Source organism: Trifolium pratense, linkage group LG6 (genome assembly GCF_020283565.1).
Source record: "Trifolium pratense cultivar HEN17-A07 linkage group LG6, ARS_RC_1.1, whole genome shotgun sequence".
NCBI lineage: Eukaryota > Viridiplantae > Streptophyta > Magnoliopsida > Fabales > Fabaceae > Trifolium > Trifolium pratense.
In genome coordinates, this window is record NC_060064.1 from 33,554,223 (window position 1) to 33,673,990 (window position 119,768).

At 33.5% G+C, this 119,768-nt stretch overlaps 13 protein-coding genes, 3 long non-coding RNA genes and 2 pseudogenes across 49 annotated transcripts; 11 read left to right on the plus strand and 7 right to left on the minus strand.

Annotated features, from left to right (window-relative positions):
• The first annotated feature begins 3,051 nt into the window (after nucleotides 1-3,051).
• LOC123888663 lies at nucleotides 3,052-8,850 on the plus strand. 26 transcript variants are annotated; one of them, XR_006802249.1, is made up of 16 exons: nucleotides 3,197-3,696; nucleotides 3,909-3,958; nucleotides 4,293-4,402; nucleotides 4,522-4,632; nucleotides 4,719-4,912; nucleotides 5,017-5,147; nucleotides 5,658-5,901; nucleotides 6,355-6,642; nucleotides 6,719-6,804; nucleotides 6,908-7,047; nucleotides 7,227-7,322; nucleotides 7,614-7,692; nucleotides 7,857-7,897; nucleotides 7,993-8,038; nucleotides 8,114-8,212; nucleotides 8,330-8,850. It is a non-coding gene; the product is annotated as an uncharacterized LOC123888663 (long non-coding RNA). The 26 variants fall into 26 exon arrangements; XR_006802247.1 differs by having other exon boundaries at nucleotides 3,198-3,815; XR_006802248.1 differs by having other exon boundaries at nucleotides 3,200-3,815; nucleotides 8,114-8,146.
• A 6,185-nt stretch (nucleotides 8,851-15,035) lies between these two features.
• Nucleotides 15,036-17,644, plus strand: LOC123888664 (zinc finger MYM-type protein 1-like). The gene is made up of 2 exons (XM_045937777.1): nucleotides 15,036-15,951; nucleotides 16,037-17,644. Exons 1-2 carry the CDS (start codon nucleotides 15,038-15,040, stop codon nucleotides 17,499-17,501), a joined length of 2,379 nt encoding a protein of 792 aa, XP_045793733.1. The 5' UTR covers nucleotides 15,036-15,037; the 3' UTR covers nucleotides 17,502-17,644.
• A 7,223-nt stretch (nucleotides 17,645-24,867) lies between these two features.
• On the plus strand, nucleotides 24,868-26,859 carry LOC123892135 (FBD-associated F-box protein At3g52670-like). Its single transcript, XM_045941965.1, has 4 exons — nucleotides 24,868-25,367; nucleotides 25,524-25,980; nucleotides 26,251-26,340; nucleotides 26,548-26,859. Exons 1-4 carry the CDS (start codon nucleotides 24,868-24,870, stop codon nucleotides 26,806-26,808), a joined length of 1,308 nt encoding a protein of 435 aa, XP_045797921.1. The 3' UTR covers nucleotides 26,809-26,859.
• Nucleotides 26,860-29,273: 2,414 nt separating this feature from the next.
• On the minus strand, nucleotides 29,274-33,054 carry LOC123888665 (F-box/FBD/LRR-repeat protein At4g26340-like). Of its 2 annotated transcripts, XM_045937779.1 has the most exons (5): nucleotides 32,447-33,054; nucleotides 31,457-31,901; nucleotides 30,265-30,417; nucleotides 29,749-30,028; nucleotides 29,274-29,582 (listed from the first exon to the last, which is right to left on the minus strand). In XM_045937779.1, the coding sequence occupies exons 1-4, from the start codon at nucleotides 32,905-32,907 to the stop codon at nucleotides 29,765-29,767; spliced, it is 1,323 nt and encodes a 440-aa protein (XP_045793735.1). In that variant the 5' UTR covers nucleotides 32,908-33,054; the 3' UTR covers nucleotides 29,274-29,582; nucleotides 29,749-29,764. The 2 variants fall into 2 exon arrangements, with proteins under 2 accessions (XP_045793735.1, XP_045793734.1); XM_045937778.1 differs by having other exon boundaries at nucleotides 29,575-30,028.
• A 2,709-nt stretch (nucleotides 33,055-35,763) lies between these two features.
• On the plus strand, nucleotides 35,764-49,182 carry LOC123888666 (protein pleiotropic regulatory locus 1-like). 3 transcript variants are annotated; one of them, XM_045937781.1, is made up of 15 exons: nucleotides 35,764-36,030; nucleotides 36,133-36,157; nucleotides 36,508-36,622; nucleotides 44,045-44,107; nucleotides 44,273-44,357; nucleotides 44,995-45,087; nucleotides 45,541-45,604; nucleotides 45,689-45,876; nucleotides 46,022-46,105; nucleotides 46,328-46,388; nucleotides 46,490-46,556; nucleotides 46,684-46,761; nucleotides 48,358-48,422; nucleotides 48,513-48,590; nucleotides 48,705-49,182. In XM_045937781.1, the coding sequence occupies exons 5-15, from the start codon at nucleotides 44,295-44,297 to the stop codon at nucleotides 48,824-48,826; spliced, it is 963 nt and encodes a 320-aa protein (XP_045793737.1). In that variant the 5' UTR covers nucleotides 35,764-36,030; nucleotides 36,133-36,157; nucleotides 36,508-36,622; nucleotides 44,045-44,107; nucleotides 44,273-44,294; the 3' UTR covers nucleotides 48,827-49,182. The 3 variants fall into 3 exon arrangements, 2 of the variants coding, with proteins under 2 accessions (XP_045793737.1, XP_045793736.1); XR_006802262.1 differs by lacking the exon at nucleotides 48,705-49,182 and adding an exon at nucleotides 47,416-47,717 and having other exon boundaries at nucleotides 35,787-36,030; nucleotides 48,513-48,579; XM_045937780.1 differs by having other exon boundaries at nucleotides 35,793-36,030; nucleotides 44,260-44,357.
• LOC123888667 lies at nucleotides 37,429-39,915 on the minus strand. 2 transcript variants are annotated; one of them, XR_006802263.1, is made up of 5 exons: nucleotides 39,492-39,914; nucleotides 39,236-39,343; nucleotides 38,935-39,152; nucleotides 38,642-38,807; nucleotides 37,430-37,779 (listed from the first exon to the last, which is right to left on the minus strand). It is a non-coding gene; the product is annotated as an uncharacterized LOC123888667 (long non-coding RNA). The 2 variants fall into 2 exon arrangements; XR_006802264.1 differs by having other exon boundaries at nucleotides 37,429-37,779; nucleotides 38,935-39,170; nucleotides 39,236-39,915.
• On the minus strand, nucleotides 39,918-41,553 carry LOC123892136 (annotated as a pseudogene).
• Nucleotides 49,183-51,784: 2,602 nt separating the features above from the next.
• LOC123892137 (FBD-associated F-box protein At3g52670-like) lies at nucleotides 51,785-53,762 on the plus strand. Its single transcript, XM_045941966.1, has 4 exons — nucleotides 51,785-52,284; nucleotides 52,443-52,899; nucleotides 53,154-53,243; nucleotides 53,451-53,762. Exons 1-4 carry the CDS (start codon nucleotides 51,785-51,787, stop codon nucleotides 53,709-53,711), a joined length of 1,308 nt encoding a protein of 435 aa, XP_045797922.1. The 3' UTR covers nucleotides 53,712-53,762.
• A 2,565-nt stretch (nucleotides 53,763-56,327) lies between these two features.
• On the minus strand, nucleotides 56,328-59,958 carry LOC123888669 (F-box/FBD/LRR-repeat protein At4g26340-like). Of its 2 annotated transcripts, XM_045937784.1 has the most exons (5): nucleotides 59,354-59,958; nucleotides 58,364-58,808; nucleotides 57,171-57,323; nucleotides 56,655-56,934; nucleotides 56,328-56,488 (listed from the first exon to the last, which is right to left on the minus strand). In XM_045937784.1, exons 1-4 carry the CDS (start codon nucleotides 59,809-59,811, stop codon nucleotides 56,671-56,673), a joined length of 1,320 nt encoding a protein of 439 aa, XP_045793740.1. In that variant the 5' UTR covers nucleotides 59,812-59,958; the 3' UTR covers nucleotides 56,328-56,488; nucleotides 56,655-56,670. The 2 variants fall into 2 exon arrangements, with proteins under 2 accessions (XP_045793740.1, XP_045793739.1); XM_045937783.1 differs by having other exon boundaries at nucleotides 56,328-56,934.
• A 699-nt stretch (nucleotides 59,959-60,657) lies between these two features.
• On the plus strand, nucleotides 60,658-61,296 carry LOC123892138. The gene has a single exon (XM_045941967.1). It carries the CDS (start codon nucleotides 60,658-60,660, stop codon nucleotides 61,294-61,296), a length of 639 nt encoding a protein of 212 aa, XP_045797923.1.
• A 1,550-nt stretch (nucleotides 61,297-62,846) lies between these two features.
• LOC123892139 lies at nucleotides 62,847-64,600 on the plus strand. The gene is made up of 4 exons (XM_045941968.1): nucleotides 62,847-63,148; nucleotides 63,645-63,653; nucleotides 64,145-64,169; nucleotides 64,520-64,600. The coding sequence occupies exons 1-4, from the start codon at nucleotides 62,847-62,849 to the stop codon at nucleotides 64,598-64,600; spliced, it is 417 nt and encodes a 138-aa protein (XP_045797924.1).
• On the plus strand, nucleotides 63,800-92,110 carry LOC123888670 (protein pleiotropic regulatory locus 1-like). 3 transcript variants are annotated; one of them, XM_045937786.1, is made up of 15 exons: nucleotides 63,800-64,042; nucleotides 64,145-64,169; nucleotides 64,520-64,634; nucleotides 75,316-75,378; nucleotides 75,544-75,628; nucleotides 87,920-88,012; nucleotides 88,466-88,529; nucleotides 88,614-88,801; nucleotides 88,947-89,030; nucleotides 89,253-89,313; nucleotides 89,415-89,481; nucleotides 89,609-89,686; nucleotides 91,286-91,350; nucleotides 91,441-91,518; nucleotides 91,633-92,110. In XM_045937786.1, the coding sequence occupies exons 5-15, from the start codon at nucleotides 75,566-75,568 to the stop codon at nucleotides 91,752-91,754; spliced, it is 963 nt and encodes a 320-aa protein (XP_045793742.1). In that variant the 5' UTR covers nucleotides 63,800-64,042; nucleotides 64,145-64,169; nucleotides 64,520-64,634; nucleotides 75,316-75,378; nucleotides 75,544-75,565; the 3' UTR covers nucleotides 91,755-92,110. The 3 variants fall into 3 exon arrangements, 2 of the variants coding, with proteins under 2 accessions (XP_045793742.1, XP_045793741.1); XR_006802265.1 differs by lacking the exon at nucleotides 91,633-92,110 and adding an exon at nucleotides 90,344-90,645 and having other exon boundaries at nucleotides 63,801-64,042; nucleotides 91,441-91,492; XM_045937785.1 differs by having other exon boundaries at nucleotides 63,802-64,042; nucleotides 75,531-75,628.
• LOC123888673 lies at nucleotides 65,441-68,119 on the minus strand. 2 transcript variants are annotated; one of them, XR_006802266.1, is made up of 5 exons: nucleotides 67,504-68,119; nucleotides 67,248-67,355; nucleotides 66,947-67,164; nucleotides 66,654-66,819; nucleotides 65,442-65,791 (listed from the first exon to the last, which is right to left on the minus strand). It is a non-coding gene; the product is annotated as an uncharacterized LOC123888673 (long non-coding RNA). The 2 variants fall into 2 exon arrangements; XR_006802267.1 differs by having other exon boundaries at nucleotides 65,441-65,791; nucleotides 66,947-67,182; nucleotides 67,248-68,119.
• On the minus strand, nucleotides 69,693-72,914 carry LOC123892140 (annotated as a pseudogene).
• Nucleotides 92,111-94,712: 2,602 nt separating the features above from the next.
• LOC123892141 (FBD-associated F-box protein At3g52670-like) lies at nucleotides 94,713-96,681 on the plus strand. The gene is made up of 4 exons (XM_045941969.1): nucleotides 94,713-95,212; nucleotides 95,370-95,826; nucleotides 96,073-96,162; nucleotides 96,370-96,681. Exons 1-4 carry the CDS (start codon nucleotides 94,713-94,715, stop codon nucleotides 96,628-96,630), a joined length of 1,308 nt encoding a protein of 435 aa, XP_045797925.1. The 3' UTR covers nucleotides 96,631-96,681.
• Nucleotides 96,682-99,397: 2,716 nt separating this feature from the next.
• Nucleotides 99,398-100,288, minus strand: LOC123888672 (probable FBD-associated F-box protein At1g32375). Its single transcript, XM_045937787.1, has 2 exons — nucleotides 100,088-100,288; nucleotides 99,398-99,851 (listed from the first exon to the last, which is right to left on the minus strand). Exons 1-2 carry the CDS (start codon nucleotides 100,271-100,273, stop codon nucleotides 99,588-99,590), a joined length of 450 nt encoding a protein of 149 aa, XP_045793743.1. The 5' UTR covers nucleotides 100,274-100,288; the 3' UTR covers nucleotides 99,398-99,587.
• A 2,534-nt stretch (nucleotides 100,289-102,822) lies between these two features.
• LOC123888668 (cytochrome P450 71A1-like) lies at nucleotides 102,823-105,031 on the plus strand. The gene is made up of 2 exons (XM_045937782.1): nucleotides 102,823-103,704; nucleotides 104,426-105,031. The coding sequence occupies exons 1-2, from the start codon at nucleotides 102,823-102,825 to the stop codon at nucleotides 105,029-105,031; spliced, it is 1,488 nt and encodes a 495-aa protein (XP_045793738.1).
• Nucleotides 105,032-111,099: 6,068 nt separating this feature from the next.
• LOC123888674 (probable galacturonosyltransferase 14) lies at nucleotides 111,100-118,801 on the plus strand. The gene is made up of 6 exons (XM_045937789.1): nucleotides 111,100-112,065; nucleotides 113,208-113,263; nucleotides 113,364-113,519; nucleotides 115,262-115,852; nucleotides 116,814-117,116; nucleotides 117,802-118,801. The coding sequence occupies exons 1-6, from the start codon at nucleotides 111,849-111,851 to the stop codon at nucleotides 118,084-118,086; spliced, it is 1,608 nt and encodes a 535-aa protein (XP_045793745.1). The 5' UTR covers nucleotides 111,100-111,848; the 3' UTR covers nucleotides 118,087-118,801.
• The last annotated feature ends 967 nt before the right edge of the window (nucleotides 118,802-119,768 follow it).

Consider the following 119,768-nt stretch of genomic DNA (forward strand, 5'->3'; position numbering starts at 1 on the left):
AACTGGAACAATTCAATAAAGTGTTCCCGTAATGTGTTAAGAAAAGTTTTAGTTAATACAACATGACTCCATATTTAAAAGCTCAATCATCTCTAAAGATAATTAGACTTAACTTTTGATGGCTTTCAATCTTTCTCTGAATTTTTTATTGTTTGAATTTTCTAGATTTGGATATTTTTGGTTATGAATGATTTTTTTTTTTAAACGGCAAAATTTATTATTGATCAGATCTCTGCACAAGACGAATTGGTTATAAATGATTGAGAGGGGGAATGGTAGACGGGGGTATATGACTGTATGTTGTCATTCTTGATCATGTTGCTGCATCATCAAATCACCTCTTTGCCGAGAGGACAATGCCCTGCCTAGAAACGACATGGAAGATGGCGTTTAAATATAGAGTCATTCAATTTTGAAACTTAAGTTTTTTAGTGTCAGAGTTAAGGTACCACAACTGCAGTTTAGAGATCCTTGAGCTTTTAAATATGAATTCATGTTACTGCATCAATTAAAGTTTTTGTTACACTTTACCGGAATACTTTATTGAATTATTCCGGTTTGCAATATTTTTAGAAAAATGTTATTCAAACATAAATTTTTTAACAAAATTACAATAAATTTACCTTTTTTTTTAAATATTTGTTGCATGTTTCGATATATGTGTTGTGAGTAGAGAAAATACGATGTCGTATTTTTATCTAACATTTTGATGTTTATATAACACATCTTTATTTTTACCTGAACACTTTACTCAATTGTTCTGGTTTGTAATTTTCTTACTTGAACACTTAAATAAAGTTTTCCGGTTTCCAATTTTTTCCCCTAAACACTTATTCAAGTGTTCAGAAGACTCTATTCAAGTGAACCTGATTAAATAAAGTATTTCGGTAAAGTATTTGTTTTTTAATTTTTTTTGTTTGTAACATTGACTAAATGCAGGAGTGAAGTGATAATAAAAGGGGTAAAATAGGAATATTATATTATTTGTAAGGATAAAGGAAATGTAGGGATAGAAGGAAAAAATTTCGTTCAATGGATGTGGGTGCTTTAAAAAAACCCATTCTACACCATTTTGCTAATAAAATGACTATATTATTTAAGACTATGAAACACGAACTCTGACACGGATACTACGACACGACACGGATATCGTGACATCTTTAACGTAAAAATTATAGGACACCGACACCGCTATCATATTTATAAAATATATAAATTGAGAATCAAAATATATACACGTAAATTTAAGTAGAGGAAATTATTTCTTAAAAAAAGTTATAAAACTAGATATGATAGTATTTTACTTTTATTTATCCATCTACTATCGAAAAAACTAAAAATATTGTAATCAAAATGTAATGTTTTCAATGCCTCTTTGATCAATAATGTTGTTTCGACACATTTTTAACTATTGTGGATATGTCTGATATGTGCATGAATAGAATATACGCAACGAAAAAAAATTGGAAACACTTTTTCCGACATGTTTCCTACGAGAGTCTTACAGGCGTCGGACACCAATCATAGGAAATGTCACAGTAAAAGAAAAATTGAATTTGAGATATCCGACATAGTATCGTACGAGTGTCTAATTATAGAGATGTTCGTGCTGGATTCAGATAAAGAAATGATTTATATTGGGTTTTTCATCATTAGTGGATGGTTTTTTTTTTCAATCTATATCTATAGGTTCTCAATGAGCCACATCACCTCCATTTGATGGATTTATTTATTTTTGCTTATTTTCTTTTGTTGTTTTCTGCATATGGATGTGGTTTAATTAGTTTTTTTTGGATTCTTGTCTTTTTTTTGTTTGGACTCTCTTCGTCCAAAAATAATTGTCGCATTTAACTACTGCACATTTGCCGATACACAATTTTAATCATTAATATTTTTAGTTATATATTATTAAAAATTCGAACGGTACCCTTTTTTTATTATGTGTAGATGTACAGTTATTTGAGGTGTAAAAAGTTTTTTTTTTTAACAAAGAGGGTGTAAAAAGTTAAACACTTGCGTTATTAGATAATGGGTTTGCATATGCCTTGATAAAGTTCAATTAATTGGACCCAGTTTCATGATCATGGTGGTGTTTTTTGTTCTATTGGAGACATTTCCAGAAATTATATGACCCTAGAAATATTTTTGTTTAAAACTATGGATAAAGAGCAAGTGAATATTAATTTTCCTGTAAAAGTTCAAAATTTTCCCTTTATATTTCACTTTTTTTCTGTTTTTAAATGAATAATAAATAGAAAATTAAATATTGAAGCCGGGTGAGGCCCAACAACAAAAAGAGTTGTTCAAGTAAGCCAATATGATATAAAGGCCCAACAAAAAGGTGTATGCCTACCTCTAGGGTTGATCACAAATCTACAACCTAACTTAAAATCAACATAACTGTGAATACATGGAAGTATCTAATTTGAGTCCACAAGAATACTTGGTTTAAATAAATAAATAAATAAATCGTATTTGTGCTTTCTTATAAATTTTATTGAAAGATTTCTGCCTCCTCTTGATCATATTGTTTCTTTTAGTTGTTCTATAAGTACTATACTTAAGCCAAAGGTCTCGCAAAGCTTAATTTTTCATGTAAAAAGAAAAGCAGTCTCACTTTTTAGAAATTGTTTTTCAACAATAATCTCTACTTAATTATCATAGAAAATACTGAGGTTAATGAAACAAATATTCTTTAGTGTTTAAACACGGACTTTCTCATAGAAAGTTATTGATGGAGAAGTAGCAATGCTTTGAAATGAAATGAATCACGTATTGTCTGTTGGATATTTTCATATAATAATTTATTTTAAAGTTATAATATTATTTTATATACAATTATATAATATTTTTTAGGTAAAATTACATATTTAGTCTTTTATCTTATTATTTTGTAATATTTTGGTCCTTTATCTTTGTTTTGTAACACTTTGGCCAGTTATCATATTTTTTTGTAACATTTTGGTCCTTTATCTTTTATTTGTAACACTTTGGTCTTTTTTGTTAAGATTTAAATTAAAAATAAAGGGTTTATATGTGAATGTTATCTCTATATACTAAAGGATGAGTGGTTTTTCAACCACCATATGCAAACCCTAAATTCTTGTCCAATCAAAACCATACATTTTTTCATGTTGCCCAATCACCAAATGCCACCTCTAGGTTTCCATTTCATCTAACCTAATTTGCTTGTCCTTTGTAACCCTAATGTTCTATCCAATATTTAATTGACACTTATTATATGCTTAGAAAATCACATGTTGTCAACTAGAAGCTTCTATATGGTTGCAATGATTCAGCCTGCATCAATTCTGTTGGACCTCTCCTTACACCAATTGGAAGGCTCCACAAAACACAAGATGGCAGCAAGTAAACTAACTGAATGAGAACCCAGATTTGGTTCAGCCCACAGATTTCATCTCTCTGTTAAGAAAGAATCCCACCAATTCCCCAATCCTATACCCTCAACATTCTCAAACTCTTTCTCTCACCCTCCATCTCGTCCTTCACAACCACCACCACCACCACCACCACCTGTGAGGAGTGGCCGAGTGAGAGATTTTCCGGCGGGAGACAGAGAGTTCCGGCCGTGGAAGAGAGTTCCGATCGATATAGAGAGTTCCCGTGGCGTTTTGCGGCAACACGGCGGTGGTTGGCGACGGCAGTGACGGAGCTTCTTTCTCCTTCTTTCCTCTGGTTCGATCTTACTTTGTATACATTTATTTGCTTCTTTTTTTTTTTCTGTTGCTTTTTTTTGTTGGTGAGAATGGTTGAAGATTGGAGGTGGTGGTGATGTGTGCTGGTTATGGTGGATGGTGATTATCTCGAAATTCATCTTCTAGATTTCATCTTTCTCAATTTGTGAATATTAATCTCTCTAATTGGTTTTCTGTGTTGTTTTTTGGCAGGCTCTATGAAAGAGGCAGCTCAGTTTCAATTTTTGGGCTCTCAATTTTAGGTTTGGTTTATGTTTTTCTGTTTCTTTGCTGGATTTTCTTCTATTTTTCCTGTATCATTCTTGCTGATTTGTTCATCATCTTTTTGCAAAGAAATAGAAGCCTCATCCCATCAATTTGAGTTATAGTTATTTGGATTAAATATACATTCTACTTAAGTTACAAACAATAGAAGTTTTATCATGTCATTATCTTCTTGATTATGAATGATGACATATTTAATAAGTTTGATTGATGGGACAATGACAAATTTAAAAGTTTGAAACAATTTTTAGTGTTTTAATAAGTATGAAACAATTTCTTTCTCATAGTAAATAATCTCTTTTATTGTTATAGGTAAAAGATGATTTGTTGAGTATGTACCAGAGAAGGTAGACCTATATGAAGGCATGGATGAAGAATTTAGAAAATTATGATAAAGACAGTGAAAAAAATCTGAAGTCAAGGTTTGTTTTTCACTCTTAAATTTGAAAACTTTTATCCTTGCTTGGTCAACCTAGAGTGCTACACATTTGTATTGCTGTTGGACATCTGTATTAACAGATGACTTCTGACTTACTTTTAGGTACTTCTTCGGATGCTTCGAAGTTATTACCAACATGTTTCTCAGTACGAGAATTCGCTTGTGACAAAATTCTATGGGGTACATTGTGTCAAACCAATTGGAGGCCAGAAGGTATGGCTTTGAAGATACATTATGTTTGTTTCAAGTGATTGTCTCTAGGTTGCAGAAACTGAAAATTTGTTGTTATTGAAAATCAGACTCGGTTCATTGTGATGGGCAATCTTTTCTGCACAGAATATCCAATCCATAGACGATTTGACTTGAAGGGATCCTCACATGGCCGCGCAACAGATAAAACTGCAGAGGAGATTGATGAAACTACCACCCTCAAGGACTTGGATCTCAATTTTGTATTTCGCCTGCAAAGCAATTCGTACAAGGATCTCATCAAGTAAGTTGTTATTTGTGTTTTGGTTAGAATTTTCTGTGCTGCGACTTAGCAATGAAACATCAGGCATATCTGTTATATTAAACATGTCCTGATATTTTGTCAAGGAAAATTGAGCGGGATTGCGAGTTTTTGGAAGCTGAGGGGATTATGGATTATAGACTTTTGGTCGGCATGCATTTTCGTGATGATAATACAGTTGACAAAATGGGACTGTCACCGTTTCTTTTGCGCACTGGTATTGATTAATATTTCATTTTTGTTTATATTGTAGATGAGTTTAATGTAATAGTAGCAGAACAAAGACTTAATATTATATTTTTTCTGTTTCTTTGCTGGATTTTCTTCTATTTTTCCTGTATCATTCTTGCTGATTTGTTCATCATCTTTTTGCAAAGAAATAGAAGCCTCATCCCATCAATTTGAGTTATAGTTATTTGGATTAAATATACATTCTACTTAAGTTACAAACAATAGAAGTTTTATCATGTCATTATCTTCTTGATTATGAATGATGACAAATTTAATAAGTTTGCATAACTTTAAGTATCCATTATGCATTTTTGTTCACTTTTTCCTCAATTTATTCTGATGGCATTTATATTGGGCATTGATAGCCATGCACCACATATATAGAACTATTTTGATGGTTTTACATTAGTTCATTTACTTCTGCATTAAAATTTATTAGAATGGTGTAAAGAATGAACTGAATTCTTCTTCACTCACTTTATGTTTCAAAATATAGCAAAATAACTACATTTGGTACCCCGCTGATCACTTGATCCATGGAGGCTTTGTTTACAAGCACTGGTGTTCAAGCATGTTCAAGATTCAATTCATATAATGGTCTTTATCTTTCTAGAAGCACTGTGGTGTATTTTAAACACAATAACATGGATTCTTTACAAGAAACTTTAGAGAACATTACTTCTAAATATAAGCACACCAAGAATTTGAGTCGTTATATTGTTGTTGAAGCTCTCAACCAGGTAGATATTTTCTATCATGTTTTTATTAGCTTTAGACATCTATATTGTGTTTCCAAAGTAATGCTCACAGTCTTAAGATTTAGTTGAATGAATTGCTTGCTTCAAGCATCACTCAATATTGGTTAACTACTTAATTTTGCTATATGAACTGCGATTTCTGCTAAGATAGCATGGTAATCAACAATTGCAAATTGAAGATATATGAAGTATTTAAACAAATGTTTTGACCTATTGGTGTTGCTGTTAGATTGGTGTCTGTTGCAAGTTTCAATATCGTTCCTTAAAAGACTATTGTTACTTGCCCTGGTTTCATCCACTACTCTGATTTGTAATAAGATATTATTTTTGTAGTGGTCATACTAACATCTACTATACTCATATGCCTTGCCTGTGTGAAAACTCAAATTGCTTGATTAGTAATTGTTGACATTTGTTTCCCTGTAAATTTTTCAGAACTCTGGCCAAATAGCACCCTTAGATGATATGGTGGGAACTTTTAACATTTGAAAGAATGAGACAGATAGAGAAAAATACTGAAACGGATGGCTATGAATCAGAAAATGGAACAAGGATTTACATGTATAATAAGGAGATGCGCCTAAAAATCACAGCTTTTATTTTTCGAAGATTATTCCTCAATCAGTTTGTTCTCGGTATGGTTTAACGATCGGTGTAACAGTCGCTCCAGCTGTTCGTGTTCTTGTATGGATATGTCTTCCTGTTGCTTATCCAATTAGCAAGGTGACACATACACATTCTAAACATTTTTTTTTAATCAACCTAGACCATATTTAATTTTTATGTCTTAATTATTCAGTTGTTGGATTATTTGTTGGGGCATCGACACGAAGCCCTTTTCCGTCGAGCCGAGTTAAAACACTTGTAGATTTACATGGTATCGAGGTATGTATCACAGTGCGCAATGTTACTTTGAGACAATTTCAGAGACTAATAATTTTGGTCCCTTAATTTTTTCACATTATGGTTCTTAATATGTTTGGATTAGGATGGAAAATGTGGTGAACTAACACATGATGAAACAACTATCATTGCTGGGGCACTTGAACTCTCTGAGAAAACTGCTGGTGATGCCATGAGTCCTATAAATGAAATATTTTCTATTGATATTAATTCAAAATTTGATAGGTAAGTCATGTATCACAATAATTATAAATTTTGGAAGTTCTGGAAGAGGCCTCACTATGGAATTCCAGTGTATGTACTGCAATTTTTGTTTGGGTGTGGGTGCATACACTTGTACCAGATCTATTGTTCGTACATTCAAATTTCTACCGCTATTTGTGATTTGTTGTAGTGTGCTGCAGGTTGAGAAATTAGATCTTATAACTGCTGCTATGGGACATGCATTGGCCACAAAAGGAGGATTCTGTACCAGAAGTGCGAGAGTTATAGATCATCAAGTATGGTAGTCACCATTTAATTTGCATTTTCTGAAATGTGGTATATGGTTTGATGCTTTTATTTTGAACTTCATATCCTAAACACACTTATTTTAGGGTGACAAAATTCAAGCTACGAAACTTTAACTTTTAATTCCCCCCTCCGTTGTTTAGTCATTTTCTGTATAGTTCAGATGCAACTGATAGGCTGAATGATATATATTGTTTTCTTCCTTTAAGGATTAATTCCTACTTAGCTTTTCCTACATTGTCTGTTTCTAATTGGAAAGTCCACGTGTCCATCCATTTCAGGTTCTTATAAAATTGGTACTGCATCTGAATCTGTATATGTAAATGCAGCTTACATATTTTCCAAAAAAGATCTTTCTCGGTATGTCTTTCAGCTTAGATGTTATACAAACCCAAAGCATGCATTTAATCGTTTAGTATATAGAATGAGTCATTATGTTCAATTATTCATGTTAAGCTAATGAATCAAGTTACCAAAACATGTTAGTGATGTGTGCTGCTTTATTATTTGACCTTGATATGCAGGCCTGCTATACAGCTTCCTTGTGCAAGCAAAGCTATTGTAGGTAAGAGGAATCAACCCTAGAAGATTTGAAATTTCTAGATTATTTGATGATTTATTTTCTAACATTTGATGAGATTGTGTTTTTGCAAATAAAAGGTGGATTTTGATCTAGCTTGAAGGTTTTGATCATCTGTTATAAGAGGTAGTTCTCTTCTTGCATCTCTTTATATCTCCAATTTGGTTTTTAGATTTTCATTTCAGATTTTTTGATTTGCAGATTACTACTTATTGGCTACTAGAGATCGAATCAGTAAACTTTTATTTATGGTTTAATTGATTCAATTCAACCGCTTGAACCAAATGACTTAATAAACAAGTAATTAATAAAAATGAAAACAATGAACCGTTTGAACCAACCACATTTCAACTCAGTTCAATCCGGCAATCCTCTTCTGTGATGGTCATTGTGACTATTGTATGTTCCTATTTGCAGGATAAATTGAGGCACCATGTTGTTTTTGACACACTCAAGGGTGATTGGATGATTGCCTTTGGAAATTGGGAATTTGACCCAATGAAGCTTAGTAATCCATTCCCTCACAATAACAGAAGTTCAGTTCACATTTGGCAGGGCTATGAAGATAAAGTAGTACCCTCTCAAATTCAAAGATTCATTTCAGAGAAGCAACAATGGATACAATATCATGAAGTTGTAGATGGTGGTCATTTGATTTTACATTATAGTGGCTTAGGCGAGGCGATTTTGAAGGCACTTTTACTTAGGGAAGAAGATATTTCATATAAACCTAGATCATCAAAATCTGTATCTTAATTTTGCCACGACTTTTATCATAGTCCAATGTTTATTATTGGTTAATTTTTTGGGGAAGTGCCAGATATGTAAATCACATTCTTTGGTTGAAAGGAGGAAATTATCATATACAATCATGTATACTGTCTTTATTCTTTTTTGAAAGAAATGTTAGAAACATGTTTTTTTTTTTTTTTTGCTAAGGACACTTTTTATTATTGGGTGAAATTTAATGCTAGCACTACTAAAGAGAGGATGAGTTCAGTATGAGACTTCAATGTGAGTTCAATATTAAGCCAGGTTATGATCAAGGAGCCATGGTTAAGGGATCCCTCCGAGTATCGATATAGATTCGTAATTTTTGTATCCTTTTTTTTTGTGATAATTTTTGTATTCTTCTAATAGTGAGGTTTATAATCTATGCGCGCTGCTAGAGTTTCTTAATTTTTGCGCTTTAGGTCAGCCTCTAATAGAGTGTTTCTTAATCTATGCGTCATATAGAGTTTCATGATACTACGATATTTTAGCATTCACATAGATTCATAATTTTTATGCGTTCTTGATACAAAGGTTTGTAATTTCTGCGCGTCGCGAATATTATTTTTTAGTTTTCGCACCACAAGTATCCACAATGGTTCGTAAATTTTTTGTGCTTACAATATAGACATTTATGATCTCTGCGCGCCACTTATAGAATTTCAGTTAATAGAGAGGTTCTTGATCTCTGCATCATATGTCAACCTCTATATATCGATAGAGAGATTTATAATTTTTATTCGACACAAGTATCCACAATGGTTCGTAATTTTTGTATCCTTCTAATAGAGTTTCTTAATTTTTGCGTTTTAGGCCATCTTCTAACAGAGAGTTTCTTAATCTCCGTGTCATATAAGTTTCATGATACTTCGATATTTGAGCATTCACATAGATTCGTAATTTTTATGCGTTCCTGATACAAAGGTTTGTAATTTCTGTATGCCGCTTATCCAAATTTTTAGTTTTCGCGCCATAATTATCAATAATGGTTCGTACTTTTTTTGTGCTAACCTATCATAATTTGTACACTTTATTACACTACATGATATATACATATTGCACCATATCCTTTACATCCATGATTGATATATAAATGATGCTCCCCCTAAGAAATTTACGTATGCTTATGACTAACTTCATTTGGCTCATAGCATCCATGATTGACAACAACCATGATTGTTATATATATGACGTTCTTCTAAACCCGTGCATCGCACGGGTCGGTTACTAGTAAAAGATAAAGACCAAAATGTTATAAATAAATAAGATAAAGGGACCAAAGTGTTACAAAAAAAAAGATAAAGGACCATGTTACAAAAAAAATATAAAAGACCAAAGTATTACAAAAAAAATAAGATAAAACAAAATGTGTAATTTTGCCTAATTATTATTATATTAATTAAATTCCTTTTGACCAAGTCATGCATAATGCTAAATGCATGGTACACGTTTTTTTTTTTTTTTAAACCAAAGGTATCCTCCGCGTGCATGTTTTCTATTCATTTTAAGTCTTCAAAATTTAATTTATATTAATTACACATAAGTAAATTATTACTTAATCATCTACAAATCACGTCACTTAAAAAGTATTAAGGCTAATTTGTATTAAATTTTACGAGAATAAGTAAAAGTAAATTTTGAAAATGAGAAAAATGAATTCTTTTTGCTTATAATTTGCGATAAGAAAACATGATTTTTTTTCTTATCTAATATGGGACAGAGAGAATATTAACGCTAGTTCAATTATTGTTAAGCTAACTAAGATTTCGAAGTTTTCTTACTCTCTCCTTAATTAGGAAAATGGATCATCTCCTTCCAATTTTCCTACATCTCTCTCCTTCCTCTCTATCTCAATTAGACCTATTAACCTTAATTCAACCATTTTAGTTCAACTATAATTCCTCACAATCATTCTTTATTCAATTAAACTTGAACTCGAGTCACTTAACACATATTAACGTTAATTCAAGTATTGTTAAGCAGAATAAAGTTATCAAGATTCCTTACTCAATTTGACTTACGTTACTCGATTATACCTATTAACCTCAATTCAACTAATTCAAGTATTGTTAAATTGGGGTATATTTGACTTATTGTTACTAGGGTGTACCTCAATTCAATTCAAATAATTCAACTAATTCAACTAAATAATGTAGTTAGGTAAAAATTCCTATGCATTTTCTATCTATTGAAAAATTGTAAGGGACATGTACATTGTACAGGTAAGTTTAGGGATAAAGATTTCTAGATGTTTTAGAACTTTCTTGTGTTCTGTTTTTTTTTTGGTTATTTTGTATAACGGTTTTTAGTCACTGATATAGAATATCTCTCAATGATGTTTACTAAGTTTCGTTGGTTGCATTGCATCACCTTTAAAACATACAAGAATTATTGCATCAGGTAGATTGAGGAGGAGATATTCGGCATGTCCTTGAAATTGTACGGCTGCATCAATTTTTATTAAATTATAATATTAATCAATTTTCATCTAAACGCTTTTAGGTGAGCTTAAATTTTTTTATTTTACCTAGAAGCACAATAGCTAATTTGGATAAGAGATATGCTTTTTCAAAAAACTAAAACCAAAATATTTTACAATTTCATAAATTAATAAGTAAGTGATCGAATCACAACCCATTTAATATAAGAGTCAAAGAAAATTAAATTCAACATAATACCTAATTAATCAATCTCTTAAACAACAAAAAAGTAAAAAGATTACAAATGCCTAATCTTTTGTTGTCTTATTATCAAAACATAATACCAAATCTTAATCTGTCACTATACATGCATACGTAGTAGACCTAGATATAAAATGTTAGTAGTTTCATCTAGTCTAGACAAATAGTAATATACAAATAACCTAACCGTTTAACACAAATTTCCTTAAGCGGTAGTCATCATACCAGTGCTATTGGAAAACTTCAAAGGCTATTTTTATCATTTGTGGACATGACTTCATAATATAATCATAGGCCTCACCCGACGACCCGCCAAGGATATGCTGTAAAACAAATATGCAACTAATTAACAAACTAATCTATATTACAATTTAGTACAATGGGGGATATAAACAATAATGCAGGTAAAAACATTAATTACCCGGTATCACTTATGGTCTATGTGTATAATAAAATTACTTTTGAAGATCGTTGATGACAGGAATTTATGACGTATTTTTAGTACAGTTTTAGGTAGTTTTGATAGATCAAAAGGCAATTATTGGAGCAAAAACCTAGAGAAATGAAGTTACTTGGAGAAGAAGACAAGAAATGAAGAATATGCAGAAAATATCAAGAAAAAGGGTAAAAATGTAATATTGGGATGCATTCCATCGTGCCACGATGATATTCATCGTGGCACGACGATTGCTTAGCCAAGAAGCATTCTGCCGCCTATCCATCGTGGCACGATAAGTCTCATCGTGGCACGATGGAACCTTGCACAAGAAACCCTAGCCGTCATAACCATCGTGGCACGATGGGCCTCATCGTGGCACGATGGTGCGTGGGAAGGAAGCTACTTTTTCACTATAAATAGAGCCCTCCTCCTCATCATTTTACACAATTCAGAATTGGGAAACACTTTTCTCAATAAAGAGCAAAGGAGGAGGCAAGCTCTAGGGGCTAGGAAGGTTCTAGGAAGGGACTTCCCTCAACAATTGGGAAGGAAACTTCGTCAGCATTGCAGGTTATTGGTATGCATAAATACAATTCTTGTAATTTAGTTATGCAAATTAGTAACTAAACTTCTCTAGGTTAGGTGAGAAGATGAACTCCCTTATGTATGCTTGGAATATATAATTGTTTTCGATCTATGTGTATTTTCTATTACGGTTCTGTCATTCTATTATTTACGCTTTAACCCGTTATTCTAATTAATCATGAAAGTTAGAATACGTCTATAGGATTAATGTTAGTTGCTAAATTGACCGCTAAGTATTCGTACACTACTTAGTAGAAGTCTGGTGTGGACAATTATCCCGAACCATAAATAATAGAGTTAGTAATTAAGGAATGGTAACAATCTGACACTCTCAGCTCATGAACTCGCTATAGAGGGAGGCCAGGGATAGACGGAAGCAGACCATGCCCTAGTAGTAGGTCTGTACAAGTTCTTACTAATAGTAAATAATAGTTAATGAAATTGCATGAATCAGTTAGTATAGGGACGGTGACAGATTCTCTTATTAACTAGGGTAATAATTATATTACTACTAAAATTAACTATCTGTGGCAGAATGAATAGAAAATATAATATAGTAGGTCAGTTATCAAGCAAGCATAGGGGAGGGATTGGAAGCACTTAACCTACCTTTCTCTTCTGAATATCAATTTACTTACATTTATTTACTTTTAATTATAAACAATCAAACTCTCAAACCAAAGCGGAGGCAACTCAAAACACCGTTCTTAAAGTAATTTAGTGGTTTTGGCGCGATCCCTGTGGATACGAATCTATTCCGAAAGGAATACGGAATTATTACTAGACGATAGACTGGTGCACTTGCCAGACGACAGTCAATCGTAGAAAAAATTGCACTATCATAAGTAATTTTGGGAGTATTCTTTTTACAATTTTATAGAGAGATAATGATTTAATTTTTTAGAAATATTTATTGAAGATCGTAGAAAAAATTGCACTATAATTAGAGGTATATTGATAAAGAAATAATTAATGCTTTTAAAAATTTGAAATGAGTCTTATAAAAAGGGACAAGAAAAAAATCTCAAAATGGATCTTATATTGAGGGACGAAGATAGTATTATCACATAACATGTATGAATCCAAAAGTCATTTAATACATGCAGAATTAGAGAGAAAAAATTATTCAAAATATATATTGGCGGTGTTATGAATTATTGTAGTTGGTTCGTGGTATTCTTAGTAATTAATATGCATGATTCGAATAATCATATTTACTACATGAAAATGAGGAAAAATATATTGTATATGATTTACTATATTTAATTTTTTTAATTAAACTTCGTAATGTATTAGTGGTGTCGTAGTTGGTCGGTGGTGTTCTTGATCATTGAGATATATTATTCCAAGAGATATATTTAATACATAAGAATTACAATTAATTAACAAACTAATCTATATTAACAAAATATGGAACTAATTAACAAACTAATCTATATTGCAATTTAGTACAATGGGGGATATAAACAATAATGCAGGTAAAAACATTAATTACTTATAAATGGATGGAGTATTCTTTTTACAATTTTATAAAGAGATAATGATTTAATTTTTTTAGAAATATTTATTGTATATCGTAGAAAAAATTGCACTATAATTAGAGGTATATTGGTAAAGAAATAATTAATGCTTTTAAAAATTTGAAATGAGTCTTATAAGAAAAAATCTCAAAATGGGTCTTATATTGAGGGACGTTGATAGTATTATCACATAACATGTATGAATCCAAAAGTCATTTAATACATGCAGAATTATAGAGAGAAAGAATTCTTCAAAAAATATATTGGCGGTGTTATGAATTATTGTAGTTGGTTCGTGGTATTTTTAGTAATTAATATGCATGATTCGAATAATCATATATTTTTTTTGTTAGGTAGCCCAGTGGCTAGAAATTCCACCCATAATGTGGATACGTGGGATGACTGGCAGTGGCGGAGACACCATACAGCATGCTCGGGCACGTGCCCGAGCTGCCCAAACTATTATTATTTTTTTTTTTATATAAATAGAAGCCAGAAAAAGATACACTAAAAAAATAAAGAAAGAAGATACGCGTACGACTTCCACTCCACCGCTCTGTAACCAAAGAAATCAACCGCTCTCGTTCTTTCTCTCTCGGCTAGTCTTCGTTTCCTTCAATCTCTCGCCGCTCAATCTCTGCCTACTGCCACCGCTCTCACTCTCTCTCGCTTTCGCAGAATCGCAGCCTAGCCTCTGTTTGAGGTAAGCAAACCCTAAAACCTTATTTTCTTCCTTGCTCTGTTTGTTCCTTCTCAAATCCTAACTAAACTTGATGGTGTTTATGTTTCTGTCTCTGTTTCCTTGCTCTATTTTCTGTTTATGTTTTTGTTACCTATTAAGTTGTTTTGAATTTTAAGTGATTATATGAATAATTGTTAAGCTGTTGCTCTATTTTCTGTGATTGTATACTTTGAAGTTTAAAGATTGTTAAGTTGTTTTGTTTTGAATTTTAAATGTTTCTATTTTCTGTTGTTTTGTTTTGAATTTTAAATTCGTTAAGTTGTTTCTGTTAAGCTATTTTGATTGTTAAGCTGAATTTTTAAATTCAGTTTCTGGTTCTGTAACTCTGTTATTATATTTTGATTGTTCACTTCAAAGTTTAAGATTTCTGCAACTTTTATTTCAGAGATGATGAGGTTTTTGGTTCCTAGAGCAAGTATTGAGAATGTGAATGTTGTGCAATCGGAAGCCGAAGTAGAAGAACCACCACCTAATGTGGTCAATGAGTTTAATTCAAATGAGATTGTGCGTGATCCGGGTCTTAGGAAACAAATTCATGAGTATGCTCCGGATATTCAAGACCAAGTGAGGAGGGCATATATATTGAAGGGTCCAACACAACCAATTTTGGAAAAATTTCCTCGCACTCAATTTGCTAGAGAACCAAGAACAAGGGCATTTTGTAAATCATGGTATGAAAAGTATACATGGATAGAATATAGTGAGTTCAAGGATGCAGCTTATTGTTTCCATTGCTTTCTCTTTAAGAAACCCGGGAGGAGTGAGCAATTTGGTTTTGAAGTCTTCACCAAATCCGGATATAAAGATTGGAAGCATGCATCTAAAGGCTTGCAAGGTCATGTTGGTGGTCATGGTAGTATGCACAACTCGTGTATGAAGGACTATGATGATTATAATAATCAAAGACAAAGTATAGGGGCTAAGTTTCTTAGAGCAACTAGAGAATCTGAAGAATTGTATAAGATTCGTTTGACTTGTTCCTTAGATTGTTCAAGATATCTCATAGCACAAGGCATGGCTTTCCGTGGCCATGATGAATCCGTTACTTCTCTAAACAAGGGCAATTTTAGAGAGATGGTAGATTGGGTAAAATCTAATGATGAAAAAGTGAGAGATGCTTATGACCGTGGTTCAAATGATTGCAAAATGATTTGCGGTGACATTCAAAAGGACTTTGCAACGTCTTGTGCAGCTGAAGTTATGAAGGTGATTATGGGAGAGCTTGGTGATAGACAATTCTCCGTGCTTATTGATGAGTCACGTGATATATCCGTCAAAGAGCAAATGGCGGTGATGTTTAGGTTAGTAGTTGTATTTTCCAATTTTTATTACTTATTATTCTCCATGCCTCTGTAATTATTTAACCTTGTTGGATTTGTTTTTTAGGTTTGTGAACGACAAAGGGGAAGTTGTGGAACGATTCCTTGCTCTACAAAAAGTCGAAAGTACTACATCCGAGGCACTAAAGAATGCTCTTTATTCCATTCTTGATCGTCACACGTTATCTATTTCAAGGATAAGAGGGCAAGGATATGACGGAGCTTCAAATATGAGAGGTGAATTTAATGGTTTGCAACGAAAGATTCTAGATGAAAATCCATATGCTTTATATGTTCATTGCTATGCTCACCGTTTGCAATTGGTGGTTGTTTCCGTTACTAGTAGTTGCTCATCTATTTATGATTTCTTTGAGTACATCTCCTTGATTGTAACCACAACAACTGCATCTTGCAAGAGAATGAATGCTTTGAAGCAAGCACACCACGACGAAATTGTGTGTCAACTTGCAACTGGTGAGATATCTAGCGGAAGGGGCTTAAACCAAGAATCTACTCTCCCTAGACCCAGAGATACTAGATGGGGTTCACATTTTATGACCTTGATTCGTTTGGATCAAATGTGGGCCCCCGCGTTAGCAGTGCTTAGTACGGTTGATGAACTTGGACGTTTACCATCTCAAGCGGCGGGTTTAATAGAAAAAATGGAGTGTTTTAAATTTGCGTTCATTTTGAAGTTAATGTTAAAGTTGCTTGGTATCACAAATGAGCTTTCAAAAATCTTGCAAAGAAAAGATCTTAATATTGTGCTTGCCATGGATTTAGTTGATGATGTCAAAGCTCGGTTGGCCACATTGAGAGAGAGTGGTTGGGATGATTTATTTGATAATGTCCAAAAATTTTGTATTGCTAAAGGTATTCCGGTGCTAGATATGAATCAAGAAATACCGGTTCGGGGTCGTTCAAGGTTAGAAGGAAAGACTGTCACTAATCTTCATCATTACCGTGCAGAGATTTTTTATGTTGCTATTGACAAAATATGTGTGGAGATGGATCACCGCTTTAGTGAACGAAGTAACATTGTGCTTAGTTCTTTCTCATGTCTTGACCCCAAGAATTCTTTCTCCAAGTTTGATGTTGATAAACTTGCTCGTCTTGCTGATATTTATCATGAAGACTTTTCTAATAATGACCGTGGAACAATAAGGGAGCAACTTGAGACATATATAGTTCATGTTAGAAGACATGTATCATTTTCTACTTGCGAAGATGTTCAAAGTTTGGCTTTGAAGATGGTTCAAACTGATAAACGTTTCGTATTTCCATTGGTCTACAAACTTATTGAGCTGGCTTTGATATTACCGGTGTCGACAGCATCCGTTGAAAGGGCTTTTTCAGCAATGTCGATTATTAAGAATAAATTGCGCAACAAGATCAATGATGAGTGGTTCAATGACTTGATGATATGTTATACCGAGCGGGAGATATTCAAGTCACTTGATGATATTGATATTATCCGATCCTTCACCGCAAAGAAGTCTCGGAAAGGGCATTTACCTCCTAATTTTATGTAGTATACTATTGGTATGTTATATTTTATCCCTCTTATTTGACTCATGTTTTGTTGGTTTTTTCTAGTTTTTTTTTTGTTTTAACTCATGCTATCCAAAAAAATATTGTGGTTAAAATTGTGCCCAAGCTCCGCTATAATCCTGGCTCCGCCACTGATGACTGGGGTTCGAACCCCGACCCCCTGCATATATAATGCGATGTCCAACCAACTGTGCTAAGCTCACGGGACGATACGAATAATCATATTTAAAACATGAAAATGAGGGAAAATATGTTGTATATGATTTATTAATATTTAATTTTTTTAAATTAAACTTCGTAATGTATTAGTGGTGTTGTAGTTGGTCGATAGTGTTCTTGATCATTGAGATATATTATTGCAAGAGATATATTTAATACATAAGAATTACAACATTAACAAACTAATCTATATTAACAAAATATGAAACTAATTAACAAACTAATCTATATTACAAGCTAGTACAATGGGAGATATAAACGATAATGGTAAAAACATTAATTACCCGGTATCTCTTATGGTCTTTGTGTATATTAAAATTATTTATTAAGCGAAGTAAATCTCGGATGCTATTACCATCATACAATGTTAACTCATCGACGGTCATCGCATTCTGATATGCCATTAGCCTATCAGCTGTCAGCCATTAGCTATAAGCTATCAGTTAGTTTATCAGTTATCTACTATTTTTGTCAAACAAAGCCTAAATATTAGATCTTTTTGAGAAAATCACGGAAATTAAAAAAAGTGAATTATGGTATTAAATTTGTTGACAAATTAATACTCCCTCAATTCCTTTTTATAAGCAACAATTTGAAAAGGAAAAAAAAAACACATACCAAAGATCTTATTTTTTTATTAAAATTTTTGGAATATTGTAGATTGTAGAAAGAATTGCACTATAATTAGAGGTATATTGGTAAAGAAATAATTAATGCTTTTAAAAATTTGAAATGAGTCTTATAAAAAGGGACAAGAAAAAAATCTCAAAATGGGTCTTATATTGAGGGACGGAGATAGTATTATCACATAACATGTATGAATCCAAAAGTCATTTAATATATGCAAAATTAGACAAAAAAAATCTTCAAAAAATATGTTGGCGGTGTTATGAATTATTGTATGTCGTTCGTGGTTTTCTTAGTAATTAATATGAATGCTTCGAATAATCATATTTAATACATGAAAATGGGGAAAAATATGTTGTATATGATTTATTAATATTTAATTTTTTTAATTAAACTTCGTAATATATTAGTGGTGTCGTAGTTGGTCGGTAGTGTTCTTCATCATTGAGATATATTGTTCCAAGAGATATATTTAATATATAAGAATTAACTCTAATTAACAAACTAATCTATATTAACAAAATATGCAACTAATTAACAAACTAATCTATATTACAATTTAGTACAATGAGGGATATAAACGATAATGGTAAAAACATTAATTACCCGGTATCTCTTATGGTCTCTTTGTATAATAAAATTACTTATGAAGCGAAGTAAATCTCGGATGCTACTACCATCATACAATGTTAACTCATTGGCGGTCATCGCATTCCGAACACTCGGACAAAAACTGCTCCTATCTTAACAAAGGGGTGTTGAAAACAAGCAAAGAAATTATTCATCATTGTTTAGAACTACCACCAAGTGAGCTAACAATTTTAATTTGAAGTAAGAATACAAAAGAGGCAAAAGAACTTACCAAAGAGAAAAGCATCCAAACTCTTATTTGGCATCAACTCATAAACCAACATTTGCTCGCCTCTTTCAACACAACAACCAAGAAGTCTTACAAGATTTCGATGTTGAAGTTTTGAAATCACCAATACTTTATTCATGAATTCTTCTATTCCTTGTCCAGATGTTTTTGAGAGTCTTTTCACCGCAATTTCTTGACCATCTTCCATTATGCCCTAGATAGCGTGAAGAATATTTTACTACTGTATTGAATTTATAGTATACAGTGCAAAAAATTATATACAAAATTTTAGACAAAGTTCACCTTATATATTGGGCCAAAACCTCCCTTCCCAAGCATGTTATCAATGTGAAACTCCAGCACTAGAAGAAAATTTCTGCAAATCAACTAACTCTCGACTCCAATACATACAACCTATGTAAGGATCGTATGCATGTGCCAAACAAGAACAATTTTTCAAACAATCTGTTTCACACTTATTTTGATGACTTTTTTTAGAAGATTGTGTACTTCGTCTGTAAACAAATGCAACTTTCCTAGGAGGAGGAAGATGTGTAATCTCACTTATAAGCATCAAAACAAGAGTTGATATATTTGGCCTTTCTCTTGGAAGTTCTTGCACACAAAGTAGTCCTATGTGTATGCACCTCAACATGTTGCTCTCAAAATCCTCTGGCCAATCTATTGCTTCTTATAAAAATGAATGGAGGGAGTATTCTTTTTACAATTTTATAGAGAGATAATGATTTAATTTTTTAGAAATATTTATTGTAGATCGTAGAAAAAATTGCACTATAATTAGAGGTATATTGGTAAAGAAATAATTAATGCTTTTAAAAATTTGAAATGAGTCTTATAAAAAGGGACAAGAAAAAATCTCAAAATAGGTCTTATACTGAGGGACGGAGACAGTATTATCACATAACATGTATGAATCCAAAAGTCATTTAATACATGCAGAATTATAGAGAAATGATTCTTCAAAAAATATATTGGCGGTGTTATGAATTATTGTAGTTGGTTCGTGGTATTCTTAGTAATTTATATGCATGATTCGAATAATCATATTTAATACATGAAAATAAGGAAAAATATGTTGTATATGATTTATTAATTTTTAATTTTTTGTAATTAAACTTCGTAATGTATTAGTGGTGTCGTAGTTGGTCGGTAGTGTTCTTGATCATTGAGATATTATTTCAAGAGATATATTTAATACATAAGAATTACAACTAATTAACAAACTAATCTATATATTAACAAAATATGCAACTAATTAACAATCTATATAACAATTTAGTACAATGGGGGATATAAACGATAATGGTAAAAACATTAATTACCCGGCATCTCTTATGGTGTCTGTGTATAATAAAATTAATTATGAAGCGAAGTAAATCTCAGATGCTACTACCATCATATAATGTTAACACATCGGCGGTCATCGCATTCCGAACACTCGGACAAAAACTGCTATTATCTTTTGACCCAAGTTTACACAAAAACTGCTCCTATTAACTGAGGTAAGACTCGCATGAACTTTCACAAAGTATTTCTATTGTCGGTAAGTTGGTCACTAGTTATATTTTTTGTGCAAACATTTTTGCATTGACTTTTCAATATTTTTGGTTATCATAAAAGTTAAAGGAAAAAAATCTAAAGAAAATGCAGTTGCAACACTTTGTTTAAAATAGAAAGATTTCGTGAATTGAAAATAACAAAAGAAAGGCTTGAGTGTTCGGTTTAATATAGCCAATGAATAGATTTTAGATTTGATTTCTTCGCTTCGTTTATTGTTATTAATAGATCTGATTTTGATTTTTTTGTTTAAATGAAACAGATCAAAAACTCAAAATCAGAAGGCCGCCAGAACTGAGGAGAAGCGGCGGTCGAAAAGCAGAACAGCTAGAGAGACTCAATGGGAAGAAGAAGAACAAAGTTGTCAATGATAAAGGCATATGACAATCACATGACTCACTTAAGTCACATGAATTCTAATCTTACTCCTTCATTATAATCTAAGGGTCATGATTCATTTTCACATTCTCATATAACTTTACCATTCTCATAATAGGAAAGCTGGAGAGACTCGATGGGAAGAAGAAGAACAAAGTTGTCAATGATAAAGGCACATGACAATCATATGACTCACTTAAGTCACATGAATTCTAATCTTACTCCTTCATTATAATCTAAGGGTCATGATTCATTTTCACATTCTCATATATATATATATATATATATGGGGGTTGCTAACTTCCTCCCACCTAAAAATATGTGGGAGGAAGTTAGCAAGCCAACTCCCACAATGTAATGACCAAAATATCAATTCTATTTATTTAATCAACTATAACTAGAAGGATAAATTTATTCCAACTAGAATTAAAATTAACATTTTAAGATTTTAACACTAATAAGACTCTCATTGCATATTTAATTTAATTAATCTTCTTCCTCTCAATATTTTTCTAATGCTTATAATTCTATTCCCAACAAATGTTCGTCTTCTTTAAAAAAAAATTGTTCATCAATTTTGTAAAAATGGACGTTGGAAGTTCAATTGTTCACAAATTGATAAAAACGTTTTTCTAAAACCTAGTGAATTAATCATGCATATTTTATTTAAAAAAAAAAAACACTTCTAGTCTCAATGATATATGCTTAGACGTGTTCAAAAAAATGATATAAATTACTCAAATCATGGTGGTATGGGGTTCAAAGATCTCCAATCATTTAGTTACGAAACAAGCTTTGAATTTAGTTACGAAACCAAGCAATTTAATCACTAAATTACTCAAAGCTAAATACTTTCCTAGATGTGATTTCTTTGGTTCAAGTATTGGCCACAACCCAAGTTATGTTTGGAGGAGTATTTGGAGCTCTAAAGATGTGGTTCAAGCTGGATGTAAATGGAGCATTGGTACAGGTGAAAAAATTAATGTCTGGAACCAAAATTGGCTCAAAGCAGGGCCGGCCCTAAGGGGTGCAAACAGCTCTACAGAGCTGGGCCTCCAAATATTTGGGGCCTCAATTTTTTTTAAAAAAGTTTTTTACGAGGGGGGTGCATATAGTAATTTAGTGTAAACTTGGGGTGTAAATAGTAAGTCATCAGTCTACTTTTACCAGCCCAGCCCACATATTTTGAACGCTGATTTTCTATTTACACCCCATAGACTACACTTATTTACTGTTTACACCCCTTGGTTAAATTATTTTTTGTTTTTATTTACAATTTAAATATAAAATCGCTCTTTTATAACAATTTTCATTTTTTTTTTATTAAGGGTCTATTTTTACGATGAGAGTTGGACCTCTAATTTATTTATTTTGTCGTTTCAACTTCAATATTGTTTACAAGTTCGTTTTAACTTTAATGAGAATTATTATTTTTGTTTTTTTATATATTTATTAGGGTCCACTTTTAACATTTAAGTCGGGCCTCCGAATAGTCGGGACCGGCACTGGCTCAAAGATGGGATGGCAATTCCTACACCCACTGATATTCAGATTCTTGGTGATGTCACAAAGGTGCAGGACCTTATGTTAAGCAACTCAAAAACTTGGGACTATGAAAAAATTCATAGTATCTTTGACAGCAACGCAGCAAATCGTATATTGCAAACTCCTCTCTTTGCTTCTGTCCGTGCGGATACATTAGTTTGGAAAATGACGGAATATATTCGGTTGGCAGTGCTTACAAAAACAGGTTTATATCCACAGGACTACAACACCAACATGGTATTATTGGAGGCTGGAATCTGATATGGAGAGCAAAAATTTCACCAAAAGTGAAGAACCTTCTCTGGAGGATCGGTCGGAATATATTGTCAACGCGAATGAAACTCAACAGTCGTGGTGTCCAATGTCCGGTAAATTGGTGCAATGTCCGAGCGCAGGATTACTAATGATAGTAACAGCATCACAGAAAACTTGTTCTCAATCTTGGAGAGGCTTGACAAAAATCAGCAAGAATTATTCAGTGTCATGATGTGGAGCATTTGGAAATGTCGCAATAACCAGGTATGGAATAACATTTCTGACTCAGCCCAAACTGTGTATGAAAGAGCCAATCATCTCATCACAAGTTGGCGTAACGCTCAAGAGTTTCGTGCATTAGTAGACATGCCGCGACAGTTACCTCATCAAACAACATGGATCAAACCAAGCATTGGCAGATACAAATGTAATGTTGATGCCTCCTTTTCTTATCTCCATAATAAGGTAGGGATTGGTATGTGCATCCGGGACGATCAAGGACGCTTTGTGAAGGCCAAAACAGAATGGTTCGAGCCTATTCTTGATGTCGAAATCGACGAAGCCATAGGTTTGTTGAGTACACTTAAATGGATTGAAGTATACTGCATCTCTATGATACAGATGTGGAAGTTGACTGTAAAAGGGTAGTAGATGGCCTGTACAGTAAAAGACATTTTAATTCTGACTTTGGCGCCATACTTAGTGATTGTAGAGTCTTGTTAGCTACAAATCTTGTGAACTCAAATGTTAAGTTCATTAGGAGACAAACAAATGAAAGTGATCATAGCCTAGCTCGGGTGGCTTAAATCAGAGTTCACAAACCTTCACAAATCTTTTGTAAGTAAAGCCAAAATCATCCGAGCAAACATGAATCTGTATTTCTAGAGGGGAAGTTTTAATATTTTTAATCAAATTTCTATTTAATAGTCCTGAAACTCTAATCGGGCGTAACTCAACCCTACAAAACTGATTTGTAAGGTGAAGATTGTCTCTTACTTATAAATAAGTGTTGAGGCCATCTCTCAACCGATATGGGACTCTTGACACACCCTACAAATCGCAGAAATAAATGGTGGGTGGTCCGATAGCGGAAACCTGATAGCATGTGGCCCAACGAATCGTGAATAGACTCTGATACTATCTTAGAATTGTGAATTGGGCATAACTCAACCTACAAAATCGGCTTGTAAGGTGAGGATTGCATCTTACTTATAAACACTTATTCATGTCATATCTCAGCTGACGTGAGACTCTTAACAATTACGGGACAATGTTGACTATTACAACATAAAAATTATTTAACAATATAAAAATTATTTAACAATAGTTTCTCTCATATTTTTTTAAATATTCTCATAAAGATAGAAAAGAGAAACAATCTTATAGAAAGTTTAGCCCAAAAAAATAGAAACAATAAAAAGATTTAGTTGCAATATTGAATATTTTGATATAAAAATAAATTTTAATCTTTTAGTGAATATTTTAAGAAGATTGTATATCAAAAAAGATTTTGCATCGAAAAAAAGATTGTATATCAAAAAAAAAAATTTAAGAGCCCAAAAAAATAGAAACAATAAAAAGATTTAGTTGCAATATTTTGATATAAAAATAAACTTTAATCTTTTAGTGAATATTTTAAGAAGATTGTATATCAAAAAAGATTTTGATTCGAAAAAAAAGATTGTACATCAAAAAAACAAAATTTAAGAAGATTGGTTATTTTTTTACTTATATATAGACAGCAATCGATTTCCATAAATTCATTCATTCATTCATCGGAAGGAAGCAAAGCATAGTGTTCAAATCGAGCACTCTTTCTTTGTTTTTCATTCATACTGTATAGTTTGATTGAAAAAGCTTGTACTACTTGTTTTTTGTGCTCATTCATGGCGGCAGAGTCGAACTCCAAAAGACGACGAATAGTAGCAGAAGAAGACAGAATCAGCAGTCTACCAGACTGTGTGCTCAGCCATATCCTTTCTTTTCTCCCCACCAAAACCTCCGTTGCAACAAGCATTCTGTCGAACAGATGGCGCCACGTTTGGAAGCATGTTTCCGTTCTTGATTTCTCCAACGACTTCAGGGACGAAGCCTTATTCGAAAAGGCAATGAGAAACAACAAACTAGTCGAGCACTTCCAAAACTTTTCTGTTTTTGTAAACAGGGTGTTCTCTCTTCGTATGCCTTACCCAATTGAAAAGATGAGTCTCTCATGTGTTAAATCTCTTTACAACATCAAATCATGCACCAGTTCAATCGACACATGGGTTCGCTCTGTCATTGGACCACACCTCAAGGAATTCAGCCTCGAAATCGATCCCATTCAGAAATATCAATTTGAACCTCCAATCACCCTCTTCACTTGTACTAATCTCGTTTCCCTCAGGCAAGCAAGCAAACCCTTTTAGTTATTTTAATATTCTTAACATAATAATAATGATTTTTTTTTTTGTCAAATAGTCTAGTAACTAGAAATTCCACCGTTATGGGACGGGACAACATAATAATTTTACTAACATATTTTTTATTTAATGAATTACAGTCTCATTGGGGGAACAGGAATGTTCTCGTCAATATATATTGACCCACGGTTTGCTGAGGAAATTCGTTTACCATCACTTAATTACTTGAAACTCCACATGAGAGATGTGGATATTCATACAATGAATGGCTTCCTCGTTGGCTGTCCTATCCTAGAAACTCTAGATACTCGTCTTTTTGGTTTTAACTATAAGAAACTCCGTGTGCCATCTACGTTAAAGAGGTTGAAAATCAGCAGTGTTGGTTATGGTTGTTATTGTCTAGAAATGGATTTGTATTCGCTTGGTTTTGACGATCTTAACACATTCAGTGATGTTGGCAACTTGCAAAACGTGGTGAAAGCGTCTCTTGATGTTTTTCGTTGTTCTGATGGTTGTTATCTAACTAACAAATTAGTCAGCTTCTTCAATGTTCTCTCTGGAATAAAACATCTATCTTTGAGTATTTCAACAATAGAGGTATAGTTTTATTCAGTTTTATTATATATATATATATATATATATATATATATATATATATATATAATAATATTAGATGATGACTTATGTGTTTCACTAATCAAATGCCTACACATATTTCCAAATATTTTTTTGATCACAACCTAATCATCTTGATTTTTTTACTAACTAGTATTACATTATTACTACTTGCAGTTGCTACTAGGTGACCCTGTTCATCTACTTTTCCCAGTACGTTTCCCAGAATTCCGCCATTTACTTCATCTGGAGCTCATTCTTCCGTGGTTCAACCAAAACTCTCTATTGAGCCTACTTCATGCTTGTCCTATGCTTCAAGTTCTTATAACTCAAAACGATAAGGTTTGTTGACTTCTTAAGTTCGTTTGATTCAAGTTTAATTTTATTTAACTTCATGTACACCACTTAATAACTTTCATGTGCAATGTATCAATTTAACGTTTTTATGAAATAGATTACGCAAGGCCTCATTTTATGCATACTTAACTATATATGATTAATTACCATTGATTGCATCTTATTTATGGTGTGCCATTGTGTCTTTGACAGAAAGAATCAACCTCACCAGAATGGACTACACAATCAACTGTTCCAAATTGTATTTTATCACATCTGACCTATATCCAATTTAAAGGCTATGAAGGATGTCCAGATGAGCTGTTATTTGCAGAGTATATTTTGCAGAATGGACTTGTTTTGAAGAAAATGAGTATTGCTGATATTTCTGTAGACATTTTGAAGTACTACATCCTCAGAAGATTATCTAATGTTCCAAGGGCCTCTAGACTGTGTCAACTTACATTTGATTGAGCTGTATCACCATAAGGTGTAAAAATAAAATAAAAACCTACTCTATGACAGATGTTGGGGGATAGCTATGCTTCACAATCTCTATCTATTACAAATGTTGGGAGATAGCTATGCTTCTAATTTGAACTTTTTATTCATTGAAAGGTCCTTGTGTTAAGAGGCAACTGTTTATCAAGGCCCAAAGTTATCAAAATTTGAAATTTGTAATTTTATAATTTTGTAAACTTTATTAGTTTAAATTGCAACAAAACACTATTTCCTTGTTCAATCTAGAACTCTTATTAATATTATATTATATAGGATAAAATATGTTTTCAATTCTTACTTTTATAGAGTTTTGGTTTTCGTCCATGTAAAATAAAATCATTGTTTTCATCCCTACAAAATTTTTTATTTTGTTCTTAGTCTTTAATGCGCAAAATTTTTACATTTGTTTGAACTTATATATGTTTAACATGATATATAGACATAATATAGATCATTTTGAACATAAAAATATCATAATATTTGCATTAACATGTCAAAATAATCCGTTATCTATCCAATCCATCTACCAAAAAATCCATCCAATATATTATAGAGATTTGCTTTTTGGGCCCCCTGAAATGACCAAATTAAACCTCTCGCTTTCTAGGATGCGAGCACTTATCAACAGGAATCAAACATTAAACGTCCAGCGTCTCGACCCTTTTACCACTAAGTTACACATCCAGGGACTCTAGTACTCAAATTGATTCGATATAGATGAACTTTGTTAGCCACATGACTCAAAATTAAATTGTAGGCTTAAATATATTAGTTTTGTCCCTACAAAATTACCGAGTTTCATTATCTTATCTATTCTCCTCAAAAGACCAAAACAGATTCCAAACTAGGAAGAAATATTTTACTTGGCCAAGGCCAACAAGCCATCTTGGCTATAACTTTGACCTAATCAATGTTTGGAAAAACTTGATATTTTCATTGACTATGAACTATATATGTAAATACACATTCATTCTGAGTTCACATGCACAACCTTCTATGTGTGATCAAAACCTCGCTTCAAATTCATGTGATCAAAGGTAAAAAAAACCTATAAACTTCCCTTAATACTCCTGATTTCGCCTGAAGGAACAAATGTGTTGATGTTTCAAGGGGGCAATTACACCACACACAACTTATCCCCTCTTGATGAGGTAAAACTCCTCTCATGAGGAGGTTGGACCTTGTAGTCACACGGTCATAAAGTAATTGCCATAAAAAAGAATTACTTTTGAAGGAGCCAGACTCTCCCAAATCTTAGAAAAGATTTTTGCCTCACAAAGAGGTAAAGGGGGCACTTCATTCAATTCTTTTGAGAGCGAATCAAAAGCCGACTTTACCGAGAAAAAAACCATCGGAGATTGAATAAGCAGAACTTACATGTCTAATCTACGCTGCTATTTTGTGCTACATAAATTTACCGTCACTAATTCAAGCAAATTCAACACACAAACAACATTAGGCTTTCAAATTATCTCATTTAGCATTATTTAATAATTGAAAGCTGTAGAGTTATCAAATAATCAAAACTAAAGCAAGTTGAACATGTGGCAGTAGCATATGATGAATTATTTGTTAACAAACATAACATACAACAATTTTCCTATTAAAGAAGCAAGAGTTTGCCACTTCCTATTGAATGAAAACAAGAGTTTTTTTCTTGTTTCCAAAAATTTTAAGGAAAATGCTAAGCATATAAATATGGAAATTTTGTCTCGGAACTTGTGCATTCAATGCATCGAAAATGTAAAAAGTTATTTTATCAATATTAATTTTATCTTTTGTTTCTATATTTGGTATGCTTAACAAGTGCCAGCTAATTATTTTTTTCAGTACACAAATCTGAAGAAAAAGCAATTAAATGACTTCAATGACCACCTCTACAGGCATGGCAATATAACCCATACCCGCGGGCACCCACCAGTCCCGCCCCGATGTTGACGGGGAAAAACCGATTTGACTGGGTTTGAGGTTTCCCTTAATTTAAAAGACGGGTGGAGCGGGTAATGGGGACATTGATACCCACCCCGAATCCGTCCCCAAACCCACTCCGCGTATATCTAATTACATTTTACCTCTCTTAAATTATAAACTCTTAAACAAAGTCTTAAATTATATTCAATTGTTTGTTTTTATTTTTAAGTTGTGTATTAAACAAAGTTGTTTTTTCTATTTATATTGGTTCTACTTTTCATGTTAATGCAAAGTTGTTTTGTTGCGAATCGGGACGGGTTTGGGGAAACACGAACTTTATGGAGATTTCTCCAAAACCGTAAAATGCATTCGAAGCATTACTTTGTATTTCAAGAGGGGGCAAAAAAATTTAACAATTTTAAATTACATAGTACTTCTCTTTTTATGCAAACAAAATATGCTTTCACAAAATGTACTGGGAGTATCTTTACTAAAAGATTTTTTTATGACAAAAACATAAAAATTTAATTTAATTTCCCAACTGATATTCATATTAGAAATGATAAACTTGTAGAGAAAGGAACTGTTAACGGATCCACGTAACATGAAAATTCTACTTGTTTTGCAGATGGTAATATTGCACCGGTAACATTGAATACAAATGCTACAAAGAGATTGCCAATTTCTTCTTTTTTCAATAAATCAGGAGAACATATTTGTAAAACAAACATGGTTACAGAGGCGAAACTTGAATAATTCTTTTAGTAGAGAGGGCATATCCTAATTAATATTATTATACCTTATTGGAAAATAGCTGGATCAAAGAAATTCAGAAACTTTGAGGTATTGAATCATGTCATTCCACCAAATAGAGTTGAAAATGAAGTGCATGCAAGAAAATACAAGGGACAACTAATTATGCAGACCAAACCCAATCTGAATCACCTTTGAATTGATTCAGTAATAAACAAATAACAAAGTAGTTTTAGTGAGAAATCACACCTTAGGCAGATATAACTTAGTCAAATGTAAGTTGGCAATTTGCAGAGGCCCTTGGCACATTAGATAATCTTCTAAGAGTGTCAAACTTTTTGTTTGGGTCCACCGATATATCAACAATAATCATTGTTTTCAAAACAAGCCCTTTTTGCAAAACATATTCAGCAAATAACAACTCATCTGGAAATCCTCGATATCCTTTTAATTCAATGGAGGCCAGGTGTGATACAAGACAACTAGGAACACTTGGTTGTGTAGCACATATTGGTAAGGGTGACTGATCCTGCCGGCAACAAAAGACACAACAATGCAACTTACATAAGATGCAATCATAGATATAGTAATGAATAATGTTATGCATCCTTGTCACTATTTGGAGTATGCAAAAAGCGAGGCTTTTCTATAATTTATTTCATAAAACCATTGGATGGATAAATTTCACAACAAAGTTATTAAGGGGTGTAGATGAAGTTAAATTTACCAAAACTTCAATTAAACAAACTTAAGAAGTCAACAAACCTTGTCGTTTTGAATTATGAGAACTTGAAGCAGATGGCATGTCTGAAGCAGGCTCAGCAGAGAATACAAGTTGAACCATGGAAGAATGAGCTCTAGATGAAGTAAATGGCGAAATTCTGGAAAGTGTAGATCAGTGGGGCCACCCAGTAGCCACTGTTTGTACACAACAAGCAGTAATGATGTCATGTTAGCTAGTATAAAACTAAATAATGACGATTTATACCATAATTTCTTTGTTATATCAAAATCATAACACTAAATATATTATGCAATGGTTAGAAGGCTGATCTATATATGATATGTTTATATCTTTGACGCTTCTAACTTGGGATTGTTGTTAGCGTGATATTATGGAAATTGTGTGGAGTGATTGATTCTAAGACTTGTATACATGTGAACGTATTTGATCAGTGAAATACATTAGTCACCTATATTTTAGTATGGAGAAACTTCACACTGATAAGTCAAAAAACAGGAGTCAAGATCCATTTTGAAAGGTTAAAGATTTCCTTTTAATTCATTTGAAGGATTTGAGAACAATCTTTTGAGTTACTTATAATCCAAAAATATGTACGTGGATTGATGAGACTTCTAAACTTTTACTACTTCCAACCAAGGTGTGTGTACCTTACAGAATGATTTTATTTAGATATAGGCTGAAAAACAAAACTTGTACCTACTAGGCTACTGGGACTCATCTCACTGACATATTCATTATAGCCCTCAGTATGAATAGCCCTCAGTAGAAAGCAAATCTAGCCTCTAATAAGAAAATTGGGCATCCACCAGCTTTAGGGGGGCTGATGAAAATATTGTACCATAATTACCTATATTTGTCTTTGTTATATATCCAATCATATCACTAAATTTAGGTTGTGATTACAAAGCTTATCTATGTGTGATATGTACATATCTTTGACACTGTTATCTAAGGATTATTGTTAGCGTGATATTATGAATATTATGCGGAGTGATTGGATTCTAAGACTTGTATATATGTGCAAGTACTAGTATTTGATAAGTGAAATATGCTATTCACTTGCAAATAGCGGCCGCTATTTCCGCTTCTCTAAATAGCGGAAAGCAGACCTGTAGCATAGCGAGGAGGGGGTCTGCCGCTACGGCTATCCCGCTATAGCACCTCTATTAACATCATAGCTATATCTTATAAACCATGATAATAAAATTATACCTTTGTTGTTGAACGACTCAACACTAGATGTTTTATTCCAGTGAGAGCGCCGAGGAGCTTGAGAAAAGTGAAGGCAGAAGCAGCCGAGGAAGGAAAAACATCAACAGACGCTTCCACCACGTTTTGCAAGTTGTTGGCATCAGTGATTGTGATATTTGCAATGCAGAGGTACTCAAGAACAGGCACATCAATTTCAAGGGAAGCCCCGGTGTCTGAATTGTTAATGATGATTTTCAACCACTTCAATGAAGGTGGCACACGAATTATACCACCGCTGTCCCTAGCATAAAAGCAAAGATCGAGAGTTTCTAGGTTAGGACAGCCAGAGAGGAGGGCATTCATGGGAGACACTTCCACATAACCGATGTGAAGTTGTAGCTTCTTTAATGACGGTAAACGAATCGCCTTAGCTCGTTTCAAGTTAAAATATACTGCACCGTTGAGACTGAACTACATGTTAATTGTTAAATGTTAGCGTCACATCATATTATTAAGAACAAGTAAAAAATAAAGGTGGCTGCATTCTGTTACACAAACAAAGGTGACTGCATTACCATAATCATATGTTTAACTCTCACTCTGCAGATTTTGCGAGGAGTCTACGAAACAAGTAATTCTTTAGTCCACTCCTCCACATTATCAATAATAATCCCAAAATAATTCTACAACTGTAAAATCTATTATCAAATTCACTTACTGTCATAGTAGTCCAAGAAATGTCAAATAAACAAGCTTTTATGTTGTTAATTCATAAGTTATCATTAGCTAAAATCGTATCTTTCATAAACTATTAAGCAGGTTTATGAATTATTATATTTGCATAAGCTCAAAAATAAATAAATCAATCCAACAAATAGAAACAAACAGGATTGACATTCTCACTATAACAACAAATAAAAATAATAAATATACTACTCAATAAATAAATAAATATACCCAGCCAGAAATAATAACAAAAAATAAAAATAAAAAAGAAACGTTCTTGCTTGCCTGAGGGAAACTATATTAATGCAAGCAGAGAGGCTGATGGGAGGCTCGAAGCAATATCCTCCGTCGTCGTCGTCGTTGGAATAGAGAGTGAGGTCGAGTTCCTTGAGATGGGGCCCAATGACGGAGTGGACCCACGTATTGACAGAATAGGTACAAACCTTGTGGGCGACGAGAGAATGGGTACATGAGAGACGCATCTTACTAACTTCGCAAGGTTTGCGGAGAGTGAAGACGCCGTTAACAAAAACCGCTAAGGTTTTGAAGAGTTCTAAACGGTCGTCGTTTGGTTGAAAAAAGTCGTCGTCGGAGAAGTCGAGAACTGAGAGATGTTTCTTCCAAATGTGGCGCCATCTGGGAGAAAGAAGGCTTGTGGAAACGGCGGTTTTGATAGGGAGGAACGAGAGGATGTGACTCAGTACAAAGTCCGGTAGATTGCTGATTCTGTCTGCGTTTTCTTCCATTTTTGTGTGAAAAAATTTGCGATTGCTCTGCCTTTTCACGATTCAGAAGAGCCACCCATATGAATTGCGGCGGAAAAAACAGATAGATAGATGCGAGATCCAAGAAACTGACTGCATTGTACATCCATAGGATTTGGTTTATAGAATAATAGGATTTGGTTTTAAATTTAAGTTTGATTTTTTATTTTTTTTGTAATAAAAAAAAATCTCTTTTTTTATTATTTATTTTAAACAAATCTCCTCACTGAACCAAACTCTTTGGTGGCACATGTTTTAAAAGCTAAGTATTATCCTATTTCTTCGGGCAAAACAGGGCAACGGTTCAAGCTATGCCTAGCAGAGCATTCAAAAGGCTAGTTTTTTTTTTAAAAAAAGTTGATGGTTTATAAGTACCACCAACTTGTTTACAAAGAAAATACTACATTTGCTACTGTCAATGATCGAACCCCTGACCATCAGCCTACACCCGCTCAGTCAGCAAGTGCCAACTGAGCTACCCCACCCACCCCATTCAAAAGGCTAGTTGGATTCTAAAGAAATGGTGTTATTGGGTGGTTGGTAAAGGCAACAATATCAACATATGGGAAGACAGGTGTATACATTCACAGATGGGGAATAATATTTGGTCCTCAAAGCCTAATGGCACTACCCTACAGAACGTGTCAGACCTCATTGACCAACAAAACATGTGCTGGAAATTAAACATTGTTAAAGCAAAATTTCCTACCTATTGAAGCAGCGAAAATATGTAAAATTCCTCTTAATCCATATGCAGATGAGAATATTCTTTGCTGGCAGGGCACAAAGGAGGGGTCTTATACTGTAAAGTCAGGCTACTATACTATCATGGACTGGACTAGAAACAATCAACCAGAAGGTCAGTCTAATAGGCAGTCAAGCTCTGATAACATATGGAAGAAAATTTGGGGTCTCCATAACCCTCCAAAACAAATTCACCTCATTTGGAGGATCTTTCATAATGCTCTACCTATTAAACCCAATTTAATTTCTAGAGGAATCCTATGTGACAATCTCTGTCCTAGATGTCACAATGGCCCTGAAACCATGGAGCACATATTTTTACACTGTGAGTGGGCTCATAAAGCTTGGTTTTATTCCCCACTCACTATTAACACTAATTTCATCAAAGAGCAGAATTTGTGTGAATGGTATACACACATGCTTACTACTATTGATGGAGAATATATTCAAGCAATCACTAGTATCATATATAGTTTATGGCATGCGAGGAATCACAAAGTTTTCAAGGAAAAGAAATACCTGTTAAAATAACTGTTGATAAAGCTCTTCAAAATTTACACGAGTATAAAAAACATTCCAGCAAGCGTAGCCTCAATCACCATGTTTCGCCTATCTCGAACATTCGTCACAACATTAATGGTTGGAGTCCCTCGCCTCTGGCCTGCTTAAAACTAAACGTCATTGCTCATCTTAGCGATGAAGGACGTTTGGGGCTAGGTTGAGTTCTTAGACGGCCGGATGGAAGCTGCGCTGGGGCATAAATGACTAAATTGAAACCTAATGGAAACGTAATGAACCAAATTGATACTTTTAAACGTAAGAGACCAAATTGAAACCTAAAATAAACGTAAGAGACCAAATGTGTAGTTTTTAAAGTAAAATTAAAATATATTATTTATAATTCAATATATTAAGGTATTCAAAGAAATTCAAACATAAGAGCATCTCCAATGGTGATACCGCTTTGGGTATCATACATTATTAATAAGTGGTCCCTACAATGACACGTAATATTTATGCAACTCATACATATTTTACTCCAATGGTGATACCACTTTTTGAGTATCATATATTAATGACAAACAGTAATGTTTTGACATATATAGAAGCTATTAAATTGGATTTATATAGCAAAAACAAAAATAATAATAACAATAAATTGATGATACGGTACCTTATTTAAGGTACTGGTATCATCAATTTTGATACCCTCTGTGCCACGTCATGGAACTCCAATGATAAAAAAGTTAAGGTACCGTATCATTAGTCTATGAAACTCTCTTAGATACCCTTATTGGAGATGCTCTTAGAGCATCTCCAATAAATGTATCATAGCGAGTATCATAAGTTTATGATCCGTACCTTATTATTTTATACCATTGGAGTTTCATGATGTGACATTAAGGATATCAAAATTAATGATACTGTACCTTATTTATGTTATTAAAACCTTTGATCATATTTCCTTTTCTTTTTAAAACATTATCATTTGTTATTAATGTATCATACCCTTAAAGTGCACAATTGGAGCAAAATATATATGAGTTGCATAGATATTACGTGACATTGTAGGGACCATTTATTAATAATGTATGATACCCAAATAGGTATGACCATCGCAGATGCTTGTGGATACACTTATATATACAAAGGGGGTAATTATATAATTTAATATACAATATTTAGGGCTCGTTTGGCCGAGTTTTGTTTTAGAACTTATGCAAACAACTTATGTAATATAAATTAGGTTTTATGTTAATTTATAAGTTCACACGTAGTGAAAATTGTAATTTTATAAACTTTTCAATCGTAAACTACGTTAACAAACTTATAATAATATGAGTCTGTTTGACCTGACTTTTTTAGCTCTTTTTTAGAGCTTTTGCAAACAGGTTATGCAATTTTATATATTATTAAAAGTTTGTCAAAGTAGTTTATGATGAAAAAGTTTATAAAATTACAATTTTCACTAATGTGAACTTATAAACTAGCATAAAATTTAATTTATATTACATAAGCTGTTTACATAAACTATAAAAAAAGTTCGGCCAAACAAGTCCTATATAAAAATTGCATAAAAAAGACATGGCAAACGGGACCCTTAATACACATATATTTGGGTGTCATTGAACCCAAACTCTAACTCAAACTCAGTTTCGCCCGTTGAACCTACGGTTTCCACTGTGTTCAAAATCATCCTTCACTGGGAAACAAACCATAAAACTTCATCACCTTCAATACGTCGTCGTAAGCAGTTTAACCAGTTGAACCGCAATCACTCAAGAAGCTTACGCTTCAAGTCCGTGCCCTCGATCTCTTTTCTCCTCTTCATCAACAACTCGCTCCTCCCGATTCCGAAAGGTTCAAATTTTTCTCTTTTCTTTTCATAAATCTTCACTTTTTTCTATTCTCAATGTTTATTCTAGTTAACTTACGCCTTTTTGTTTCCTCATAATCTTGCAGCAAGAAAATTGGTGTTAATGACAAGGTTAGTTTTATCTTAATTATGGTTTTATTTGATTTGAGTTTTGTTAATTTTAATTTTGTTACCTTAATGCCCTTGAATTGATTAAGAAGAGATGTGAATTGTATAAATTTTGAATAGTTTAATGGATATGTTCTGCCGGTGTAAATCAGTTTTACAGTGACATTCATCAGAAAAAAACTTTTTTTTTTCTTTTCCATGTCATAGAATTGACGTGGGGTGTAGCGGAGTGATTTGGCAGAACAAACGTTTGCTATGAAGTTGTCTAGGGTTATAAAGTTCCTTTTTTTGTGGGTTTTTTGTGAACTGATGAAGGTATGCTAATGTGGTTTTGTAATTGTAATGAAAATTAGGTAAATGCTGAGTGTGGTAGAATTAAAAGCACTAGTCAACCTCCGCAACAGACAAATTCTGCTACAAAGAATCAGTATTAACAAGCAGGGAGTTCTAACATGCTTGCTCTTCCAGGTATGAACATGATACTCGTAGTAATAGTTATCATCTTGGCATATGGTTATGATTATCTAGTTGGTGGAATATTGATGAATTAACATCTGGGTCGTTATGGTTTCTCAGTATCGTCTTGCTTATGTGGTTAACATTAGGCTTCTTGTTACATTGACGTTATATGTATTACATCAGTGAGAGTGTTATATTGTTGAGTTTTTCCCTGGGTTTGAATTTGTAGGAGTGTAAGGTTTTTATTAGGTAGAGTAAGTGTTTCTCGTATCTCTGGGTACCGGTATGCGTACAGTACTTCCCCGGCCCCGTACCCCCAAAGTACCAATTTTTTTCCCTTTCACGTGGGTATGCGCGTGGTACGTCTGGGGTCGTGCGTGGTAGAACTCCCTGCTTGTTAAGACTGATTCTTTGTAGGTGACTTAAAATAACTGAATTTTGCGACGATTACAAACTTTGGCTATCCTATGAAAAAGTCTCTTCAATTTTAAAATCTGAAACAAACTTAAACTAAGACTTTGCTCCATACTATAGTGCAGAATTTTGAAGATAAATTTCTTCTTTAACTCTAACCTATATATGGAAAAATCTCTTTAATATATGAAAAAATCTAAAACAAACTTTAGCTATTCTTCTGCTTCCATATCATAGTGCAGAATTTTAAAGATAAAATTCTTCTTAACTCCAGTCTATGAAAAATCTTTGATTTTATACTAAAATACATATACTATAATATTAGAAAATCACAAACTAAGGTCTGAAATTCATTAAACAAAATGCATGATTTAATACACAACATTATTGCAAAATTATTATTATTATTATTAAAAAAGCATTGCAAAATAGTCTAGGTCTGATACACCAAGATAGAAATAATTTAAACCAAGTTGACTGAAATCATGTCCAGTATACCACAAAATACATAAACCATGAAAAAACAAACATCAAAAACTTAAACAACAAAGAAACTTCAATCAGATTTCTAAATTTCCCAATCAGTCATCACGTTCGACTTTGACGCATGCAACTATTGGAGGCTTGGTAATTGATCCTTCACAATCATCAATATCAACCATCACAGCCGATCCAACACTTTCAGAACTCCCCTTTGTCATTGCCTTGCTGCTTATAGTTATCTCTACATCTCACCTCCTATGGTGATTCATCTGCAATGTTTGCAGCACAGTAAAAATAAAAATATTAAGTAAATAAAAGTAGTTATTATAACAGATGCAGAAAACACAAAAGGAAACTGATTTGTTAATAATATCATCATCGATCACCCTCTTAATGGTATAATTACACCAGTTATGCATTAGATTGCCATCAGGATTTTCAAATTTAAACATCTTTTTTCCAACCAAAATATCAAAGTCTTTGGGATAGGCGCAAGTTTTGCTACTCTGTATAACAAAATCAAACAGTATAATCCGTAAGTGGGCGGTGGAATTGGTACCCTCGGATTAGTCGGTCTTAAGGTCAGATACCGAGGTTTCGAAAGAAAAAAAGTACAATATCAAAAACTCTAGTTACTATATAAATTATAAGTTAGTATCTATATGCACCAATATATATCTCACTGTTTGATTCAATCAAATTTTGCTTTGTTTGCCATTATGGAACTTGTGCTGGGAATAATTTGTGTTGGATAATGAATTTTATCTCTCCTTGCATATCTCTCCTTAAAGAATCATAATACTACAACTGAGATGTCAATGATAAGTTAAGTTGTGCATTGAAAAATGTAAATCAATTCGTGCCTCATTTCATCAAAAGTGAATCAAATAACAAAAATCCTACAGTTTATATGATACAATTAAAGTATGAAACCCAAAAGAAACAACTAAAAAAGCATTAGAATAGATAAAAGTAGTTGAAGAGTGAAAGACATAAATCAAAAGATGAGTCATAATGATGGGATGTTCAAACTTCACAATATCTGCCAATTTTAATAGAAAATAAAATCAAAACTAAATAAACAAATAAATTTAAACCAGAACATGATTAGATTGAAAAGAGAGTATTCACCATTTTCTTATGGTATACAGCCCTTATTTCTTCTTCTCTTGCCGACCATTATTGAGGACTGTCTCCTGGAAAACAAATTAAGGTGAAATCTGAATCAAATATGAAGGTGAAAGTTTAAGAAACATAGGTTGCTATCATATGCCATCACTCTTGTTCAACGTCAGACCTGCAAAGGAGCAAAACCAGGGAAGTCAAGTATGGATACAATTCCATCACAGAGCACACTGCAAAACCAATATAATGAAAGACAAAATGGGTTTATAAATACATAAGGATGTCGTAATATTAATAACCTAATCAAAGCCGGAAATGATGTCAGCGATGCATAAACTGATATTCTCAAATTGCACCGCAAATCTGATGCCAGAAACGATGCTGCCAGAAGTCATAGAAGGGGCAGCCATCGATTCATTACTGCCGGCGAAGTGGTGGGAGTCATAGACGGAGGAAGAACCGGCTGGTTTGCGCTATGCCATTGATTCGTCGTCACCGTTGGTGAAGTGGACGGTCACTGTGTATATGACTTGCTCTAATTATGAAAGTTAGAGATGATTTCATATATAACTTAATTAAGACCAAAATAAGCAATTTTACCAATCTCAACAAAACATATATTGATGGAGATATGAGGTCCTTGCAATCTTTCAGTGCTTCCATATATCATGGTAATGAAATGAGAGCTCTCCACGATCTGAGAAGATCCTGAACAGTGATGGAATGTGTGGTCTTGGTGCATCAACAAACTTATTTTTCATATCAATAGAAGACTTGTTTTGCTATTTTCATATCAATCCTCATAAGCAAAGGAATTGCACACACAATATCAATAAGAACGTTGAGAAAAAATTACCTCGACGGCGAGATATTCAAGGACAACAGAAAGGTATCAGCACTGATGCGCTCAGTGTATTTGCCAACCTTTAGAAACCGAGCTTAACAGCGTCACATCTGTCGTGTTTCGTACAAATTAAGTAAACTCCCTCTTGCTTGACCTTCAGAAAACATATATTTCAAAGCACACAACAAAAGCACTTCAAGATATTGCATAATTGTCTTGAATAAAGACTAACAAACCAAAAGTATAATATGTAAAAGAAGAGAGTAAGAATAAAACATAATTTGTTTCACACTCACAACCTTTGTACATGGTTGGGTTCAGTAAATTGATGGAATGATAACCTTCATAACTTCAAACACTAATTTAAAGTAGTCAAACCTTTAATAATTCTCACCTTATGCGGGATATCATTTTTAAGCTCATAACCGCATATCTATATTCAATTCGGGAACTCAACCGAGTTCCATTGCACAACCCATGAGCTGGATCCATATTTCTCAATAACATAACAGGAACTCAAACTTTCAATTTTAACTTATGATTTGGAAGGCCCGAACATGTAATTGTATTTAAAAATTCGGGAGTGTATATATCATCCGGTCTGTCGAAACCAGAGCTATCATTTTCTAGAGAATCGTAGCTCAAATATACTTTGTCTTCGCCGTCTATCAATGACAACATGTACTCATTAATCAAGTCAACAATTGAATTTTTTGGAGTCAATATGGCTCTATCTTGAAAAAATGTAGGATCTTTCATATTATCAATTATAGATGGATATATGGCAGTAACAATCGAGACAATAGGATCATCTGATCTTTGTATCAGAATATCATCTGGAATACGCAGGTTAATGTCACCATCATCTATGTCTCCAATACTTCCATCACCAATTCCCAAAACCCAATATGAGAACATTTTCCTTTCATGTAGATCTTGACCAACACTACCATACAAAAGTCTCATATTAGTGATTAATGTTAATACCTCGCAGTGATGCCAAATTCTGGATGAATTAATGCTAGCATTTACAACTGCTTGCCTAGTTCCTTTGGGTATGACCGGTAGAATTTGTCGAAAATCACCACCAAATACGACAACTTTTCCCCCAAAAGGAATGTGTTTATTGCGTTCATCATAAGGTGTAAGAATATCCCTTAAAGTGCGATCAATTGCCTCAAAACAATATTTGTGCATCATAGGAGCTTCGTCCCATATAATGAGTCTTGCTTTGGCAATCAACTGTGCTAAATGATTGTTAGGGTGAATAGTGCAAGTAGAGTATTCATCCACATTTATGGGAATGCAAAATCTGCAATGTGCAGTTCTTCCGTCAGGTAATAGCAATGCTGCAATACCACTTGATGCAACATTTAAAACAATATCGTCTCTTGATCTAAATGCAGTAGATAAAGCTCTCCAAATAAAAGTCTTACTTGTTCCACCATAGCCGTAAAGGAAAAAAATGCCCGGTTTATTTTCATTCACCCTTGTCACAATATTATCATATACTCTCCGCTGCTCCATAGTAATTGTTGACATCAATCGAACATGTTCATCAATCAACTTTTGTTTGTCATAATTCAACTCATCGTATATCAATCTGTTTCCAAACGCCGTCAACAATTCTTTATCAGCCTGAGGCATTGGTGGAAAATCCTCTAAACTGGCACAATTACTTTGGAGCAATTTCTCAATTTCTGCAAGTGCGTAGCTCTTGATTTGATCATCGCTCAAAACTAAATCTAAAATTAAATAAACCAATTTTTCAATTTTATGTTGGTTGAAACTATCAGTGATGAAAGATAATTCTATATATCGTTAAGCAAATAAAATGATGATGTCAAATTAAAATTAATAACTTTTTACCTGGAATTCGTAAAATCCGTCTCTGTCGGTGTAATATGTCGTCGCTCAATAAAACCCAAGTGTTGTTCCAAACAATCTCTGGTCTAGATAATTGTTTGGATATCAACAAAATAGCGAATAATCTTCTTAAAAAATTTGCACTGTCCCAATACCCCGCCTCTTTGATTCCATCTATATATTTCTTATCATCATCAAGAAATCCCATAGCAAAGCAAGCTTCCTTGAATGTCTTGTACGATACATTTTTAATTGATTTGATTACAATATATATACTTTTAATTGTTTCAATCATTATTAATATCTAATTATTATTTGAAACAAAATAGCTACGGTATAAATAGAAATTGATGATAGTAAAAAGAAATTAGGTTAAAAATAATTTTGAATCAATAATATTTTTATAATTTTTACTATTATTTCAATCATTCTTTCAAGATTTGTGTTTTTTTTATTGGCTGATAAAAAAATAAATTTACATAATTGATGATAGTAAAAAGAAATTAGGTTAAAAATAATTTTGAATCAATAACTTTTTTTATAATTTTTACTATTATTTCAATCACAATTTAACGTATAATCAAACTTAAAAGATGAAAACGATTTTTTTTTTTAAATTAGGTTAAGAAACTTCCTAATAAATAATGTTTTTTGCTTAAAAAAAAAGAAATCAATAATTTGTTTTTTTCTTTTAAGATTTGTGTTTTTTTTTATTGGCTGATAAAAAAATAAATTTACATAATTTTTTTTTTTAAATCGATAATAATGTATAATTTCATGTAAAAAAAAAAAACTAACTTTTTATGGCAAGATTTATTACCAATTGTGATGTTTAACACCTTGTGGATGTAATCTTAATCACAAATAGTTTACTTGCCAAAGTGGTTGAAAGACTTTATTCATAGCAAGTGATCCTAGGTTCGATTCCCATTGACAACAAATTTCTTTTTTTTATAATAAAGTAGATAGTGAAAGTTCCCTCCAAAACTTCATATGCAATTAGGGTTAACCTAGTTGCATATTATAACCATTATATATAAGAAAGATAAGATTATATGGACGTACCCGTACGTACCTTAGTTTTTTTAAAAGTATTGTACCACGTACCGGTACCGTACCCGCACCTATGCAACGTAGGTTTATGGAAACTTTAGTTATATGCTTTTGAGGCTAAAATGTGTCGGCTTATGCAGACCTTAGGTCTCACGACCAAGGTTTTAAATAACAGTCATGGTGACATATCTAGTGGTGAATTGCGACTAATGCGGTATCAATTATGGTTCTAGAGACCAAAAAGTATTATTTTTACTGCCCATATCGCAGTCGCCGACCTTTTGTTAAAACCTTTCTCAGGATGACTACTTCTGTGGTAAGGGCTGCAGAAGACAAGACCAAATTGTCCATGACAGCTAATAATTTTTGCAATAGTTTTTTAGAATGCCAACTCTTGTTCTATGTTCCTTTTTACACAACTCTCAAATCTTGAACCTGATTTTTCTTTTCTTTTTTTTGAAAAGAGATTTTTCTTTTCTTTTATTATGGTTATTATGATGCACACATTTGGATTTTGGCCTTTAATAGCATCAGTTTGATGTGTCGCCTTGTGTATTATGGCATTCCTTGTAATATTTATTTTAGGTTGGTTAGCTATCTTTAAAAGTCTGCCCTATCCCAAAATGTACATATGTTGGCTATGGACAATATTTTACTAGCAAATAATCTGTTGACTCATGGATATCAGATTTTTGATTCTTAACTTGTCAGTTTTTATGATTATATTTTGACATATTAACAGTTGGGATTACATCTTATGTCCGGCTGGCAAAAGCTTAGTAATGAATCATGTGGTGTTCAGTATTCCAAAATATTGTTCGAAGAGCCTATTTGGCTTTCAATAATTTATGAAACCATTTATTATGTAAACTTGATAGAAGATTGCAGAAGTTGTTAGAAGTTTGCTTCAGTGTAGCATTTTTTTGAAAAGAGATTTTTCTTTTCTTTTATTATGGTTATTATGATGCACACATTTGGATTTTGGCCTTTAATAGCATCAGTTTGATGTGTCGCCTTGTGTATTATGGCATTCCTTGTAATATTTATTTTAGGTTGGTTAGCTATCTTTAAAAGTCTGCCCTATCCAAAAATGTACATATGTTGGCTATGGACAATATTTTACTAGCAAATAATCTGTTGACTCATCATGGATATCAGATTTTTGATTTTTGATTCTTAACTTGTCAGTTTTTATGATTATATTTTGACATATTAACAGTTGGGGTTACATCTTATGTCCGGCTGGCAAAAGCTTAGTAATGAATCATGTGGTGTTCAGTATTCCAAAATATTGTTCGAAGAGCCTATTTGGCTTTCAATAATTTATGAAACCATTTATTATGTAAACTTGATAGAAGATTGCAGAAGTTGTTAGAAGTTTGCTTCAGTGTAGCATTTTATTTTTTTTAAAAATAAATAAATGGATTCCTTGCCTTGAAAATATTCTGTTCCATTTTATCCTTTTTCGTATGTTCATAAATGTTTATACAAAATCTTGAAATCATTTTTCATTACTATTCCGTGCTTCAGCAGAAAGGAACACCATATGTTCCAAATGAAACATAGATTGTGTCACATGCAGATCATGCAAATTTTTCGAACAGCTGTTATTTACTACTGGCTCTTATGTTTTTGTTTCTTTACAGGAATGATCACGGTTTCCAGGGCAAGAATACAGTAGTTGTTTCTACCTCTGGCTCATCTGAAAGGTTCTGGCTTTCTCTCTATGCCTTTATATTTTAAAATTTTATCTCAATACACTTTTTGTTGGTTATGCACACCATCTTCTGTTTTTGCTCAATATGAATGTATCTAGGATTAGCATTCTGCTGATTCGACCTTTTTGACTAAACTGTTGTAGTTTCAATATACAGGAATTTTTCAACATCTGCTTTGATGGAAAGAATGCCAAGTAAATGGCCACGACCTGATTGGCATGTGCCATGGAAAAACTACAGGGTGAGAACTACTTGACCACTATTTTAACTATTTAATGATAAATAAATGGCTTAGCCGCTTAGGGTGTTCTCTTTTTCATTCTCAGATTATATAAACCAAAACAAATGTAGTTAGGGATGCTGGTGAACTAGTTAGTAGTTTAGTCAAGGAACCTGTTTAGTTCCATCATCCTATTGCAGTCATTTTCTTACCACCCGTGCAAGGTTACCTTGGATTAGTTACATTCAGAATTTCAATTTGTCTACTGGATTTGGATTGACATCTTGCTGTTGGTAAGTGCTTACCAAAATTTTGTGCTGGATAATAAAGAGAGAGAGAAGTCTGTGTTGGCATCCACTATGTAGTAAAAGAGATTTTTAAAATCCATTTAATGCATTGAACTGGTAATGCTTTACAGCAAATAGGTGTGCTATTTCCAAGCATCTGTAATTCTACCCAACATCGCAAATTTCAATTTTAAAACTTGGCTATTCACATGCTGCCACTATATCCAAAATAATTAGTTTGTGTTTGCTAATGTCGTAATTCTTTCATTCTAATCAGGTCTGGCGTACATAATTTTTCTGAAATCCTTTTAAACTATAATACTCTGATATAATTTTAGCTGAGAATTTTCGCCATGATTTATTTTCTGTAGGTCATCAGTGGTCACTCAGGATTGGTGAGATCTGTTGCAGTTGATCCCAGTAATACATGGTTTGCTACTGGTTCTGCAGATCGAACTATCAAGGTATGTGATCACAAAATGCATGTCATAGTTTCTTGTTATGAGAAGGCATGTAGATAAGACTGAAAACTTGATGATCCATGTTGAATTGTTCATTCTGTGGGTTGCTTTCTTTCTTTGCAATTTAATCCGAAACAACTGTCTTTTTTAAGTAACTAGAGCAGTAGCCTGTGCCATGCGCGGTGCATGTTTGGCTTGTCACTATGCTTATTCCTTTTGTTAAATTACTTTCTGATTCAAGTTTCTTTGTATTCTTTTTGCTAGAGTTATTCTACTTTTTTTTGTTAAATATATAGTTTTAAATATTGACTCATTATTATCATATATTTTCTATAAATTGAAGCTATGATTTGAAATAGTTTATTAACTTATTCATGTGGAGTTTATAATTTTTTTTCTGTCTATCTATTTAAATCTTTGGATTTTGTTTTTTTGCTAAGTTGTTCATTTGGGCAGATATGGGACTTGGCAAGTGGTGTTCTAAAGCTCACATTAACAGGTCACATCGAACAAGTAAGAGGTGAGAAGCCAAAGGTATAAATATTTAATAGTGTTGGCAGTTATTGTGAACTGGGTTAATACTAACAGCGTGCTTTCTCTACAGGCCTTGCTATTAGCAACAAACGTACCTACATGTTTTCTGCTGGTGACGATAAACAAGTTAAATGTTGGGATCTTGAACAGAACAAGGTTATTAGGTCTTATCATGGTCATCTGAGTGGTGTTTACTGCTTGGCTATTCATCCCACAATTGGCATTTTACTTACCGGAGGACTTGATTCTGTCTGCCGGGTATGGACTTTGTTGATATTGTTACTTGATGGTATCTTTAGATTTAGGTGGAAGCAATACCTTCTGCTTGTCTATTTCTAATTTTTTTATTAAATATGTTAAGGAAATAGAAATGTGATCACTATGCTTGGTGCTAAACTTTCAGGTCTGGGACATACGTAGTAAAACACAGATTCATGCTCTTTCAGGTCATGAGGATACTGTCTGCTCTGTGTTTACACGGCCAACGGTATGCACATTTTCCTCCCGTTGTCTATATTTTTTATTTTTCAAACTGGCATATAGGTTTTCTGCGTAGCTTAGTTCCACTACAGGTTCTTTGATATGATAATTGCGTACACAAATTTCATCATTCAAATGCAGCTTTGAAACATGTCTTAATATAGTTGTATACTTTTAAACCTTCTTTTTTCCTTACTTTGGAGCCTTATTCTGCTCATATTTTTAATAGGACCCTCAAGTTGTCACTGGTTCTCATGATTCTACAATCAAGATGTGGGACCTTAGATATGGTAATTTATTTGTTTTTCTCTGTTTGTGCTGTGATTACATGCACTTGAATTCAATTCCTGTATGAATTTTTACCAATCTTACACACAATGCGTTCATGCAGGTAAAACAACGTTAACTCTTACAAACCATGAAAAGTCTGTTCGAGCCATGGCTCCACATCCTAAAGAGTATGTGTTCAATATCTGTTGATTGTTACTTGGAGAATTATTAACTCTTTAACTATGGTTGATTTTCTTAAAAAATTGTTATTTTATTGTCTTCTCAATCTCACCCCTTCTTCCTTGTTGTCTGCAGGCAAGCTTTTGCATCTGCATCGGCTGATAATATTAAAAAGTTCACACTTCCGAACGGAGAATTTTCTCATGATATGCTGTGAGTTCATAAACTTATTCTTATCATTTGTGTGATTAGGGAGGGGGGTCATTAACTAGGTTTAATGTTTATGGTAGAAGAGAGAAAAATGAAATTGGATTGTAATTGTAAACTGTTACTGAAATGAATCTGAAAGAAAAGATTATGTAGATGACTCTCCGATATATATATAGGGGAACTTTCAAATAGGATGGATGTTAAAATAAGATGGTGAGAGGATTAAATCATACCGTACAGATCAAAAGTACCACACACAAATTGAATTACACATGATATTTTCCTGCAACCATCTCTTTCCTCGGTCTGTCTCGGAATCGCCGAAGTTCTGTCCTTTTGGAATCTTCCCAATAATTTCTTTCAACAAATTAGGCTAATAAAAAATACACTAATATCTTGAAAATCATTGCAATGGTTTTGGTTATCTCAATTTAAGATGAAGAACCTTGTGTTTTCAACTCCAGGTCTGTTAAAATTAACTTAGGATCAGAATCCAAAATTAATCTAAGGTGAGGTATCGGTGGTGAAAGTGTGTAAATTAGAATGAAAACTGATATGAATGCGGAAACAGGGAGCTGGTGTTGTAGTGAGGATTAACGGTGGTGGCGGTCAAGACAATATTTAATTTTGAGAGACCTCTTGTTTTTTCAATTCTAGATCCAGAACAAAGCTAATGCAAGAAATTGGCTTGGGGAGGAATCAAAGTCTTGGAAGAGATCCAGAATCGAAGAATTGGAAGAGATGTATGGTGGCTGCGTTCGTGGCGGTGAGAAGAGATGGAGAGGATCTGTGTGGTTGGGAGTGTGTAGAACCAAACTAGAATGAAAGCATGATAGTGAGGCAAAGTAAGTTGGAAGAATTGGAAGAGCTAGAGAAATGGCTTGTTGTTATAGAGAATGAGAAGAGACGGTGAAGAAGAAGAAACGTTGAAGAAGACACAGTAGGCAAATGAAAACAAGGTTACATACGTTAATTCTTTAGCAGCAAAAATCTTTTATTAACAAACTCACCATAATATAATGCATGTCTTTTTTTGACATAATTTTGTATAATAGAAAATATGGATCACACAGACAAGCGCGGCGTGCCTGTCTGGCCGCTAGTAGATTGTAAAGACTATGCTACTAAATAACTGTAACTAACGGAGTTGCTTACAGTTAGTTATAGATAAACTATTTTAGGATAAGCTAAGCTTCAAATGAAACTAGTAAAAACATAAAACTGGAATTATAAGCTGCAACTAGTGCAAATGCTAGAAAAAGTGAATGTGTAGAAAGAGGAATATTAACCGGGCATCTCTATACTCCCCCCTCAAGCTAAAAGAGGGTGTGAGTCATTGAGAATTTGAGCTGGACCACACATTTTTAGCTTGGATAGAAAACAGTAAATCTGGATGCAGAAAGAGCGGCCCTTAGTAAAATGATGTGCTAACACATGAATAACTTGAATAAGCTTGCTGAGCACTTTTTTTAGACAACAAAGAAGTCAATTTCATGTTGCTTCAAAGATATCAGTTATAGAAATATGGTTTGATGCTAATTGATACATTTTCATTTTTTTTAATTTTTTGAAAGTATTCATTAATTTATGTATGTGCAGCTCTCAACAGAAAACTATTATCAATGCAATGGCTGTCAATGAGGAGGGTGTTATGGTTACTGGAGGTATTTTCCCTTTTTTTCATGATCATGTGATAAGATTGATTTGTCATACGGAATTCAACTATATTTTCTGATTTATTTTTCCTGTTTCAGGTGACAATGGCAGTATGTGGTTCTGGGATTGGAAGAGTGGTCACAATTCCCAGCAATCCCAAACAATTGTACAACCTGGTATGCATATTAGACTGCTTTTACATGTTAAGATTGATGCTAGTTAGTTCTACCATATACACAAGATTGACAAGCATATTTGTTCTTATCTGTTTTCATCTTTCCCTCTTACAGGTTCACTGGATAGTGAAGCTGGTATTTATGCTTTAACCTATGATATCACCGGTACGAGGCTTATAACATGTGAGGCAGACAAAACCATAAAAATGTGGAAAGAAGATGAAAATGCCATTTAAGAAACACATCCCCTTAACTTCAGGCCTCCTAAGACCTAAAGACATCCGCCGGTTCTAGTTATGTTACTTGAAGATCTTGATGTACGACTAATTTATTCACACTACCTTTTTAACACACTTCTCATCATCTTTGTCCCATTATACTTGCATAAAGATTATTACTGCGTATGTATTTCAATATTTAATAGTTTTGCAATTCACTTTAGTGAATACAATACAAAACCCTCAAAACACAGAAGAAAAAAAGTCGGACATGTATGATTTGTGATATCGCATCATCAGTCAAGGTTTCAGTTGATGAAACAAAACTCATTGTGTGAACTGCCAAACATATAGCAAAAGAGTTATTCAAAGTTCATTGTGTTTAGTATCAACACTGGAAACTGAATAAGCAAAATGTCTCTTGTAAGACTAGGTCAATGACAAACATCAAAATATAATCTGATTTCCCTTATGACAAAAATGATAAAATTCCAATATTGAACTCACTAATTTATTTATTGCATAATAAATATCCCTATAGTACCTAAAATTTACAATACTTAGAGTGAAAGAAACTCATAATTGATCCGGTACATAAAAGATTTACTTAATTCACATATAGTAATACGTACTGCAACAGTCAAATTGAGTGCAAATACCACAAGACTATCTTATTTTAGATGCAACAAGTCAATGTGACAACCACTTACATAGTACCATAGGTGGTCTTTGATGGAACTAAATCTAAGGTACTACTAACTATATGCCACCATGGTTCCATCTTTGCTTATGCAAATTATTTGATCTCCTATACTTTTCAACCTTAAAGTCACATTCACGGAGATCACATGTTTGAACTTGTTTTAAAGTTATATATGGGATATATATTACGTGAAAATACCATATCTTATGTATAAAGTATCATCTATGAATTTTAAATAAAACTAGTTCTAATATGGTTAGAACTATTGGTTAGCTTTGTGTGTTGTGACACTGGTATGGCTATGTACTTTGTATTTGATATTATTGAAACCTTTTGCTCAACTAAGAATCGATGATAACAAAAAACCATCTAATCAGCATAAACTATCATATGGTACCAACAACAATGACCACAATAGTGGCCTTTTGATATCCTACAAGTACATACCAATAGATTGCCAATAAAATCAATCATTTATATTATGTGTAGTGACATACTAAACAGGGAACCAGCGAAAGGTGAAAAGAAGATATTGTAGAAAATATTGAAATCATTTACCATGAAGGAATTAGTCAAAAAAACAAAAATTACCATGAAGGAAAATATAAAAGCAATTACCATTTTATTTCATCCCAACCACGATCAAACAAGCTGTGTCACCTCCAAATATTAAATATCAAGAGACAATTATAAATAAGGAGAAATCAAGAATTTTTCGTTGGGTAGCATGTCCTGATACTAGTTTACCAAAATATGGATATACATAACGTAGTAGTTGTCAAAAGACTTTTGAACCTAATTATATGTTTTGCTCCCATTGTCCTCTTTTGTAAGTAAAGCCAAAATCATCCGAGCAAACATGAATCTGTATTTCTAGAGGGGAAGTTTTAATATTTTTAATCAAATTTCTATTTAATAGTCCTGAAACTCTAATCGGGCGTAACTCAGGGTCTGTTTGTTACAGATTAAAAAAATAGTGATTTTGATGTAAATAATTTAGAGATTAATTTTTAGAGATTTTTAAAAAAGTTGAATTTAGTTTGTGTTTGTTTATTATAATAAAAATCACTTCTTTTAAATAAAATAATCTTTAGTTTGTTTGTATATAACCTTATAAAAGTGATTTTTTTCATTACAAATAATTTTCTTCTTTTAATATTTCTTTTCTCTCTCCTCTAAAAAAAATCTATTATTTTATAAGCTACTCTTAGTAGCTTCTCATTTTTAGCTGTTTTCTGATTATTTTTAGCTTCTGATTATTTTAAAAATCTGTAACAAACAGATGCAAAACAATTTAAAGTGATTATTTATATAAAAAAAGTGATTATTTTTTAAAATAAGCTATAACAAACAGCCTCTCAACCCTACAAAACTGACTTGTAAGGTGAAGATTGTCTCTTACTTATAAATACGTGTTGAGGCCATCTCTCAACCGATATGGGACTCTTGACACACCCTACAAATCGCAGAAATAAATGGTGGGTGGTCCGATAGCGGAAACCTGATAGCATGTGGCCCAACGAATCGTGAATAGACTCTGATACTATCTTAGAATTGTGAATTGGGCATAACTCAACCTACAAAATCGGCTTGTAAGGTGAGGATTGCATCTTACTTATAAACACTTATTCATGTCATATCTCAGCTGACGTGAGACTCTTAACAATTACGGGACAATGTTGACTATTACAACATAAAAATTATTTAACAATAGTTTCTCTCATATTTTTTTAAATATTCTCATAAAGATAGAAAAGAGAAACAATCTTATAGAAAGTTTAGCCCAAAAAAATAGAAACAATAAAAAGATTTAGTTGCAATATTGAATATTTTGATATAAAAATAAATTTTAATCTTTTAGTGAATATTTTAAGAAGATTGTATATCAAAAAAGATTTTGCATCGAAAAAAAGATTGTATATCAAAAAAAAAAATTTAAGAGCCCAAAAAAATAGAAACAATAAAAAGATTTAGTTGCAATATTTTGATATAAAAATAAACTTTAATCTTTTAGTGAATATTTTAAGAAGATTGTATATCAAAAAAGATTTTGATTCGAAAAAAAAGATTGTACATCAAAAAAACAAAATTTAAGAAGATTGGTTATTTTTTTACTTATATATAGACAGCAATCGATTTCCATAAATTCATTCATTCATTCATCGGAAGGAAGCAAAGCATAGTGTTCAAATCGAGCACTCTTTCTTTGTTTTTCATTCATACTGTATAGTTTGATTGAAAAAGCTTGTACTACTTGTTTTTTGTGCTCATTCATGGCGGCAGAGTCGAACTCCAAAAGACGACGAATAGTAGCAGAAGAAGACAGAATCAGCAGTCTACCAGACTGTGTGCTCAGCCATATCCTTTCTTTTCTCCCCACCAAAACCTCCGTTGCAACAAGCATTTTGTCGAACAGATGGCGCCACGTTTGGAAGCATGTTTCCGTTCTTGATTTCTCCAACGACTTCAGGGACGAAGCCTTATTCGAAAAGGCAATGAGAAACAACAAACTACTCGAGCACTTCCAAAACTTTTCTGTTTTTGTAAACAGGGTGTTCTCTCTTCGTATGCCTTACCCAATTGAAAAGATGAGTCTCTCATGTGTTAAATCTCTTTACAACATCAAATCATGCACCAGTTCAATCGACACATGGGTTCGCTCTGTCATTGGACCACACCTCAAGGAATTCAGCCTCGAAATCGATCCCATTCAGAAATATCAATTTGAACCTCCAATCACCCTCTTCACTTGTACTAATCTCGTTTCCCTCAGGCAAGCAAGCAAACCCTTTTAGTTATTTTAATATTCTTAACATAATAATAATGATTTTTTTTTTTTTGTCAAATAGTCTAGTAACTAGAAATTCCACCGTTATGGGACGGGACAACATAATAATTTTACTAACATATTTTTTATTTAATGAATTACAGTCTCATTGGGGGAACAAAAATGTTCTCGTCAATATATATTGACCCACGGTTTGCTGAGGAAATTCGTTTACCATCACTTAATTACTTGAAACTCCACATGAGAGATGTGGATATTCATACAATGAATGGCTTCCTCGTTGGCTGTCCTATCCTAGAAACTCTAGATACTCGTCTTTTTGGTTTTAACTATAAGAAACTCCGTGTGCCATCTACGTTAAAGAGGTTGAAAATCAGCAGTGTTGGTTATGGTTGTTATTGTCTAGAAATGGATTTGTATTCGCTTGGTTTTGACGATCTTAACACATTCAGTGATGTTGGCAACTTGCAAAACGTGGTGAAAGCGTCTCTTGATGTTTTTCGTTGTTCTGATGGTTGTTATCTAACTAACAACTTAGTCAGCTTCTTCAATGTTCTCTCTGGAATAAAACATCTATCTTTGAGTATTTCAACAATAGAGGTATAGTTTTATTCAGTTTTATTATATATATATATATATATATATATATAATAATATTAGATGATGACTTATGTGTTTCACTAATCAAATGCCTACACATATTTCCAAATATTTTTTTGATCACAACCTAATCATCTTGATTTTTTTACTAACTAGTATTACATTATTACTACTTGCAGTTGCTACTAGGTGACCCTGTTCATCTACTTTTCCCAGTACGTTTCCCAGAATTCCGCCATTTACTTCATCTGGAGCTCATTCTTCCGTGGTTCAACCAAAACTCTCTATTGAGCCTACTTCATGCTTGTCCTATGCTTCAAGTTCTTATAACTCAAAACGATAAGGTTTGTTGAGTTCTTAAGTTCGTTTGATTCAAGTTTAATTTTATTTAACTTCATGTACACCACTTAATAACTTTCATGTGCAATGTATCAATTTAACGTTTTTATGAAATAGATTACGCAAGGCCTCATTTTATGCATACTTAACTATATATGATTAATTACCATTGATTGCATCTTATTTATGGTGTGCCATTGTGTCTTTGACAGAAAGAATCAACCTCACCAGAATGGACTACACAATCAACTGTTCCAAATTGTATTTTATCACATCTGACCTATATCCAATTTAAAGGCTATGAAGGATGTCCAGATGAGCTGTTATTTGCAGAGTATATTTTGCAGAATGGACTTGTTTTGAAGAAAATGAGTATTGCTGATATTTCTGTAGACATTTTGAAGTACTACATCCTCAGAAGATTATCTAATGTTCCAAGGGCCTCTAGACTGTGTCAACTTACATTTGATTGAGCTGTATCACCATAAGGTGTAAAAATAAAATAAAAACCTACTCTATGACAGATGTTGGGGGATAGCTATGCTTCACAATCTCTATCTATTACAAATGTTGGGAGATAGCTATGCTTCTAATTTGAACTTTTTATTCATTGAAAGGTCCTTGTGTTAAGAGGCAACTGTTTATCAAGGCCCAAAGTTATCAAAATTTGAAATTTGTAATTTTATAATTTTGTAAACTTTATTAGTTTAAATTGCAACAAAACACTATTTCCTTGTTCAATCTAGAACTCTTATTAATATTATATTATATAGGATAAAATATGTTTTCAATTCTTACTTTTATAGAGTTTTGGTTTTCGTCCATGTAAAATAAAATCATTGTTTTCATCCCTACAAAATTTTTTATTTTGTTCTTAGTCTTTAATGCGCAAAATTTTTACATTTGTTTGAACTTATATATGTTTAACATGATATATAGACATAATATAGATCATTTTGAACATAAAAATATCATAATATTTGCATTAACATGTCAAAATAATCCGTTATCTATCCAATCCATCTACCAAAAAATCCATCCAATATATTATAGAGATTTGCTTTTTGGGCCCCCTGAAATGACCAAATTAAACCTCTCGCTTTCTAGGATGCGAGCACTTATCAACAGGAATCAAACATTAAACGTCCAGCGTCTCGACCCTTTTACCACTAAGTTACACATCCAGGGACTCTAGTACTCAAATTGATTCGATATAGATGAACTTTGTTAGCCACATGACTCAAAATTAAATTGTAGGCTTAAATATATTAGTTTTGTCCCTACAAAATTACCGAGTTTCATTATCTTATCTATTCTCCTCAAAAGACCAAAACAGATTCCAAACTAGGAAGAAATATTTTACTTGGCCAAGGCCAACAAGCCATCTTGGCTATAACTTTGACCTAATCAATGTTTGGAAAAACTTGATATTTTCATTGACTATGAACTATATATGTAAATACACATTCATTCTGAGTTCACATGCACAACCTTCTGTGTGTGATCAAAACCTCGCTTCAAATTCATGTGATATCAAAGGTAAAAAAAACCTATAAACTTCCCTTAATACTCCTGATTTCGCCTGAAGGAACAAATGTGTTGATGTTTCAAGGGGGCAATTACACCACACACAACTTATCCCCTCTTGATGAGGTAAAACTCCTCTCATGAGGAGGTTGGACCTTGTAGTCACACGGTCATAAAGTAATTGCCATAAAAAAAGAATTACTTTTGAAGGAGCCAGACTCTCCCAAATCTTAGAAAAGATTTTTGCCTCACAAAGAGGTAAAGGGGGCACTTCATTCAATTCTTTTGAGAGCGAATCAAAAGCCGACTTTACCGAGAAAAAAACCATCGGAGATTGAATAAGCAGAACTTACATGTCTAATCTACGCTGCTATTTTGTGCTACATAAATTTACCGTCACTAATTCAAGCAAATTCAACACACAAACAACATTAGGCTTTCAAATTATCTCATTTAGCATTATTTAATAATTGAAAGCTGTAGAGTTATCAAATAATCAAAACTAAAGCAAGTTGAACATGTGGCAGTAGCATATGATGAATTATTTGTTAACAAACATAACATACAACAATTTTCCTATCAAAGAAGCAAGAGTTTGCCACTTCCTATTGAATGAAAACAAGAGTTTTTTTCTTGTTTCCAAAAATTTTAAGGAAAATGCTAAGCATATAAATATGGAAATTTTGTCTCGGAACTTGTGCATTCAATGCATCGAAAATGTAAAAAGTTATTTTATCAATATTAATTTTATCTTTTGTTTCTATATTTGGTATGCTTAACAAGTGCCAGCTAATTATTTTTTTCAGTACACAAATCTGAAGAAAAAGCAATTAAATGACTTCAATGACCACCTCTACAGGCATGACAATATAACCCATACCCGCGGGCACCCACCAGTCCCGCCTCGATGTTGACGGGGAAAAACCGATTTGACTGGGTTTGAGGTTTCCCTTAATTTAAAAGACGGGTGGAGCGGGTAATGGGGACATTGATACCCACCCCGAATCCGTCCCCAAACCCACTCCGCGTATATCTAATTACATTTTACCTCTCTTAAATTATAAACTCTTAAACAAAGTCTTAAATTATATTCAATTGTTTGTTTTTATTTTTAAGTTGTGTATTAAACAAAGTTGTTTTTTCTATTTATATTGGTTCTACTTTTCATGTTAATGCAAAGTTGTTTTGTTGCGAATCGGGACGGGTTTGGGGAAACACGAACTTTATGGAGATTTCTCCAAAACCGTAAAATGCATTCGAAGCATTACTTTGTATTTCAAGAGGGGGCAAAAAAATTTAACAATTTTAAATTACATAGTACTTCTCTTTTTATGCAAACAAAATATGCTTTCACAAAATGTACTGGGAGTATCTTTACTAAAAGATTTTTTTATGACAAAAACATAAAAATTTAATTTAATTTCCCAACTGATATTCATATTAGAAATGATAAACTTGTAGAGAAAGGAACTGTTAACGGATCCACGTAACATGAAAATTCTACTTGTTTTGCAGATGGTAATATTGCACCGGTAACATTGAATACAAATGCTACAAAGAGATTGCCAATTTCTTCTTTTTTCAATAAATCAGGAGAACATATTTGTAAAACAAACATGGTTACAGAGGCAAAACTTGAATAATTCTTTTAGTAGAGAGGGCATATCCTAATTAATATTATTATACCTTATTGGAAAATAGCTGGATCAAAGAAATTCAGAAACTTTGAAGTATTGAATCATGTCATTCCACCAAATAGAGTTGAAAATGAAGTGCATGCAAGAAAATACAAGGGACAACTAATTATGCAGACCAAACCCAATCTGAATCACCTTTGAATTGATTCAGTAATAAACAAATAACAAAGTAGTTTTAGTGAGAAATCACACCTTAGGCAGATATAACTTAGTCAAATGTAAGTTGGCAATTTGCAGAGGCCCTTGGCACATTAGATAATCTTCTAAGAGTGTCAAACTTTTTGTTTGGGTCCACCGATATATCAACAATAATCATTGTTTTCAAAACAAGCCCTTTTTGCAAAACATATTCAGCAAATAACAACTCATCTGGAAATCCTCGATATCCTTTTAATTCAATGGAGGCCAGGTGTGATACAAGACAACTAGGAACACTTGGTTGTGTAGCACATATTGGTAAGGGTGACTGATCCTGCCGGCAACAAAAGACACAACAATGCAACTTACATAAGATGCAATCATAGATATAGTAATGAATAATGTTATGCATCCTTGTCACTATTTGGAGTATGCAAAAAGCGAGGCTTTTCTATAATTTATTTCATAAAACCATTGGATGGATAAATTTCACAACAAAGTTATTAAGGGGTGTAGATGAAGTTAAATTTACCAAAACTTCAATTAAACAAACTTAAGAAGTCAACAAACCTTGTCGTTTTGAATTATGAGAACTTGAAGCAGATGGCATGTCTGAAGCAGGCTCAGCAGAGAATACAAGTTGAACCATGGAAGAATGAGCTCTAGATGAAGTAAATGGCGAAATTCTGGAAAGTGTAGATCAGTGGGGCCACCCAGTAGCCACTGTTTGTACACAACAAGCAGTAATGATGTCATGTTAGCTAGTATAAAACTAAATAATGACGATTTTATACCATAATTTCTTTGTTATATCAAAATCATAACACTAAATATATTATGCAATGGTTAGAAGGCTGATCTATATATGATATGTTTATATCTTTGACGCTTCTAACTTGGGATTGTTGTTAGCGTGATATTATGGAAATTGTGTGGAGTGATTGATTCTAAGACTTGTATACATGTGAACGTATTTGATCAGTGAAATACATTAGTCACCTATATTTTAGTATGGAGAAACTTCACACTGATAAGTCAAAAAACAGGAGTCAAGATCCATTTTGAAAGGTTAAAGATTTCCTTTTAATTCATTTGAAGGATTTGAGAACAATCTTTTGAGTTACTTATAATCCAAAAATATGTACGTGGATTGATGAGACTTCTAAACTTTTACTACTTCCAACCAAGGTGTGTGTACCTTACAGAATGATTTTATTTAGATATAGGCTGAAAAACAAAACTTGTACCTACTAGGCTACTGGGACTCATCTCACTGACATATTCATTATAGCCCTCAGTATGAATAGCCCTCAGTAGAAAGCAAATCTAGCCTCTAATAAGAAAATTGGGCATCCACCAGCTTTAGGGGGGGTGATGAAAATATTGTACCATAATTACCTATATTTGTCTTTGTTATATATCCAATCATATCACTAAATTTAGGTTGTGATTACAAAGCTTATCTATGTGTGATATGTACATATCTTTGACACTGTTATCTAAGGATTATTGTTAGCGTGATATTATGAATATTATGCGGAGTGATTGGATTCTAAGACTTGTATATATGTGCAAGTACTAGTATTTGATAAGTGAAATATGCTATTCACCTGCAAATAGCGGCCGCTATTTCCGCTTCTCTAAATAGCGGAAAGCAGACCTGTAGCATAGCGAGGAGGGGGTCTGCCGCTACGGCTATCCCGCTATAGCACCTCTATTAACATCATAGCTATATCTTATAAACCATGATAATAAAATTATACCTTTGTTGTTGAACGACTCAACACTAGATGTTTTATTCCAGTGAGAGCGCCGAGGAGCTTGAGAAAAGTGAAGGCAGAAGCAGCCGAGGAAGGAAAAACATCAACAGACGCTTCCACCACGTTTTGCAAGTTGTTGGCATCAGTGATTGTGATATTTGCAATGCAGAGGTACTCAAGAACAGGCACATCAATTTCAAGGGAAGCCCCGGTGTCTGAATTGTTAATGATGATTTTCAACCACTTCAATGAAGGTGGCACACGAATTATACCACCGCTGTCCCTAGCATAAAAGCAAAGATCGAGAGTTTCTAGGTTAGGACAGCCAGAGAGGAGGGCATTCATGGGAGACACTTCCACATAACCGATGTGAAGTTGTAGCTTCTTTAATGACGGTAAACGAATCGCCTTAGCTCGTTTCAAGTTAAAATATACTGCACCGTTGAGACTGAACTACATGTTAATTGTTAAATGTTAGCGTCACATCATATTATTAAGAACAAGTAAAAAATAAAGGTGGCTGCATTCTGTTACACAAACAAAGGTGACTGCATTACCATAATCATATGTTTAACTCTCACTCTGCAGATTTTGCGAGGAGTCTAGGAAACAAGTAATTCTTTAGTCCACTCCTCCACATTATCAATAATAATCCCAAAATAATTCTACAACTGTAAAATCTATTATCAAATTCACTTACTGTCATAGTAGTCCAAGAAATGTCAAATAAACAAGCTTTTATGTTGTTAATTCATAAGTTATCATTAGCTAAAATCGTATCTTTCATAAACTATTAAGCAGGTTTATGAATTATTATATTTGCATAAGCTCAAAAATAAATAAATCAATCCAACAAATAGAAACAAACAGGATTGACATTCTCACTATAACAACAAATAAAAATAATAAATATACTACTCAATAAATAAATAAATATACCCAGCCAGAAATAATAACAAAAAATAAAAATAAAAAAGAAACGTTCTTGCTTGCCTGAGGGAAACTATATTAATGCAAGCAGAGAGGCTGATGGGAGGCTCGAAGCAATATCCTCCGTCGTCGTCGTTGGAATAGAGAGTGAGGTCGAGTTCCTTGAGATGGGGCCCAATGACGGAGTGGACCCACGTATTGACAGAATAGGTACAAACCTTGTGGGCGACGAGAGAATGGGTACATGAGAGACGCATCTTACTAACTTCGCAAGGTTTGCGGAGAGTGAAGACGCCGTTAACAAAAACCGCTAAGGTTTTGAAGAGTTCTAAACGGTCGTCGTTTGGTTGAAAAAAGTCGTCGTCGGAGAAGTCGAGAACTGAGAGATGTTTCTTCCAAATGTGGCGCCATCTGGGAGAAAGAAGGCTTGTGGAAACGGCGGTTTTGATAGGGAGGAACGAGAGGATGTGACTCAGTACAAAGTCCGGTAGATTGCTGATTCTGTCTGCGTTTTCTTCCATTTTTGTGTGAAAAAATTTGCGATTGCTCTGCCTTTTCACGATTCAGAAGAGCCACCCATATGAATTGCGGCGGAAAAAACAGATAGATAGATGCGAGATCCAAGAAACTGACTGCATTGTACATCCATAGGATTTGGTTTATAGAATAATAGGATTTGGTTTTAAATTTAAGTTTGATTTTTTATTTTTTTTGTAATAAAAAAAAATCTCTTTTTTTATTATTTATTTTAAACAAATCTCCTCACTGAACCAAACTCTTTGGTGGCACATGTTTTAAAAGCTAAGTATTATCCTATTTCTTCGGGCAAAACAGGGCAACGGTTCAAGCTATGCCTAGCAGAGCATTCAAAAGGCTAGTTTTTTTTTTAAAAAAAGTTGATGGTTTATAAGTACCACCAACTTGTTTACAAAGAAAATACTACATTTGCTACTGTCAATGATCGAACCCCTGACCATCAGCCTACACCCGCTCAGTCAGCAAGTGCCAACTGAGCTACCCCACCCACCCCATTCAAAAGGCTAGTTGGATTCTAAAGAAATGGTGTTATTGGGTGGTTGGTAAAGACAACAATATCAACATATGGGAAGACAGGTGTATACATTCACAGATGGGGAATAATATTTGGTCCTCAAAGCCTAATGGCACTACCCTACAGAACGTGTCAGACCTCATTGACCAACAAAACATGTGCTGGAAATTAAACATTGTTAAAGCAAAATTTCCTACCTATTGAAGCAGCGAAAATATGTAAAATTCCTCTTAATCCATATGCAGATGAGAATATTCTTTGCTGGCAGGGCACAAAGGAGGGGTCTTATACTGTAAAGTCAGGCTACTATACTATCATGGACTGGACTAGAAATAATCAACCAGAAGGTCAGTCTAATAGGCAGTCAAGCTCTGATAACATATGGAAGAAAATTTGGGGTCTCCATAACCCTCCAAAACAAATTCACCTCATTTGGAGGATCTTTCATAATGCTCTACCTATTAAACCCAATTTAATTTCTAGAGGAATCCTATGTGACAATCTCTGTCCTAGATGTCACAATGGCCCTGAAACCATGGAGCACATATTTTTACACTGTGAGTGGGCTCATAAAGCTTGGTTTTATTCCCCACTCACTATTAACACTAATTTCATCAAAGAGCAGAATTTGTGTGAATGGTATACACACATGCTTACTACTATTGATGGAGAATATATTCAAGCAATCACTAGTATCATATATAGTTTATGGCATGCGAGGAATCACAAAGTCTTTCAAGGAAAAGAAATACCTGTTAAAATAACTGTTGATAAAGCTCTTCAAAATTTACACGAGTATAAAAAACATTCCAGCAAGCGTAGCCTCAATCACCATGCTTCGCCTATCTCGAACATTCGTCACAACATTAATGGTTGGAGTCCCTCGCCTCTGGCCTACTTAAAACTAAACGTCATTGCTCATCTTAGCGATGAAGGACGTTTGGGGCTAGGTTGAGTTCTTAGACGGCCGGATGGAAGCTGCGCTGGGGCATAAATGACTAAATTGAAACCTAATGGAAACGTAATGAACCAAATTGATACTTTTAAACGTAAGGGACCAAATTGAAACCTAAAATAAACGTAAGAGACCAAATGTGTAGTTTTTAAAGTAAAATTAAAATATATTATTTATAATTCAATATATTAAGGTATTCAAAGAAATTCAAACATAAGAGCATCTCCAATGGTGATACCGCTTTGGGTATCATACATTATTAATAAGTGGTCCCTACAATGACACGTAATATTTATGCAACTCATACATATTTTACTCCAATGGTGATACCACTTTTTGAGTATCATATATTAATGACAAACAGTAATGTTTTGACATATATAGAAGCTATTAAATTGGATTTATATAGCAAAAACAAAAATAATAATAACAATAAATTGATGATACGGTACCTTATTTAAGGTACTGGTATCATCAATTTTGATACCCTCTGTGCCACGTCATGGAACTCCAATGATAAAAAAGTTAATGTACCGTATCATTAGTCTATGAAACTCTCTTAGATACCCTTATTGGAGATGCTCTAAGAGCATCTCCAATAAATGTATCATAGCGAGTATCATAAGTTTATGATCCGTACCTTATTATTTTATACCATTGGAGTTTCATGATGTGACATTAAGGATATCAAAATTAATGATACTGTACCTTATTTATGTTATTAAAACCTTTGATCATATTTCCTTTTCTTTTTAAAACATTATCATTTGTTATTAATGTATCATACCCTTAAAGTGCACAATTGGAGCAAAATATATATGAGTTGCATAGATATTACGTGACATTGTAGGGACCATTTATTAATAATGTATGATACCCAAATAGGTATGACCATCGCAGATGCTTGTGGATACACTTATATATACAAAGGGGGTAATTATATAATTTAATATACAATATTTAGGGCTCGTTTGGCCGAGTTTTGTTTTAGAACTTATGCAAACAACTTATGTAATATAAATTAGGTTTTATGTTAATTTATAAGTTCACACGTAGTGAAAATTGTAATTTTATAAACTTTTCAATCGTAAACTACGTTGACAAACTTATAATAATATGAGTCTGTTTGACCTGACTTTTTTAGCTCTTTTTTAGAGCTTTTGCAAACAGGTTATGCAATTTTATATATTATTAAAAGTTTGTCAAAGTAGTTTATGATGAAAAAGTTTATAAAATTACAATTTTCACTAATGTGAACTTATAAACTAGCATAAAATTTAATTTATATTACATAAGCTGTTTACATAAACTATAAAAAAAGTTCGGCCAAACAAGTCCTATATAGAAATTGCATAAGTTTCGGGACTGACCCCTGGGTGGATGGGTCCGATACAGGGGGCAGTAGGTTTCGGGAGCAGGTAGTGAAGAGGGTGGGGGATGGGTCCGATACTTTTTTCTGGACTGACCCCTGGGTGGATGGGATCCCTTTATGTCAGCGGTTTGGGCGTCTGTTTGATTTGGCAGAGACCAAATCGTGTACGGTGGCGGGGATGTATGCTTCAGGATGGGGTGAGGGGGGTGAGGCTTGGGTGTGGCGGAGGCAGCTGAGGGCATGGGAGGAGGAGATGTTGGGAGAGTGTCAGTCTTTACTACTCACCATTATCTTGCAGACTCATTCTTTTGACAGGTGGCAGTGGCGTCCTGAACCTGATACAGGTTACTCTGTTAGAGGAGCTTATAAGCTTCTTACTTCTCATGTTTCGGCTACTTTGGATGATGCGGATAACCTTATTTGGCACCCTCAGGTTCCTTTGAAGGTTTCCATATTCGCATGGCGCTTATTGCGTGACAGGTTGCCTACGAGAGTAAATCTGGTTACTCGAGGCGTTTTATCTTCTACAGCACACTCTTGCGTTTTTGGATGTGGAGAGGCCGAGTCAGCTTATCACTTATTCATCTCATGCAGCACCGTTGGCTCTCTTTGGGATCTAGTGCGATCGTGGATTGGTATCTCTTTGGTGGAGTTCACTACTCTGCGTGACTATTTTGTTCAGTTTGTTCATTCAGCAGGTGGATCTCGCGCACGTCGATCATTTTTACAGCTTATTTGGCTCGCTTGTGTTTGGGTTGTATGGACGGAGCGAAACCATCGGTTATTCACAGGATCAGAGGACACGCCCCATATTTTGTTGGACAAGATCAAGCTTTTCTCGTTTAGGTGGTTGAAGTCGACGAGTGTTTCGTTAGCTTATAACTACCATAGCTGGTGGTCTAGTCCTATGATTTGTTTGGGCTTTGTATGATGTGTTTATGATTTTGTGTTTATGACATTTTGTATACTTTTGTAGCTTATCTTGGTACGTCTTGTGCTGGGAAGGCTGTAGTGTTAATATATATCATTTTAGCGTTTTCAAAAAAAAGAAATTGCATAAGTTATTTGCAAAAACTCTACGAAAGAGGTAAAAAAGACATGGCAAACGGGACCCTTAATACACATATATTTGGGTGTCATTGAACCCAAACTCTAACTCAAACTCAGTTTCGCCCGTTGAACCTACGGTTTCCACTGTGTTCAAAATCATCCTTCACTGGGAAACAAACCATAAAACTTCATCACCTTCAATACGTCGTCGTAAGCAGTTTAACCAGTTGAACCGCAATCACTCAAGAAGCTTACGCTTCAAGTCCGTGCCCTCGATCTCTTTTCTCCTCTTCATCAACAACTCGCTCCTCCCGATTCCGAAAGGTTCAAATTTTTCTCTTTTCTTTTCATAAATCTTCACTTTTTTCTATTCTCAATGTTTATTCTAGTTAACTTACGCCTTTTTGTTTCCTCATAATCTTGCAGCAAGAAAATTGGTGTTAATGACAAGGTTAGTTTTATCTTAATTATGGTTTTATTTGATTTGAGTTTTGTTAATTTTAATTTTGTTACCTTAATGCCCTTGAATTGATTAAGAAGAGATGTGAATTGTATAAATTTTGAATAGTTTAATGGATATGTTCTGCCGGTGTAAATCAGTTTTACAGTGACATTCATCAGAAAAAAACTTTTTTTTTTCTTTTCCATGTCATAGAATTGACGTGGGGTGTAGCGGAGTGATTTGGCAGAACAAACGTTTGCTATGAAGTTGTCTAGGGTTATAAAGTTCCTTTTTTTGTGGGTTTTTTGTGAACTGATGAAGGTATGCTAATGTGGTTTTGTAATTGTAATGAAAATTAGGTAAATGCTGAGTGTGGTAGAATTAAAAGCACTAGTCAACCTCCGCAACAGACAAATTCTGCTACAAAGAATCAGTATTAACAAGCAGGGAGTTCTAACATGCTTGCTCTTCCAGGTATGAACATGATACTCGTAGTAATAGTTATCATCTTGGCATATGGTTATGATTATCTAGTTGGTGGAATATTGATGAATTAACATCTGGGTCGTTATGGTTTCTCAGTATCGTCTTGCTTATGTGGTTAACATTAGGCTTCTTGTTACATTGACGTTATATGTATTACATCAGTGAGAGTGTTATATTGTTGAGTTTTTCCCTGGGTTTGAATTTGTAGGAGTGTAAGGTTTTTATTAGGTAGAGTAAGTGTTTCTCGTATCTCTGGGTACCGGTATGCGTACAGTACTTCCCCGGCCCCGTACCCCCAAAGTACCAATTTTTTTCCCTTTCACGTGGGTATGCGCGTGGTACGTCTGGGGTCGTGCGTGGTAGAACTCCCTGCTTGTTAAGACTGATTCTTTGTAGGTGACTTAAAATAACTGAATTTTGCGACGATTACAAACTTTGGCTATCCTATGAAAAAGTCTCTTCAATTTTAAAATCTGAAACAAACTTAAACTAAGACTTTGCTCCATACTATAGTGCAGAATTTTGAAGATAAATTTCTTCTTTAACTCTAACCTATATATGGAAAAATCTCTTTAATATATGAAAAAATCTAAAACAAACTTTAGCTATTCTTCTGCTTCCATATCATAGTGCAGAATTTTAAAGATAAAATTCTTCTTAACTCCAGTCTATGAAAAATCTTTGATTTTATACTAAAATACATATACTATAATATTAGAAAATCACAAACTAAGGTCTGAAATTCATTAAACAAAATGCATGATTTAATACACAACATTATTGCAAAATTATTATTATTATTATTAAAAAAGCATTGCAAAATAGTCTAGGTCTGATACACCAAGATAGAAATAATTTAAACCAAGTTGACTGAAATCATGTCCAGTATACCACAAAATACATAAACCATGAAAAAACAAACATCAAAAACTTAAACAACAAAGAAACTTCAATCAGATTTCTAAATTTCCCAATCAGTCATCACGTTCGACTTTGACGCATGCAACTATTGGAGGCTTGGTAATTGATCCTTCACAATCATCAATATCAACCATCACAGCCGATCCAACACTTTCAGAACTCCCCTTTGTCATTGCCTTGCTGCTTATAGTTATCTCTACATCTCACCTCCTATGGTGATTCATCTGCAATGTTTGCAGCACAGTAAAAATAAAAATATTAAGTAAATAAAAGTAGTTATTATAACAGATGCAGAAAACACAAAAGGAAACTGATTTGTTAATAATATCATCATCGATCACCCTCTTAATGGTATAATTACACCAGTTATGCATTAGATTGCCATCAGGATTTTCAAATTTAAACATCTTTTTTCCAACCAAAATATCAAAGTCTTTGGGATAGGCGCAAGTTTTGCTACTCTGTATAACAAAATCAAACAGTATAATCCGTAAGTGGGCGGTGGAATTGGTACCCTCGGATTAGTCGGTCTTAAGGTCAGATACCGAGGTTTCGAAAGAAAAAAAGTACAATATCAAAAACTCTAGTTACTATATAAATTATAAGTTAGTATCTATATGCACCAATATATATCTCACTGTTTGATTCAATCAAATTTTGCTTTGTTTGCCATTATGGAACTTGTGCTGGGAATAATTTGTGTTGGATAATGAATTTTATCTCTCCTTGCATATCTCTCCTTAAAGAATCATAATACTACAACTGAGATGTCAATGATAAGTTAAGTTGTGCATTGAAAAATGTAAATCAATTCGTGCCTCATTTCATCAAAAGTGAATCAAATAACAAAAATCCTACAGTTTATATGATACAATTAAAGTATGAAACCCAAAAGAAACAACTAAAAAAGCATTAGAATAGATAAAAGTAGTTGAAGAGTGAAAGACATAAATCAAAAGATGAGTCATAATGATGGGATGTTCAAACTTCACAATATCTGCCAATTTTAATAGAAAATAAAATCAAAACTAAATAAACAAATAAATTTAAACCAGAACATGATTAGATTGAAAAGAGAGTATTCACCATTTTCTTATGGTATACAGCCCTTATTTCTTCTTCTCTTGCCGACCATTATTGAGGACTGTCTCCTGGAAAACAAATTAAGGTGAAATCTGAATCAAATATGAAGGTGAAAGTTTAAGAAACATAGGTTGCTATCATATGCCATCACTCTTGTTCAACGTCAGACCTGCAAAGGAGCAAAACCAGGGAAGTCAAGTATGGATACAATTCCATCACAGAGCACACTGCAAAACCAATATAATGAAAGACAAAATGGGTTTATAAATACATAAGGATGTCGTAATATTAATAACCTAATCAAAGCCGGAAATGATGTCAGCGATGCATAAACTGATATTCTCAAATTGCACCGCAAATCTGATGCCAGAAACGATGCTGCCAGAAGTCATAGAAGGGGCAGCCATCGATTCATTACTGCCGGCGAAGTGGTGGGAGTCATAGACGGAGGAAGAACCGGCTGGTTTGCGCTATGCCATTGATTCGTCGTCACCGTTGGTGAAGTGGACGGTCACTGTGTATATGACTTGCTCTAATTATGAAAGTTAGAGATGATTTCATATATAACTTAATTAAGACCAAAATAAGCAATTTTACCAATCTCAACAAAACATATATTGATGGAGATATGAGGTCCTTGCAATCTTTCAGTGCTTCCATATATCATGGTAATGAAATGAGAGCTCTCCACGATCTGAGAAGATCCTGAACAGTGATGGAATGTGTGGTCTTGGTGCATCAACAAACTTATTTTTCATATCAATAGAAGACTTGTTTTGCTATTTTCATATCAATCCTCATAAGCAAAGGAATTGCACACACAATATCAATAAGAACGTTGAGAAAAAATTACCTCGACGGCGAGATATTCAAGGACAACAGAAAGGTATCAGCACTGATGCGCTCAGTGTATTTGCCAACCTTTAGAAACCGAGCTTAACAGCGTCACATCTGTCGTGTTTCGTACAAATTAAGTAAACTCCCTCTTGCTTGACCTTCAGAAAACATATATTTCAAAGCACACAACAAAAGCACTTCAAGATATTGCATAATTGTCTTGAATAAAGACTAACAAACCAAAAGTATAATATGTAAAAGAAGAGAGTAAGAATAAAACATAATTTGTTTCACACTCACAACCTTTGTACATGGTTGGGTTCAGTAAATTGATGGAATGATAACCTTCATAACTTCAAACACTAATTTAAAGTAGTCAAACCTTTAATAACTTCAAAACATAAATGGATGGAGGAGGCCATGGTTGAAGCAAATTAATCACCAATTAAAGAAACAAATGAAAAGTAGATTGAAGAAGAGATTGATTTTTGAAATTGAAAGAGAAAGTGCTTCTGATGAAGAAAGAGAATTGGGTTTGGGAAGATGAAGAGTAAGGTGAAGAACTTATTCCAAAAGATGCGCGTGCTCTGATGAGCATAGGAAAACAAAATGTTTCAGTTGCTAGTTCACGTGAATTGTTTCCTGTTTTCTAGGAATATCTTTGTTTCCTTTTTTCTAGGGGTGAGGTGGAGTAATCAATGGAGAATTACAAACCACTTCATTAATAAATATTAATAATTAATAATAATTAACAAATAAGATTAACAAAACAAAGGGCATTATAGACATTATGCTAAGTAAGATTTCCCTCCAAAGTAAGTAGCAAATTAGGGTTTCTTATTGTAGCAAGTAGGGAAACTTGTAATAATAACTAGTCACCATGCCCGTGCGTTCGCACGGTTCAAAAATTGTAAATCAGTTATATTATATATATTTTGACTAATAAGCGTATAAATCAAAAATACTTAGGGCCCGTTTGGTGCACAAGATAAGAGACAGGATATGATAACTGTATCATATCCTGTCACAATCCAGTGTTTGGTGACACAGCAGGATATAATAAGTTAATCCTGAAGCTTATCCTATCATGTCTCTCTAGTTATAATTCTTATCCTGAATTTGAGCTGGGTTACCAGCAGGATAGGATAAGAAGAAAAAAATTACTGATTTATTCTATAAAATATATTTTAAAATAAATCAAATAAAATATAAATAATAAAATAATTAATTTGTAAATATATATGTGATTTTCTCATGGGTAATTTTGTAATTAATATATTCTAAAAAATCAAAATTTTACTAAAATTACAATATTTTAAAGTAAAATAATTATTAAAAAATTGAAAAATAGGGATATTAATTTAAATTTTATAAAAAATTAAGGCTTAACTACACATTTGGTCCCTTACGTTTATTTTAGATTTCAATTTGGTCCCTTAAGTTTAAAAAGTATCAATTTGGTCCCTTACGTTTATTTTAGGTTTCAAGTTAGTCCTTTCCGTCAATTTTGTCACATGTGGCAGTCAAATTGCATACGTGGACAGACACGTGGCACTTGGACACACTGACACGTGTACTGTTCACACGGTGTTAGTGAAAAAACTAACGGAAATGAACAAATTGAAACCAAAAATAAACGTAAGGGACCAAATTGATACTTTTTAAACGTAAGGGACCAAATTGAAACCTAAAATAAACGTAAGAGACCAAATGTGTAGTTAAGCCAAAAATTAAATATAATTCTTTTGCAATAGTAGTTTTATTATTTACATATGAGATATATCATATATTTATTTGGCTTATCTAACATGTATATATTATTGAGTTATTTATTTGATCATGATTCATATAAAAAATTAATCTTGATTATTTTCTCATGATTTTTATTTGAAATTATAAAGTTATTTGATTACTTATTTATATTTTTTATTTATAAAATTCAAAGTATTACAAAATAATTTTAAAAAAATAACAATTGTTTTACAAGAGTAACTTTATCATTTAAATTGTTATATATTTTATCATATTATTATAAGCAAGTTATGTATTAAAAACAAGATATAATAGTTATCATGTTTGTTATCTTGTGTGCACCAAACACAGGATATGATAACTCAGGATAACTGTTATCCTGCTGATATCCTATTCTATCCTTATCCTGTTTTATATCCTATCCTGTCACTATCCTATCCTGCGCACCAAACGGGCCCTTATTGTCTAATTTATTTCCACCAACTTACATAAACATGAAAGTACAAACAATCCTACAAATTACGATTTTTTTTTTTTATAAACGACATTTGAAGTGGTATTTGTAAGATTGCCGTTATCACCAACGATTAAAATCTTCAAACCATTTCTCGATGTGACTCTTGACACAGCAACATATAACTGACCATGCGAAATTACTGATTGCGGTAGATACACTCCAACATTTTTCAGTGACTGACCCTGACTCTTGTTAATAGTCATGGCAAATGAAACAGCGATAGGAAACTGGCGACGTTGAAATTTGAAAGGGATTCTGACGTCAGATGGTGTTAAGGATAATCTGGGAATAAAAACTTTGTCGCCTATATGGCTTCCTGATATTATCTTTCCTTCTATAATAAACTAGTTAAAAGACCCGTGCATTCGCACGGGTCTATTGACTTTTATTAGATATTTAAAAATTTGTTATATAATACTCCCTCCGTTCCTTTTTGTTTGGTGTTTTAGAAAAAAAACAAACAGTTAAGAAAGTGTATTTTTGCAACTTATCTTCCTATTATACCCTTATTTTAATTCATCAATAATTTCTTCTTTTTTTTTCACATATTTTCTCTTTCCAATAAATTTAATTTATTATGTACCAAAAAATTTAATATGTTATGTACCAAAAAAAAAACTTTAGTTTTTCAAATATATATTAAATCTTTTACGGTTTCAACAACTACTCCTAAATATTTGGAATTTATATGAGGATATAATAGACAAAATATAACCTTAAATTATCAAAAAGACAAACAATTTGAAAAAAAAAATTTCTTTCTAAAACACCAAAGAAAAAGGAACGGAGGGAGTATTGTTAAAATATAAGTGAAATTATTGTTTGTACCAAAAAAATAAGTGTAATTATTGTGTTATTTCTTGTAAAACTTATTAAATGAATAAATTATCGATTATTCAATTTTTGATGTATCAGTGACAAATAATTGTCCCGTGTATATTATTCTTTATTAAAAAAATTAAAAATTTGATCTGGAATATTCAGTGTAATTTAGTTAATTTGATAGTAATTAACTTTATTATATTTTTTTATAATAACTTTATAATATTATTATTAATAGTTAGTAGTAAATTTAGTAGTAGTAATATTTTTTTGTTATGAAAAATATTGTTTAGTCCATATCTTTAATCTGTTTTATTACTATTTTTAAGCATGTTATCTTTTTATTGTATTTATTTTATATTATTTTTATATTTATTGTATTTATCTTAAGATTGATCCGATTTGTTCCTATCTATAATCTGTTTTGTTTCTATTTGAAGCATATCATCTTTTTTTTTTTTGTATTTATCTCATATTCTTTCTATATTTTTTTTGAATTTTTTATGTAAAATTACAATGAAGGATATAAAATTTGCAACGTGGTTAAAAACAATAAGGATAATTTAGGAACTTTGGTGGTAATCGATTTTAATATATTAGTAATAGATTGCCTCATCTTTGTAACAATCAACCGAGTTCCATTGCACAACCCATGAGCTGGATCCATATTTCTCAATAACATAACAGGAACTCAAACTTTCAATTTTAACTTATGATTTGGAAGGCCCGAACATGTAATTGTATTTAAAAATTCGGGAGTGTATATATCATCCGGTCTGTCGAAACCAGAGCTATCATTTTCTGGAGAATCGTAGCTCAAATATACTTTGTCTTCGCCGTCTATCAATGACAACATGTACTCATTAATCAAGTCAACAATTGAATTTTTTGGAGTCAATATGGCTCTATCTTGAAAAAATGTAGGATCTTTCATATTATCAATTATAGATGGATATATGGCAGTAACAATCGAGACAATAGGATCATCTGATCTTTGTATCAGAATATCATCTGGAATACGCAGGTTAATGTCACCATCATCTATGTCTCCAATACTTCCATCACCAATTCCCAAAACCCAATATGAGAACATTTTCCTTTCATGTAGATCTTGACCAACACTACCATACAAAAGTCTCATATTAGTGATTAATGTTAATACCTCGCAGTGATGCCAAATTCTGGATGAATTAATGCTAGCATTTACAACTGCTTGCCTAGTTCCTTTGGGTATGACCGGTAGAATTTGTCGAAAATCACCACCAAATACGACAACTTTTCCCCCAAAAGGAATGTGTTTATTGCGTTCATCATAAGGTGTAAGAATATCCCTTAAAGTGCGATCAATTGCCTCAAAACAATATTTGTGCATCATAGGAGCTTCGTCCCATATAATGAGTCTTGCTTTGGCAATCAACTGTGCTAAATGATTGTTAGGGTGAATAGTGCAAGTAGAGTATTCATCCACATTTATGGGAATGCAAAATCTGCAATGTGCAGTTCTTCCGTCAGGTAATAGCAATGCTGCAATACCACTTGATGCAACATTTAAAACAATATCGTCTCTTGATCTAAATGCAGTAGATAAAGCTCTCCAAATAAAAGTCTTACTTGTTCCACCATAGCCGTAAAGGAAAAAAATGCCCGGTTTATTTTCATTCACCCTTGTCACAATATTATCATATACTCTCCGCTGCTCCATAGTAATTGTTGACATTAATCGAACATGTTCATCAATCAACTTTTGTTTGTCATAATTCAACTCATCGTATATCAATCTGTTTCCAAACGCCGTCAACAATTCTTTATCAGCCTGAGGCATTGGTGGAAAATCCTCTAAACTGGCGCAATTACTTTGGAGCAATTTCTCAATTTCTGCAAGTGCGTAGCTCTTGATTTGATCATCGCTCAAAACTAAATCTAAAATTAAATAAACCAATTTTTCAATTTTATGTTGGTTGAAACTATCAGTGATGAAAGATAATTCTATATATCGTTAAGCAAATAAAATGATGATGTCAAATTAAAATTAATAACTTTTTACCTGGAATTCGTAAAATCCGTCTCTGTCGGTGTAATATGTCGTCGCTCAATAAAACCCAAGTGTTGTTCCAAACAATCTCTGGTCTAGATAATTGTTTGGATATCAACAAAATAGCGAATAATCTTCTTAAAAAATTTGCACTGTCCCAATACCCCGCCTCTTTGATTCCATCTATATATTTCTTATCATCATCAAGAAATCCCATAGCAAAGCAAGCTTCCTTGAATGTCTTGTACGATACATTTTTAATTGATTTGATTACAATATATATACTTTTAATTGTTTCAATCATTATTAATATCTAATTATTATTTGAAACAAAATAGCTACGGTATAAATAGAAATTGATGATAGTAAAAAGAAATTAGGTTAAAAATAATTTTGAATCAATAATATTTTTATAATTTTTACTATTATTTCAATCATTCTTTCAAGATTTGTGTTTTTTTTATTGGCTGATAAAAAAATAAATTTACATAATTGATGATAGTAAAAAGAAATTAGGTTAAAAATAATTTTGAATCAATAACTTTTTTTATAATTTTTACTATTATTTCAATCACAATTTAACGTATAATCAAACTTAAAAGATGAAAACGATTTTTTTTTTTAAATTAGGTTAAGAAACTTCCTAATAAATAATGTTTTTTGCTTAAAAAAAAAGAAATCAATAATTTGTTTTTTTCTTTTAAGATTTGTGTTTTTTTTTATTGGCTGATAAAAAAATAAATTTACATAATTTTTTTTTTTAAATCGATAATAATGTATAATTTCATGTAAAAAAAAAAAACTAACTTTTTATGGCAAGATTTATTACCAATTGTGATGTTTAACACCTTGTGGATGTAATCTTAATCACAAATAGTTTACTTGCCAAAGTGGTTGAAAGACTTTATTCATAGCAAGTGATCCTAGGTTCGATTCCCATTGACAACAAATTTCTTTTTTTTATAATAAAGTAGATAGTGAAAGTTCCCTCCAAAACTTCATATGCAATTAGGGTTAACCTAGTTGCATATTATAACCATTATATATAAGAAAGATAAGATTATATGGACGTACCCGTACGTACCTTAGTTTTTTTAAAAGTATTGTACCACGTACCGGTACCGTACCCGCACCTATGCAACGTAGGTTTATGGAAACTTTAGTTATATGCTTTTGAGGCTAAAATGTGTCGGCTTATGCAGACCTTAGGTCTCACGACCAAGGTTTTAAATAACAGTCATGGTGACATATCTAGTGGTGAATTGCGACTAATGCGGTATCAATTATGGTTCTAGAGACCAAAAAGTATTATTTTTACTGCCCATATCGCAGTCGCCGACCTTTTGTTAAAACCTTTCTCAGGATGACTACTTCTGTGGTAAGGGCTGCAGAAGACAAGACCAAATTGTCCATGACAGCTAATAATTTTTGCAATAGTTTTTTAGAATGCCAACTCTTGTTCTATGTTCCTTTTTACACAACTCTCAAATCTTGAACCTGATTTTTCTTTTCTTTTTTTTGAAAAGAGATTTTTCTTTTCTTTTATTATGGTTATTATGATGCACACATTTGGATTTTGGCCTTTAATAGCATCAGTTTGATGTGTCGCCTTGTGTATTATGGCATTCCTTGTAATATTTATTTTAGGTTGGTTAGCTATCTTTAAAAGTCTGCCCTATCCCAAAATGTACATATGTTGGCTATGGACAATATTTTACTAGCAAATAATCTGTTGACTCATGGATATCAGATTTTTGATTCTTAACTTGTCAGTTTTTATGATTATATTTTGACATATTAACAGTTGGGATTACATCTTATGTCCGGCTGGCAAAAGCTTAGTAATGAATCATGTGGTGTTCAGTATTCCAAAATATTGTTCGAAGAGCCTATTTGGCTTTCAATAATTTATGAAACCATTTATTATGTAAACTTGATAGAAGATTGCAGAAGTTGTTAGAAGTTTGCTTCAGTGTAGCATTTTTTTGAAAAGAGATTTTTCTTTTCTTTTATTATGGTTATTATGATGCACACATTTGGATTTTGGCCTTTAATAGCATCAGTTTGATGTGTCGCCTTGTGTATTATGGCATTCCTTGTAATATTTATTTTAGGTTGGTTAGCTATCTTTAAAAGTCTGCCCTATCCAAAAATGTACATATGTTGGCTATGGACAATATTTTACTAGCAAATAATCTGTTGACTCATGGATATCAGATTTTTGATTTTTGATTCTTAACTTGTCAGTTTTTATGATTATATTTTGACATATTAACAGTTGGGATTACATCTTATGTCCGGCTGGCAAAAGCTTAGTAATGAATCATGTGGTGTTCAGTATTCCAAAATATTGTTCGAAGAGCCTATTTGGCTTTCAATAATTTATGAAACCATTTATTATGTAAACTTGATAGAAGATTGCAGAAGTTGTTAGAAGTTTGCTTCAGTGTAGCATTTTATTTTTTTTAAAAATAAATAAATGGATTCCTTGCCTTGAAAATATTCTGTTCCATTTTATCCTTTTTCGTATGTTCATAAATGTTTATACAAAATCTTGAAATCATTTTTCATTACTATTCCGTGCTTCAGCAGAAAGGAACACCATATGTTCCAAATGAAACATAGATTGTGTCACATGCAGATCATGCAAATTTTTCGAACAGCTGTTATTTACTACTGGCTCTTATGTTTTTGTTTCTTTACAGGAATGATCACGGTTTCCAGGGCAAGAATACAGTAGTTGTTTCTACCTCTGGCTCATCTGAAAGGTTCTGGCTTTCTCTCTATGCCTTTATATTTTAAAATTTTATCTCAATACACTTTTTGTTGGTTATGCACACCATCTTCTGTTTTTGCTCAATATGAATGTATCTAGGATTAGCATTCTGCTGATTCGACCTTTTTGACTAAACTGTTGTAGTTTCAATATACAGGAATTTTTCAACATCTGCTTTGATGGAAAGAATGCCAAGTAAATGGCCACGACCTGATTGGCATGTGCCATGGAAAAACTACAGGGTGAGAACTACTTGACCACTATTTTAACTATTTAATGATAAATAAATGGCTTAGCCGCTTAGGGTGTTCTCTTTTTCATTCTCAGATTATGTAAACCAAAACAAATGTAGTTAGGGATGCTGGTGAACTAGTTAGTAGTTTAGTCAAGGAACCTGTTTAGTTCCATCATCCTATTGCAGTCATTTTCTTACCACCCGTGCAAGGTTACCTTGGATTAGTTACATTCAGAATTTCAATTTGTCTACTGGATTTGGATTGACATCTTGCTGTTGGTAAGTGCTTACCAAAATTTTGTGCTGGATAATAAAGAGAGAGAGAAGTCTGTGTTGGCATCCACTATGTGTCGCGGCGCGAAAAATACCCTCGAGTGTAAACACTCGAAAAGAAACAGAGTCGCCACCGAATTTTATTTATCCCAGAGAAAGGAAAGGAAAATATCGAGAAAACCTTGAGGGGTAGAGAAAAAGGGTTCGGGAGTTGGTTATGCGAGGGGAAGGTATTAGCACCCCTCACATCCGTTGTACTCAACAGGAACCTTTTAGAGGGAAATTGTTTGTTTGCTTTAATGTGTTTTTTTAATGTTTGCTTGATTACTCGTTTCTTGCTTCATCGATAGAAAAAGTTTGTTTTTATTATTATTTATGTTATTATAGATGCGGGGAAAAAGGTTTTGTTTTTTATTATGCCCGACAAGATGTTGAATCTCGCTCCTACGTATTCCCAGGTGCAATGGGAAAATCAGGGTTTCGTAGTTCAGGGTAAAAAATGTTTGTGGGTTGGTTGTTTTTAGACGCATGACGTCTAAGTCGCATTCTCGTATTTAAACGCTGCTTGTATGCTCGCACGGTGGAGGCTTAAGCGTTGTTTGTGTTACGGAGAAAGGACGAAAACGTCACCCGTTTTGTGAAAAGAGTTTTACTTTTACTGCGCGCGAGGGTAGTGGAAAAGGTTTGAGTGTGTTGAGTTGATTTTATGAGTTTTTGTGAAAATGTTTGAGAATGAGGATGGTCCGAGACGCGAGTCATACGTCAGGGCCTCGGAACCATCCGGGTAGAGAAAGTCATACGTCAGTCCCTTCCTTTTTCATCCTTTTAATCTTAAGTCGTTTTAGTTTGATTTAACGAAATCAAAAGAAAAGATTAAGAGATGTTTTTTACGTGCTTTAAGGTTGGAGAATGAGAATGATCCGAGACACGAGTCATACGTCAGGGCCTCGGAACCATTCGGGTAGAGAAAGTCATACATCAGTCCCTTCCTTTTTCATTCTATTTATTGAGTTTTTTACGATTAAAGCAAAACAAAGAGCAAATCATGCAAACAAAAATATATACATATATGCGCCAATTGAAGCTTTTTGTTATCCTCGTCAATTTTGCTCAAATCGCATTTATTACAAGTAAGAAAAAAAGTTGAGTTTTGGGGTTTTCAAAGTAATGAAGTGCTTTTGAGAAATAAACTTAAGATGAAAGTGTTGATTCAAGTAAGCAATCTAAACATTGAATCATGAGTTTATTAAAATAAACTTAAGTGGTTTTGATTAATTAATCACTTAATTAATAAGCACTTATTTAAGTATTTAACCATTTAAGCACTTAGTAACTTAAGTACTTTTTTATCAAACAACTTAAATGGTTACTCACTTAATCAAGTATTTAATTAATTGACTAATTAACCAATAACTCAAATAATTATTTCCAAATGATAAGCACTTATTTAAATCAGCACTTATGTGAATAAGCTCTTATTTGAATAAGTACTTATGTGAATAAGCACTTAAAATTAAGTAAATCGCTTCTGGGGGTGCAAGAATGGGTTCTGGGGGTGAGGCAACAGCACTGCAACACCAAGCCCAGGCCCAATTCGTCCAAAAAAAAGATCAGAAGAAAAATAATCTACTGCAGCGTAAGAACTAAAGTGTACGGTAGGCTATCACGGATCTGGGCCTTCTGATTTAATCAAGTGGCTTGGATTTAATGAAATCCTAAAACAGATCTTGGCCTTACACTAGATCTAACGGGCGCGTTTAAACTTGGGAGGGAGCCAATGACGCGTCGCCACGTCATCGTCTTCGACCTCCCATCATCTTCTTCACGTGAAGAACAACAACAACAGCGGCCATTAAAGCTTCGAATGAAGCTCGGCCCTGCACAACAACATCAACAAAACTTTGCCGAAAATTAAAAGTTTATATACCGTTTTGCTCGTTTTTTCGCACTGGTCATGAATCTATGCTTAGATTTCACAGTGGAGGCTTATATTTTGAAAATACGGAACAACAACTTGAGAACTCAAAAAACCAAAATATGATTTAAGCAAGATTAAGCAAAATTAACGAATGTAAAAGCTTCAGTGGGTGTTCATGAGTAAAAAACGTTTAGAAACCTACTTGTTTTGAGCTTTGTATCAGTGGGTTTGTTAACCCCTTTTTCTTGGCAATTTTGGAGTTTTGGGTAGGCTTTTCTGGACGGTTTTCTTTCGTTTTTTCGATGGTTATTATCTACTGAAAGTTTTTGTAAGCTTTTGGGTGAAGAAAAGTGAAGGTTAGAGGGTGTTTGAATGGATTTCGAATTTTTGGAAAAGTGATGAAAAGATGAGTTTTTTTGGTTTTTTTTCTCTCTGTTCTTCTCTCCAAAAATCGCCTCCCTTTGCTCTGAAAAGTTACCTCTACTTATACTAGAAAATTAGGGTTTGAGTGGCCAAGAAGGGAAGGAAAAGCTCCACCTTTAATCAATGGTGAAGCCTTGATCAAATTAAGGAAAAAGTTAAAATTTTGAGTTTGAATGGGAGAAGGGAGTGCTGCCAAGTTGTTGTTGCAAGTGTTTCACGTGTTCTGTTCTGCTTGTTTCTTTCCCCCTCTTTCTTTTGATTTTTTTTTAATAATAATAATAATAGAAAATAAGTGATGAAAATTAATTTATTTTTTAATTTTTTTATTTTTTTATTTTTTTTAAAAAAAGGGGTAGGACAAAATTAGGGTATAACAGCTGCCCCTATTTAATTATCTTGGACCCTTGAATATGTATGACATTTGTCTTTATATTCTTGAGGTGCAAGGTAATTAAATACAAATGCCCTAATTTTGCTCTTATGGAGAAAAAGAAGTTTAATGATGACAGAAAATGAGATCCACTTCCCTGGAAAAACCGGATACTCAAGGTAGAGATGATTCTGATTTTATTCAGCCGCCCACACTGAAGGTCAATCCCCTGATCCGTGATTCGATCTTATTCAGCCGCCCACACTGAAGGTCAATCCTTGGTTTGATCTTATTCAGCCGCCCACACTGAAGGTCAATCTTTGAAAATGATTTTATCCAGCCGCCCACACTGAAGGTCAATCCTCTTTTGATCTTATTCAGCCGCCAACACTGAAGGTCAATCCTCTTTTGATCTTATTCAGCCGCCCACACTGAAGGTCAATCCTCTTTTGATCTTATTCAGCCGCCCTCACTGAAGGTCAATCCTCTTTTGATCTTATTCAACCGCCCACACTGAAGGTCAATCTTCTGTTTTGATCTTATACAGCCGCCCACACTGAAGGTCAATCCTTGGTTTGATCTTATTCAGTCGCCCTCACTGAAGGTCAATCCTTTTTTGATCTTATTCAGCCGCCCACACTGAAGGTCAATCTTCTGTTTTGATCTTATTCAGCCGCCCACACTGAAGGTCAATCCACTTCTGACCTTATTCAGCCGCCCTCACTGAAGGTCAATCCTCTTTTGATCTTATTCAGCCGCCCTCACTGAAGGTCGATACTTGAGATAAGGTGATGTTCTTCTAGGAGATTCTGCTGGGGATGTACTTTTAAGATATCCTGTCCTAGGATTCTTTAAAAGATTCGCTAGGGAGAAAGCTGAACATCTTTAAATTCAGATTTGCTGGGGAAAAAGTGACTCCACCTTGCTCGTGGTTGAAGACTGAAGGTTGTACTCTGCGGGGAGAAACCTTTGAATTTGTTGCATGCATATCTTGGATGATGCAATGATTGTTTATGCATGTCTTAATGCCTAAAGATGCAATGCTAATGCAAATGAATTTGTTGATTCATGATATGCATGATGTGTCTTTGTTTGCTGGGCATATTGTTGATGCACGAATGCATGAAGTGGAATGCATGACTAGTGCATGTGATGATCATTGGGACGAGTAGAAATTGGATTTTTTACGAACGGGTGCTAATGACAACTGGGATTAAATGTGACCAATGGTGATTAGGTTGCAAAGTGAGTGCTAATGACAATTGGGCTTAAACATTGCCAACGGTGATTAGGTTGCAAAGTGGTGCCAAACGTGGTTGGGGTTTTGAGGGTACCAATAACGATTGGATTTTGAATTGGTGTCAATAACGATTGGACTTTTGCTGGGTACCAATAACAATTGGATTTTTGAGGTGCGCCAATAACAATTGGACTTTTTGCTGGGTACCAATAACGATTGGATTTTGGGTGCCAATAACAATCGGGCTCTTTCTGTGTACCAATAACGATTGGATTTTGAGTTGGTGTCAATGACGATTGGACTTTTGAGTAGATACCAATAACAATTGGATTTTGGTTGGATGCCAATAACGATTGGACTTTTGAGAGATGCCAATAATAATTGGACTTTGGGGGGATGCCAATAACGATTGGACTTTTGAGAGATGCCAATAACAATTGGACTTTGGGGGTACCAATAACGATTGGATTTTTGAGTGGATACCAATGATAATTGGATTTTTTGAGTGGGTACCAATAACAATTGGATTTTGGGTGTGCCAATGACGATTGGACTTTTGAGTGGGTGCCAATAACGATTGGGCTTTGAGAGATGCCAATAACAATTGGACTTTGAGGGCGTGCCAATAACAATTGGACTTTTGAGTTGGGTACCAATAACAAATGGATTTTGGGTGTGCCAATGACGATTGGACTTTTGAGTGGGTGCCAATAACGATTGGGCTTTGAGTTGGTGCCAATAACGATTGGGCTTTTGCTTGTGGATATTTGATTTGTTGTCTAGTCTCGAGGTTATTGAGTTTGTGAAATGGGGCATACCAAATGAATGAAATGACATGATTAATGCGTGATGTTGATTTGCTAGAATGAAATAACATGATCAATGCATGATGATAATTGATGTGATGATTTGCATGTTACTATGAATGCCCCTGTAGTGGGTGAGGATTGGTTTAGAACCGATAAATGCTTTTTGTAACAAGGCTTTTTGTGGAAAGGTGGTGATGTTGACATAATCCCCGACGCTTATTGGACTCAACAGTTGTAGATGTATGCTAGATTTGGCTTGGCCGCCTTGAAGGTATGAGGAGGAACTGCCCCTGTGTAACCTGTCTTGCCCCATTCAATTGCGTCTTTGAAGTGATTAGCCAACTCACTGATATTGGTGCCCCTAGTCACAAGGGTTCACTCTTGATTGTCAGGATCCCAAGGTGGTTTGCCCCTAATTAGGAACATCTTGAACCAGTTCGTTAGGTTTTGAACACCTGGGTTTTGATGCAGCTTGCCATGATGTGATCTTGGGTCACTTTCCCCACATTGAATAGCCTTCATAGGGAACATGCCTCTTGGTTAAATGAAGTCCCGAGATAGTTGCCCCAGATTGGACCAAACTTCTTGCTGATCACTTGGTGACTGCTCATAGTTGAAACTTCCTTATTGTTAAGTGCTGATTTGCAGATAAACCTGTTTATGCAAAATAGTAATCCTAATGCAATGTGCATGCTAGTTTTGAAATCAATACGGAGATGAAATTGATGTATAGTGGATGCATGTTGTGAAAGAGGGTGTGAGAGCATGATATCAACACTAATGATTTACAAAAAATCTTGGGAGTCAGGTTAACGCAACCTTGCAACCGCATGCTTTCGAAATAAACCTTACTTCAATTAGGTCTTTTGAGGGTTGTAACGTGGCCTGGTTCACGGTTTTTGAATAAAAGGATATAAGGCTCAAAATTTAATTTTAACCCAACCCATTCTCCATGATGTTCTTCAGTCCTACATTCAGTTAATTCAAACTATGCTCTCATGTTCCAAGAGATTTTGGAATCGCGATGGTGATGACACGATGGCTTATAGGTCAATAATGTCTTTTGACGTGACAGTCACTTACTTTTTGTTTTGGTCACATGATTTTGACTTCATTGGTGACACTTTCTTTCAGTTCTCTTTTTTTTGCTTTGTTTATAATCCCTAATTTTTGCCTGAACTATTCTCTTGAGCTTTTAGTCCACCGGGATGCCCTAATTTTTGCCTAAGTCATTTTTGAGTTTTAACTTAGCGGGCTTTCTCTTCTTTTTTTTTTTATTTTATTTTTTAAATTGTGACTGCTTCGACAATGGTTGATGAAAACGAATTCCCTTTTTGACTCTCTTTTATTTCCTTGACATCGTGTGATGTGCTCAAGGTAGAAAATGTGATTGATCCCCGAATGAGATGTTTTTCTCTTGAAACTCGAACGCATGATCGAATCAACTGAACACTACCCTGCCCCGGGTTAAAAATGCGGGTTATTTCCAATAGAAAGAAACACCAACTTCTAGGCTCAACAAGGGTGACTACGGATTATCTTCCTTATTTCTCCGGTGTTTGGGGATTTAAAACAATGCCTTACATCATCAGCAAAGTTTTATCCGAAAGCAAACTGTAGCAATTTTGGTTATTTCGTTTTTCATCATCCTCCCTCCAATCTTTATTCAAGCAGATTTGATAATGAAAGAAATGAAATGAGTGAAATATATAATTATTGCTTTTGTGGAGAAGAAGAGAAAAGTGAATGAACATGAAAAGATTAATTCAAAACATGCATTATTATTCCATTATGATTACTATTGCGAATAAACACAAATCAAACTCTTGCAAATAGGAAAATTACAAAAATGAAAACAGCATAATGATAATCAATCCTTGAGGTTGATTCCTTTTTGACCGGTTGGCAACCTTTAAACTTTTAGACGGCCTCTAGCAGCAGACTATCTTTCACATTTGGCTTGCCATCCTTGAAAGTCAAGACCTTCCCGTCGATGAGCTCTTGTACTAGATGTTTGAATGTTATGCAGTTATCAATGGAATGACCTTCAGCACCGATATGAAACTCACATTTAGCTTTATCATCATACCAAGCCGGAAACGGTGGTGTCATGGGTTTTAGAGCCCTGGAAATTACCATTCCATTGTGCACTAGATATGGAAGAAGTTGACCATATGACATAGGAATCAGATCAAAGACCTTTCTTTTGGGAGTGGCAGCATTGGTTTCCTCCTCCTTCATTTTGGTGAAACTGTTTGCATGATCTTTTGAGGTACATTGATTGCCCACAGTGGCTTGAATCTTACCACTCTTGATCCCCATTTCAATCCTCTCACCTATCTTCACCAAATCAGAAAAACCAGATGAAACACTGCCAACCATCTTTTCAAAATACGCCCCTTGTAGAGTGTTAGTGAATATGTGCACTAGTTCGGCTTCTAAGAGTGGAGGATGTATTTGTGCAGCCAACTCTCTCCAACGTTGAGCATAAACCCTGAATGACTCACCCTCCTCTTGAGACATGTTTTGTAACTGAGTACGATCTGGAGCCATGTCAATGTTGTATTGGTACTGCTTAATGAAAGCATTTGCCAAATCACTCCATGACTGGATACGACTCCCCTCCAATTGCACGTACCAATTGAGTGATGCCCAAGTGAGACTATCTTGGAAGCAATGCATCATGAGTTTGTCATCTTTAGCATAGGAGGCCATCTTCCGACTATACATAATCAGATGATTCTTTGGACAACTGAGACCTTTGTATTTCTCAAAGTCAGGGACCTTAAATTTTGGCGGGAGAACCAAGTCTGACACTAGGCACATATTAGCAAGGTCTAGGGGATCACCTCCTCCTTCCATCATGCTCAAACGGTCTTCAATAGCCTTGAATTTTTGATGAGCTTCTTCCAGCTGAGGAACACTAGAATTAACCTTGGGCACATCATCAAATAACCCTGGACTCTGATAAGCATTTCTGGGATCATCCAGATTCTCTTGTTGTGAAACAAAACCTTGTTGGACCAGAGGGACCCTAGTCCGGGTATTCTGAGGAGACTGTTGAACTTCAACCTGATTCTGTGGAGTATACCCAACGGGTAAACCAAAAGTTGGCCAAACTATGTTCACTGCTGAAGTTCCTCCTTGGGGTGCGGGAACTGCAGTTTCAACTACAACTGGATGCGCTGGTTTGTTCAGATTAATCAACAACTCAAGAGCCTTGTCCAACTTTTCAGTCAATTGTGCCACCTCGCCCTTCAAGGCATCGTGCTGGTCTTGCCAATTCTCCATGACTTGTTTGGTGACGCTTCTTGTCCAATACCGACGCCGGGAATATGACTGGTTATATGAACGAATGGAATGAGATGCAATTTATGGATGAAAATGCATGCGAAAGTTTTAATTCTCTTTTTTTAGTCATTTTGGTTTAAGTGAACCGTAGACACATAGTTATCATAAATGTTTCGGGATATAAGAAAAATTCAAACTTTTACTTCCCATGATTTAAAAACCTTATGCTTATGTAACTAGTGCCTATATAGTTCCTTGAAGACCAAAATGTACATGTATGATTAATGTTATGAATGCAAGAATGCAGGTAATGTCATGCAGCAGATCAGGCAAACCAGAACATATTAGGTGTAAATTTTGAAGGTCAACGGCTCAGAGTCACCTGCAACCCATCCCAATCTCACATGTTTGTTCTAGGTTTGACACCGTTCCTAAATTCATAGGTAAATCTTTAGGAGACGATGTTCGTGTTGCAACAGCTCATAACAAACATCTACTAAAGATAAACCTCCTCTAGGTGAGGTCGGTACATCAACCGGGAAGGTCAACATAATGCAACCATCGACTCGGTTCCTAGACTGAGGTTTAAGGTCATAGGTTTTTTTTTAAAAGGTCCCCAAGGTCACGGATCCATCCAGGGAATGTTTCGGTCCTCGAGTCATACGTCAGGCGAACCGATATCCCTAAGACGAATCTACCCCAAGTGGGAGTATCATGCCAACCCTCGAGTCATACGTCAGGCGAGCTAGCAATCAACCCCCGATGTGTCTTAAGTTTTCCTCAAGTCCGGGTATAAGACTTTTCACTCAGTAACCAAGTAACCGGCCCAAGTGGGCAAAAAGAAAAAGAAAGGAGATGAAGCAGAAGAGACAGATATAGCAGATAATATCCAAGCAAATATGCAATATAATATTGAAAACATTAAAGATAAAGCATAATGTAAACAACGCATGTTAAAGCAAACAAGCGAAAACCCCCTAAATTAGGCTTAACTCTCAAAAAGGTTTTATGTCCCCAGCAGAGTCGCCAGCTGTCGCGGCGCGAAAAATACCCTCGAGTGTAAACACTCGAAAAGAAACAGAGTCGCCACCGAATTTTATTTATCCCAGAGAAAGGAAAGGAAAATATCGAGAAAACCTTGAGGGGTAGAGAAAAAGGGTTCGGGAGTTGGTTATGCGAGGGGAAGGTATTAGCACCCCTCACATCCGTTGTACTCAACAGGAACCTTTTAGAGGGAAATTGTTTGTTTGCTTTAATGTGTTTTTTTAATGTTTGCTTGATTACTCGTTTCTTGCTTCATCGATAGAAAAAGTTTGTTTTTATTATTATTTATGTTATTATAGATGCGGGGAAAAAGGTTTTGTTTTTTATTATGCCCGACAAGATGTTGAATCTCGCTCCTACGTATTCCCAGGTGCAATGGGAAAATCAGGGTTTCGTAGTTCAGGGTAAAAAATGTTTGTGGGTTGGTTGTTTTTAGACGCATGACGTCTAAGTCGCATTCTCGTATTTAAACGCTGCTTGTATGCTCGCACGGTGGAGGCTTAAGCGTTGTTTGTGTTACGGAGAAAGGACGAAAACGTCACCCGTTTTGTGAAAAGAGTTTTACTTTTACTGCGCGCGAGGGTAGTGGAAAAGGTTTGAGTGTGTTGAGTTGATTTTATGAGTTTTTGTGAAAATGTTTGAGAATGAGGATGGTCCGAGACGCGAGTCATACGTCAGGGCCTCGGAACCATCCGGGTAGAGAAAGTCATACGTCAGTCCCTTCCTTTTTCATCCTTTTAATCTTAAGTCGTTTTAGTTTGATTTAACGAAATCAAAAGAAAAGATTAAGAGATGTTTTTTACGTGCTTTAAGGTTGGAGAATGAGAATGATCCGAGACACGAGTCATACGTCAGGGCCTCGGAACCATTCGGGTAGAGAAAGTCATACATCAGTCCCTTCCTTTTTCATTCTATTTATTGAGTTTTTTACGATTAAAGCAAAACAAAGAGCAAATCATGCAAACAAAAATATATACATATATGCGCCAATTGAAGCTTTTTGTTATCCTCGTCAATTTTGCTCAAATCGCATTTATTACAAGTAAGAAAAAAAGTTGAGTTTTGGGGTTTTCAAAGTAATGAAGTGCTTTTGAGAAATAAACTTAAGATGAAAGTGTTGATTCAAGTAAGCAATCTAAACATTGAATCATGAGTTTATTAAAATAAACTTAAGTGGTTTTGATTAATTAATCACTTAATTAATAAGCACTTATTTAAGTATTTAACCATTTAAGCACTTAGTAACTTAAGTACTTTTTTATCAAACAACTTAAATGGTTACTCACTTAATCAAGTATTTAATTAATTGACTAATTAACCAATAACTCAAATAATTATTTCCAAATGATAAGCACTTATTTAAATCAGCACTTATGTGAATAAGCTCTTATTTGAATAAGTACTTATGTGAATAAGCACTTAAAATTAAGTAAATCGCTTCTGGGGGTGCAAGAATGGGTTCTGGGGGTGAGGCAACAGCACTGCAACACCAAGCCCAGGCCCAATTCGTCCAAAAAAAAGATCAGAAGAAAAATAATCTACTGCAGCGTAAGAACTAAAGTGTACGGTAGGCTATCACGGATCTGGGCCTTCTGATTTAATCAAGTGGCTTGGATTTAATGAAATCCTAAAACAGATCTTGGCCTTACACTAGATCTAACGGGCGCGTTTAAACTTGGGAGGGAGCCAATGACGCGTCGCCACGTCATCGTCTTCGACCTCCCATCATCTTCTTCACGTGAAGAACAACAACAACAGCGGCCATTAAAGCTTCGAATGAAGCTCGGCCCTGCACAACAACATCAACAAAACTTTGCCGAAAATTAAAAGTTTATATACCGTTTTGCTCGTTTTTTCGCACTGGTCATGAATCTATGCTTAGATTTCACAGTGGAGGCTTATATTTTGAAAATACGGAACAACAACTTGAGAACTCAAAAAACCAAAATATGATTTAAGCAAGATTAAGCAAAATTAACGAATGTAAAAGCTTCAGTGGGTGTTCATGAGTAAAAAACGTTTAGAAACCTACTTGTTTTGAGCTTTGTATCAGTGGGTTTGTTAACCCCTTTTTCTTGGCAATTTTGGAGTTTTGGGTAGGCTTTTCTGGACGGTTTTCTTTCGTTTTTTCGATGGTTATTATCTACTGAAAGTTTTTGTAAGCTTTTGGGTGAAGAAAAGTGAAGGTTAGAGGGTGTTTGAATGGATTTCGAATTTTTGGAAAAGTGATGAAAAGATGAGTTTTTTTGGTTTTTTTTCTCTCTGTTCTTCTCTCCAAAAATCGCCTCCCTTTGCTCTGAAAAGTTACCTCTACTTATACTAGAAAATTAGGGTTTGAGTGGCCAAGAAGGGAAGGAAAAGCTCCACCTTTAATCAATGGTGAAGCCTTGATCAAATTAAGGAAAAAGTTAAAATTTTGAGTTTGAATGGGAGAAGGGAGTGCTGCCAAGTTGTTGTTGCAAGTGTTTCACGTGTTCTGTTCTGCTTGTTTCTTTCCCCCTCTTTCTTTTGATTTTTTTTTAATAATAATAATAATAGAAAATAAGTGATGAAAATTAATTTATTTTTTAATTTTTTTATTTTTTTATTTTTTTTAAAAAAAGGGGTAGGACAAAATTAGGGTATAACACTATGTAGTAAAAGAGATTTTTAAAATCCATTTAATGCATTGAACTGGTAATGCTTTACAGCAAATAGGTGTGCTATTTCCAAGCATCTGTAATTCTACCCAACATCGCAAATTTCAATTTTAAAACTTGGCTATTCACATGCTGCCACTATATCCAAAATAATTAGTTTGTGTTTGCTAATGTCGTAATTCTTTCATTCTAATCAGGTCTGGCGTACATAATTTTTCTGAAATCCTTTTAAACTATAATACTCTGATATAATTTTAGCTGAGAATTTTCGCCATGATTTATTTTCTGTAGGTCATCAGTGGTCACTCAGGATTGGTGAGATCTGTTGCAGTTGATCCCAGTAATACATGGTTTGCTACTGGTTCTGCAGATCGAACTATCAAGGTATGTGATCACAAAATGCATGTCATAGTTTCTTGTTATGAGAAGGCATGTAGATAAGACTGAAAACTTGATGATCCATGTTGAATTGTTCATTCTGTGGGTTGCTTTCTTTCTTTGCAATTTAATCCGAAACAACTGTCTTTTTTAAGTAACTAGAGCAGTAGCCTGTGCCATGCGCGGTGCATGTTTGGCTTGTCACTATGCTTATTCCTTTTGTTAAATTACTTTCTGATTCAAGTTTCTTTGTATTCTTTTTGCTAGAGTTATTCTACTTTTTTTTGTTAAATATATAGTTTTAAATATTGACTCATTATTATCATATATTTTCTATAAATTGAAGCTATGATTTGAAATAGTTTATTAACTTATTCATGTGGAGTTTATAATTTTTTTTCTGTCTATCTATTTAAATCTTTGGATTTTGTTTTTTTGCTAAGTTGTTCATTTGGGCAGATATGGGACTTGGCAAGTGGTGTTCTAAAGCTCACATTAACAGGTCACATCGAACAAGTAAGAGGTGAGAAGCCAAAGGTATAAATATTTAATAGTGTTGGCAGTTATTGTGAACTGGGTTAATACTAACAGCGTGCTTTCTCTACAGGCCTTGCTATTAGCAACAAACATACCTACATGTTTTCTGCTGGTGACGATAAACAAGTTAAATGTTGGGATCTTGAACAGAACAAGGTTATTAGGTCTTATCATGGTCATCTGAGTGGTGTTTACTGCTTGGCTATTCATCCCACAATTGGCATTTTACTTACCGGAGGACTTGATTCTGTCTGCCGGGTATGGACTTTGTTGATATTGTTACTTGATGGTATCTTTAGATTTAGGTGGAAGCAATACCTTCTGCTTGTCTATTTCTAATTTTTTTATTAAATATGTTAAGGAAATAGAAATGTGATCACTATGCTTGGTGCTAAACTTTCAGGTCTGGGACATACGTAGTAAAACACAGATTCATGCTCTTTCAGGTCATGAGGATACTGTCTGCTCTGTGTTTACACGGCCAACGGTATGCACATTTTCCTCCCGTTGTCTATATTTTTTATTTTTCAAACTGGCATATAGGTTTTCTGCGTAGCTTAGTTCCACTACAGGTTCTTTGATATGATAATTGCGTACACAAATTTCATCATTCAAATGCAGCTTTGAAACATGTCTTAATATAGTTGTATACTTTTAAACCTTCTTTTTTCCTTACTTTGGAGCCTTATTCTGCTCATATTTTTAATAGGACCCTCAAGTTGTCACTGGTTCTCATGATTCTACAATCAAGATGTGGGACCTTAGATATGGTAATTTATTTGTTTTTCTCTGTTTGTGCTGTGATTACATGCACTTGAATTCAATTCCTGTATGAATTTTTACCAATCTTACACACAATGCGTTCATGCAGGTAAAACAACGTTAACTCTTACAAACCATGAAAAGTCTGTTCGAGCCATGGCTCCACATCCTAAAGAGTATGTGTTCAATATCTGTTGATTGTTACTTGGAGAATTATTAACTCTTTAACTATGGTTGATTTTCTTAAAAAATTGTTATTTTATTGTCTTCTCAATCTCACCCCTTCTTCCTTGTTGTCTGCAGGCAAGCTTTTGCATCTGCATCGGCTGATAATATTAAAAAGTTCACACTTCCGAACGGAGAATTTTCTCATGATATGCTGTGAGTTCATAAACTTATTCTTATCATTTGTGTGATTAGGGAGGGGGGTCATTAACTAGGTTTAATGTTTATGGTAGAAGAGAGAAAAATGAAATTGGATTGTAATTGTAAACTGTTACTGAAATGAATCTGAAAGAAAAGATTATGTAGATGACTCTCCGATATATATATATATAGGGGAACTTTCAAATAGGATGGATGTTAAAATAAGATGGTGAGAGGATTAAATCATACCGTACAGATCAAAAGTACCACACACAAATTGAATTACACATGATATTTTCCTGCAACCATCTCTTTCCTCGGTCTGTCTCGGAATCGCCGAAGTTCTGTCCTTTTGGAATCTTCCCAATAATTTCTTTCAACAAATTAGGCTAATAAAAAATACACTAATATCTTGAAAATCATTGCAATGGTTTTGGTTATCTCAATTTAAGATGAAGAACCTTGTGTTTTCAACTCCAGGTCTGTTAAAATTAACTTAGATCAGAATCCAAAATTAATCTAAGGTGAGGTATCGGTGGTGAAAGTGTGTAAATTAGAATGAAAACTGATATGAATGCGGAAACAGGGAGCTGGTGTTGTAGTGAGGATTAACGGTGGTGGCGGTCAAGACAATATTTAATTTTGAGAGACCTCTTGTTTTTTCAATTCTAGATCCAGAACAAAGCTAATGCAAGAAATTGGCTTGGGGAGGAATCAAAGTCTTGGAAGAGATCCAGAATCGAAGAATTGGAAGAGATGTATGGTGGCTGCGTTCGTGGCGGTGAGAAGAGATGGAGAGGATCTGTGTGGTTGGGAGTGTGTAGAACCAAACTAGAATGAAAGCATGATAGTGAGGCAAAGTAAGTTGGAAGAATTGGAAGAGCTAGAGAAATGGCTTGTTGTTATAGAGAATGAGAAGAGACGGTGAAGAAGAAGAAACGTTGAAGAAGACACAGTAGGCAAATGAAAACAAGGTTACATACGTTAATTCTTTAGCAGCAAAAATCTTTTATTAACAAACTCACCATAATATAATGCATGTCTTTTTTTGACATAACTTTGTATAATAGAAAATATGGATCACACAGACAAGCGCGGCGTGCCTGTCTGGCCGCTAGTAGATTGTAAAGACTATGCTACTAAATAACTGTAACTAACGGAGTTGCTTACAGTTAGTTATAGATAAACTATTTTAGGATAAGCTAAGCTTCAAATGAAACTAGTAAAAACATAAAACTTGAATTATAAGCTGCAACTAGTGCAAATGCTAGAAAAAGTGAATGTGTAGAAAGAGGAATATTAACCGGGCATCTCTATACTCCCCCCTCAAGCTAAAAGAGGGTGTGAGTCATTGAGAATTTGAGCTGGACCACACATTTTTAGCTTGGATAGAAAACAGTAAATCTGGATGCAGAAAGAGCGGCCCTTAGTAAAATGATGTGCTAACACATGAATAACTTGAATAAGCTTGCTGAGCACTTTTTTTAGACAACAAAGAAGTCAATTTCATGTTGCTTCAAAGATATCAGTTATAGAAATATGGTTTGATGCTAATTGATACATTTTCATTTTTTTTAATTTTTTGAAAGTATTCATTAATTTATGTATGTGCAGCTCTCAACAGAAAACTATTATCAATGCAATGGCTGTCAATGAGGAGGGTGTTATGGTTACTGGAGGTATTTTCCCTTTTTTTCATGATCATGTGATAAGATTGATTTGTCATACGGAATTCAACTATATTTTCTGATTTATTTTTCCTGTTTCAGGTGACAATGGCAGTATGTGGTTCTGGGATTGGAAGAGTGGTCAGAATTCCCAGCAATCCCAAACAATTGTACAACCTGGTATGCATATTAGACTGCTTTTACATGTTAAGATTGATGCTAGTTAGTTCTACCATATACACAAGATTGACAAGCATATTTGTTCTTATCTGTTTTCATCTTTCCCTCTTACAGGTTCACTGGATAGTGAAGCTGGTATTTATGCTTTAACCTATGATATCACCGGTACGAGGCTTATAACATGTGAGGCAGACAAAACCATAAAAATGTGGAAAGTAGATGAAAATGCCATTTAAGAAACACATCCCCTTAACTTCAGGCCTCCTAAGACCTAAAGACATCCGCCGGTTCTAGTTATGTTACTTGAAGATCTTGATGTACGACTAATTTATTCACACTACCTTTTTAACACACTTCTCATCATCTTTGTCCCATTATACTTGCATAAAGATTATTACTGCGTATGTATTTCAATATTTAATAGTTTTGCAATTCACTTTAGTGAATACAATACAAAACCCTCAAAACACAGAAGAAAAAAAGTCGGACATGTATGATTTGTGATATCGCATCATCAGTCAAGGTTTCAGTTGATGAAACAAAACTCATTGTGTGAACTGCCAAACATATAGCAAAAGAGTTATTCAAAGTTCATTGTGTTTAGTATCAACACTGGAAACTGAATAAGCAAAATGTCTCTTGTAAGACTAGGTCAATGACAAACATCAAAATATAATCTGATTTCCCTTATGACAAAAATGATAAAATTCCAATATTGAACTCACTAATTTATTTATTGCATAATAAATATCCCTATAGTACCTAAAATTTACAATACTTAGAGTGAAAGAAACTCATAATTGATCCGGTACATAAAAGATTTACTTAATTCACATATAGTAATACGTACTGCAACAGTCAAATTGAGTGCAAATACCACAAGACTATCTTATTTTAGATGCAACAAGTCAATGTGACAACCACTTACATAGTACCATAGGTGGTCTTTGATGGAACTAAATCTAAGGTACTACTAACTATATGCCACCATGGTTCCATCTTTGCTTATGCAAATTATTTGATCTCCTATACTTTTCAACCTTAAAGTCACATTCACGGAGATCACATGTTTGAACTTGTTTTAAAGTTATATATGGGATATATATTACGTGAAAATACCATATCTTATGTATAAAGTATCATCTATGAATTTTAAATAAAACTAGTTCTAATATGGTTAGAACTATTGGTTAGCTTTGTGTGTTGTGACACTGGTATGGCTATGTACTTTGTATTTGATATTATTGAAACCTTTTGCTCAACTAAGAATCGATGATAACAAAAAACCATCTAATCAGCATAAACTATCATATGGTACCAACAACAATGACCACAATAGTGGCCTTTTGATATCCTACAAGTACATACCAATAGATTGCCAATAAAATCAATCATTTATATTATGTGTAGTGACATACTAAACAGGGAACCAGCGAAAGGTGAAAAGAAGATATTGTAGAAAATATTGAAATCATTTACCATGAAGGAATTAGTCAAAAAAACAAAAATTACCATGAAGGAAAATATAAAAGCAATTACCATTTTATTTCATCCCAACCACGATCAAACAAGCTGTGTCACCTCCAAATATTAAATATCAAGAGACAATTATAAATAAGGAGAAATCAAGAATTTTTCGTTGGGTAGCATGTCCTGATACTAGTTTACCAAAATATGGATATACATAACATAGTAGTTGTCAAAAGACTTTTGAACCTAATTATATGTTTTGCTCCCATTGTCCTCTTTTGTAAGTAAAGCCAAAATCATCCGAGCAAACATGAATCTGTATTTCTAGAGGGGAAGTTTTAATATTTTTAATCAAATTTCTATTTAATAGTCCTGAAACTCTAATCGGGCGTAACTCAGGGTCTGTTTGTTACAGATTAAAAAAATAGTGATTTTGATGTAAATAATTTAGAGATTAATTTTTAGAGATTTTTAAAAAAGTTGAATTTAGTTTGTGTTTGTTTATTATAATAAAAATCACTTCTTTTAAATAAAATAATCTTTAGTTTGTTTGTATATAACCTTATAAAAGTGATTTTTTTCATTATAAATAATTTTCTTCTTTTAATATTTCTTTTCTCTCTCCTCTAAAAAAAATCTATTATTTTATAAGCTACTCTTAGTAGCTTCTCATTTTTAGCTGTTTTCTGATTATTTTTAGCTTCTGATTATTTTAAAAATCTGTAACAAACAGATGCAAAACAATTTAAAGTGATTATTTTTATAAAAAAAGTGATTATTTTTTAAAATAAGCTATAACAAACAGCCTCTCAACCCTACAAAACTGACTTGTAAGGTGAAGATTGTCTCTTACTTATAAATAAGTGTTGAGGCCATCTCTCAACCGATATGGGACTCTTGACACACCCTACAAATCGCAGAAATAAATGGTGGGTGGTCCGATAGCGGAAACCTGATAGCATGTGGCCCAACGAATCGTGAATAGACTCTGATACTATCTTAGAATTGTGAATTGGGCATAACTCAACCTACAAAATCGGCTTGTAAGGTGAGGATTGCATCTTACTTATAAACACTTATTCATGTCATATCTCAGCTGACGTGAGACTCTTAACAATTACGGGACAATGTTGACTATTACAACATAAAAATTATTTAACAATAGTTTCTCTCATATTTTTTTAAATATTCTCATAAAGATAGAAAAGAGAAACAATCTTATAGAAAGTTTAGCCCAAAAAAATAGAAACAATAAAAAGATTTAGTTGCAATATTGAATATTTTGATATAAAAATAAATTTTAATCTTTTAGTGAATATTTTAAGAAGATTGTATATCAAAAAAGATTTTGCATCGAAAAAAAGATTGTATATCAAAAAAAATAATTTAAGAGCCCAAAAAAATAGAAACAATAAAAAGATTTAGTTGCAATATTTTGATATAAAAATAAACTTTAATCTTTTAGTGAATATTTTAAGAAGATTGTATATCAAAAAAGATTTTGATTCGAAAAAAAAGATTGTACATCAAAAAAACAAAATTTAAGAAGATTGGTTATTTTTTTACTTATATATAGACAGCAATCGATTTCCATAAATTCATTCATTCATTCATCGGAAGGAAGCAAAGCATAGTGTTCAAATCGAGCACTCTTTCTTTGTTTTTCATTCATACTGTATAGTTTGATTGAAAAAGCTTGTACTACTTGTTTTTTGTGCTCATTCATGGCGGCAGAGTCGAACTCCAAAAGACGACGAATAGTAGCAGAAGAAGACAGAATCAGCAGTCTACCAGACTGTGTGCTCAGCCATATCCTTTCTTTTCTCCCCACCCAAACCTCCGTTGCAACAAGCATTCTGTCGAACAGATGGCGCCACGTTTGGAAGCATGTTTCCGTTCTTGATTTCTCCAACGACTTCAGGGACGAAGCCTTATTCGAAAAGGCAATGAGAAACAACAAACTAGTCGAGCACTTCCAAAACTTTTCTGTTTTTGTAAACAGGGTGTTCTCTCTTCGTATGCCTTACCCAATTGAAAAGATGAGTCTCTCATGTGTTAAATCTCTTTACAACATCAAATCATGCACCAGTTCAATCGACACATGGGTTCGCTCTGTCATTGGACCACACCTCAAGGAATTCAGCCTCGAAATCGATCCCATTCAGAAATATCAATTTGAACCTCCAATCACCCTCTTCACTTGTACTAATCTCGTTTCCCTCAGGCAAGCAAGCAAACCCTTTTAGTTATTTTAATATTCTTAACATAATAATAATGATTTTTTTTTTTTGTCAAATAGTCTAGTAACTAGAAATTCCACCGTTATGGGACGGGACAACATAATAATTTTACTAACATATTTTTTATTTAATGAATTACAGTCTCATTGGGGGAACAGGAATGTTCTCGTCAATATATATTGACCCACGGTTTGCTGAGGAAATTCGTTTACCATCACTTAATTACTTGAAACTCCACATGAGAGATGTGGATATTCATACAATGAATGGCTTCCTCGTTGGCTGTCCTATCCTAGAAACTCTAGATACTCGTCTTTTTGGTTTTAACTATAAGAAACTCCGTGTGCCATCTACGTTAAAGAGGTTGAAAATCAGCAGTGTTGGTTATGGTTGTTATTGTCTAGAAATGGATTTGTATTCGCTTGGTTTTGACGATCTTAACACATTCAGTGATGTTGGCAACTTGCAAAACGTGGTGAAAGCGTCTCTTGATGTTTTTCGTTGTTCTGATGGTTGTTATCTAACTAACAAATTAGTCAGCTTCTTCAATGATCTCTCTGGAATAAAACATCTATCTTTGAGTATTTCAACAATAGAGGTATAGTTTTATTCAGTTTTATTATATATATATATATATATATATATATTAGATGATGACTTATGTGTTTCACTAATCAAATGCCTACACATATTTCCAAATATTTTTTTGATCACAACCTAATCATCTTGATTTTTTTACTAACTAGTATTACATTATTACTACTTGCAGTTGCTACTAGGTGACCCTGTTCATCTACTTTTCCCAGTACGTTTCCCAGAATTCCGCCATTTACTTCATCTGGAGCTCATTCTTCCGTGGTTCAACCAAAACTCTCTATTGAGCCTACTTCATGCTTGTCCTATGCTTCAAGTTCTTATAACTCAAAACGATAAGGTTTGTTGAGTTCTTAAGTTCGTTTGATTCAAGTTTAATTTTATTTAACTTCATGTACACCACTTAATAACTTTCATGTGCAATGTATCAATTTAACGTTTTTATGAAATAGATTACGCAAGGCCTCATTTTATGCATACTTAACTATATATGATTAATTACCATTGATTGCATCTTATTTATGGTGTGCCATTGTGTCTTTGACAGAAAGAATCAACCTCACCAGAATGGACTACACAATCAACTGTTCCAAATTGTATTTTATCACATCTGACCTATATCCAATTTAAAGGCTATGAAGGATGTCCAGATGAGCTGTTATTTGCAGAGTATATTTTGCAGAATGGACTTGTTTTGAAGAAAATGAGTATTGCTGATATTTCTGTAGACATTTTGAAGTACTACATCCTCAGAAGATTATCTAATGTTCCAAGGGCCTCTAGACTGTGTCAACTTACATTTGATTGAGCTGTATCACCATAAGGTGTAAAAATAAAATAAAAACCTACTCTATGACAGATGTTGGGGGATAGCTATGCTTCACAATCTCTATCTATTACAAATGTTGGGAGATAGCTATGCTTCTAATTTGAACTTTTTATTCATTGAAAGGTCCTTGTGTTAAGAGGCAACTGTTTATCAAGGCCCAAAGTTATCAAAATTTGAAATTTGTAATTTTATAATTTTGTAAACTTTATTAGTTTAAATTGCAACAAAACACTATTTCCTTGTTCAATCTAGAACTCTTATTAATATTATATTATATAGGATAAAATATGTTTTCAATTCTTACTTTTATAGAGTTTTGGTTTTCGTCCATGTAAAATAAAATCATTGTTTTCATCCCTACAAAATTTTTTATTTTGTTCTTAGTCTTTAATGCGCAAAATTTTTACATTTGTTTGAACTTATATATGTTTAACATGATATATAGACATAATATAGATCATTTTGAACATAAAAATATCATAATATTTGCATTAACATGTCAAAATAATCCGTTATCTATCCAATCCATCTACCAAAAAATCCATCCAATATATTATAGAGATTTGCTTTTTGGGCCCCCTGAAATGACCAAATTAAACCTCTCGCTTTCTAGGATGCGAGCACTTATCAACAGGAATCAAACATTAAACGTCCAGCGTCTCAACCCTTTTACCACTAAGTTACACATCCAGGGACTCTAGTACTCAAATTGATTCGATATAGATGAACTTTGTTAGCCACATGACTCAAAATTAAATTGTAGGCTTAAATATATTAGTTTTGTCCCTACAAAATTACCGAGTTTCATTATCTTATCTATTCTCCTCAAAAGACCAAAACAGATTCCAAACTAGGAAGAAATATTTTACTTGGCCAAGGCCAACAAGCCATCTTGGCTATAACTTTGACCTAATCAATGTTTGGAAAAACTTGATATTTTCATTGACTATGAACTATATATGTAAATACACATTCATTCTGAGTTCACATGCACAACCTTCTATGTGTGATCAAAACCTCGCTTCAAATTCATGTGATCAAAGGTAAAAAAAACCTATAAACTTCCCTTAATACTCCTGATTTCGCCTGAAGGAACAAATGTGTTGATGTTTCAAGGGGGCAATTACACCACACACAACTTATCCCCTCTTGATGAGGTAAAACTCCTCTCATGAGGAGGTTGGACCTTGTAGTCACACGGTCATAAAGTAATTGCCATAAAAAAAGAATTACTTTTGAAGGAGCCAGACTCTCCCAAATCTTAGAAAAGATTTTTGCCTCACAAAGAGGTAAAGGGGGCACTTCATTCAATTCTTTTGAGAGCGAATCAAAAGCCGACTTTACCGAGAAAAAAACCATCGGAGATTGAATAAGCAGAACTTACATGTCTAATCTACGCTGCTATTTTGTGCTACATAAATTTACCGTCACTAATTCAAGCAAATTCAACACACAAACAACATTAGGCTTTCAAATTATCTCATTTAGCATTATTTAATAATTGAAAGCTGTAGAGTTATCAAATAATCAAAACTAAAGCAAGTTGAACATGTGGCAGTAGCATATGATGAATTATTTGTTAACAAACATAACATACAACAATTTTCCTATTAAAGAAGCAAGAGTTTGCCACTTCCTATTGAATGAAAACAAGAGTTTTTTTCTTGTTTCCAAAAATTTTAAGGAAAATGCTAAGCATATAAATATGGAAATTTTGTCTCGGAACTTGTGCATTCAATGCATCGAAAATGTAAAAAGTTATTTTATCAATATTAATTTTATCTTTTGTTTCTATATTTGGTATGCTTAACAAGTGCCAGCTAATTATTTTTTTCAGTACACAAATCTGAAGAAAAAGCAATTAAATGACTTCAATGACCACCTCTACAGGCATGGCAATATAACCCATACCCGCGGGCACCCACCAGTCCCGCCCCGATGTTGACGGGGAAAAACCGATTTGACTGGGTTTGAGGTTTCCCTTAATTTAAAAGACGGGTGGAGTGGGTAATGGGGACATTGATACCCACCCCGAATCCGTCCCCAAACCCACTCCGCGTATATCTAATTACATTTTACCTCTCTTAAATTATAAACTCTTAAACAAAGTCTTAAATTATATTCAATTGTTTGTTTTTATTTTTAAGTTGTGTATTAAACAAAGTTGTTTTTTCTATTTATATTGGTTCTACTTTTCATGTTAATGCAAAGTTGTTTTGTTGCGAATCGGGACGGGTTTGGGGAAACACGAACTTTATGGAGATTTCTCCAAAACCGTAAAATGCATTCGAAGCATTACTTTGTATTTCAAGAGGGGGCAAAAAAAATTAACAATTTTAAATTACATAGTACTTCTCTTTTTATGCAAACAAAATATGCTTTCACAAAATGTACTGGGAGTATCTTTACTAAAAGATTTTTTTATGACAAAAACATAAAAATTTAATTTAATTTCCCAACTGATATTCATATTAGAAATGATAAACTTGTAGAGAAAGGAACTGTTAACGGATCCACGTAACATGAAAATTCTACTTGTTTTGCAGATGGTAATATTGCACCGGTAACATTGAATACAAATGCTACAAAGAGATTGCCAATTTCTTCTTTTTTCAATAAATCAGGAGAACATATTTGTAAAACAAACATGGTTACAGAGGCGAAACTTGAATAATTCTTTTAGTAGAGAGGGCATATCCTAATTAATATTATTATACCTTATTGGAAAATAGCTGGATCAAAGAAATTCAGAAACTTTGAGGTATTGAATCATGTCATTCCACCAAATAGAGTTGAAAATGAAGTGCATGCAAGAAAATACAAGGGACAACTAATTATGCAGACCAAACCCAATCTGAATCACCTTTGAATTGATTCAGTAATAAACAAATAACAAAGTAGTTTTAGTGAGAAATCACACCTTAGGCAGATATAACTTAGTCAAATGTAAGTTGGCAATTTGCAGAGGCCCTTGGCACATTAGATAATCTTCTAAGAGTGTCAAACTTTTTGTTTGGGTCCACCGATATATCAACAATAATCATTGTTTTCAAAACAAGCCCTTTTTGCAAAACATATTCAGCAAATAACAACTCATCTGGAAATCCTCGATATCCTTTTAATTCAATGGAGGCCAGGTGTGATACAAGACAACTAGGAACACTTGGTTGTGTAGCACATATTGGTAAGGGTGACTGATCCTGCCGGCAACAAAAGACACAACAATGCAACTTACATAAGATGCAATCATAGATATAGTAATGAATAATGTTATGCATCCTTGTCACTATTTGGAGTATGCAAAAAGCGAGGCTTTTCTATAATTTATTTCATAAAACCATTGGATGGATAAATTTCACAACAAAGTTATTAAGGGGTGTAGATGAAGTTAAATTTACCAAAACTTCAATTAAACAAACTTAAGAAGTCAACAAACCTTGTCGTTTTGAATTATGAGAACTTGAAGCAGATGGCATGTCTGAAGCAGGCTCAGCAGAGAATACAAGTTGAACCATGGAAGAATGAGCTCTAGATGAAGTAAATGGCGAAATTCTGGAAAGTGTAGATCAGTGGGGCCACCCAGTAGCCACTGTTTGTACACAACAAGCAGTAATGATGTCATGTTAGCTAGTATAAAACTAAATAATGACGATTTATACCATAATTTCTTTGTTATATCAAAATCATAACACTAAATATATTATGCAATGGTTAGAAGGCTGATCTATATATGATATGTTTATATCTTTGACGCTTCTAACTTGGGATTGTTGTTAGCGTGATATTATGGAAATTGTGTGGAGTGATTGATTCTAAGACTTGTATACATGTGAACGTATTTGATCAGTGAAATACATTAGTCACCTATATTTTAGTATGGAGAAACTTCACACTGATAAGTCAAAAAACAGGAGTCAAGATCCATTTTGAAAGGTTAAAGATTTCCTTTTAATTCATTTGAAGGATTTGAGAACAATCTTTTGAGTTACTTATAATCCAAAAATATGTACGTGGATTGATGAGACTTCTAAACTTTTACTACTTCCAACCAAGGTGTGTGTACCTTACAGAATGATTTTATTTAGATATAGGCTGAAAAACAAAACTTGTACCTACTAGGCTACTGGGACTCATCTCACTGACATATTCATTATAGCCCTCAGTATGAATAGCCCTCAGTAGAAAGCAAATCTAGCCTCTAATAAGAAAATTGGGCATCCACCAGCTTTAGGGGGGCTGATGAAAATATTGATTCGATATAGATGAACTTTGTTAGCCACATGACTCAAACATTAAACGTCCAGCGTCTCGACCCTTTTACCACTAAGTTACACATCCAGGGACTCTAGTACTCAAATTGATTCGATATAGATGAACTTTGTTAGCCACATGACTCAAAATTAAATTGTAGGCTTAAATATATTAGTTTTGTCCCTACAAAATTACCGAGTTTCATTATCTTATCTATTCTCCTCAAAAGACCAAAACAGATTCCAAACTAGGAAGAAATATTTTACTTGGCCAAGGCCAACAAGCCATCTTGGCTATAACTTTGACCTAATCAATGTTTGGAAAAACTTGATATTTTCATTGACTATGAACTATATATGTAAATACACATTCATTCTGAGTTCACATGCACAACCTTCCGTGTGTGATCAAAACCTCGCTTCAAATTCATGTGATCAAAGGTAAAAAAAACCTATAAACTTCCCTTAATACTCCTGATTTCGCCTGAAGGAACAAATGTGTTGATGTTTCAAGGGGGCAATTACACCACACACAACTTATCCCCTCTTGATGAGGTAAAACTCCTCTCATGAGGAGGTTGGACCTTGTAGTCACACGGTCATAAAGTAATTGCCATAAAAAAAGAATTACTCTTATGAATTTTTTCTAGGCACAATTTAAAAGAGTTTAATTGTGATGCACGTGTAATTTTTTTTTTTTTTTACATATATATTTAATGAAAATTGGTTTTTCTTTTTTACTAAGAAAATTGGTTATTTAGGAAAGTAAAAATCGAACATAAGACTTTATGCATACTACTCACATAAATTTGGGGGCTTGATACAGTATGAATCTTATTTGATACAAAAAAATGATGAGAAATCCAATAGCGCTTAGATGAGATGATTCAAGTCTCTTCTAGCTTAACAAATATTATATGAGTAATCCAATAACGCTTAGATGAGATGATTCAAGTCACTTCTAGCTTAACTAAGATTATGAGTTTGATTTCGATTCATGGTTTGGGCATGCAGTAGCGTTGAAATTCTTTGGGAGAATTTGTCGCCCTTTTAGATCCTACAATGATCGATGGATTAGTCTTTGTAGTTGTGCACAGAGGATACTAGTTTACACCAAAAATAAATCATGAGAAAAATCAACTAATTATAAATTTACATTATCAACTAATTATAATCATTTTGATCAAAAAATCAATTACAACAATGTTTTCTGCCATATTATCCCACTTAACTTCATTTTCTTGATATAATATGAAAGGTTAAATCTTTTTTATTTATTGTCGATGTAAAATTTATCTACACCGATAAGTATTATTAAAAGTACCCATATATCATTATTAAATATTTCAATATATTAATTAAGTATTTTATTTTATATATATATATATATATATATATATATATATATTGATAAAAATAATTAAATATTTCAATATATTAACAATTTATCATAAAAAAATGTGTCATAAAGTTATCGTGAACTTAACTCAGTTAATAGGAATATCACATATATTATGCAGGTGCCGAGGTTCGAACCTCAGACACTCCATTTATTCTTCATTAAAGTGAAATTTCTAACAATTAAGCTATTAGAAAAGAAAAAAAAATTGTGTCATAAAATAAAGCAATGTGAGGATCTTTTTGTAATTTTAGTCATAATTACATTTCTAAAGTTCATAGAAAAATGTATAAGGAAGAGCTCTTCTAGCATCAGCATGGATTGACCAGACTGGGAGTAGTCGTCATCTTTGTCCATATTTATTCAATGTATTGAAGACTATATTAAAGTGTAGATATGATCTTAGTCAAAAACAAAAATATATGATCTTTGAGTTTATAAAAGAGCTAAAGTTTTGTGCTGAGAACACACATGCATGTGATATTTTTCACAGTGAGATTTATCTACAAGCTCTAATCAACAATGGTGTCATTTCTAGTTCTAGCCTTTCTCTTATTGGTATTATTCATTTTCATGAAATACAAAACCATTATCAAGAACTCATTTCCAAAAGGTCCAAAAGGCCTTCCAATAATTGGCAATCTTCATCAACTTGACACTTCAAATCTCCATTTTCAGTTTTGGAATCTCTCAAAAATTTATGGCCCTATTTTCTCCCTTCAAATTGGTTTCAAGAAAGCAATTGTTGTTTCAACACCTAAACTAGCTGAAGAAATTCTCAAAAATCATGATCATAAGGTATCTACTAGACCTACATCATATGGCACACAAATATTATCTTACAATGGCATAGATATGATATTTTCACCATACAATGATTGTTGGAGAGAAATAAGAAAAATTTGTGTTGTCCATTTCTTTAGCTCCAAAAAAATTTCTAGCTTTTCTCATGTGAGAAAATTTGAGGTCAAGCAAATGTTGAAAAAGATATCTAACCATGTTTGTTCTTCCAAAATTTCAAACCTTAGTGAGATTGTAATGTCTGTCTCAACCTCTATAGTATGTAGAATTGCTTTTGGAAAAAGTTATGAACATCAAGGGGGTGAGAAAAGTAGGTTCCATGGTTTACTTAATGAGACACAAGCGATTTTTCTTTCGTTTTTTGTTTCGGATTTTGTTCCTTTCATGGGGTGGATTGATAAACTCACAGGGTTAGTTGCTCGTGTCGATAACACTTTTAAAGCTTTGGATGAGTTTTTTGAAGAAGTTCTTAAGGAACATCTTGATTCTAATAATAGGAAGAAAGAAGAAGAGAAGGATATAGTTGATGTGTTACTTGAGTTAAGGAAGCAGGGTGGTCTCTCAATTGATCTCACCAATGATCACATCAAAGCAGTCCTTATGGTATGTATTCATGATTTTCAATATCTATTTTTTTTCTTTGAGGTTTTATACCCTATTATACAAGGTTCATAGCACCATTTTTCTAAGGTTAGGCAGTAGAGACGAGTTTTGCCTTTCCCGGAACTAAATCCGGAAGAGTTCGGATATTCCCCGTATCCGTACTAATTTTTAATGGGGGTGAATAATAGAAGAAGTTCAACCTCATACCAGATCGGGTATCTCTTCCCGGCCTCATATTCACATGAACTTGTATTGCATGTTGTACCGAAACATTAGCTGCTAGTCAAGACTAATGTATTAAAATGCTCGTTAACCCCTCGTGCGATACTTAGTCATCCTTCTAACACTAATGTTTTCATCTCAAATTCACAGTATCACTTGTTTTAGATATTAATTATGGATCTTATGTAAATTTTAAAAATTATACGTACCCTTAGTTCAAAGACGTCTCATTGAATCGAAGAAAAAGTGATTAAGCTGGAATATTGGTACAAGCATATTTCGGTATCAACTAAGCTCTTAGGATAACTTGTTTCTTGACTCGTTTACAATTAATTTTTACATAAAGATGACTACATTGATCATTAGTTTTTTGTTATCTAAGGAACAATATCATCATTATCATAGTTTGAATAGCATAACTATGCAATTATCTTGTGTCACATAGACATGTCTCAATGAGAAAAATATAAGGTCCTAATTTGGCATTTGATGATCACAGAATCTACTTGTAGCAGCTAGTGATACAAGTGCAGCCACATCAGTTTGGGTGATGACTGGATTAATGAAGAATCCAAGAGTAATGAAGAAAGTTCAAGAAGAAGTTAGAAACATTTGTGGCAAAAAAGAGTTCATAGATGAAGATGATATTCAAAAGCTTATATATCTCAAGGCTGTGATAAAAGAGACACTGAGATACTATGCACCAGCACCACTAGCCCCAAGAGAGGCCAGTAAAAGTTTCATTCTAAATGGATACAAAATAGAACCAAAAACATTAGTGTATGTGAATATTTGGGCCATTCATAGGGACCCGGAGACGTGGAAAGACGCAGAAGAGTTTAATCCTGAGAGATTCTTAAATAGTGATGTTGATTTTAAGGGACGAGATTTTGAGCTGATTCCATTTGGTGCAGGGCGTAGAATATGCCCTGGCATACCATTGGGAATCGCCACAGTGGAAATGATGATTGCGAATCTTCTAAATTCATTTGATTGGGAAATGCCTGAAGGGATAACAAAAGAAGTTATAGATATTGAAGGGTTGCCAGGACTTGCTAGACACAAGAAGAATCACCTTTGCCTTGTTGCCAAGAATCACATTTGATGTTGTTGGTAATTAGGATTTGGAAGAATGCTTGTTTTTTTATGAATAAAGATACATGTAATGTATGTTTAACAGTGATATAGACACTGTTTCTGTTTGCTCATGAAAATAACTACCAGCTTATGAGTATAATCATAAGCTATTTTCATAAAATAAGAAAAAACACTTGTGTAGTGTTAATTATGTCCTGAGATAAATCAAATATTTTTTCAAATACTTGTTTTGTCTTCCCTCCTAGCATTGTCTTCCCTCCTGTGATAAAATGTAGGGTTAAATAGTTTTTACCTTAATGTTAGTGAATTTTGGTTTATCTCCTATAATATTTGTTTCCTTTCGATTATCCCAAGTAATGTCAAAATTCTGTCCTAGCCCCTCATTGAATATGTTAGCTCAAGATTATGTCGTTTTGCCCCCTTAATGTTAGCGAATTCTAGTTTATCACACTCACTAAGCATATCAAGTCATTATTTTTGAGAAATTTTCAGCCATTTTATTTCATGAGGGCTAAAAGGACGAATTCTAAAGTTTATCCAGTAATATTTTTTATCTCGTGGCCGAATTCTAAAGTACCTAGACAACTCTCCTATGGCGTCTTTTTCCCTGACACCACCACCACAATATGTTTCGATTTTCGTAAGCTTCCCTCCCCTGTTGCGTCTAGCTTATAATAAAATGCATAGAGAATTGCAATACCTTGTTGAGTGTTTAAAATATGAAACACAAACAACTCTTAAGCAACAGAATCAACAAGCAGCAAATGATTTACTATTCAAAATGCGAAAACTCTGCGTCGATCCCAAACTATTGAATTCTTCAAGCATTATTAATCCAAGTCCTATTAATGCATTGTTTGAATCTATTCATAATGTAGCTCCAAATGTTTTTGTATCTGAAGCAAAATTTTGTGCAAAATGCGGAAAGGAAGATGATTTGTAATTTGTTAATTAGCTGCATCATGTTTTCATTTCTTATGCATTGGTTGCATGACTGACTTATGGATGATGTGTAATGATCGTCGTAATGATGGTCGTACGAAGAAATTTAGTTGTTATGTTTGCAAGACTAAAATGGAACCAAAAGATATTTGGTTAACTTATGATACAAGGTCAAAGGTTGATACTATGGTTTCACTCTTGAAGGAAGAAGATCCTATTCATAAGGTTATAGTTTTTTGTGAGTTTGTCGAAACCTTGGTTAGATTAGAATTCGCTCTGAGGTCGAATAATATGAAGGCATTGTGTTACGTCGATAACATGATTGGAACGATTAATACTCGTTCTATTCATGATTTTCAAAATAGAGATGATGCAAATATATCTACTAAATGATCTTGAAGGTTTTGATCTCAGTTGTGTGTCGAAGGTCTATTTGATGAATGCTTGTCCTGGGACTACGGAGCAAGAAGTTGTTTCGCTCGTTGCGACTAAGCAAAAGAATGAAGTGAAGTTTGTTAGACTCTTAACAAAGTGTACTATTGTAGGTAGAATGATTGAAGTTGATAAGTTTGATGGAGTGCAAAATATCATTGATATTTTTTATCAAGTGCTAAATATCCGACTAGGAAGCACCGACACCTGGCGTGTCGTGGTGTCCGACACGTGTCGGTGTCCGACACTTGTATGACACTCGTCCGATGCGTGTCGGATAACTCATATCGGTGTCGAAAAAAATTCTATTTTTCCTTTAGTTTGACACTCCTTTGATCGGTGTCCGACACCTGTAAGACACTCGTATGACACGTGTCGGACAAGTCTTCCAAGAATAATTATTTTTTCTTTGCTTATACTCTCCTTAGACACATATCAGACATGTCTACAAAAGTTAAAGATGTATAGAAACAACAATATTGATCAATGAGAGATTGAAAACATTACATTTTGATTACGATATTTTTAGATTTTTCGGTCGTAAATGAATAAATAAAGGCAAAACACTATCCTATCTTGTTTTAAAACTTTTTTTTAAAAAAAAACTTGGCTCAAATTAGATTTATATCTATATATATTTTGATTCTCAATTTATATATTTTATAAATATATAGCGGTGTCGGTGTCATATATTTTTTACGTTTGCTGTATCGTGGTATCCGTGTCGTGTCGCTGTGTCCGTGTTGGAATCCGTACTTCATAGATATCCGACTATGAAGTTCACGCCAAAAGATGTTGCAAATGACTTGTTGGTTTAAATAACGACATAGGTTTGTATTGTTGGTTTCTCTGGTAAAGAGATAACATTATTGTCCCTTTAATATTTATTGCCTTTTGATTGGTTAAGGATTTTTTTTAATAAATTTGGTTTAAAGGAATCGTGATCTATGAAGTACAAACACATACACGGACACTGATACGTTGATACCGATAAAATTTTGGAAAAATAACATAATTTAGTGTAATCATAAATGTCAGTGTCGGTATCCGACACAGACACGCCTAATCTAAAGAATGTCGATACAATTCCTACGTGACTCTTTCATTTGTATGTGCGAATTTTTAATTTCATTTCGTTTATCTATCAAACAAAAATAATAAATTTGACACAATCAAACAAAATCTTTTACAAATATTAGAATTCTTTTCTGATATGTGATGTGCATCAGACAAGGTTACAACCACATAACATAATAAGAATTTTATATTCCATGGAACCAAAGTTCTGCTATCAATTTATTGGAAAGTTCGAGAAATCTTTAAAGAAACAATTGAGTCAATGTTTTAGAATCACAAGAAAATTAGACGTGAAATTTTCATTCAAAATCTTAAAACATTACTCCCTCCGAATACAAATATAAGAAAAAAAATCACTTTTTAGATTCATTGAATAATGGATATGTATCTGTTTTATTTTTTTTTTATTTTTTTGGCTTTCGTATCTGTTTTTTCTTATATTTGTGTACGGATGAAGTATATTAATTATGTGTGATACCAATATATTCTCTTCTTCCTCGTTTAAAATGAAAACCATCTAAAACATATTTTGACCCTACTACTGACTACTGTATTGTATATGCAATTCAATTATCGTCCTCATTCAAGTACAATGTGCTAACTTTTGTCAAAGAAAAAAGTACAATGTGCTAACTAAGTCAACAGGGAATACGGCAATTGTATTATCAAACTTTCATTAACCTCCTTACACACAGGCTCCCCCACCCTCTAACATAAATGCACCAACATGTACAAGTACAAATACTTATTGTAACATTTTTTTTTCATAATATATCCTCCATTAATTGTTGGGTTGACACTCCTAAGCTATTGGCGAAGAAAATTCATTCTCCGTGCTTGTATTATGAATGATGTGTCAATCCTCTTTATTGTTTAGTTAGTTAACGATCTATTGCTTTTGGGGTGGTTAGGGCCTCTTGTCTCTCTTATTGGACAGTTTTTCTAAAGTGACTAATAGGGATGTGCCTCAAGGGGTATCCAATTTTATAAACGGGGAACTCCTTTGCCTCTTCGTGTCGGGTCTCGAACCGAGTTCATCTAGGTTCAAAATTATCTCCTCAACTAAATGACCTCTCGGTAGATCTCGGTAGACAGGTTGTAAACGGGGAACTCCGCACACCATATGTTTTTTAGTCACGAAATTAACTAATTTTTTAGTTAATTAAGCTGATCAAAGGAGCCAGCTTGATTTCTTACCATTTGAAAACGGATTCTTCAATTACTTCATTGATCCACACATAATAGTGCATTAGTGTTTGTCCCCTACGTTACAATTTCCACTTCATTGGCTGAATCTTTCTTCCATATACGAACCTTATTTTTCTTAATTAGAAGAAAAAACAATATATATAATTCATTCTTCTTCCTTGTTTCAGTAGCTTACACACAGAACAAGAATTCATAAAACATCAAAACACCAATCTCGTTTGAAGCCTTGTTCTACATACATAATTCATTTCTCTTCCACATAATCTTTCCATCGAAAAAATATTATTTCCTTTGTGTTTCATTGGTTTTGTGAACTGATATTGTTGTATCAGTAAAATTGATAGTTGTATCAATTATCGAGTGGTTTTGTTGAAACATTCAAGAAGGTGTTCCTTCTTCGATTATTATAGTGTAGTAATTGATCGGTTCTGTGTTGAACATGGCTGATTTATCACGAGGGACGGCACAATTGATTGTCCGCTTTGCACAATTTGAACAGTATTGCGAAACATGTTAAAGAGAGTGACCTAATACGCGACTCAACCAATAATATCTTCACTTCTAATAACTTTTTATTATAAAAAACATGCTCTAGTTTGATAGCCAAATATACATATATAAGACCTTTTTTTACCTCTAAACTTGGAATATAGTGAACTATGCAGCACTCACACCACTTACATTTTCCTATCACGTAGTTAGGATAAAATAGACATGACATATAAGACAAATTATCATATTCCATCTCAATTCAACCTTTGATAAGTTAATAATATGTATATTATTGAGCTAGCTAATGAATTAAGCAAGTCGAATTATATAATTCAAGTTCGGTTCATTTTATTCACGAACCAAGTTCAATTAGTTAATTCTCAAATTTTAAACTATGTTCGAGTTGACTCTCGGGTCATTGATACCCTGCTTGCAAGCAATCATATATGAATGGCAACAACAATTTTCCATCCAATCTCCCGATACTTGATGGTAGCAATTGGGAACGATGGAGTGCCTTGATGAAGACATTATTTGGAGTTCAAGATCTACTCGATGTTGTGCAGAATAAATATGAAAATCTTGGTAAATATCCAACCGAGGCACAAAGAATAGTCACGAGAGATTCATAAAAGAAAGATTACAAGACTTTGTTATATTCAACAAAGTGCAGAATCCAAACACTTTGAAAGAATTTCAAAGGCGAGAAGATCCAAAGAGAATTTTAACGGTGTCAAGATTCAAAGAGTGTATGCACATGGAGGAGGATCAAACTACTTTCTCCAATTTTATATATATATATGCAAAATTCGACTTTTTAAATTCATTGAAAAAGTAATATATTCAATCAATAATATAAACTACATAAGTTACTTTTTCAATGAATTTAGGAAGTCCAATTTTACTTATAGTATATGAAACAAGAATAGTGATTATTTTTAAAAATTGGTCACTCTTGTGAATCTAATGAAAGACTTTGGTGAAGGTATGATTGATCAACAAGTTGTTGAAAAGGTAATGAGAATTTTGACTCCTAAATTTTGAGCACATTGAAGATTGAAGAGTTGTAGAGTTCACTAAAGCTCATGTGTTGAGAGTCGTTGAAAGAGGGATTGAATGATAAGTTCAACATGCCTTGCAAGTTTAACATACAAAGAAAGAAAATGAATGAAAAGAAAGAGTGGAAGAAAGACAAAGAAAAATTCAAGGGCCTTAATTAGTCTATTAAAAAAGTAAAGACCAAGGTTGATGAGAAGCATGAATCCTCAAAGAAATGTGAGGACTTGCCAACAACCAAAGTATTTTGGAAAGGATAAATTTGCTATCATGTCTCATTAATTAGAGTATTTTGGAAAGGATAAATTGGTTATTATGTCTTTTTAGTTAAATTTTTTTTTTTTATTTTGAATGAGCTATTTTTTTTTGAAACAATTGAATGAGCTAAATTAAAAATCAACAAAATATGATAAAAGTTAGTGTACTCATTTATCCTTATAAATTACTTATAAAATATGGAAAGTGTTAATGAGTATCCTCGAAACACTTTTTAAGTATTTTAAATAGTAAGTTTTTGTGATTTTTATTATGAAAATATATGAAGTTAATACATTGAGAATTGAAATTTTTCCACTTTTTGAATATATATATATTTTTTTAAAATGGAATGCTTAACGAGTACCTCAGACACTCGTTATACATTAAAAATTGATGTTTAATTAAAAATTTATTAATACTCACACACTAAGAAAATAGAGAGATTTTAACTCCCTAATATTGTTACTCTACACACACAATAAAGAAAAAATTAACTACTAAAATTAACCATCACTTTAACATAATCCTATCCTATCCACATAATCCTCTAACCCTTGTCCACAAACATAGGAATTATCTATATATAGGTATTATTACATCATACCCTATACTAGCACTCCCTAATCTCAAGGTCAAACTTTCACCACATTTCTCTCCCTCTCTCTCCCATTTTCTCCCCTCCCTCTCTCTCTCTCTCTCTCTCTCTCTCTCTCTCTCTCCCAACCCAACACACGCTTTTGTATTTTGACTAATAACAAAGCTTTTCACATTTTCTTTCTTTTTTCTTCTTTCTCTTTCATCATAAATAAAATTTTCCGAGAAAATCGAAATTATAGATCGGACCAATCAAAGAGATCCGCACAAAAAAATAAAAAAATAAAAAAGAAAAAAAAACCAAACAAAAACAACCAACAAAACTAAAAAACATACCCAAAAATTTTCTCTCTCTTCTTTTTTTCTTTCTTCTTCCTTTCTTTCTCTCTCTCTCTCTCTCTCTCTCTCTCTCCTTCTTTGATCCATGGGAGAGAAACTTTGAACTTGAAAAACATCAAAAAGTTTCAAAATCTTGAAATCCTAAGATTGAAAAAAAACCAAAATCCTAGGATTGAAATTGAAATCAAAATCAAAATCCCTAATTTGTATGAAAACCCCCAAATGTGGGATAGAAAATAAGAAGAAGAAAAACCCAAACTTGATCGATCTGAGGACGACCCAGATAGAAATTGGATCCGATTATTGGATCTGAATCTGATGGTGTGCGATTGGATGAAATGGGTGACGCTATTATTGTTGTTATCGTTTTGGGATTTTGGTGCTAGGGTTATTGTGGATGTGAGGCTGCATATGCATAAACGACGATGCAGCTTCACTTCTCGCCTAGTATGAGAAGTATCACAATATCGAGCACAAACAATGGGTTTATTGACTTAATGAAGATCAAGGTCGCAGCTCGCCACATTTCCTATCGAACCCTTTTTCATACCATTCTTATCTTAGCTTTCTTATTGCCTTTTGTATTCATTCTCACTGCTCTTGTTACCCTTGAAGGGAGTGTCAACAAGTGCTCCTCTTTTGGTACTTTTTACTATCTCTTTTATCTCATAATCATATGATTGCTTTTTTGTTTTGTTTTGTTTGTTTGATGCTAGATCTTGATTTTTAGTTTTTGAGTCAAACTTAATATGTTCATGTATTTGTTTGTGTCTGTGTTTGTTTTTGGAATTTTTGGAATTGATTGATGTTTTTTTATTGATGATGATGATGATGATGATGATGAATGTTTAGACATTGAATTTGGAAGTGTTTTAGTGCAATGCATATTTAGTTGTAACTTGTTTAAGTGTATGTTTGGGATTTGTTGGCTTTCGATTTGTCGCCTTTTTGTGCTGAAATTCATGTATTGTATGTATGTTTGTTTGTTTGTTTTTTGGTACACATTTGTTTGTTTCTTTAATTGTTTGTGTTTATTTTTTGAATTGATTTTTTTTTTTAATAATGATGAATGTTAAGGCATTGAACTTGGAAGTGTTTTAGTGCAAATGTAATTAATTTTAATTTGTTTAAGTGTATGTTTGGGATTCCGTTAGCTTCTGATTTGTCGTGTTGCGATGCCTTTTGTGCCGTGGTTAGGTGGGAGCAATAAATTGTAGGTTTAGAGTTAATGCGCGTTGATTGATTTTTACAGTTTGTGGTTACGGGGGAGCCATAAATTGTAGCTTTAGATTTAATGCACGTTGATTGAATTTACGGTGTGTGGTTACGGGGGAGCCATAAATGGTAGCTTTAGAGTTAACGTGCGTTGACCATTTTTTACGGTGCGTGGTTAGGGGGGAACTATGAATTGTAGGTTGAGAATTAGTTAACGCCCGTTGACCGATTTTCTACGGTGAAAAGAAGGTGGAAAGAAACCGACACTAAGTGTTTTTCTTGAGGGTAGTTTTTTTAGTAGCTACCGGTTAATATTTATGCTGCTTTATTATAGGATCTGAAGAGCGATTGTTTGATTAATTATAGCATGATTAGTTAAGCTGCCATTGGACTTGATTCCGGTTTTGCTTTATCTATTTTTGTATTTTTGAAACCTCAGCTGTCTCTAGCTTGCTTTTATGCTACTTGGATTAGATTCTGATAGTTATTCTTTTGTGCCTTTTTCTTTTTTATAATGCTCAACTTGTGCCTGTTTTAGATCACTAATTTATTCCTTGTTTGTGCTCCAGATTGTTTAGGCAGACGGTTAGGACCGAGGCTTCTTGGCAGGGTTGACGATTCAGGGGTAAATAATTTTATTATTATTATCATCATATTCAATAATGTTTTGGTTGAAAACAAATATCTAAACTCTTGTGGTGATGATGACATTAATGGTGCTGCAGAGACTGGTTAGAGATTTTTACAATATCCTTAACGAAGTGAAGACAGGGGAAATTCCAGCTGATCTAAAGCTTCCAGAGTCCTTTGATAAACTTGTTTCTGATATGCAGACCAATCAATATGATGCAAAAACTTTTGCATTCATGTTGAGGGGAATGGTAAGATGCTTGTTACATTTAACATAAGATTATTGTATGTTTCTTGGTTAATTGGTATTAATTTTTCAAATCTTATTGGAAAAGGTATATGGCTTACAAGGAAACCACATTATTCATTGTGTTTGGCCTTATTTATGAGATTTGAACATTAAAAGGTCGAGGTTGGAATAACTAATACATTGTATAAGTATAGAGCTTTTGCATGGGTTCATTGAATTTATTTTTTTTAAGCATAGTTTCATTTTATGTATACCGAGAAATTTGAATGAACTTCTGAATTACATGAGCTCTATACTTGATACTTTTTATGAAGCCGACACTGTACGATGAAGTGAAGAAATTACAATGAAATGTTTGGAAGAATTATCTTTAAAGTGAGAGCAAAACACATAGCAACAACGGAAAAAGAAAAAGTCAATAGGCCAAATCTGCCCATTTGGTCAACATGTCTTTTAGGGAAGCCCCCTAAAAGACAGTGTACGTCAGACCACTAGGAAGCCAAACACCTAATATTATTACAAATGAGCTGTCATGCAAAAGAAATGTCCTTAGGGATAATGTTATGCTCAATTCGAGTTCACCATAGTGTATATAGATGGCACGTCGTCACAGAGAAGGTTCCAAACAAAATTTTCCAAGAGAAACAGAAATACCTAAGAATAGACAAGGAGCTGGTTCTGAGCAAGCCCCATGAATAACATGGATTAAGGGGATTTATTAGTATGAATAATTTCTTTGGAAAGAAATTATTCTTTTGAAGTGCAACATAATCAATTGGTGCAGACGCACTACAATGCCCCATATGAAAGAAGGGGAAAGGGGGCTGCTACTTTGTTTTTTGAAAAAAAAAGGGGCTGTTACTCTAACCAAGCGTTAGTGTCGACGCTCTATGAGCAATGAGGGAGTGGGCTCTGTTCTCTAAGGCACACTTCCTCATTTACCTCCACGGATTATGATCTTGGTCACCATGTAGTTAGGAAGATGATCGATGCCTAAAGCATGTGTCTGCTTGAGATCTCTATCCTTTCTGGTGAACAGTCTAGTAGCCCTAAAAGAAACCAATCCCTATCACCGTGATACGGAAAAATTTAAATTCCGTGAGACCATGTACCTCATATTAAGGCTTCTCTTATTATCATGATTCATGACATTTTGAGTGTCAATTGGTTTTATTTTTATTCTCTTCCTCCTTTCTCATTGTTTGTTACATTCAAATATATACAATTGCAACTATTTATTTGTAAATGCCGGCCTTCGTGATAGCTATTTGTTTATGCTACCCTATTAGGGCTTCCAGAAATTTTATAAGCATATACAAGTTTGATGTGTGAATGTTAGCCTAAGTATTGGTATCTTAGGTATAGAGGGAGGAAAAGGAAGACTCTAATGAAATTAAATGGATATGATGTGAATGATATGTTTGGTATTATTAGAGAATAGAAGACAAAACAATAAAGCTATCCTAATTAAACAAGGAAACAAATCATGATATATAAGGAAATATGAAAACAATTCCTGAGATAATATAAGATACTCCAAATCTAAATTACTCATTTTTTGTATATTTTAAAAGTACTATTTATTGGCCTTAGGCATGCCTTCATATAAAAAGTACCATTTATCTTGCAATGGCTCAACCACATCTATTTACATAGATACTACAGTTCTTATATTGAAAATGGTAGTTAATGATTATGTCAGTTATCAATCTTTGTTAAAATGACTTGCTTTTTGTGACACAGATAGAGAAATTTGAGAGGGACATCAGAGAGTCTAAATTTGCAGAGCTGATGAATAAACACTTTGCGGCAAGTTCTATTCCTAAAGGGATTCATTGTCTGTCATTGCGTTTGACTGATGAATATTCATCAAATGCTCATGCACGAAGACAATTGCCTCCTCCAGAATTACTTCCCTTACTGTCTGATAATTCATACCACCATTTTATTCTATCAACCGATAACATTTTGGCCGCCGCAGTAGTTGTTAATTCTGCCGTCCAGTCATCTCCAAGACCTGAAAAGATAGTCTTCCATGTAATCACAGATAAAAAAACATATGCGGGTATGCACTCATGGTTTGCGCTAAATTCAGTCGCCCCTGCTGTAGTTGAAATCAAAGGCATTCACCAGTTTGACTGGTTGACGAGAGAAAATGTTCCTGTACTTGAAGCTGTAGAAAATCAAAATGGGATCAGGGATTACTATCATGGAAATCATATTGCAGGAGCCAATCTCAGTGATACAAATCCGCGTAAATTTGCATCTAAATTGCAAGCCAGAAGCCCAAAGTACATATCTTTACTCAACCATCTGCGCATATACCTACCAGAGGTAGGTTGGATTCAACAATGATTACTCTTTTGTGTTGTCTCTCTTTATCTCTCTGTCTCTCAATATAGTTGATACTTCTCAAATCATAATTTGTGAAATAAATGATAGTTCAATTTATTAACTTTGTCATCTTATTTTCAATGTTACTTTTTTACAAAATATATTTGATGTTGAATGTAACATAAGGATTGAATGATTCAATGGTCACTCCAAACTGAATATTTATCAGTAAAAAGTTTCCATTATATGTATATAAATTTAAATGATTTAACGAAATGAGACACAATAGGACATAAAGAGAAGAATAAAGAAAACCTCAAGATTTATTTAAGAAAAGTTTACAGAAATGATGGTAGGACAGTTAACACTGGTTGGTGGTTAGACGGGTGAAAGCGATAGTAGCAGGAACTTAGCTTAAAAGAGAAATGTCAGCAACACACTCTTTTTGATTAGTTTATCATTTCTTTTAAAGAAAAATTGAGTTGTCTCTTTCAAAAAAGTGTGTTGCTAGTATTTCTCTAGTTTAAATAGAAGGGGAAGGGCATAGAAGAGGGTATACTGAATTTGCTAATATTGGAGAACTGAATATTAGCTCAGTTATACAAGGGAAAACCCTTTATCAGAAGGCAAAGCTTTAAAAGGAGCATCCTCCCTTCAGCCGAGATTCAATAAATCTACATAGTTTTGGTCTCTTTGAAAAAATGAATGGAGTGACATTCCCCTCTCTCCTTTTGTTGTTTCGGCATGTAAATAAATAATTATTAATTTTAAATTGCATTATTTTCACCAGTAAGCATCATTCAAAGCTTATGTATCAAATACAGCTAAGATTGCCAACTTTAACACTAACATTTTATGATGGAGATAATGTTTTTCTTCTTATTGTTCTTTTTGGGAAATGTTAATTAGGCTGTGTTTCATATACTCATGCTAATTTGTGTATGTCTTGTTTGTCCAACAGCTTTTCCCAAACCTTGACAAGGTGGTCTTTTTGGATGATGATGTGGTGATTCAGCGTGACTTGTCTCCACTTTGGGAAATTGACCTTGAAGGAAAGGTAAATGGCGCCGTGGAAACTTGCAGAGGTGAAGATGAGTGGGTAATGTCTAAACATTTTAGGAACTACTTCAATTTTTCTCATCCCCTCATTTCAAAGCATTTGGATCCTGATGAGTGTGCATGGGCTTATGGAATGAATATCTTTGATCTTGGTGCATGGAGAAGGACTAATATACGAGAGACATATCATTCCTGGCTGAAAGAGGTAAAAGTCCATATAAACTCAGATTAATAGAACTTCAGTTTATAACAAATTTTTAAGTATTCTTCATCGATAAATTAATTATTAGGTAGTAGTCATAGTATGGGAACACAGGTGACATTTTGCTTTGTTTCTGTGCTTTTGTTTAATGGAAGAGCTGTGTTGTTTTGGCACAAAATGAGACAACTATTGGATGGTTAACACTGTTCAAATACATTGTAACTTGCGTTTAATGGATGGTTCATGTATATAAGGTGTCACAACTCATTAACCATCCATTGGACACAATTAATCACAATTTTGAATGTCATTAATGGTGATTTTTTGTTCTATATTTGAACATGTTACATAACTCTTAGTTAATGAATATTATGTATATTTTAACACTTGAAAACATGTATATTTTGAACACTTGAAGATTGTTGGTTCAATATCGCGGTTTTAAGTTTAGTGGATGGTTAATGAATTGCAACATCTTGCTATATTAATTAACCATCCACTAAACACGATTAACCATCCAAATTGTTGTCAAATTTGCGTGTCAAAGTATTGTTTTCGTATTGGAAACCCTTTCTCTCCTTTTTCTGAAATTGAGATAGGGTGATGGAGATTGGAAAGTCTTGGACATTTGTTCTTCAATTTATCTTTTTTACTGAAGAGTATATTATTGACAACTTCACTATGGCAGAATCTGAGGTCAAACCTGACAATGTGGAAGCTAGGAACCCTACCTCCCGCATTGATTGCATTTAAAGGTCACGTTCATCCAATTGATCCCTCTTGGCACATGCTTGGCTTGGGTTATCAGAGCAATACAAATCTCGAGAACGTGAAAAAGGCTGCTGTTATTCACTACAATGGCCAATCAAAACCCTGGTTACCAATTGGCTTCGAACATCTTCGGCCGTTTTGGACCAAGTATGTCAATTATTCAAATGATTTTGTGAGAAACTGTCATATCCTGGAATCATAGTCCGCCCTACGATGAGCGAGCTCTATGGTTTGATTTGTACAACAGTGAATATGAAAGGGACCGGATTTCTTCTAATTTTTTTACATCTTGAGACTTTCCTCAAGACGATAGAAAAAAAAATGGTTGAGAGGGCAAAGCGATTAAAAACTTTGTTGGTGGATTTTGCTACCATTCCCTACATTTTTGCAGACAGAGTTATTACAGTCTCTAAATGGCTTTGAGAATCATTTGAGTCCTTGAGTTGTGACATGAAAAACACATCCTCTATTTTTGGTTGGTGAAAGGATATACTTATTATTGATCTTCTATGGAACAAATATAGCAAATATTCCATAGTTGAATATATTGGAGAATAAACTGAATGGTAGAGATAAGAAAAAAAAGTCACATGGACCTGTTTCATCAATCTTGTTGGTTGGTATTGAGAACATTTACATTACTACTAGGACAGTTACTTTGTGAGGTTCCCCCCCTTCTAGAGAATCATTTTTTAGTTTCTTTAAATTTTGTTATTACCAATTTTTACCTTCACCAACTTTGATTTGTTATTATCATATGAATATGATGAATGGTGAATTCTAGGAGTAGTTCATGAGATTGGTTTGTTACAGGTCCATTGAATTGGGGAACTGTTTGTAGGATATATATAAATATTGTTATTCATTATGTAAGACTACAAGACATTGAAAATGTGCAGAAAATTCTTTTTTTCCTATATTCTCTTCATTTTTCATTTTATCTTGCTTTCACAATTTTGTTGCTGAAATATTGTTTCCTCACTACTTACTTTACTTACTTTACTTACTTACCCCTCCAATGGATTTACTCTTTGTTTTGTTTTGTTTTAAAACCGCTTCAATTGATTAAGCTAAACCCATTTCCAAAAAGATAAGGACAGCTGATGAGCAACCCTAAAAATATATATTATAATTAGGGAAAGTTCTAATACGAACTTTAAAAATCTAACGGCGACATATGCTGATATTTGAAATTATAAGTTAGTGATTAAACCCATTTTTCTTGTTGATAAAATTATTTAATTGATATTGATTTGACTAAAATAACAAAGAATAAAGACGTAAGTCATATTAGACAAACATCAATTATGTCATTGATTTAGCTATAAAGATGAGGAAAGTGATGATTTTTTATTCTTATAGTTTATTGTAGACAATCGTTAGAGTTTTTGATAATTTTAAGCACTGGTTTATGATGGACCACTTATAAAGATGGTCCACTGTAGCACTAACCTAAACATATAAAGTTTGCATTAAATAGAACAAAATTTAATTTTGAAAAAGTTGAACACAATTTCTAAAAAAATATTTCCACATTTTATTTAGGTACCTTTGGCCTTCCAAGAAAATGATTTTACATAATAAAAAGTTGAAGGCAAAAGTTTCAAAAGGCAAAAGTTTCAAAATAGGTAAGTTTTGTATTAAAATTAACTTTTTTTTTTTAAATATATAAATGAATTACACAAGTTCTAAAGTACTGTTTGACCTAGCTTTTTTCTCTTATTTTTTCTTAGAAATAAGAAACTAGGCCAAAGAACAATTTTTAAAAACTCTAGCAAGAAAAAAACAGCTTCTATTTTTAAGCAAATCTATGATATATTATCAACATATCTTTTAACCTTATTATAATAAATAAATAAAAACATTTTTAACCTTTTTTTTTTT

Bases quoted from the DNA above. Each gene is read 5' to 3' on its own strand.
- LOC123888664 (XM_045937777.1), top strand. From the start codon at position 15,038: ATGATGAGGTTTTTGGTTCCTAGAGCAAGTATTGAGAATGTGAATGTT. The intron at 15,952-16,036 runs GTTAGTAGTTGT...TTTGTTTTTTAG, and splicing joins CAAATGGCGGTGATGTTTAG to GTTTGTGAACGACAAAGGGG.
- LOC123892135 (XM_045941965.1), top strand. From the start codon at position 24,868: ATGGCGGCAGAGTCGAACTCCAAAAGACGACGAATAGTAGCAGAAGAA. The intron at 25,368-25,523 runs GCAAGCAAGCAA...AATGAATTACAG, and splicing joins ACTAATCTCGTTTCCCTCAG to TCTCATTGGGGGAACAGGAA. The intron at 25,981-26,250 runs GTATAGTTTTAT...CTTCATCTGGAG, and splicing joins TGAGTATTTCAACAATAGAG to CTCATTCTTCCGTGGTTCAA.
- LOC123888665 (XM_045937779.1), bottom strand. From the start codon at position 32,907: ATGGAAGAAAACGCAGACAGAATCAGCAATCTACCGGACTTTGTACTG. The intron at 31,902-32,446 runs GCAAGCAAGAAC...CATGTAGTTCAG, and splicing joins ATTAATATAGTTTCCCTCAG to TCTCAACGGTGCAGTATATT. The intron at 30,029-30,264 runs GTTTGTTGACTT...TGTTGCCGGCAG, and splicing joins TCATAATTCAAAACGACAAG to GATCAGTCACCCTTACCAAT.
- LOC123888666 (XM_045937781.1), top strand. From the start codon at position 44,295: ATGGAAAGAATGCCAAGTAAATGGCCACGACCTGATTGGCATGTGCCA. The intron at 44,358-44,994 runs GTGAGAACTACT...TATTTTCTGTAG, and splicing joins TGCCATGGAAAAACTACAGG to GTCATCAGTGGTCACTCAGG. The intron at 46,762-48,357 runs GTGAGTTCATAA...ATGTATGTGCAG, and splicing joins GAATTTTCTCATGATATGCT to CTCTCAACAGAAAACTATTA.
- LOC123892137 (XM_045941966.1), top strand. From the start codon at position 51,785: ATGGCGGCAGAGTCGAACTCCAAAAGACGACGAATAGTAGCAGAAGAA. The intron at 52,900-53,153 runs GTATAGTTTTAT...CTTCATCTGGAG, and splicing joins TGAGTATTTCAACAATAGAG to CTCATTCTTCCGTGGTTCAA. The intron at 53,244-53,450 runs GTTTGTTGAGTT...TGTCTTTGACAG, and splicing joins TTATAACTCAAAACGATAAG to AAAGAATCAACCTCACCAGA.
- LOC123888669 (XM_045937784.1), bottom strand. From the start codon at position 59,811: ATGGAAGAAAACGCAGACAGAATCAGCAATCTACCGGACTTTGTACTG. The intron at 57,324-58,363 runs GTATAATTTTAT...GTGTACAAACAG, and splicing joins TGAGTCGTTCAACAACAAAG to TGGCTACTGGGTGGCCCCAC. The intron at 56,935-57,170 runs GTTTGTTGACTT...TGTTGCCGGCAG, and splicing joins TCATAATTCAAAACGACAAG to GATCAGTCACCCTTACCAAT.
- LOC123892138 (XM_045941967.1), top strand. From the start codon at position 60,658: ATGGACTGGACTAGAAATAATCAACCAGAAGGTCAGTCTAATAGGCAG.
- LOC123892139 (XM_045941968.1), top strand. From the start codon at position 62,847: ATGTATGCTTCAGGATGGGGTGAGGGGGGTGAGGCTTGGGTGTGGCGG. The intron at 64,170-64,519 runs GTTAGTTTTATC...AATGAAAATTAG, and splicing joins AAATTGGTGTTAATGACAAG to GTAAATGCTGAGTGTGGTAG.
- LOC123888670 (XM_045937786.1), top strand. From the start codon at position 75,566: ATGGAAAGAATGCCAAGTAAATGGCCACGACCTGATTGGCATGTGCCA. The intron at 88,802-88,946 runs GTATGGACTTTG...CTAAACTTTCAG, and splicing joins GACTTGATTCTGTCTGCCGG to GTCTGGGACATACGTAGTAA. The intron at 91,351-91,440 runs GTATTTTCCCTT...TTCCTGTTTCAG, and splicing joins GGGTGTTATGGTTACTGGAG to GTGACAATGGCAGTATGTGG.
- LOC123892141 (XM_045941969.1), top strand. From the start codon at position 94,713: ATGGCGGCAGAGTCGAACTCCAAAAGACGACGAATAGTAGCAGAAGAA. The intron at 95,213-95,369 runs GCAAGCAAGCAA...AATGAATTACAG, and splicing joins ACTAATCTCGTTTCCCTCAG to TCTCATTGGGGGAACAGGAA. The intron at 95,827-96,072 runs GTATAGTTTTAT...CTTCATCTGGAG, and splicing joins TGAGTATTTCAACAATAGAG to CTCATTCTTCCGTGGTTCAA.
- LOC123888672 (XM_045937787.1), bottom strand. From the start codon at position 100,273: ATGACATCATTACTGCTTGTTGTGTACAAACAGTGGCTACTGGGTGGC. The intron at 99,852-100,087 runs GTTTGTTGACTT...TGTTGCCGGCAG, and splicing joins TCATAATTCAAAACGACAAG to GATCAGTCACCCTTACCAAT.
- LOC123888668 (XM_045937782.1), top strand. From the start codon at position 102,823: ATGGTGTCATTTCTAGTTCTAGCCTTTCTCTTATTGGTATTATTCATT. The intron at 103,705-104,425 runs GTATGTATTCAT...TGATGATCACAG, and splicing joins ACATCAAAGCAGTCCTTATG to AATCTACTTGTAGCAGCTAG.
- LOC123888674 (XM_045937789.1), top strand. From the start codon at position 111,849: ATGCAGCTTCACTTCTCGCCTAGTATGAGAAGTATCACAATATCGAGC. The intron at 112,066-113,207 runs GTACTTTTTACT...TTTGTGCTCCAG, and splicing joins CAACAAGTGCTCCTCTTTTG to ATTGTTTAGGCAGACGGTTA. The intron at 117,117-117,801 runs GTAAAAGTCCAT...TCACTATGGCAG, and splicing joins ATCATTCCTGGCTGAAAGAG to AATCTGAGGTCAAACCTGAC.